The following is a 140,878-nucleotide window of genomic DNA, read 5'->3' on the forward strand; positions in this document are numbered from 1 at the left end:
AAGCCACTTAATTTGCTTTGGAAAAGGTAAAAAATGTACAATCCAAGCTACTTTTTCCTTGTACCCGCAGAATCATCTCCAGCTTCCTGTTGCTTAAGGGACTGGCCTGCATCTCTGTTCTCACCTCCCTGACACCTTGCCAACCAGCTTGTCTTTCAGTCCGACTGAAGTTCTTTCCTCTCTTTCCACACACCCCTGCATCTGCAAATCTGTAGCTCATCCTTCAAGTCCTACCCCAAGGTTGCAGGAGACACCCATTCAAGAAGCATTTAGTTGGAGCTGGGGATGTGGCTCAAGCGGTAGCACGCTCGCCTGGCATGCGTGCGGCCCGGGTTCGATCCTCAGCACCATATACAAAGATGTTGTGTCCGCTGAAAACTAAAAAAAAAAAAGGAAATAAAATAAACATTAAAAAAATACTCTCTCTCTCACTTAAAAAAAAAAAAAAGAAGCAGCATTTAGGACTTTAGGACTTTGGGGCACTATTCTGGGGCTGAGAATATAAAATAAAATGAGCAGGGCCTCTGCTGTCCTGTCTGGGAGGAGGCAGACCACAAACAAGTACTCATGATTGAGGAGGTAACGAGGTGATTTCATCAGTGGTTGTTCATATTTGCATCCTTGGGTCTTGGTGGCACTGGGTAATACCACGCTGTATAGAAAAGTAGGGTGCTGGGCTAGTGAGCAAATTTTAGATGGGCTGTAGCCTTGCCAAGAAAAACCGTTGGAGCTGAGACCAAATGATAAGCAGCCTCAGGCAGCATGAAGAGTTCCTCCTCGGAGAAGCCTCTCTGAAACCACGACCCTGCCCATCAGCTCTCCTTCAACTTTTCTGGCTGCCTTTACTGGTGTTATTGGCTAAGATGTGTCTCCTCCAACCCCCCTGGTTGAAGCCCTAAACTCCAATGTGTCTGTATTAGTAGTGAAGGCCTTTTAAAAGGAGGTATTTAAGTCATCTGGGGTGGGGCCCTAAACTAACAGGCTAACGGGACTGGTGTCCCCCAGAGAGGAAGAGGCCAGGAATTCATGCACTCAGAGAAAAGGGCACATGAGGACAAGGCCAGAAGGCAGCTGTCTGCAAGCCAAGGAGGAGAGACCCCACCAGAAAACAGCTCTGGTGTTTGGTCTTTGACTTTCAGCCTCTAGAACTGTGAGAAAGGATTGCTGTTGTTTGAGCTGCCTCCTCCGTGGTATTTCTCCAGGCAGAACAGCCTGCTACACCCGATTTGTAACTCTACATCCCTGGACCCTGGAAGAACCACCTGGCAGGGCCCCTTGCTTGTCCTTTCTGCAGCCCACTCTGCAGGAGCTGAGGGAAGGTTCTGGAATGTCAGTCAGACCTGGGAACTCCCAGTGCAGACTCCTGAGTGACTCCCATCCCGACAGAGGGAATCCTCGGTGGCTCAGATCTTCCCACACCAGCCCTTCCTGGTTCCCTCGGGGACTGGGCGTTTCCTTCCTCCCCTCCTTCCCTAGTGTGCCCTGGATGTAGCCCTCACAGCACCGCCACACTCCGCTGCTCGGGTTTCTGGTCTTGTGCGCTGGATGGTGCACGTTCCCGCTCGCCATCCCTCGGCGCCCGGACTGAGCCTCACGCACTGGTGAGCCCTGGCACCGAGCCGCGCTCTACCGCCCACGGGCCACGGGCGGAGGCGGACGCACTGGGGCTGGGACCTGAAGGCCAGGCCCGCCAAAGGAATGGGGACCCGGTGGCTTGACCCCCGCCGCCACGGGGCCCGTCCAGGCGTTTTCCAGGACGCAGACTGACTACGCAGCGGAGAAGGAACTGCTGGGCCCACAGGCGGCCAGGGAGTGACACCCTGACGTCCGAATCTAGGTCACCTCCCACGGCCCGCGCACCGGGTGCCCAGGTCGCCGCCGCCGCTTCCGCCGCCGCCCCCGGCCCGACGTGGCGCCGCCGCCCGGGCCCGACGCTCGCGGCGCAGCCAATGGCGGCGTCTCCCGGGCGCGGGGCGCGGCCTCCCGCCGCCAGGGGGCGCCGCTGCGGGCTCAGCCCCGCCGCCACCGTCGCCGGTCGCCGAGGGCAGCTGCGAGCCAGCGCCAGGCCTCGCCGCCGCCTCCGCGCCCCGCCGCCCCGTCCCGCCCGGCCGGCGCGCGTCCCGCAGGTAGGAAGCCGGGCGCCCGCGGAGCAGCGCGCCTCACGGGCGCGGCGGGCGGGGGAGGGCGGCGGCCCGGAGCGGCGCGGGGGCGGGGGGCGCGGCGGGGCCGGCGGAGCGCGCGCCCGGGTCCGGACGGCGCCGCGCTCCCCCGCGCGCCGGGCTGCGGGCGGAACGGCTCCGGTCCGGTCCTCGCGCCTCGAGCGCACCCTCCCCCTCCTGGCCGCGGGCGCCGGGGGTCGCGGGCCCGGGCGGGGGCGGCAGGAGGGGCCGCGGCGGGCCGAGCCTCGGGGGCGCGCGGGGCGCTCCTCTGGGCGGGGCGGCGACTGGCTTCCGGCGTTTCGGGGGGTGCGGGGACCGCGCGGGTTTAGGTTTCTTCTGCCCACCCTGGAAGAATGAAGACCTGTCAGTTCCCCGGAGCGGGAATTTCCGGTTAGGGGTGGTCATCGCCGGGGTGTGGTCAGGCTGGAAGGCCCGGCGGGCCCGAGGGGCGGCGCCTGCCTCCTGATGGGGCGCGTTGATCGGGACTGGGGCCTTTCCCGGTGCCCCGGCCTGGGGGGGCGCGGGCGGGAACCGAGTTAGGTGTGGGAAGAGCCAGGGTCTGCCCAGACCGGACCCAGGTGCCCACCCAGGTGACCACTGGCCACGTGGGACTGTGGAACGCTCCAGTGTGGCTAGACTGGATCGAGATGTGACTCCGGCTTGACTTTGAAAGTCTGGTTTGACAGAGACTTAGGTCGAGGAAGAAGAGAACGGAAAAGATCTCCGGGGTCATCCTTTCTTCTGAAGTCACGTTGAGATGATGCGGTGCGCATCTGGGATGAGAACGTGAGGTCAGAAGTCGTGTCCCCGGTTTCCTTTCACTTTCCTAGTGTGGCTGCTTGACAATGTAAAATGGCACGTGTGGCTGGCATTATATTTCCCTGGGACAGCATCCGAGGGGGAGGGGCTGGGAGCCTCTGCCATCTGCTGGTCAGCCGGCCTGTGGCCTCCTTCCCTGGAGGCTCTCAAGGAATCTGCTGCCTCTTCCCCCTCACCCTCTGTTGAACTCATGAGCCGAATTGCTCAGTGGGGTCTTGTCCTAATTTGCACAATAATTCAAATTAATGGACAGAATTTTCTCCTTGAAAAAATGCCCCCTGTCAGCAGTGTGCTGGAGTCGGGGACTAAGCTGTCCAGAGAGGTTCAGCTCCACATAAGTTCGTGCATACCGAAGTTGAATGTTATCAATATCTGTGTATTCTGCAAAGAGCCTGTTGGCTTTCTTTGGTCCACACGTGCTGGAGAGCTCCAGCCCTGCTCTGCCTTACTGTGACTTTTGCTTGTTGAGGTTGCACCTTGCCTCCACCCTCCTTCCGGTTCCCCAGGTACTGCCTGTGTTTCCTAGTAAGGGTGGTTCCTCCAACATATGGTCCACAGTGTTAAGATTTCTAATTCTGCCAATTTGGGTGGGTTAAATATGTTGTAAGTGGAAGGAATCAATTATGATAGAATCTCTCAACTCTAGGCAGGGTTTGGACATTCCAATAAATGAAGAAAAAGAAACAGAAGGTTGTGTGGACCGAGTTGCACAAGGCTTGCAGCCGGGTGGGAGGAAACTTTCGTCTTCTGGGTCATCTCTAGAAGTGTTTTGCTTAGGTGGAAATACTTTTTCTCCAGAATCTTACAAGTGAATTTTTTTCCTTTTAAAGTGGGAGGTGTTTACAAAGCTTTGAGAAAAAGCTTTACATATTACTTTTAAGGGCAGGATGGGGGAAGAAATATTAAAATATTAATCCAGAAGTTCAAAAATGAATGCTAATGATAGCATGTCCATTTTAATTCTCTCTCATACAGCTCATGTGAGGTGATTTTCCTGGATGTGAGGAGATGACATTAGCTATCTTTGCCAGGTTTTATCCCAAGAAATTTGCTTTTTTTTTTTTAATTTATTTTTCAGTTTTCGATGGACACAACATCTTTGTTGGTATGTGGTGCTGAGGATCGAACCCGGGCCACACGCATGCCAGGCGAGCGCGCTACCACTTGAGCCACATCCCCAACCCCGAAATTTTCTCTTTTTTTTTAAATTTTTTTTCAGTTATAGATGGACACAATAACATTGTTTTTTATGTAGTGGTGAGCATCGAACCCAGTGCCTCACACACACTAGGCAGGTGCTCTACCACTGAGCTACAACCCCAACCCTAGAAATTTGCTTTTTTTTTTTTTAATAAACATTTATCTATTTAAATGCGGTGCTGAGAATCGAACCCAATGCCTCACATATGCCAGGCAAGTGCGCTACCGCTGGGCCCCAGCCCCAGCCCCCCAAATTTGCTTTTTAATCCTATGAGTTTAGCAATGTGTTGTCTAGTTAGTTGATATTAATGAATTTCACATGCTTCATGAGGCATCAGGAACCATGGGATGGAGTGGTATGAGAGAGGCTCAGATTTTCTGTTTCACAAATACGAAAATGCAAGCTTTGTGTTTTATGAAAAGACCTGGGTTTGGAGCAGGGTGTTCATCTGGCCGTCTTGATGAGAAGGCCAGAGTGCCTGGGGGATAAGATCGTGGCTATCCAAGTTGAAAGTTGTCATGTCACCTCTCAACTCTGACTGGCCACGTGAGGTAGGTCCCGGTGATCCCAGGCGCATTATTTACCATGACTTCACATGAAATCTTCCTGTTGAATCCTCCTGCCTTGTTTGCAGATGGACTTTGTGGATGAGACATTGTCCCCTGTGAACCTCAAAGTAGGACTGGGTGCTAGAGGAGACTTGGCAAATGTGTTATCTTTTGGAATCTTGAAGTCTACTCGAAATTTCAAAGTGAACAGTTCCTGTAGCAGGAAGAACCTGGCCAAACCTCCTGATGGCTGTTTGGCAAGCCTGCATTGTGAAGTTTTCAGTAAAAGGAGAAATTGTTTCATGACGTGTCCAGTTGCAGCTTCACTGTTAAAGGTGGTCCGAAGCATTTGATAATGTTTCACCACCTGGGCTTGTAGCCTGCTGAGCTAGGCATGAGCCTGCCCCCATGCCGTGCTCTGGCAAGTGTGGCAAGAGTTCCTTAGTACACTTCTGGGAGTAGAGGTTGACAATAATGTTACTTTAACTACTTTTTAGTTTTGTTTTTGTTTTTTCAGTATTGAGAATTAAACCCAGGGTGTTCTACCACTGAGCCACACCCCTAGCCCTTTTTATTTTTTATTTTTTGAGACAGGGTCTTTCTAACTTGCTGAGAGTCTTGCTAAGTTGCTGAAGCCAGCCTCCGATTTGTGATCCTCCTGCCTCAACCAAGTTGGGGGGGATCACAGGCATTTACTGTCCTAAGCCAAAATGTAGAGAGATGAGGCTGAGAATAGAGCTGAGCCTAGATTGGTGATTAGAGTTTTTCACTTGAATCTCAGGGGTACTTTTTTTTTTGTGCCAGGGACTGAACTCGGAGGCACTCTACCACTGAGCCACATCCCCAGCCCTATTTTGTATTTTATTTAGAGACAGGTCTCACTGAGTTGCTCAGTACCTTGCTATTGCTGAGGCTGGCTGCCTCAGCCTCCCAAGCCTCCCAAGCCGCTGGGATTACAGGCATGTGGCACAGTGCCCAACCCCAGCCCCTGCAGGGATACTTTTAAGGCAGAAATACAAACAATATTCTGATGACCTGCTGCCTTCGCTGGTTCTATGTTAGCATGTAGAATGTCTTGTGAGAAAAGTTGCTTAATATTAAACATTTTTATCTAAATGCATTATGGTCTGGGTAGGGCATATTCCCCTGGAAAGATTTATTTATCCTGACTCCTTGAGTCCACTACATTCCCAGGGAAGTCCCCTGCTTTGTCCAGGTTGCTTTAAATGACATCCATTGATTATGTCCACGTACATACGTGTGCCTCTGCGTGTTTATTCCATTCCTCCTGAGTGGTTATAAAGTGCCCGTCTGGGGTCTGAACCCAGACCCCAGTCACCTGGGACAGGTGTGGCCCTCCTGGGTTATCTTGCGTGCTGATGGTGCAGGGCCGTGAGGTGGCCAAGAGGTCAGGCTGTCTGGCTCTGACATCTGGCTCTGCCACTTTCTCCCTGTGTGAGTGGGACCTGGCCAGGTGTGCCGTTTCTCTGTGTGTGTTTCCTCACAGCACTTCTCTCTCAAGGTTATCAGCATCGAATGGCTCAGTGTACACAGAGCACCTGGCACGGGCGCACTAGTGGTAGCTGCTGTTCCTTTAATTGTGTGTTTTTTTTGTTGTTGTTGTTTTTGACAATACCAGGGATTGAATCAGGAGTACTCTGCCATTGAGCTACATCCCCAGACCCCCCTTTATTTATTTATTTTATTTTTAAATTTTGGGATAGGGCTGTGCTGAATTGCTGAGGCTGGCCTCACACTCCCAAGTCGGTGGGGTCACAGGCTGCCTCCCGCAGTGTGCGCAGTCATGTTTTGCTTATCTGGGTGTCTTCTGCTGAGGGGAGCTAGTTTCCTGGACACGTCTGATCCATTATTGGCTCAACCAACTCGAGGACACTGAGTTTCACCTACAGACACTGACTGACCTGCTGGAATTGCGATGAGATCCAAGCACCTTTTGTCCTTCCAGAACCTCTAGGTGAGTGGCAGATTTTGTCAGCCCATCCCAGAAAGACGACATTCCAGCCTGCGGGAGTTGAGTGACCACTGCCCAACCCTGGTCTGCCCTCGCTCTTGGGCACTTCTTTTCTGGCACCCTCCTCTGGCTTTCAACCAGGTTCTAACTCAGGCCTCTGGACTTCGTGGGGGACATCTTCTTTCTGCTTGGCTACTTCTCATTCTTCCCTTCAAGCGTTGATTGACCTAAACCCAGGTGTTGTTCAGACAGTACCTGAGAACAGAAGACTGACACAGGCACCTGCTGAAGGGGGTGGTGAGGGACGATGCCAAGATTCCAGAATGAAAAGAAGCCAGCTCAGCCAAGGGCTGGGAAGGGCCTTTTGGGCAGATGGAACAGCAGGCACAGTGGCTCAGAAGCCTGGAGTGCTGGAGTCACTCTAGCAGCCCGTAGAAGGCCAGCATGACGGGGCCTTCACAAGTGGGCCTGGAGCAGGAGGGTGCACAGGGTGGGAGGCAGGGTCTCTGGTCATGGTGAAGAAGCCACCAAAGGATGTGAAGCAAGAGTGCAGTAACTTAGAGGTGTTTTACAGGAGCCTTCTCCTGGTTTGGAGTGGGGTGTGTGGGGGAGGGAACAGTGGAGAGGCCAGGGAGGGAGGCTGTTGAGTGGTTCCAGAAATGGCCTGGCTCTGGCAGAGGAGGCCACAAAGTGTCAGCTTTGGGGAGCCCTGTGTGTGTCTTGATGGCATCTTCAGTGGGCTTTGTGATGGGCTGGTTGGCTGTGGAGTGTGAGGGGATCCAGCGCTGCCGCCAGGCCTCCATCGGAAGCAGCTGGTAGATGGGCTTCGTAGCTGAAAAGGGGAGGGAGTGTGAGGTTTGAGGGGTGTTTAGGAAGAGGCCCACGTCGGGCTTGAGGTGCTGAATACAAGTCGCCAGCAGGTGTGGCATTTTGTGTGGGCTAGAGGTGGCCTTGTCCGTATCAGCGTGAAGTAGGTGGAATTTTCAGTAACTGATGTTTGGGCGACTGGGTGGCTGTTTGGGAGGGAGATTTAAAATACACGGAATTCTCCTGCATCACATCTTGCAATAAGCAGTAGACCTGATTCTAACAGTTTTAAACCCTGGAACAACGAATACTAGAAGAAAACTTGGGAGAAGTAGTTTACAAAGAGTTGCTCAGGGCTGGGGTTGTGGCTCAGCGGTAGAGCACTTGCCTAGTGTGTGCAGGCCCTGGGTTTGATCCTCAGAAACACATAAAAATAAAGCAAAGGTATTGTGTCCAACAACATCTAAAAAATAAAAAAAAAAGTTGCTCAGTAGAGTGTTTGCCTAGCATGTGTGAAGCACTGGGTTTCATCCTCAGCACCACATAAAAAAGTAAAGATGGGCAGGGGATGTGGCTCAAGCGGTAGTGCGGTCGCCTGGCATGCGTGCGGCCCGGGTTCGATTCTCCAGCACCACATACAAACAAAGATGTTGTGTCCGCCAATAACTAATAAATAAATAAATATTTTATTAAAAAAAGATATTGTGTCCATCTATAGTTAAATAATATATATGAGTAAGTAAGGAGGATCAACTTAGGGATCCAGCCTCAGCAACGTAGGGAGTCCCTAAGCAACTCAGCAAGACCCTGTCTCTAAATAAAATATAAAAAAGGGCTAGGGGTGTGGCTCAATGGTAGAGTGCCCCTAGGTTCAAGACCCATACCACCACCTAAATAAATACATAGTAAAAAGTCCTATAACCAAGGCTGGGGATATAACTCAGTTGGTAGAGTACCTGACTCACATGCACAAGGCCCTGGGTTCAATCCCCAGCACCCCCTGCCCACACACATCCAGTCCTACCACCAAAGACAAAAGATAATAGTGTTGGAAAAAGTACTGAGTAACATCTAATAGCAACTCAGGACGTATCTTAATATGCTCATTGTGGTTGGAACGTGGACTGGGGTCATGAGAGTCAGTGGAGAGGGAGGTACCAATGACTCAGGTCTGGAAAGATGCTCACGTACCCAGCCGAGATGGAGCCATCAGACCTGAGTGTGCTCAGACTGCCGCCCACCTCCCTGCCGACAGATGTGCACTTTTTTTTTTTTTTTTAAAGAGAGAGTGAGAGAAGAGAGAGAATTTTTTTTAATATTTATTTTTTAGTTTTGGGCGGACACAACATCTTTGTTGGTATGTGGTGCTGAGGATCGAACCCGGGCTGCATGCATGCCAGGCGAGCTCACTACTGCTTGAGCCACATCCCCAGCCCAGATGTGCACTTCTGATAGCTCTTTGGTGAAGTGGCGAGACAGGAGCCCCAGCACAGGGTTGGCGTGCAGTGAGTTGTTTGGTATGCCTGGGCAGTCGGTGGCAAACAGCGGTATGCCCTTTATTCTGTGGAAATCTCTGGAGAGCTACACTCATCCAGGATGCCCTGGGTGAGCGGTGGTGGGAATGAAGGCTACAACAGAAGAGTGTCCCTCACCCTGGGCCTGGTGAAATCGTGGCAAGGCGGTGACATGGAATACGTATGGATGTACTGACGGGAGTGACCTCCAAGATTGGGTGCAAAACGCAAAATCCACAACAATCCTAAAGGCCCTGGTTTCTACAAAAAAGAACATAAGCACAGAATACTTCTAACTTTTTATTTAAGATAATTATAGCCTCAGGAAATTGCAGAAGTGGTACCTAGAGGCCCAAGAACCCTTCACCCTGCTTCCTCCATTGGTGACATAAAACTGACACACATTGCAACCAGGAGATTGCCAGTCGGGTCAGCTGTCCACCAGACTGCAGACACACGCGCTCTTCACCAGCACTCACCTGTGTTCTGGGCTGTGGTTCTGCACAGAGGTTTATGTGACCCGTACCAGAGTCAGACACAGAAACGTGAGGGTTACCTTCGGCAGGAAGAGACTAGAAGCAAGCATGGGCTGCCCTCAGGGAGGACAGTGGGGTGGCCAGATGTGACAGGGCTCCTTTTCACTGTCATGTAAAGTACTTGTAAAATGGTTTGGTAGTCCCACCTGACTGTCCACTCTGCCTCCAGAGTTCTGCCTGGCGATGGACTTGGGGGGTCACCAGGGGCTCGAGATGAGGCCACTGACCTCTGGGAATGGCCGGGGAACTCTAGGGTAGAGGGTGGGGGAGTCTTGAAGGGGTTTTTGATAAACCCTCAGGGCTTTCCCCGGTAGAGAGGAGCCACAGGCTGTGAAGAGGTGGTGGCCTCTGAGGTGGGGCCAGACCTAGCCAGGGCTGGGACAGGGAGGGCGGAGGAAGGCCTTTGGAGTGAGGAAGTGTCTGTTGGCCCTACTTTACACAATTTTTTCTCACTTTAAAATTGAGGCCAATGGACACTGTGGCGCACGCCTGTGATCCCAGCAGCTTGGGAGCCTGAGGCTGGAGGATCACAAGTTCAAAGCCAGCCTCAGCAACTTAGCAAGACCCTGTCTCTAAATAAAGTATGAAAAAGGCTGGGGCTGGGGCTCAGTGGTAGAGCGCTCACCTCGCACACGTTGTGCCCTGGGTTTGATCCTCAGCACCACATAAAAATAAATGGAATAAAGGTATTGTGTGCAACTACAACTAAAAAATAAATATTAAAAAAGGGGGGGTGGGCTGAGGCTGTGGCTCAGCGGTAACGCACTTGCCTGGCATGTGTGAGGCACTGGGTTCGATGCTCAGCATCATGTATAAATAAATAAAGGTCTATCAACAACTAAAAAAAAAAGAATAAAAGGGCTGGGGATATGGCTCAGTGGTTAAGCCCCACTGTGGTCAATCCCTGGTAACCCACCCCCCACCAAAAAAAAAAGATTTGTACAGAATGCAAAAAAAAAAATTGTACAGAATGGTGCGCTGGGGTGCAACTCAGTCGTAGAGCGCTGCGTGGCCTGCACGAGGCCTTGGGCTCCATCTCCAGCACTGCAAAAAGCAAGCACACAGTAACAAGAATCCCAGCACCAGACAGTGGCCACAAAACCACCAAGCCAAAATAAAAAACGCAAAAATAAAGTGGCATATTGAAAACTGTCTTTTTTTCTGCTTTTAAAAATGGGAGGAGGAGTTATTTCACAAGTAAAACTAATCTGTGGTAGGAAAAAAAAAATTGGAAGAGTGGCCACTTGGAAGGGGCTTGGCTGGGAGGGGTCTGAGGGGCATGCTGAGCTGCCTGGCCCACACCTTGGTAGGAGCCTGGATGATAGGGAGTCAGTCAAAGCTCACATTTACAATTTGTGTATCTAACACGGGGTTAGAGCTCAGTGGTAGGGTGCTTGCCTGGCGGGCATGAGGCCTGGGTTTCTACCCCTAGCATCCTGCAGAAGTGCAAAAAACATTGTGCATTTTACCAAAAAAAAAGGGGGGGGGGTGGGAATAGAGGAGGTAATGGTATGTTTGCTGAGGCATTTAGGAATGAATTGTAATTGAGGTCTGCAACTTAATTTGAAATTGATCAAAATCGGGAAGGGGACTTCCTGGTGGGTAAAGATGGGAAGATGATAAATATAAGAAGATGTGAATTGTAGAATGTGGTTACTATGTGGGTACATAGTCTTCACTGTTTAAAACAGTGTTTACTGAGCCAGGTGTGGTGGTGCATGCCTGGAATCCCAGAGGCTTAAGAGGCTCAGACCAGAGGATCAAAGGTTCAAAGCCAGCCTCAAAAACTTAGTGAGGCTCTTCCTAAGCAATTTAGTGAGTCCCTGTCTCTTAAGTTTAAAAAGGGGGTGTGGATGTGGCTCAGTGGTTAAGTGCCCTTGAGTTCAATCCTGTATACCAAAAAAAAAAAAAAGTTTACTGTGTATTTGAAAATTTTAAAAATTGAACTTGAAATGGTCTGTCCTATATAATTATTGCCTGATAATATGTCCTTAAATTTTTCTATGTGTACAGGAGGGATGTGTTTATTGCATCTTAATTCCTCTGATCACTTGAGGTGTTGGCTCTTTGCCCCATATACTTCATAAGAGGTCAAGGTTCAAGGTTTTCTAGCACTTTCTGGGGAAATGACTCTAAGGCTATTAACCTGGCAGATCATCACTACCCAGGAGTCTCTTCTTAGCCAACAGATTTGCTTTATTAGTGAACTTCAAACTAATTCCTCACCTCAGCTGGCAGAGCTGGGAGCAGGGTGCATCAGTAGCCCAAGAGGGAGGGATCGTTGTGGTATCCTTTCTGTGCTCTGGAGTCCTGTGCTCTATTAAGTCTGTCTCTAAAGAAACTGACCCTGAGAGGGTCTGGGGTGTAGTACAGTGGTGGAGTGTGTGGGTTTATGATGCTGGGGATTGAACCCAGGGCCCTGCCAGGCTAGGCAATGACTGTTACTGCTGTAATGTCCCGAGTTTCTATTTGGAGCTATTTCATGCGTGTACAAAGAAATACGAATATATACATAGTGCCTCCTGAAGTAACTTCATACCTGGGAGTACAAGTTAAAAAATCTTGCTGGGCATGATGTGCACGCCTATAATCCCAGAGACTCAGAAGGCTGAGTCAGGAGGATTGCAAGTTCAAGGCAGCCTCGGCAAGTTAGCAAGGCTCTAAACAACTGAGCAAAACCCTGTCTCAAAATAAAAATAAAGGGGCTGGGGCTGTAGCTCAGTGGCAGAGCACTTGTCTTGCATGTGTGAGGCACTGGTTGCGATCCTCAGCACCACATAAAAGTAAACAAATTACAGGCAGGCCTTTCATCTGCAACTACAAAAAATTAAAATAAAAAAAATAATAAAAAGAGCTGGGGATGTGGCTCAGTGGTAAAGTGCCCCAGGGTTCAACTCTGATCCCCCCCCCCCCAAACTAGGGAAATACTCAGACATATGCAGGTGGATGGAAGTGTGGAATGGACCCCATGGCTCCCGCCTCGGGCAGCATTCATCCCTTTTCCTGGCTGTTTCATTCCTCCCCTCCCACCTCCACCTTTGGCTGAACTATTCTTCTGTTCTTTTTTTATGGTACTGGGTATTGAGCCCAGGGTCACTTTTGCCACTGAGCTACATCACCAGTCCTTTTTAAACTTTTTATTTAAGACAGGGTCTCACTTAGTTGTTGAGACTGGCTTTGAACTTGACCCTCTTGCCTCCACCTCCCGAGTCACTAGGGTCACAGGTGTGCACCACTGCCCTGGGTTTGGCTAGACTATTTTAAAAACTACTCCGAAATAGTGCCATTTTACTTCTGTGTTGTGGACTTTTTGAACTTTGTATTTTGGAGCATTTCAAATACATGCAAAGTAGAGAGAATAGTGTGAAGAATTCTTACCAATATTCTGCTGTTTCATCCCTGCCCTCCCCCATCCCTTTCATAAATTGCTGGAGTATTTTATTTTTTGCTGAAGTATTTTAAAACAAATCCCAAACATCATGTCTTTTTCCATGAAAACATTTCAGTAAGGTATAAGATACAGATTTTTAGAACTGACAGTCTTTAAAAGATAGTAGGGACTGCCATCAGTTGTCACCCTTTGGACATTCCAACCCCCATCCTATCCTCACACTTCAAAAAAGGTAGATTTAAAACAAAACTACAAGTGCTAAGCGATAACGAAACTCAAAAATTTCAACCACGCACTTAAAGTATGGATGGAATTTCCCTTTCTGTCACCAGGTCCAAATTCATGATTTATGTGATAAGAGTCTTCTTAGCCAGGCACAGTAGTGCACACCTGTGATCCTAGTGACTAGGGAGCCAGAGGCAGGGGGATTGCAGTATTTGGGCCAGCTCGGGCAATTTAGTGAGTCCTGTCGCTTAGGTGGGGAGAAGAGGTCTTAGTGTCAGGTCATAGTAGTTCTCAGCTGGGGGTGATTGTGCGCATCTCCCCCGCTTCCCCCAGGGACATGTGGCTGTGGTGTGGGTCAAGGTGCCACAGCCATGTGGGTAGAGGCCAGAGATCCTGCCAGCTGGCATCCTGAAATGCGCGGGACATGCCACAAATAAGCAGTCACCTGGCCAGGATGCTGAGGTGGGAGGCCCTGGTGCAGGAGGCCGGGAGGAGTGCTTTATCTACATCTCTTCATGGTGCTTCTCCCTGACTCGGGGACTCTGCTCAGTGAGCATTGGTCACTGGGGGTGGGTGTCAGCCACATGGACACAAGTTATCGCTAGTCAGTATTGGTTGAAGGCAAACTAACTATCCAGAAGTTTCAACGGAAGTCATTTTAGACCACCATCCTATCAGTGGTGACCAACAGGACTCTTTCGGAGTTTGCGTGGCAAAATAAGTAGATGGTTTAGAGTCTGCTTGCGAGGAAGCCAAGCGCCCTGGGAGGCACGCGGACAATAGAGCTTTTTCCTTTCTTGAGAGCTTCCAGAAGCGAGGCAAAGGGACGGGCTGTTTCCAGTGCCATGGACACCTGAGGACAGACGAAGACACACCACGCCTGCAGCTGGGGGGAGGGAGGGAGCAAAATGACCTTCCATGGAGACCAGTTGGAGGGACAGACAGGCTCTGCACAGCTGGGCAGCCTGGAAGAGAATGGAAACTGCTCATGGGGGGCAAGGCCACAGGGGCCCACAGAGACCACTCCAGACCCAGGAGGGGAATGAGCGTGTCCACGGCTCACCCTGTGACCAGGCCTGCAGTCAGGGGTGGAAGGGGACCCAGGAGCTCTGGCGTCTGACGTAACTGTGTGCCTTGTTTCTTTCCAGGTTGTTCATTTAGAAAGTGGATGTGTGGGATAACATGTCCAGTGTGTCCGAGGAGAGAAGGAAAAGGCAGCAGAACATTAAGGAAGGACTGCAGTTCATACAGTAAGCACGAGGTTCAGTCTGGGTGTGCGTCACCTGCTGCGGCCTTTCTTACGGGGCCTGACACTGAGAGCAGTTCCCTCACGTGAACAGGTCCTGTTGCCCTGGGCTAGAGGTGACACACCTGCCAGTGTCCCTTCCCTGGCCTGTTTGCAGTTCTTGGATCTCACTGTTGCTGAGTCTTGGGCTTGAAGTCCTTCCTCTCCCCAGAACTGAAGAACTTGAATTTGTTCTCATCAGAACGGTTCTGATGAATGAAAAAGTGACTGAAGTAAACATCTGTCACCACAGAGGGCTTTCACCACCAGATGTTCCTGTTGGGAAGTGCCCTGGTGACAGACAGCCCTCGGTTGGGTGGAGGTGTCCTGGCAGAAGGGCCTCTTTGTTCCCTCCTGGGAAGGAGACATTGTCCTCTGTACTGCACTAAATTGGATCAGATAGTGTTAGTGGCCTGTTCTATTTTTAACTTTTTTGGCATTTGAAGAATTAGGCCTTCTTTTAATAGAAGTAGATTTGAAAGAAAAGTGCTGTGCTTAAGGAAGCGCTAGGAATAGTTGGGATTTCTGCTTCATGACTGCAGGCTCGGCGGGCACTGGCGGTGAAGAGGTGTCTTCAGATGTGTTTTGCACCAGCGGAAGCAGTTTTAAGATAACTTCTGTCTGAACAAATTCCGATGGGAGCCTGATAATTACAATTGATCTGTTTCTTTTTAGGTCGCCGCTGTCATACCCAGGAACCCAGGAACAATATGCGGTAATGACCCTGGGAGGGTCTGCTTGACAGAGCAGGGGGTGGCCAACCTGGCCTTGGGGTCAGACCTGACCGCTGCCCTTTTTCACAAATAAAGCTTTATTGGGACGAAGCCACACTCAGTTGCTCATGTATCATCTCTGGCTTCCTCTCGACGTGTGGTAGTTGTGACAGAGACTTTACGGCCTGCAAAACCTAAAACATGACCTGGTGTTCACACAGGCGGTCTGCCAACCCCGTGGGTGGGCAGCCTTCTGGGAGAGGGGCGGCACGTGGACAGTTGTCCTGTGTTTTCTTTTCCTCTGTTAGTGTAGTTGGAACTGGTATGTCTTTTGAGCCCTTTGAAAATGACCCTTCATTTTATTGAAAATAAGTGGGACAGAATCTGAGAGGAAGAATGTGTAGCATCTTCTGTTTTCATCTTGGAGCAAGTCCTGACAGCAGCAGTAAGCGGGCTGGATGGCCCGAGGGAAGAAGTGGCAGTGGACTGACCAGCCAGACCCCGGGAGCAGGCCCTTGGGGCAGCGAGGGTTTGGGCGCTTCCCAGTGTCCTTTCTCTCTGTCTTGTTTTCCTTCCCTTTCGGTTCAGTTCTCTCGTCCTCCCTTTTCCTCTCTCCACACAGGTATAGAGTCAAAAAATGTGTGAGCTAGAAACCACTTGGAGGGATCCTTTCATTTTCCACCTGTGGAACTGGGGCCCACAGAGCATAAGTGGCATGTCACAAGTCGCACCAATTATTATTTTTTGTACTGGGGAGTGAATCCAGGGGCACTCTACTACTACTGAGCCACATCCCCAGCCCTATTTTGTGTTTTGTCTAGAGACAGGGTCTCACTGAGTTGCTTAATGCCTTGCCATGTCTGAGGCTGGCTTTGAACTCGCGATCCTCCTGTCTCAGCCTCCTGAGCCGCTTGGATTACAGGTGTGCACCACTGCACCTGGCCCCACACCAATTATTAATGGTTGACTTGTCCTTTTCTCTTAAAGGTCCAGTCAACTTATACCCGAATTCATAAAATGAGACAAAAAAAGTTGAGTGTTGGCCAGATCTTGTGATGGGAGAGAACTTTTAAGATTTTGAAGTAGTGATAGGAGTCATGAAGGGGGATTATGAGCTTGTGTGCCCACAAAAAGATGTGTGTACTTGAGAATGGCGTGGTCCCTTCCCCCAGATCAGTAGGTGACTCAAGCAGTTTACCAAAGAAATAAAACAGTCTGCAAGCAGGCGGGAAAGTTCAACCTCTCTGGTAGTAGAGACATGCAGATGAAAAGGACACTGTGTCCACTCAGAACTCGGGGTTTTTCTGTGCACATGCATGCACGTGCACGTGCCCACGTTCCATCCAGCAGGGGAAGGTCCAGGAAGCTGTCCACTTGGGTGTTGGTTGCTGATGCCTTCCTGGGGTGCTGGTGAGAGCCTGAGCTCCGCGCTCTTGGGCCGAGGGCTTCCTCTGCCTGACACCCCGGTGCAGGACCCGGGAGCTGAGCATGCATATGCAGGGGCTTTTGCTGGGCTTTTCTTCAGAAGCAGAGAAAATTCTCTTGCCAAAAAAAAAAAAAAAAAAAAAAAAAAAGCAACGTGAAGCCCTTGCCGACCGCGCAGCAGGGCTCAGGCAGGGCTCTGCTCTGTGGGGCTTTCTCTGACGTTTTAGGTGTAGACCTTAAAATCGACCTGGGCCTTCCTGTGTTCTGAGAGGGCTTCAAGAAGTACATTTTCTCTTTTCAAGGTGTATTTGCGTGCTCTCGTGAGAAATCTTTTTAATGAAGGAAATGATGTTTATCGGGAACGTGACTGGAACAGCTCGATAAGCCAGTACACGGAAGCTTTGAACATAGCTGATTATGCAAAGTCTGAAGAAATTTTAATCCCTAAAGAAATCATTGAAAAACTACATATAAATCGTATTGCCTGCTATTCTAACATGGTAAGTGTGATTTTTTTTTTTAATGTTTCTAGGAGAAAATATACCTCTGTGTTGTAGAACATTAATAAAGAGTAGTTTTCTGCCAGATCTATGATCCCAGGGACTCATGAGGCTGAGGCAGGAGAATCTCCAGTTCAAGCACAGCCTGGGCAACTTAGACCCTATCTCGAATTTTTAAGAAAAGGGACGTAGGCCAGGTTAGTGGTAGGTAGTCTGGGGTTCAAAATAAAACACGTTTTCCTAATTTCAGTTTGTTTTTTTAACAGATCTAGGGGTCAAGTATCAAACCCAGAACTTCATGCTAATTTCAGTTTTTAAAATTCTTGTTCTTGTTTTTCTTTTTTTTTGCAGTACTGACCTTGAACTTATGAAGCTCCTGCCTCAGCGTCCCTAGTCACTGGGATCACAAGCGTGTGCCACTGTGCCTGGCTAATTTCAGTTTTTTTTTTTTAATATTTATTTTTTTGTTGTAGTTGGACACAATATCTGTAATTTATTCATTTTTATGTGGTGCCAAGGATCGTCGAACCCAGGGCCTCACCTGTGCTAGGCAAGCTCTCTACCACTGAGCTACAACCCCAGCTCCCTAATTTGAGTTTTTAAGAAAGACATATTAACTGCTTTTAGTGTGGCCCAAGGCTTTAAAAAATCGGCTTTAGATAAAACTTTAGGGATCTAAAAAATACTTTCTTAGTGACTGGTCCTTGAAGATTCCCACTTGAGGGTGGTGGTGGGGGTGTGTCCACTTATAAGAAGTCGTCTGGAGGGCACAGTGGCCATACCTGTGATCCTAGCTGCTCCCAGGAGCAGGCAGGAGGGTCACAAGACCAGCCTCAGCCACTCAGGGAGACCCTGTCTCAACAAGTACTGGGGATGTGGCTCAGCGTCCAGCACTTGGGGTTCAGTTGCCAGGACGGAAAAAGATTTAGTTTGCCCTTTCAGGGCTTTTTTTTTCTTTCACAGAAGTGTTTCTAAGCTTAGAAAGCAGTATTTTGATACGCTGATGATTTTCACTGTGGTATGTTCAGGAAGACTAGAAGATGAATTAAGAAAAGCCTCTGTGTTGTCTAGCACATCTTTCAAGGACACTCAGTGGAGACAAGTGTGGTTTCCAGCCCATTAGTACCCTCAGTCAGCTCTTAGGAGTCACATTCCATTTCCCGTTTATTTTTAATTGATACATCAGAATCATCTTTGTTTGCTAGATGCACTTGGAGCTGCATTGTGCAGGTGCCCGAGGTGTGGCCCGAGGTGTGGTGCTGAGTCTGAGTCGGAGAGTCGAGAGACTCCCTGGACCATTGTTCAGTTCCCTGTGGTGCAAACATTTGAAATCCTGTCTTCAACCTTTAAGATACAGTTACTTGAAAGACACATTGTTACATGTAGTGACCATGTGACATTCTAATGAGCCCCAGAGGTGGTGACTGCAGGGGGGAGGGGATAGAATGGAGAGTGGCACAGGGGTCTTCAGTTTAACTTGTAGAAAGCTTTATTTCTTGGTGATCTGGGGTCCTTATGGTCAGACAGTTGCCGGGTAGGTGTAGGTACATTGATATTCATGATGTCCTTTCCAGTTTTGTGTATTTGAAACTTCAAAACAAAAATAATTCTGAAAAGAAAGCTAACATTGCTGACTTTGCGTTTTAACCGAGTGTAGCGGGGTGGCGTCTCAGAGTGGTCTCCACTTCCAAGAAGGGGTCTGTGTGAGAAGGGAGCCATGTGGTTGCTGACTCTCTTCTCTGTCCTTCACACCAGGGTTTTCATGATAAAGTGTTAGAAGATTGTAGTGCTGTGCTCACCTTCAATGCCAACAACTGCAAAGCTCTGTACCGGAAGGCTAGGGCTCTGAGTGACTTAGGAAGATACAAGGAGGCCTATGACGCTGTGGCCAAGTGCTCCCTGGCAGTGCCTCAGGTATGGAACCTAAACGTGGCTCATTTGTTTATGTCATGGCTGTTTTATTGCTCGCATGTGAGTGGCACTTAAAGAGTTAAACTTGGGGGCTGAGGTTGTGGCTCAGTGGTAGAGCACTTGCCTAGCACCTGTGGGGCCCTGGGTTCCATCCTCAGCACCACATGAAAATAAATAAACAAAATAAAGGGATATATATATATATATATATATATATATATATATATATATATTAAAAATAAAATAAAGAGTTAAACTTCTGAGAGTGTGGTCAGTCCCAGTGACTGAGGAGGCTGAGGCTGAGGTGGGAATATTGTAATAAATATTGTAATCAATTTTCTGCTAATGCAGAAAAGTCGCAAATTTGATTGAGACCAACCTCAAAAAAAAAAAAGTATATATATGTGGGCTGGGGATGTGGCTCAGTGGTAGAGCACCCTGTGTGCCATCCCCAGATCTAAAAAAACAAAACAAAAAAAGTTCAGCTCCCTGTGCAGCCTCCAGCCTGCTCCAGTTGGGGTGACAGCTAATAACGCGAGGGCCTGGACAGGAGGTGCCACACGCTTGCTGGTTCTGCTGCCTGGTCTGTCAGTAGAACCGTCTTCTGAGCATGCATGTTGACTTTTTTCAGGATGAACATGTAATAAAACTGACTCAGGAGCTAGCTCAGAAATTGGGATTTAAAATAAGGAAAGCGTATGTTAGAGCCGAGGTAAGCTGGGTTCCATCCGTGAGGGCTTTGCATTTTGTTTTCTGAGTTGGAGTCAGTTTTGTTTTTAAATTAGTGTCTTTATTATATTTCAGCTCTCATTGAAATCCGTTCCTGTGGACGGGGCAACCAAGGTAAAGTTATGATTTCTGTATGAAGCATGTTTACAAGAAAAGGAAGGATGGAATTCTTAGCAATTCTGCTTTTCCTATTTTTAGTGTGTGCCTCTTTTAGTCCTCACATAATTGACCAGAGCTTCCTGTCACTTTAAAAAAAAAATAAACTCAAGTAATATATTTCAGTCTTAACCAGCATTTCCTGAAGTCCGTTGGAGCATTTTACAGGATGTGCATAGATGCTAGGTTTTGAGAAATGTAGACCAGGGCCAAATACTATCTAGTTTTGGGAGACATTAAACAACAAAAATTATGATTTTTTTTTTTTCCCAAAGCTAAGTCTTCTTTGAGATAGTAGGATGCTTATGGTGTGTGTGTGTGTGTGTGTGTGTGTGTGTGTGTGTGTGTGTTTGGGGGTGGAGTGGTGGCTAGATTAGTCCCTTGCGTTCTACTAAATGTCCTTTGAAAAATGTTGGTCCATAAGCGGGGGCAGCTGGGCTTGGTTATGCACCTGTAGAGTCAGAGACTCATGCAGGAAGGTCCCTTGAGCTGAGACCCCCTGGGCAACATAGCAAGTGCACACGTGTTATAAAGGTTTAAATATTCGTTGTTTTTTTCTCCTCTGCCCACTGCCCACAGTACTGGGGATTGACTCCTAGGACGCTCTACCACTGAGCTGTCCCCCAGCCCTTTTCATTTTTTATCTTGAGAGGAGGTCACTCTGAATTGCCAAGACTGGCCTCAAGCTTATGATCCTTCTGCCTCAGCCTCCCAAGTAGCTGGGATTATAGGTGTGTGCCACCAATGACCAGCCTTACTTTTTATTTCTTGGATCTTAATTAGAAAGGAGTCAAATTTCTGTGCAAACATGCATTGCTCTTTTGGGATGAGTTGTAGAGATTGCTTGATCGTTGACAATCCTGAAACCATGATTCATTGTGGTTTAATTTCTAGGCTGTGAACTATTCTGTGGAAGATATTGAGCCAGGTATGTGTTCCCATGTTGTCTTCCTGTGCTGAAGGGTGCTAGCTTTAACTGGACTCTGACCTGGCACTGTCAGATGACCTCTGTGTGGCTATTAAAGTGCGAGCATAATTGTGTCATGTTTCACCTAGCTCTCGTGTTCTCTGTCACTGACTATTGACACCACTGTTGTGTCAGTCTGGCAGAAGCGAGTGAGTACCTCTGCATCTGTTACAGATCTGGTGACTCCGAGGCAAGAAGCACTTCCCGCTGTTTCCCTACCTGCGCCCAGTTTTTCTCACGACATAGGAAGTGAGCTGGCCTCAGTTTCTGTCACGCCCCTAGCTTCTGTTTTGTCCCTGCAAGTGGAAGAGAACACTCTGCCCTCCTCAGTATTGGCAAATGGAGGGAAAATGCCTTTCACGATGCCCGAGGCTTTTCTGGATGATGGAGACATGGTCCTTGGAGATGAGATTGATGATTTGCTTGATTCTGCCCCAGAAACTAACGACACTGTTATGGTAAGTTCGGTGCTTTGCTTTATTTCCAAAGATGCGGTTGCCATTTGTTTAAATTGTCATGTAACTGGGTAGATACTTTCTTTTTCTTTCTTTCTTTTTTTTTTTTTTTAAAGAGAGAGTGAGAGAGGGGAGAGAGAGAGAGAGAGAGAGAGAGAGAGAGAGAGAGAATTTTTTTAATATTTATTTTTTAGTTTTGGGTAGACACAACATCTTTGTTTGTATGTGGTGCTGAGGATCGAACCCGGGCCACACGCATGCCAGGCGAGCGCGCTACCGCTTGAGCCACATCCCTAGCCCCCTGGGTAGATACTTTCATGTTCCAGACTGATCTATGATTTCTGACTTTGAATATTATTTTTGTCCTTCTTTGGTGGTAACTGGATAATTGGGTCATTTTTAAAACAAGAAAGTAACATGCTTCTAGTCACTAGCCAGTTTTTCTTGAAGGAACAGGTAAAATATGACATTCTGACTAAGAATAAACATTTGACATTTAAGGAAAAACAGTTTTATGGGTTAGGAACTTCTCATTGGCTTGAGGAAATTCTCTGTTAACCACATACCATAAAACAGAAGTCTGCGGACCGGCCCACTGCCTGTTTTGTGTGGCCACAAACTAGATTTAACATTTTAAAAGCCTAGAAGAATGACAACCACCAACAACAAAAATTAGGTAAGACTGTCGCAGTGTCCTTAAGTTTTGTTGGAACGCAGCCACAGGCCCTCTTATGTGTTGGCCGCAGCTGCTCCACACTGCCGTGGCTGAATCGAGGAGTTGGAATGGGGTCATGTGGTCTGCAGAGTCAAAACACTTAACATCCCGCCCTGTACAGAAAAGGTTTCGGACCCCTTCCATAAAGTGTATTAACACCGAGGCCCGTCAGGGGAGAAGTTCAGAGCTGGTTTCTGGTAGATGGTGTCCCTGTGAGGTTGCCTGAGGAGAGAGGCCTGTGAGTGTCTGGAAGCTCTGGGTTTGGCTCTCAACAGCTCTGTGGTCTTGGGCAAGATACTTGGCATCTTGGTGCCCCAGCGTCCCTGTTCAGTGGCAGTTACTGAGGTGCAGATCCCAGAGGGTCCTGAGCATCCCCCTAGAAAGCATGTAGTACCCACTGTGAGGAACTGGGGGGCGCTTACAAATCACTGCTCTGAATTGGGAGGGGAGGTGGGAGCTCAAGGGGTCCATGGGAGATTGTGAGTTCCACCTATGGAGAGATGGTCCCTGGGGTTTTCCAGCTCCCTTTCTGAATCCCCCTTCTTCCCAGCGCCTCCCATTCATCCGACTATTCCTCTTTAATAAAACAAATGATCAGGAGCAGGTGAGTGTAATAGTTGGGCTTATGCAATATTAGACTTCACACCTCAATCATTTTTAAAAGTTGGATTTTAAAATGAAGTCTGTAGGGCTGGGGATGTGGCTCAAGCGGTAGCGCGCTCGCCTGGCGTGCTTGCGGCCCGGGTTCGATCCTCAGCACCACATACAAACAAAGATGTTGTGTCCGCCAAAAACTAGAAATAAATATTAAAAATTCTATAAAAAAAAATGAAGTCTGTAGCTGAATTCTTCCAGTGGATCTTCATTTTGATTGTGATGTAACGTGAGCGCCCTGTGGTGATCTGTTTTTATTTGGTGGTGTTGAGAGCAGGCCAGCTAAACTTACAGCAGACTTCTGTGAGTCTCGACCTCTCTCTTCTCCTGCAGCCGTCAGCCTTGGTCAGAGGACCGCTCCCGGCAGCCAGCCTCGCCCCCAGCTTTCCCTTCCCGGCGTCTCTGCTGGGGACCTTGCCCGTTGGTTCGAGGTATACGCCTCCACCCTCCTTTGCAGATTTGTATCCACCTTTGACCTCATCCTTAGAAGATTTTTGTTCTTCTTTAAATTCATTTTCAATAAGTGAATCCAAACGAGGTAAGACTCTAGACTCAATTTTATTAACAATTGCAATTAATTTTCTAAAAATGAAAACTAGTATCTGGAATTATGTAACTAACTTTAGGCAATAGGTATCTGAAGTTTTTCCACGAGCCAACAATGTCAAGACCGAGCCTTAGTGTCGAGTTCATCTTGGTCTTAACAGTACCATTCCAAGCTGGAGTAGAGGTGAGGGTGGACATGATGGTGGCCCTGGTCCCTACGTCGGAACCTTTCCAGGATGTCCTCTGTTATGGGGTGAATGACTTTTAATGTATTCTTCAGCAAATCTGAAGGGTCCGAACGACAGATTGTCTTTTCTAAATCCTAAACTGGGAAAACACTAATTTAAGGTCTGTGTTTGGAATGGTAACAGTTAAGCCTATTTTTGGCTTCATCTATTAAGCTCATTAAACTGCACCTGGCTTGACTCCTGTTTCTGTAATCCCAGGTTTAATACATACTGTCAGCAGTAATGTCAAAAATCTACAAATTTTTTTCTGAGACATTGTCACTTGGCTAAAATGGCCAGCCTCTAAATAACTGAAGTAAAGATTTACAACTGAAGAGAGTAAAGTAAATGGGAGGCAGACAGATGGAGAGGAGATTGAGTAATAGGCCAAGGGAAAAAAAGGGCCTGAACCTGGCCTGGGTTTAATGCTGTGCTGAGCTTCTGCTTCCCGTCTTCAAAGGGGAGGCTCTTCCCCCATTTTGAATAATTTTCGTAGCCTTTAACAGTAGGCCCTGCCTTAGATCATTTCTCCAAAAATAACTTTTCCTTTGAATCTGTGTGATTGAGGGTTATTTATACCCTTGGTTTCTAGAAGGAAGGAAAACTCTAGAGCCCTCTTTGAGTGTCAGTAATAATAAGCAAGAGCTCCTGGGATTTGGGTGGGAACAGGCAGAGGGAAGCCCTGGCCAGTCAGCTGTGGGTGTCACTGACTAGAGTGAAAAGGTCTGTTGAAGTTTTTTTATTATTTTAGATCTGCCCACCTCAACTTCTAGAGAGGGAACAACGCTTAACAACAGTAATTCTTCCCTTTCACTTGTAAGTGCACTTCCTCTTTTGTAATAGTCGTTTAAATGGAAATAGGCCTTGTACTTAAGTAACTGATTGATTTGAATGACATGAGGGTCTCCCTGGAGTCTGTGTGTGCTGTGGGACCTGGTGTCAGATAAACGCTGTGCGTTCAAGACTGGATCTGTCCCTGCCAGTCAGTCACTGCGCAGATGGCCTAAGAGGCTCCTCGTGCAGCCTAAGCAGCTCGGGGCATGTGAGCCCAGGGCGTGTGAGGTGTTCGTCCACAGACGCAGACACTGGAGGATGGCCAATGGGGTGCCTGGAGACCAAAGAGGAAGACATAGACGGAGTCGGGTTTTTAAAAGAGAAGGGTGTTGAGGACAGGGCAGTACTGCCCCCGCCTTGCTCTTCAGATGACTCCAGCCTCCTTCCTTAGTGGTAGTACAATGTATGCTGCTTGTTTGTTCTGTTTTTTTTTTTTCTTTCTTTCTTTTTTTTTTTTTTGCAGATGAATGGACCAAGTAGTTTATTTGCTTCTGAGAGTTTCCCGGGAATTTCAAGTCAGCCTAGAAATGACTTTGGAAACTTTTTTGGAAGTGCGATTGTGAAACCGTCAACAGTGGTACCAAGACATCCCCTGGAGGGAACCCACGAGCTGAGACAAGCTTGCCAGATCTGTTTTGTAAAATCAGGTCAGGATCAAACAAGTGGCAGAGAGCGTTCAAACTAATTCAGACGCTGTAGGTTGATAGGAGCTTGTAAGCAGCTGTCAACAGCTCTGCCATGGTGGCCGCTGTTCGTCACCTGCTTTGATTCTCCTGAGGAAGCGGCAGGGACTGACGGCATTTGGAGTCTGATAGGAGGAGTCATGGCTCTGTTGAATATTTACCTAGAAACTTACTGAAGCTTTTTTTTTTTTTTTAATTCATTTTTTACTTATAGGTGGACATAATACCTTTATTTTATTTTTATGTGGTAGCTGATGATCAAACTCAGGGCCCCACACGTGCTAGGCAAGCACTTTACCTCTGAGCCACCACCCCAGCCCCCTAATTGAAGCTTTTAGGAAATTCCTTGTATTCTAAGCATATGTGTAAAAACTTTGATAATTTTCAAATAAAGCAAAACTAGAAAAAAAGTATGTAACAGATCAGTATGTGACCAGGTATGGTGGTGCACACTTGTAATTCCAGCTGCTCAGGAGGCTGAGGCAGGAGGATCGCAAGTTTAAGGCTAGCCTTAGCAACTTATTTGAGGCCTTTAAAAACTAAAAGAACTGTTTAAAGTACTTCCTCTTGATTTTGCTTCAAAGCAAGTGATATAAAGAATTCTGGTCTGGACCCAACTTTATTTTCTTTCTTAGTTGTATATTTCCCCCCCAGTTCTGCAGAGATATATATATATTTTTTTAATTATTAATATATTTTTTAATATCTTTATTTTTATGTGATGCTGAGAATCGAACCCAGCGCCTCATGCATGCATGCCAGGCGAGCTCGCTACCACTTCAGCCGCATCCCTAACCCCATTTCTGCACATCTTAGTTGGCTTTATTTGAGATTCTAGAAACAGTCAACAATCTGGAACAGAAATGGTCCTTTGTAAAAAAAAAAAAATAAATAAGCCTTCAGACTGCCTCACCAAATTATTTCCCTAATAATTGATAAGGGAATGTTTTGGTTGGACTGATGGTGAGTAGAAGTTGTGTTGCCTGACAAACAGGAAAAAAATAAAACAAGGCAAAGTCTGCTTTGTAGCCTGTTTCTGTTTTGATGAAATTTGGAGGGTAATGGAAATCACTGTTTATCGCTCAGGTCTGCTTACAAATTGACTGTAGAATGAGTTTTTTGCTTTCTGACGCATATCAGCAATCTTCTTTTTCTCTCTTTCAGGCCCTAAGTTAATGGATTTCACTTACCATGCTAATATAGATCATAAATGTAAGAAAGATATTTTAATTGGTAGGATAAAGAATGTTGAAGATAAATCATGGAAAAAAATTCGTCCAAGACCAACAAAAACAAATTATGAAGGACCATATTATATATGTAAAGGTACGTGTTGTGATTCTTGCATAACTATATATAATTACTTAAGTACGTTTACATAAGTAATAAACTGCTACATTTATTGTAAGCACTCTAATATTGACTGTTAATAAAATGTTTAGACTTACTAGCAGGATCCTTGGATTGAGACGTGAGTATTTTTCTATTGTTCTTACTGTTGTTGTTTTGGATCTTGTGTATATTTTAGAGCTGTTAATGGAAACAGGGCTTCAGCCACGTTTCAAACAGAAAACTCTGAAGCTTGAAGTTTTATCTACAGAGAATTGGAACACTGGGACAAGGCTTTGAAAATGTCACTGTGTTTAAGATGCTTTGGAGAGGAGTGGGTTTCTTCACTTTCATCAAACCACTTAGTCTGAATCTACTTTGAATGTTCCTAAAGTCATTTTTTAATCTCAGATGGAGTACTTGAAAATGTTGAGGAACTTTCCACTTTTGCAATAGAATTCATTTGGGCTTGAAGACTCAGTCTTGTTCCTGAAGAGTAATACATGTAGGATTTCTTGAAGCCGTCTACCAATTATTAAAAAATCTCAAATGATGCGCTCAGTGTGACTGGCGCTCGTCAGCTTTGAGAGGGTTGCGTGGCTCAGTGTCTCCTGCCCTGTCCTTCCAGATGTGGCTGCGGAGGAGGAATGTAGATACTCAGGCCACTGCACGTTTGCCTACTGCCAAGAAGAGATAGATGTCTGGACCTGGGAGAGGAAGGGGGCCTTCAGCCGGGAGGCTTTCTTTGGTGGCAATGGGAAGATCAGCCTCACGGTGTTCAAACTTCTGCAGGAGCATCTTGGAGAATTTATATTCCTTTGTGAGGTGCTTTTCCCAAGACTATTTTCTGCTCTGTAATTGGCGATGGCATTAGGGGTGTAGTGCAGGGCTGGAGCACCTGCCGGGCATGCACAAGGCCCTGGTTCCTTCCCCAGCACCACACACACGCACACTTGGGTGATGGTTTCTGACTTGCGGGGATCTCAACAGATCCTGCCATGTGATACAGCACTCACTCAGAAAGTGGTAGCTACTGGCAGGCCTGCTGGTGCACACCTGTCATCCTAGTGGCTCAGGAGGCAGAGGCAGGAGGATCGCAAGTTCAGAGCCAGTCTCAGCCTCAGCCTCAGCCACAGTGAGGTGCCAAGAAACTTGGTGAAATCCTGTCTCTACATAAAATACAAAACAGAGCTGGGGATGTGGCTCAGTGTTCGAGTGCCCCCGAGTTCAATCTCCAGTGCCCCCCTCCAGAAAAGAAGTGGTAGCTACTACTGTCATCAGAAAGAATGATAGGAAGTCTTCACATTGGCTATTAATTGGCAGAAGAATGGAATGCAAAAGTTTGTGAACTAAGGCAATATTCTGGGCACAAGATTCAGAGTCTGCATTGGTGTGATAATCCTCCTCCTCTCTCTTTTCCAGAAATGTTTTGATCATAAACCTAGAATGATAAGTAAAAGAAATAAAGATAATTCTACTGCTTGTTCTCACCCGGTTACAAAGCATGAATTTGAAGACAATAAGTACGTTGGTCATTCTAATTTTTGTAGTGAAAAACTAGATCCTTTTCATAGATCCAGAAAAACCAGAAGTTGTATGTGCCCAGCCATCCCCACTCCTTCCATCATTCTGTCCTGTTTTCAGGCACAATAACTATTTTAAAATGTCTTTTAAGCTGGGCATGATGGAGCATGTGTGTATTCCCAGCAAGTTGGGAGGCTAAGGCAGGAGGATTGCAAGCTGAGGTCAGCCCCAGCAATTTAGCAAGACCCTGTCTCAATAAAAAGGCTAGGGATGTGGCTCAGTGGTTAGGAACCCACTGGGTTCAGTCCCTGGTACCAAAAAATACCCCAAAATGTCTTTTAGTAGATTTGACTAGGAATTAATTAATGATTTATTAAATTGATTCTTTAATATAGAAAATTATTATTGAGTCAGATCTGTTTATGACTTGGACGTAGGTGTGTTTTGGTTTAAAATATGATTATATCCCCCCCCCATTAATCCAACAGTTGGATGTGGTGATGTATATTTCTGATAAAGATCGGGACGGTCTCAGTCTAGAACAGGACATTGTGTGTGCTGTGTAAAAACCATGACAGAACAATATCAAAACGTTACCGTTTTCTTCTTAGGTGCCTTGTCCACATTTTGCGAGAGACAACGGTAAAGTACTCCAAAATCCGATCTTTCCACGGTCAGTGTCAGCTTGACCTGTGTCGACATGAGGTTCGCTACGGCTGTTTAAGGGAAGACGAATGCTTTTATGCCCACAGTCTTGTGGAACTGAAGGTCTGGATCATGCAGAATGAAACAGGTGGGTCTGTGTGCCTGAGGACTGTCCCCAAGAGCACAGTGGGTGGTGGGACGGGGACAGCAGCCTGAGGTCTATCCTCACCCCCACTCGCGGGTGCTCCCTTGGTGTGGTCTGGAGCTTGCAATTGCACACTCGCTGTGGTCTGGAGGGCTGTCTGTTCTGGGGTGGGCTCCTATCGCCTGGATTTGGGAGGAGGATCCCTCGGGTGCACCTAGGGCTGAATTTGTAAATCCCATCTTGAGGAAGAAGAATGTACTTGTTCCTCTTGGTGACAGACCAGGCTGGCTGAGGCAATTGTGGGTTGAGGGTTCTCCAGGTCTGACTGGCCGGACTGGTGCTCGGCTGCTGTTTAGAATTTAAGGAAGGCTCGTCCCTTTCCCAGGTATTTCTCATGAGGCTATTGCTCAGGAGTCTAAACGGTATTGGCGACATTTGGAAGCAAGTGTACCTGGAGCCCAGGTATGTCCTCTGTGTCTTTTCCAGAGGTGTTGGTGTCTTTCTGGAATAGCCTCCTGGACGTTGGTTGAGGGAGGGTGCTGATGACATGTACTGTCCAGTTATTTAATGTTCATTCTGTTGAGGAATTCTTTTGTTAAAAAACGATTTGCATTTTAGTTAATCATGAAAAAAAAATCATGCCTGCCCATAATACCTGCCCACAGTGTGGGCTACTGTTTTCTCATTTAGTTTAATTGATGAAACAGTTGGGGTCTCAGGCTTTGGGGATTCTTGGAATGAAGGAGGTGGGTTTTATTTGTAGTTTTGCAGACCACCTGGCATAACTTGTTTACCCACTGTCTCCCCATTTAAAAATAGTTATTGTGCCTGAAAACAGGACAGAATGACGGAAGGAGTGGGGATGGCTGGGCACATATGACTCTTGGTTTGATTTGGATCTATGAAAAGGATCTAGTTTTTCACTACAAAAGTTAGAAAAAAAAGAAACAAAAACAATTCCGGGCATTTGATTCAAAGCTGGCATTTGTAGATCGAGGCTTGGCATCTGTAATTTGCTACTATCACGTTCTCTTACATAAATGGGAGAAAAATTGGAGATTTTTTGGCGGCGGGGGGGTAGGAGGGCGGCTGGGGATTGAACCCAGGGGCACTCGACCACTGAGCCACATCCCCAGCCCATTTTGTATTTTATTTAGAGACAGGGTCTCACTGAGTTGCTTGGTACCTCCATCTTGCTGAGGCTGGCTTTGAACTTGCGATCCTCCTGCCTCAGCCATCCGAGCCACTGGGATTACAGGCGTGTGCCACTGTGTCTGGCTGAATTGGAGATTTGAATTATTAGAGCATATTGATAATGGTCAAGACACCAAGCCAGATAAAATAAAAATTTGTATACTATTATGAAAAAGATGTATGGTGATTTGATATTTTGTTCTCAGAAAACTGATTTTTTTTTCAAATAATCTTTTTGTTGTTTAAGGTATTTGGCAATCAGATAATGCCTGGATCTCTTAATATGAGTATAAAATTTGTGTGTGCTCAGTGTCTGAGAAATGGTCAAGTCATTGAACCAGACAAAAACCGAAAATATTGTAGTGCAAAAGCTAGGCACTCGTAAGTATCTTGTGTGTGTGCGTGTGGAGGTGTGTGCCCTTGTGGTTACTGTTTCATGGGTATAAAATCTTTCACATGAGAATAAAGATAAAAAAAAGATGAACACTTTGAAGAAAGGAGTGTATAACTATTTACAAAAGGAGAAGAGATTTTTAGCATTTCGTAGCTAAGAATCCAAATGTAGTACTTCTCCTGTACTTTATCAGTGATTTGTTGAGGATTCATAGGAAGGTTGGGAAAGGTCCTCAGGAAGTGGAATTGTAGCCTCAGAGACATTTCTTTCAGAAGTGTTGAGGAGAAAGAGAGCATCTCTGGTCCTTCAGGTACACACTTCGTGCCTCTCTCTTGACGTGATGCCTGTTCCCAGTCTGTCTGTGTTTTTCTGAACTCCATGTTTCTTAGGTGGACCAAGGAGCGCCGGGCCATGAGAGTGATGTCTTTTGAACGTAAGAAGTGGATGAACATCCGTCCTCTCCCCACAAAGAAACAAATGCCTTTACAGTTTGATGTACATACGTAATTTTTAAGCCACTTTTTAAAAATTAGGCATTTCAAATCATTAGAAAGTAGTGATTCAGATTGGAACTCAAGCCCTTTAAACAATGCTCATCAGTAGTAATGAAATTTAGCTGGGTCCTCTTTTGTTTACCTTCCCCTTTAATATGTGTGTGATTCTGTAATGATTTTCATAATGACTAGAATTTTAGATTGCAATTGAGAAAAAGGTCATGAGCATAATTTAACTTATTTTTCAAAGGAATTACTGTTGGGATGGAGTGAGAAAATTCCATTTAATTTTGGTTCCTTGCATTTGATACCAAACCTGGGGCCTCCTGTGTTAGTATGAATGCTATCGATGAGTTTGTTTTTATCGTACTTTGTCTGTTTCACCGAAGCCAGGGATATGAGCTTAAAGATACTCCGCCCTGTAGGGCCTTTGGAAGGTCGCCCAGAGGGGCGTGTTCAGGGCCAGAGGAGCCCATTCCTCAGCACCCTGGGGCCGGGCCGGCAGGCCAGTTCTGGCTGGGGCAGTGCTTCCCTGGTGCGGAGGCGTGTCCGTCTTGGCACACTGTAGGATCACATGGCCTGGGTCACGACTGTCCACGCAGACCACTTGCGATGTGTCTGGACTTTCCTCTTGACAAGAGAGGGCTCTGGAGAGTTCAGAGGTGTTTCACTGTGTGACCTAAGGGACCGAGGAAGGTGGGGCATTGACAGGAGGTGAAGTGTCTACCCCATGGAGAAAACATGGGGAGCACCTTCTGCTCAGGGAAGCGGGGCAGATGGATGTCAATGAACCATCTTCTCTGAGTTGCCAGGAAGAGTTGAGGAAGAAGCCAGTAAATGTTTATGACCTACAACACCTTTCAGTTTTGTAAAACTTGTATCAGTAACCAGCTCAGTGCTTGCAGGGTGGTGGTCGGTGTGTGTGTGTCTGGAGTGGTTTGAGGCTCAGGCTTAGTCGCTTTCATAGGAGGGGGACCAGGGTTTCCTGGAGCCACATCTGGGGCTCTAAGATCACGTAGAGAATGCACGGACCCTGGACTTGGTTAAGCTGAGGACATCTGAGACCCCTTCTAGTTCATGAGGCAGCTGCCTGGGACGGTTGATTCTTCTTCTCTCGCCCGTGGTCTGCTGCTGTGCTACCTGACAGGACTTGTTCCCTTTGCCTCTCTCGACCATACGAGGTTTCGCTAGGGGCCCTTTTTCTGAAAGAAGAAATAATGCCCTGTGCAGGTGCACGGGTAGGGAGGGTGGTGAGGTGGAAGGAGCATGGGCTTCAGAGTCTGCCAGAAGGGCTGGCGGCAGGTTCTTCAGCTGCAGGGTGTCCCCTGTGAGTGGGAACACGTAGGTCACAGGGAAGACGCAGTGGGTGGCGGTTGTCGACACCACCCAGAGCCGTGCCTGGCCTCTCCTCGCTCCTCCTCGCTGAGCTCTCTCTAGTTTCGCATTCCCAGCAACCTATTGGGATTCCACTGGGAGAGAGTGTGACGAAGTGATCGCTGGGACCGCTCAGCTGCTGGCTTCATGCAGAAGGTTTTCAGGGCGGTGTCCCTGACGCCGGTCCGCAGGAGGAGCAGTGTTGAGGGCGCCCTGCTTTCAGGTGTTTCAAAAGCAGTTTTTAATGCCCCCGGAGCTGAGTCCACGGGCAGCCCCTGGGGAGACACAGCAAGACTCGCTGTTGATCAGCTGTACTAGAGTGTCGGCTGTATCCGGACAAGTTGGCTGCTGACACTTACAAAGGGACTCTTGGCAACCGAGGTTGGCTTGTCTCTGGAAGGTCAAGATTCTTAGGAAAGTCCATGTTCTGCTGATCACCATAACTTTATTTTCCTACTAGTACCACCCTGTTTTCTTTGCTAAATAAAAGTGCAAATAGCCAGAGGAGGTACTGTGTGAGAGCCCTGTCACTCCGTGGCCTGGTTGGTTCACTGATTGCCTTCAGATAATGTGTATCTAGTGAATGGTGGCCAGTGTTGGCTACCGGCACTGGTTATCAGTAAGTTAAGTTTCTGAAGCGTCCCTGGCCCTAGTGAGGGGAAGCAGGCTACAGTTCCTTTACTGGTCTCCAAGGCTGAGCGATAGGTGGCCTGATGTGACACGGGGGAAAGGAGGAGCCATCAGAGAGGGCCCGAGGTTTTCATGGGATTAAATGTTCTGAGTCTGTTGACATTTTCTTGTAAGAAAATGTTTTGTACTATAATTCTATACTTTATTTTCTTCCGAGAATTTCCTTTTTGAAAAATTTTGACATAGAAATATTTACCATTAATGTCATCTCAAATATTTTGGGCTTATCATCAATTTGCATAGAACCAAATTGATTTTTAAATTTTATTGTGAAGCATTAGCACCAATAATAAGACTTATTTTGCTTAAGTTAAAAATTAATTTCACTAAGTGTGCTCTGACTGACAGCCTGTTTATGTGTCGGTTTTCCACACAGCTGTGCAACCACATTGCTTCTGGAAAAAAATGCCAGTACGTTGGGAACTGCTCCTTTGCTCACAGTCCTGAGGAGCGAGAGGTGTGGACGTACATGAAGGAGAACGGGAGTAAGTGGGTGTTCTCACTGCGTCCTTGACCTCTGCTCTCTAGCTCACCCACAAATGCCTTTTTTTAATAAAAACACCAGCAGAAAGCAGTTTGCATTCTAAGCAGTTTTACCCTGGTGGTGACAGTGACTGTGGCCTCAGCCTCAGGGGAGCAGAGTCTGAGTGCCAGCATGCTCCGTTAGGTCAGGTTTGGATGGGAATGTGGAGGTCTGCATCGTTTCATCTCAGAAATGTTCCCCAGAAGTGGTCTAGGGAAGCTTGGTCCTTCCGTAGCTTCTTAAACCAGGTGGTCTGCTCCTGGGCAACCGTCGCCCGCCCTCCCTCCCTCCCTCCCTCCCTCCCTCCGGAGCAGCCAGGCAGACAGGAGGGCTCCACAGGAAGTCAAGACCCAAAGAGAAAGCTTTCACCTTGGTCAGATTTTAAGTTCATCTTGGAGCCTTTGAGAGGAGCCACAGACCACCTTTTCCTTCTGACCATAAACTGTCTTGCTACAGGGAACATTGTTCTTTAATCTTAAATAAACCGACAGAAATACACTGACCACAATCTCTGGATGACAAGAATTAATTGGATTTAAGGCTGCCACCTGCTGTGTGACTTGTGTGGGAGTCCTTCTGGCTGTCTTGCTTAAGGACACACAGTCAGCCCTCCTAAGATCTTGCAGTGACTCTTGCTGCCGCTGCTCCGGAGAAGTTTCTCTACTTTCTCTCCTCTTTCCTGATGATCCAGTATTAGAAACCCTCGAGTAGACAGGAAGCCAAGTGCAGATGAGATGCTCAGACCAGAGTGTTTAACACAGTGGCTCTGTAGGAGGACAGATCTGGCCATTCAGCTTCCCTCCTTCTGGGGACAGGTGATAGTGTCTGGAGACATTTTCATAGTGATAACGGAGGGGAATGTGCTCCTGGCTTCTGGTGATCGGGCAGGGTCCAGCATACCATAACGCACAGGACAGCTGCCAGCAGCAGAGGATTCTCCAGGCAGCGTGTCAGCAGTGGCGCGGCTGAGAAAGCCTGGTTTTAGCACTTGGCGGTGACGCCCACTACTACCTGTTCTTGCCACAGGATGCAGCTGGCAGCCACTGCCCAGGACCTGGTCACAGTGGTATTGTTGCAACTTGCTCCCCAGCACGTCAGTCCTCTTGACCTGCGGCTTGACTGACGGGCTCCCATCAGGGATGGGACCCTGGTCAGTGAAAAGTGGGGAGTGTATTAGCTCTGAGCCCCCGAGCCATGCTGGTGGCCTGATGTGGTTATGGCACTGAGGTGTGATGCCAGGTGGCGGTAAGCAGTGCCAAGGCGTTCTTGGCAGTGCCTTTATGATGGTGTGAGTTTTAAACACTCCCAGGGTGTCTGGCCAATGCAGGGAACAGTGAATTAATATTGCAAACTAATGTTTGTGGCCTAATTGTCCTGAAATTGATTCTTACGCATGAGAATTTATTTGCTGCTCAGACTGGACCGTCTCCCCGTATCTAATACTGCCGGTTGCCCTCGGCCCTCTCGCCTTTGTTTTGAAAACTTGCTGACTGACATAGGAAATGTGCATGATAACGCATGGGTTCAAATGGCTTTCCCTTGTTGCTGCTGAAATAATTCATCTTTCTTTAGTACAAGATATGGAGCAGTTTTATGAACTCTGGCTAAAGAGTCAAAAAAATGAGAAAAGTGATGATGTAGCCAGTCAGTCAAACAAGGAAAATGGAAAACAGATTCACATGCCGACAGATTATGCTGAGGTCACCGTAAGTACCGAGGGTCATTTCAGCCCAACTCGGCCTGCCAGTGGCTGAGAGGAGTTTTTTTTCTTTCCTACCTTTTTCAAAACCCGACTCCATTTCCTGCTGCCTGCCCTGCTCTGGGGCCATCTTCTCTCCTCAGGAGTTTCCTGCCATTAGCTTAAGTCTCCTTGGGCTAGAACTTCCTCGTCTCAGTCCTTTTTCCTAATTGTGCGTCCAAGGCCTGTTCTTCTCCTGGCCAGCCTGGGACCCTGAGCAGATCAATGACCTCTCTCTAGTGGGGTCTTTGTGATTCTTACTGAACTGTGATGAGCACGGACACTGATCCCAGGGGGAGGCCACAGAAGGTGCCCAGGCCTCATTCCGTCCTGATCTCCTGCAATCTGGCCTCTCTGCATCTGTGTGGAGACACCTGAATTACTGATGGTCTGTTTCTGTTTTGGTTTTCTTTTCTTTCTTTCTTTCTTTCTTTTTGTTATTCTTTTAAAATATGCATGACAGTAGACTGTATACTGACATTTTATATTACATAGAGTGTGACTTCTCGTTCTGGTGGCTGAACATGATGTGGAGTTACACTGGTCATGTAGTCATGTATGAATAGAGGAAAGTGATGTCCGATTCATTCTACTGTCGTTCCCATCCCTCCCCACCCCCCCCCCACCCCCGTCCTCTGTTTTGGTTTTCTTTTAAAATTTTCAAAAAGGTGAAGTAGCTCCCATAATGAATGGCTTGAACCCACCATGCCAGGTCAACCAGGGTTAACACTTATGTTTGCTTCTGCAAAATAAATAGTGCTGCAGATCAAGTTGGAAGTCCATTTGGTCCCTTTCCCAGAGGAACCAGATGCTGTGTTTCTAGGCCGTGTTCACATATCACTGATACATTTCTACCTGTTGTGTCACACACTCCCCTGTCGCACAGTGCCTGTGTTCTGCTTGCTCCTTGTTGGGCCTTGGGCACCTCTCCATACTGGTGCACCACTGCAGGCCTCGTGTTTGGCCTGGTCTGGTATGTCTCCGCCGGGACACTTGGGAAATGACTAACCCCAACCCCTAGAGTTTGCACCTGTTGTAGCTTTTAAATTCCATGTGACAGTTCCCCCGGGGAGATCTGTCTGTACTTTCCTGGCTCCTGGCACAAACCTGACCCGTAATCATGGCTCAGTTCGTGCCCCCCAAAATGGGGCAGAGCTGCTGCTAGCCCTTCTGGAGTTGGTGTGCTCTGTCTCTCACATCCTCCCATCTTCCCCCGTGGTGCGGATTCCTCCCAGAATCCTTATTTGAACCTGCCTCTTGTCCTCCTGACAAACATCCGTGTTTGTTCAGCTTCTTGCTGGAGGCTTCCTGGGTGCCTAGCAGGAGTGGACGCCGCCTCTGCTCTCTGTGTGCTGGCTTGCATCCTCCTGCTGCGGTCTCTTCCTTGTTCCTGCTTTCGACTCTGACTTTTGTGTTCTTACCCTGCTCCCTTAGAGTGGACCTGGGACTTAGATCAGGTGGCATCGGGACCTCCCGGTTTCCCCGAGCAGTTTCAGGACACAGACAGCATCCCTGATGGCCACCTGTCTTTGCCACCCACTAGGTGGACTTTCACTGCTGGATGTGCGGGAAGAACTGTAACAGTGAGAAGCAGTGGCAGGGCCACATCTCTTCAGAGAAGCACAAAGAGAAGGTTTTCCACACTGAAGATGACCAGTACTGCTGGCAGCACCGCTTCCCCACAGGGTGTTTTAGTATTTGTGAGAGGTATGTAGGTCTGGACAGTTTTCCCTATGGACGTTGCTGAACTCCTACAACTTCATGGAGATTATCAGGGACAGAGTGTCTGGTATGGCAGATACCCTCGCACCTGCTCAGGATCTGTGCTACCAGTGAGCTACACCAGACCCAGTTAGGAAGCTTAAGCCTGGGAAAATGAATCTTATGGGCATGTTATCTGTAGAGAAATCTAAACTATTTAGATGTATTCAATGAAAAGTACAGATTGGGGCTGGGGGTGGAGCTCGCGACAGGAGGCCCTGGCTTCCTGGCCATGGGAAGGTGCATACTTAGAGGCCCACACCCTGGGCTCCATACCCAGCACCAGAACAAGTGAATAGAAACATTCCTGAGAGTTACATGCAGTTCATAAAGCTAGTGGAGTTTCTCTCTCCATGGATTGTGGCCTGGTTTTCCTAAATGCCTGTGACTCTTACCGAGCTGCCTCGTCCTCCCAGGTATATGAATGGTACCTGCACAGAAGGCAGCAGCTGTAAATTTGCTCATGGAAATGCTGAACTTCAAGAGTGGGAAGAAAGAAGAAGCGCCCTCCAGATGAAGCTCAACAAAGCAAGAAAAGATCACTTAATTGCCCCAAATGATAATGACTTTGGAAAATATAGTTTTTTGTTTAAAGATTTAAACTAATATGCTGGCTTTTATGTAACCTAATCAGAGCATTGACCAGAAAAATTGAAAGTGTTCTGAGGCACGTAGCAGAGGAGCTGCAGATTTTCTGCTTGTATTGGCGTGTATCGTTCCTCCTGAGCAGCAACCCACAGTAGGTAGGAAAACGGGCTGTTTAACAGGTCCCGCCAGGCTCTCACGGAACCATTGGCATCAAATGGCGAAGTGACTGCTACCCGGGTGCCCTCTGTTGAACAGACTTTTGGATGAAGTGTGTTGGGAAGAGGATAAGGTTATGTCTAGGACGATTCTTTGAGTTGGTCCTGCAGATAAGAACCGTGACGGTAAGAGAATAAACACTGGTACTGGGATCAGAATACATGATGAATGAAGTTCTTTACATGTTTTAGCGGAATGAATTTGTTTAATATAATAAAGTTTGCTACTTATCTGTATGTAGGTTGCTAAAAAGGATTTTCTTAACTCAGATTTTAAGCCAAATAACCATTTAACAGTAGTATATGTTAAATGGGGTATTTTTCTGTATTTGTATGTTTCACTATAATAAGGGAAGTGAGGATAATGTGCATTGAGACTATTTTGAAAAATAATCAGTTGAATCAAATTTTATTTCTTGGTCTTTTGCTGTTTAAATGATGATTTTGAAAGACTAAACTTGTACTGTTGGTATCGTGTAGTGTATGGACCAATATTGCCTGTAATAAAAAATTTTATATATAGATGACCTTTTTTTTTGGTGTGGTTCTTTCCCCACAAAGAATTGTTGAAACTGGGTATCAAAATCACAAGTTGGTTTAAAAAAGATATTTTAATTTAAGCAGTGACAGATTGCCACTTGGAGGCAGCTTTTCACATATACCCTCTTCTCCGAGTCGGGCTGTAGCTTCTGGCGTGGAGTGATACGTGACCCTGGGGGGGCTGTGCTGTTTGTTCAGGGGAGTTACTTAGCATGGAGGACGGCAACCAGCTGGTGGGACGCGGGCTGTGGGAGTCCACAGAGCACCCTCCACAGGCCCTGGCATTGCTGAAAGGGACCACTGAGGGCTTGGGCACAGTGGGCTGCCAGGGAACAGAAACAACGGCACTGGCCTAATGGGGAGCCGGACAGCGGGCCAGGGAGAAGAGCGTGGCAGGGCCGGGAGCAGGCGGCCACGGGAAGGGGCCAGCTGAGGACTTGAAAGGCAGGGTCTGTGGTGGACGAACCCTTGAACCCCTCAGGCAGAATGACTTCCTCATGACAACCCTGAATGTGGGCTGCTGGGAAGGAAGAGAGGCTTGGGCCCGCTTCCGGGGCTGAGCAGGAGGGTGGAAGTGGGGCACTGGGCAAAACCAACAGTTCAGAGTAGGAGCCCCCCGAGTCTCCCCGAAGGTGTCGGGAGGGCCTCTGGTCTCCCTGTGTGGGAAGGCCCTGGAAACCAGTTCTGGGTTTATTCATTTAAAAATTTTCTTTATTTTTTTATGTGGTGCTGAGGATTGAACCCAAGGCCTCCCGTGTGAGGGGCAAGCACTCTGCCACTGAACTACAACTCCAGCCCCTATTTATTTATTTTTAAATGGTAGATGGACACAATACCTTTATTTATTTTTATGTGGTGCTGAGGATAGAACCCAGTGCCTCATGTGGGAGGCAAGCACTCTACCACTGAGCCACAACCCCAGCCCGAGTTTGGATTTTTACTTCTTATGCACATATGTATATATTTTTGTGGTGCTGGGACGGAACCCAGGGCTTGGTGCATGCTAGGCAAGCGCTCTACCACTGAGCTATACCCCCAGCGTATTTTTTAAAGAGATGGTCTCACTATGTTGTCAAGGCTGGCCTCAAACTCTCAGGCTCAAGCAATCCTGCCTCAACCTTCTGAGTAACTGGCACTATCCGTGGGCACCACTGTTACTTCACAAATGCTTTAGAAGCAATCTTACCTACCAAATCCATAATCTGTTAATGGTGATATTTCCTACAGAACAGAGTGCTAATCATGATTCTGCTCAGTCTCCCTAGTCTGATGGCCTTCAATGCATTTTTTTTTCCTTTATGCTTTCTCCCAAACTCCTTTTGGCCTTTTTAATAATAATAATAGTAACAATAGTAATAATAATAAATGTATAAAACAGAGAATAGGAGATCTTAAAAGGTTGCCTCCGGTGCTGTTTCAGTTAAAGATGAAAACATCGGTCGCTCTAACCTTTGGAATCCACAGAACTTATTTGAAGTCCTACAGGTGGTGGAGACTTTTCCTCCCCTACTCCCCCAGGTCGGTCTGTGCCCAGCTCTCCACCCTCTCAGCAGTTCTCTGTGCCCGGAACCATTCTTTCATGAATTCCACTTCTGCCTAAATCAGCCAGTTCAGGCCCTGGTTTGCATCGAAGATCACTGCTGTCACAGCCTTGGTCTCAGCATCAGGAAGTCAAGGTTAATTATTCTGTGGGAGATCTCACCCCCATCCTTCAAGTGTATGGCTCATTGGGCAAAGAAGGTGGCCTGAGGAGAACAAAGGAAAAGGAAAAGTGTGAGACCAAACTTCCAACTCCATAATGATATCGGGACAGTGATGATGTGTCTACTTGGACACGCATCTCCATGGGGGGGTGTGTTGTAACAGCAAATTATTCTTTCTTGGAGGGTACTGGGTACTGAACTTGGGGGCCACTCGACCACTGAGCCACATCCCCAGCCCTATTTTGTGTTTTATTTAGAGTCAGGGTCTTACTGAGTTGCCTAGCGCCTCGCTTTTTGCTGAGGCTGGCTTTGAACTCAGGATCCTCTTGTCTCAGCCTCCCAAATTACAGGCATTCTCCACTGCACCCAGCTCAAATTATTCTTTTTTTTTTTAAATTTTTTTTTTTTTTTAAAGAGAGAGAGAGCGAGAGAGAGAGAGGAGAGAGAATTTTAATATTTATTTTTTAGTTCTCGGCGGACACAACATCTTTGTTGGTATGTGGTGCTGAGGATCGAACCCGGGCTGCACGCATGCCAGGTGAGCGCGCTATGGCTTGAGCCACATCCCCAGCCCCTCAAATTATTCTTAAGATAAAACAAACTTCACTATTTTTTAAGTATACAATTTAGAGATTTAATTTAAAAGTATATTCACGGGCTGAGGTTGTGGCTCAGTTGTAGAGCACTTGCCTAGCATGTGTGAGACACTGGGTTCGAGTCTCAGCACTGCATATACATAAATAAAATAAAAGTCCATTGACAACTAAAAATATTTTTTAAAAGTATATTCATGGTTCCCTGTCCCTCCCCCCAAAAAAAGTATATTCATGAGTTGGGGGTGTTGCTCGGTGGTAGAGCACTTGCCTAGCACGTGTGAGGCACTTGGCACCACATAAAAAAATAAAGTTTTTAAAAGAAGTATATTCGTAATGCTGTGCTAAAATCACCATAACCTATTTTAGAATGTTTTCATTGCCTCTCGCCTTCCCACCCCGTCTCAGGCTGTGGCAGCCACTGACTTGCTTTCTGTCTCTGGAGTCTCCTGCATATTTCACGTAAATGGAGTCAAATGTGTTCTTTCACGACTGGCTTCTACCATTTAGCACATTTTCAAGGTTCACTGTTTCTTCGTATGTATGAGTACATCATTTCATGGTTAAAAAACCACTCCATTGTATATGGATAGACCACATTTTGTTTATCCATTCATTAGCTGGAGGTGTGAACTGTTTCCACTTTTTGGATATTGTGAATATTCACATTGTTGTGCAAGTTCTTGTGTCCCCATAGAATTTTGTGAGCTGAGCTGGGTATGGTAGCAGATGCCTGTAATTCCAGGTACTTGAGAGGCTGAGGCAGAAGGACTACAAATTCAATGCCAGACTGGACACTTGGTGAGACCCTGTCTCAAAAATAAGAGGGCCGGAGATGTAGCTTATTGGTATAGCGCTTGCCTGGCAGGCATCAGGCCCTGGGTTCAATCCGCAGGGGAAAAAAATTCTATTGTCTGTAATGAAGAGAGGCTGCAGGGGAATCCTCCCTCTGCCTACTACTCCCCCAGGGTCTGAGGTGTCCTGGGTAGGCAGGCTGCCTCCATCACCCTCATCTTTCCTGGGGCCACCTACTCTACCTGGGCTTTTTGAATAGAGTCTTTGATGTTGTGACTAAGTTTCAGGGAGCTGCCTCAATGAAAAACTGAAGGAGGGCCCATTTCCTGGGCAGTTGGTGTACCCTGCAAACTTGAGCTGTCTGAGGAAATTAGAATCCAGGCTTCTTAGGAGTATTTGTTGCAAGGAACAAATGCAAATCTGTAGAAAGCCCATTCTGGGATCATGATACAAAGTCTCCATGAAAGAGATAAGGACCCAGGCAGAGGGCTGGGCTTCCCTCCTACATTCCTGCTGTCCTGGACCATGTTAGGTTCGCCCTGTTTTGTAAGTAAATGCTTGGAAGCTTTAAAACTGAATGGTCATTATTTCTCTCTAGTTTTTAGAAAGAATTGGTATCTACGGAAATATATACGAGTGTATGTTTCTTCTCCCACCCTTTCCCAAATCCCACCAACTTGATCACTGAACGGCCAAAAAAGCTCAGATGCTTGCTAATGTGGACAAGTTAGTGCCACTTGACCCCAAAGACTTATTCTGAAATTATAATTGTTTCAGAAGAACATTCTGGTTTCAGAGCAGTAGCTTAGGTTCTCAGAGAAAAGGAAAGGGCACACCTTTTATCAATTCAGGGTGTTTCCTGGTCCTTAAGACAGCAGCCTGATTGTGTGTTCACAAGGAATTACAAGTTTCATGATATAAACCACGGGCAACAAAAGCACTTTGAACCTTATCAAGGCCTGTACAGATGCCAGATGGCTTATGGAACATAGAGCAGATTCTGTTCCAGCAACCTACAGTGAATGAGGCCCAGCAAGGAGACCATACTGGTTTTCTTTAGTAATATGCCACGTAATGCAAATCTACAGAAAGAGAAATCAAGAGAACTAGAAATGGCAAATGTGAAGATTAATGAACTCCTCCAAAAATATATTCTTTCCTCTAAAGTTTTAAAAACAAGATTATATAAGAACAATATAACAGGATATGGTTGAGTTGTAACATATAGACAAAGTTAATAAGGGCCACAAAGGAGAGAGGAGTGGCTGGAGCTATACTGGGGCAGTTTCTCTATCTTTCTGGAATTGTTAGTATAAATATGAAGTAGATACTGAAATATGTATACTGTAATACTTAGCATCTGCTAAGTATAAAATTTAAAAATTAGGGCTGGGGATGTGGCTCAAGCGGTAGCGCGCTCGCCTGGCATGCATGCGGCCCTGGTTCGATCCTCAGCACCACATACCAACAAAGATGTTGTGTCCGCCGAGAACTAAAAAAAAATAAATATTAAAAAAAAATTCTCTCTCTCTCTCCTCTCTCTTAAAAAAAATTTAAAAATTAAAAATCATTAAAGGAATGAGTGGTATGCTAGAAAATAGCTATTAAAACAGTAAAGAAGAGACAAGACAGGCAAAGAGGAAAACAAATAACAAAATAACAGGTGTAAATGAGCCACAAACACCTTGGGCCTGGAAACTGGGCCCTGGTGGTTGACCATTAAATGTCTGGTCCATCTAGCAAGAATTCACTTTACATCTGTGGAAATGGAACCGGACAAGGAGGGACAGGATTTGCACTGAGGAATACAGCTGACCTGTGAAAGGTGTGTGTGTGGGGGCACACACCTTTCTTTTTGCATAACATCATGATGCCTTAATTCCCTCAGATTTTCTTTGATTAGCTATTGAATAATAATATTTATTAGTTATTGATATTGGAGGCCACGTCTTGATCAGAGGCCTCTGTAGCTGCATAATCATGTATACTTACCCCCGGTGTACTGTCCCTCCTCCTCAAGGCAAAGTTTCTTCCTGTCATTCTCAAATCATGTGTCATCCCTTTCCAACTTGAACTTTTTAATTCACAGATCTTACTTAGAAAAGATCTAACAGCTGAGTACAGTGGCACATGCCTGTAATTCCAGTTCGTCAGAGAAGGCTGAGGCAGAATTGCCAAGTTTGAGGACAACCGGGGCAAAATAAAACAAAAAGGTCTGTACATCTAGCTCAGTGCTTGCCTAGCCTGTGCAAGGCCCCAGGATTCAATCACTGAACACCACAAGGGACAAGCACTCACAACGCACCTGCTATGATCCCCAAGCCCTCAGAAGCCTGAGGTTGTGGGGCTTCGCCGGCTTCCTTAAACTAGTTCCTACTAACACTTATCTGTGTGTCCATAACAAGAGCGACCTAGACATTGGGGGCACGTGGTGGGTGGCTGGAGTGGCTACTCGGTCAGGACGACCTTTGAGTCTGACTTCTCACCAGCAGCTTTGTGACCTCGGTCACGTGACTTCCCCAAGCTTGGGCTTTCCCATCTGGAAGGTGAGACCGGGAGCGGCGGGAAACACCGATAACCCAAGACGCCTTGAGGACCGCTAGGCCTGGCACCTTCCATGAAGGATTGCTGTTAGCCCCCATTTTACAGATGTGCAAGTCGAGGTGCAGAAGCCGAGGCCGCTCTCCTCTCACCTCGGTGTCCCTCCTCGCCTCGGCACGAATAAATGAATGGCGCGGAGTCTTCCAAGTTCTTAGTGAGACGAGGGGACCCGACTGCTGTGTCGTCGGGGCTCTGAAAACCCAGCGCGACCAGCGGAACTGCACACGTGCACACGTGCCCGCGGGTCCCACCCGACAGCCGACCCCCCCGGCAGGGGGTGGAGCCAGAGACGCTAGCGGAAGGCAGCGCCCGCGCAGACTCCGTGGGCGGGGGGACGGGGCCAGTGAGATGAAGACGGGGCCTTTAGCGGCGCGCGCAGACTCTGTGGGTCCGAGGGGGCGTGGCCCAAGGGAGCGGGGTGGCCGGGAGGAAGCCCGGGTTCGCGCAGACTCTGTCAGAAGGGGGCGGAGCCGCGGGGCGGAGCGCCGCCGCGGCGCGGCTGACGTGGAGGCCCCGGGTTAGCGGGCGCGGCCGGCTGCGGGGTTGGGGAGCGGCTGGCCGGGCCGGGCCCCGGGGCCCGAGGCGGCGGCTGTGGCAGCGGTATAAAGCCGGCGACGGGGAGCATGTAATGTCGGAATGCGGAGGCCGCGGCGGCGGCGGCAGCAGCAGCAGCGACGACGCCGAGGACGAGGGTGGCGGCGGCGGCGGCCCTGCGGGCTCCGGCTCCCCTGGCCCGGCCCCGGCCGAAGCGTCCTCGGCGGGCCGGCTCCGCCGCGGGCTGCGCAGCGCCTCCCTCATGGCGCGCCAGCGGCCAGAGCTGCTCTGCGGGGCCGTGGCGCTCGGCTGCGCGCTGCTCCTCGCCCTCAAGTTCACCTGCAGGTGAGGCGGCCGGGCCCCGGGGTCCGCGGCCCAGCGCCCCTCGGCCGGGTGGTCGGCGGTGCCGGGCCGGCTCAGGGCCTTCAGGTCGGGTCGTAGCGGCTTCCTCTGGGGAAGCCGGTCCTGACCTTGCCTGGAGCCACCGACCTGACCCTCCCAGGCCTTCGGCCACGGGCTCCCCTCTGCCCGTGCCCGGCCAGCCATATGGTGAGATTTCCGGGTGCTGCCTGGAGCCCCTCCGTCCCGTTCCAGTACCGGGGGAGGTGGGCCATGTTTCTGAGCTGCTCCTACTTTTAGGGTCTCTGAGGGTGCACCTGTCACTTCCGCTAGGGATAGAAGACCCTCGTTTCTCACCGGCTGCATTTCCCTCATGCAATCAGAGGAGTGGTTCTCAGCCGTTTGAGAGCCCCAGGCTCTTGGGAATGGAGGCACCCTTGGGTGTAATGGTTATTTATCGGTACCCCGTCTGCCCAGCTCTGGCAAACCCCCTGCCCCTCCTACGTGGCTATTCCAGTGGATGGGACAGTCGATAAACAAGGAAACCATTTTAAAGAGCTTCAAGAAGTGCTGTGTAGAGAATAGAGAGGAGAGTGGGACAGAAATGCCTTCTTAGGGAATTTGAGGCTCACAAGAGGAGGAAGAAGTCAGCTCTCGGAGAGCTGAGGGAAGAGTGTCCAAGGTAAAGGAAACAGCAAATACAGTTTTGAGGCTGGACAAGCTTGTTGTTTTCCTAGGGTGCGGGGAGGATAGTGAGAGGGAGGAATGAAAGTTAATGTGCCTCTTCTCAGGGAAGTACAAAGATACAAAACTTATATTTCAGTTGTACTCTGGCCTCCCAGTTCCACAGTGTATCTAAAACCTCTTGCTGCTGATAATATCCTTTTGGCATTTCAGCCAAGAGGAGGATTTCAACAGCATACTTTCTTTTTTTTTTTTTAAGTTTATGTGGCCCCTGTTGCCAAGAAGATATCACAGGATTAGATATTTTAGTGGAAAAATAACAAATTTGAATAACTGTCATAGAGCATTTGCCATGTGGCAGATATTGTACTACAATCAGGGTTTTTCCATCTCAGCACCATTGCAGGCAGTTTGGGGCCAGGTTATTCTTTGTTGCAAGGGGCTGTCCTGTGCATTCAAGAAGGTTTGTCTTTGGCCCATACCCACTAGGTGCTGGTAGCACATACCCCTAGATGTAAGAACTAAAAATGTCTCCAGACATTACTAGATGTCTCCTAGTGAACAGAAGTACCTGCTTGGTAACTAGTGTCCATATGAATGCATTTATTCATTTAACATGTAATTGAGAGCATAGCATATAGCTCATTTAAATTTTACAATCCCCAAGATACTGTTATCTTTCCCAATTTATAGGTGAAAGTCAAGCCATGGTCATTATAAAACCTGCCTGAAATCAAACCCATCTATTAAATGACTGAGCAGGATTTGAATTCTTTAAAGTCTTAACCTTGCTCTTCATCATTGTCCTCCCCCAAGGAAAATATACTAAAGTATTTTACAAGGTAGAATTTTGCAAGTGGCATTTGGGTTCATATTAGGAAGAAAGGTCCCTCTTCCAAAGGTGTGGAGTTTCTTGTGTTTTTTTGTACTGGGGGTTGAACTCAGGGCCACTCAACCACTGAACCACATCCCCAGCCCTATTTTTAATTTTATTTAGAGACAGGGTCTCACTGAGTTGCCTAGTGTCTCATCATTGCTGAGGCTGGCTTTGAACTTGTGATCCTTCTGCCTCATCCTCCCAAGCTGATGGGATTACAGGAGAGTGTCACTGCACCTGGCTTTTTTTTTTTTTTTTTTAAACTTCAGTCTGTCAAGTTGTAGAAATGATACTTTGTGTTTGTTTTGAGACAACATGGCTTGATAAGAAAGTTCTTTGAGAATTCAGGAAGAAGGAAGAGTATAAATCCAGTTTCTAGAGCTAACAATGAAATTCTGACCTGCGTCTGGTAATGCCAGTGAGCTTGTCAATGAGTTTGTTTATTTGTCTTCTTTCTGTGCTACTGGCAAATCTGGCAATCTGTTAATAGACTCAGATTATTTTTTTCCATCTTTTTTTTTGATGGAATGGTGTCATGTTTTTATTGCCACACAACTGACTCTAGCATTTATGTCCCCTTTTCTTATTTTAAGATCTTTAATAAGGACAGAGGCTTAAGGGAGAATAAATGGAGTCTTTTGGGATCTTTAAAATTTTTTGTTATTATTTAATTATTCCTAGTAGCTCCAGACCTGAAATAAATGACTGCTCTCTTTAGTGTCTGTTACTTAGCTGAGTTCAAACTAGATAGTGGAAGGGAAAAAAAAAGTTGTTTTTAGGTTGAGTCACAGCTAATAATTGTGCATCCCTGAGTATTTAATCTACCTGCATTTCTGTGCATTAAATCTCCATGACTTTATCCTGCTTGCTTTTACCTTGATTTGGAGGGTTGTTACTTCAAAGCTGCCTCTATTCTCCTTTGAAGGAGGTGTAGGGTATAAGTTCTATGTAAAAATTGGGTTTGCAGCGAGGCTTGGTGGTACACATGTATCCCAGTGATTTGGGAGGATGAGGCAGGAGGATCACAAGTTCTAGGCAAGCTTGGCAATTTAGTAAGACCCTAAGCAACTTAGTGAGACCCTGTTTCAAAAAAAGGGTGTGTGTGGCTGGGGGTGTAATGCAGTTGTAAAGCACCCCTGGGTTTAATCCCCAGTTCCCACCACCAAAAAAAAAAAAAAAAAAAAATTGTATTTGCAATGGGCCTTTCTTGTTTACAACCAACTCTTCAAGTTTTTTTGCACCTGAAATATTTCAGAGCTGTGAAACATCTTTAATCTGGTTTTGTTTTTGTTTCCCCCAGAAAAGGAAACAAATTCAAGAGATAAATGGAAACTCATGAATGTTTTTGTTTGTTTGTTTGTTTTTGTACTGAGGATTGAATCCAGGGGTGCTCAATCACTGAGCCACATCCCCAGCCCTTTTATTTATGTGTGTGTGTGTGTGTGTGTGTGTGTGTATAAAATTTATTTTTAGAGACAGGTCTCACTGAGTTGCTAAGTGCCCCACTAAATTGCTGAGGCTGGCTTTGAACTTGAATCCTCCTGCTTTAGCCTTCCAAGCCACTGGGATTATAGGCATGGGCCACGGCCCTCAGCTTTATGAATGTTTCTGATAGAGCAGAGGCAAGTGTTTCTCTTTCCTGGCTAGTTTGTTTCTCTCTCTCTCTTTCTCTTTTTGCATTACTTGATATTAAACCCAGGGCCTTGCACATGCTAGGGAGGTGCTCTATTACTGAGCCACACGTACTGCAGCCATTTTTATTTCATTTTCAGACAGGATCTCACCAGGTTGTGCAGGGTGTCCTTGAATTTATGATCCTCCTGCCTCATCCTCCCAGGTAGCTGAGATTACAAGCATGTACCACCACACCTGGCTAATGTTTGTTTTTTGATTGGTCTTGTATTTTATCTGGCTTGTTTACTTTAGGAACTCCTCTGAACCTGCAGAGCAAAAGTACTAACTTGTGATTCTCTTTTCTTGAGCTGTCAGATACCTATAATTTCCCACAGATTGCATTATTTCACACCTAAGATGCAATTTAAATGGTTAAAAAAATATTGCTCCAAATACCAGGATCTCTTGAGAATGTGTCAGTTTTCCCCATGCAACCTGTCCCCTTCTTTGAATGTCTGTCTTGTCACTCAGTTTTCACATTAGTTGGTACTACTCTGTCTACCACCCTATAGGTGGAGCCACTATTTTCCTCTGTTACATCACCACATTATATTCTCTGCACAGCAGTGACAATTTTGTGTATTTTATTGTTAGTTGTTTGCATGTTTTGTGACTTGCCGTCTTCCTCTGCTAGAAAGTTAGCTTCCTACTATACAGCCTGCTGGCTGCTGTGGCCCAGGTACCTGTGTCTGAAGGGCCATGTCTGAAGTGCAATAACAGTTGCTAAATTGACATTTTAAAAATGTCATGTAAGGGACTGGAGTTGTGGCACAGCAGTAGAGCACTCGCCTAGCATAAGTGAGGCCCTGGGTTCGATCCTCTGCACTATATAAAAATAAATAAATAAAGATATTGTATCCAGCTATAACTAAAACATAAGTGTTAAAAAAAAAAATTCATGTAAGGAGACTGGGGTTGTGGCTCAGTGGTAGAGCGCTTGTCTCCCATGTGTGGGGCCTTGGGTTTGATCCTCAGCATCCCATATAAATAAACAAATAAGGTATTATGTTCATCTATGACTGAACAATAATTTTAAAAAATGTCATGTGAGTGAATTTTTCAGATTATGGGCATATTCTATATAGACTGAAGGCTCTATAGAGACTGCAGGTTACAATGTCATTCAAATAGGAAGTCTGCTCCTTTTAGCACTTTTGTCTATTTTGAGATTTCACATAGGTATAGTCATATTATATGTACTCTTTAGTGCCTAGCTTCTTTTCACTCAGCATAATTATTTGGGGATTCATCTAAGTTATAGTATGTATGAGCATTTTTGTTTGTTTCTAATTTTGGAATAAAGTTGAAGGGTAAGAATGTGCCTTGGTTTAGCTGTTTACCTGATGAGTCATGTTGGCTTTTTTATGCTTACTGTTAGCAGTAAATACTCCTTTTTACATTTATTTTCTCATCCTTATGCTTCGTCCTTTATCTTTATATTTAAAATGTGTCTCCCCAGCTATTCCCCCCACCCCCGCCTTTTCTTTTCAATGCTGGGGATTGAATCCAGGGCCTTATGCATACTAGGCAAGTGCTGTACCACTGAGCTATAGCCCAGCCCATTTTATTTTACTTTATTTATTTTGAGACAGGGTCTCACTAAGTTGCCCAGGCCAGTCTGGATCTTGGGATCCTCCTGCTTCAGCCTCTTCTGAGTAGTAAAATGTGTCTTTTTTAGATAATATATAATTTGGTCTTGCTTTATATTGTCTGGCAATCTCTTCCTTTTACTTGAATTGTTTTTTTTTTTTTTAAAGAGAGTGAGAGAGGAGAGAGAGAGAGAGAGAATTTTTAATATTTTAGTTCTCGGCGGACACAACATCTTTGTTGGTATGTGGTGCTGAGGATCGAACTCGGGCCGCACGCATGCCAGGCGAGCGCGCTACCGCCTGAGCCACATTCCCAGCCCTACTTGAATTGTTTAATCCTTTTATATTTAACGTAATTATAATTACTGATGTGGTTTGGTTTAAGTTTTTTTTTGCTACTTGTTTTCTATTTGTACCTTCTGGGTTTGGTTCCTCTCTTGGTCCTTTTTGCCTTCTTTTGGTTTCATCTAGTATTTTTTTTAGAGTTCCATTTTTATATTGTTTATTTGTTTCCTAGTTAAATTATTATAATAGTCTTATGTTAGTGCAGATATGTGGATGACTCAAAGTGTTTACTAGGCCACTTTAACTTGGGATATAGTTCCAGCCAAAACCTATTTGTCCCAATAGGAAAGCTGTGGCCGCTCTGACTTCTGCCACTTGTTCAATGTTCCTTCTTCTCCAGACTTCTCCCTGCTGGAGAAGTCATGTATTCAGAAAGCCTGTTTCCCAGTTAAATAGATTTATTGTTTGTTACTTGTGTTTCATACCTTTTGGATTATGATGTATATGGATAAATGTGTATTATTATTACTTTTGCCCTGGGTAAGTACAGGCTGCCCTACCTAACAAACTCAGTGTTTTCTCAGATTTGAGTCACTGGTAAGCAGTGTTACTAATGGTGGCCTGTGTGCTCCCTCCCCATATTTCTGAGCTCCAGAGCTGGTGGCCCTAAAGATCAGTGGCTCCTGTGGTAAGCCAGGCTTCGAAGAGGTAGGGATGGAGTCTTTGGGGTGTGGCATCAAGACTATAGATAATTTTGCTCTCCAATCCTCTCCCAGCCCATGCCTGGTGGGACAGAATACCAGAGAATCATTTCCAAAATGTCATCTGTCTGTATTGGCTCAGCTGGAAGGTGCTTTAGCATGGTATACTACGTTTACTACAGGACAGTGATTTGACGACTCCAATTTTTTTTTTAATTCAAAAGGAGCCTTTTCTTTTAAGCTTCATTCTCCTTCCACACAAGCTGTTTTAAGAAGAAGATAAATAAGCAATCTTGTTTGTGTTTACTCTTTTTTAGTCGAGCAAAAGATGTGATAATACCAGCAAAGCCTCCTGTCAGCTTTTTCTCCTCGAGGTCTCTGGTCCTTGACCTCTTCCAGGGGCAACTGGATTATGCAGAGCATGTTCGCCGGGATTCGGAGGTGGTACTTCTGTTCTTTTATGCCCCGTGGTGTGGCCAGTCCATTGCTGCCAGGGCAGAAATCGAGCACGCAGCAAGCCGGCTTTCAGACCAGGTAATGCTGACATTCAGCCTCCAAAATTAATGATCATCAATCCTGTATGTAAGAGAGGGTGTCCCATGGAGACACCCTGCCCATCTGGCAGTTTTGTCAAGATGAACTCCTGGAGTGTTTGTCAATTACAAAGCCTGCTGTAAACGAACAAAGGATTTGAGTGTGATGCTTGTAGTTGGAGGCAAGAGTGGAGCAAATTCTGGATCTTGAGATAAGGCCAGCGCTCATCCCAGGATGCCAGGCAGTGAGGTCTCAGTACTGCAGGAAAAGAGGGCTGAAAGCCTAGTTCTATGTGTGTCTTGCACAGCCATTTGATAACTGCTAGGTAGATGTTTTATGTAGGAGAGATTTATGTATAACAAGGGCTGACCTTTTATTGCATGAACCAGAACTGTGTTCAACAAATGTTTAATGAATGCCAACTTTGGACCAGGTAAGAGGGTTACATAAGCAAATGAGTCCTCGGTTATATCAGTGGTTTTAAGCCCAGTGGTTCCCATTGCCTTCTAGAAAATGGGCATTTTATGTTGTCCCTTTTCCTGAAAGAAATTCAGAGATTATAAAACTCCCCTACACATGTAATTTCAAAATAATCTAGTGCACTAACCAAAAATGGTGGGAAAAAAGAAAAGTAATTTACATCTAAACATGGTGTATTTCAGTATGTAAATGCTTGGGCAAAGCAGGTCCCTATACTTTTATGTAGAGCCCCTGTGAGTGTGATAGTTATAAATACAGACTGATAGAGGTATGATGTGTTGGGGACTCTGAACAGCAACGTGCTCTTTGTCCTCGGTCTGTACAAAAGTTGTGTTCCTGAGAAATTCAGCACAGCAGCCTCACTTGGAACTCACATAAATAGGAGATCTTGGAGTCATGTGTCAAAGGGAGTTAACAGTTCTGGGTTTGGACAGTAGCAAACATCAGTGCTTGGCAGGCATTTAGAAAACTATGGGATGATACGGATGACTCTTCCTAGTGCAGAGCAGTTCTGAGCATTAGAGGATGTCTGCTAAGTCCCCTACCTTACACATGTCCTGTAGCTTCCCCCAGTCACAGCAGCAAACAGAAAGCATCCCACAGATCCATGGGAGGCTGCTGCTGAGAACCACTGACCTGAGTTAACTTGTGCAGGCAGCAGAGTTGCAGAAGTTCATTGGAACTTTCAGTTGTTTTTTTGTTTTTTTTTTCCTGGTCGTGCTGGAGATTGAACCCAAGGCCTTGTGCATGCGGGGCAAGCACTCTACCAACTGAGCTGTATCTCCTGCCCCTCAGTTGGTATTTCTTAGAAACAAGTAGTGTTATACATGGTGACTAGGCATTCCACCTGCCAGGTGAACCCTTTTTAACCATTATATCCCTGAGAAGTGTACCCAGTAGTACTTAATATAATTCTCTGTTCCTTATATAACACTAATTTGTACCAGTGGGGCACATTTTGTGATCTCTTCTCTTTTTTTTTTTTTTTTTTAAGAGAGAGTGGGGGGGAGAGAGAGAGAGAATTTTTTAATATTTATTTATTTTTTTAGTTCTCGGCGAACACAACATCTTTGTTTGTGGTGGTGAGGATCGAACCCGGGCCGCACGCATGCCAGGCGAGCGCGCTACCACTTGAGCCACATCCCCAGCCCCACATTTTGTGATCTCACTGTGGGCCCATGGAATTTATTTTCTATTTTCTCCCCATCCCCTTTAAGAACTGCAAGTACTAAGCAAGCTGGCAGATAACTCCAGGAGGAAACAGGAATTCTAACGGAGCACTAGGAAGCAAGCAGTGTGTAACAGAAATTAAATGACCATTTTGTCAGTGATTCCCCAGTTTTCTGAATGTAAAGAGCAACAGTCCCATTGTCCACGTGAGGAAAAGGGAAGATTGTATTTTATTTTAGATGAACTGTAGTTTAATGGTATTTTGCTCTGGAATATTTGCCCTTCTGAATGATGGTATTGGAATAATAACAGCTTCCAGTGGAGCCAAGCAGTTTGTTAAAGAGGCACAGAAACAACACAGCAGGGTTATAGTACCACCCATAGTGACTGGCTGAGCTCTTTTCAAAAAAAATTTTTTCAGCTTCTTCCACATTGAGAGTTTTTGCTCCATGTGCTTAGGAGGAAAAAAAAGGACTGGGTTTATTTTTAGAAATATGCAAAAATCTTTTGCACCATATTGCTTAGTAAAATTAGCAAAATGGTGGATTGTGCCCTACTTTTGAGTTAAAAAAAGAGGAGATGTAAACTTCAAATAAAGCCACTGTTATTTTTCTTTTTTCCTAGAAATAGAGTTCTGAAGGGTTGCCACTAGGTTTTGAGCAGTTGGTTGTTGTAATAGTAGGTATAAAAACATTCAAAGGTGGCTTTTCATTTGTAGTTTGTATTTTTCAACAATTTATTGTGAATATTTTCAAAACATATAGCAAACATGAAAGAATTTTACATGTACCCACCATCTAAATTCTGTCGATATCTTATTATATAATTACCCATCTAACCATTCCTCAAATTCAGAGGTTCTCAACTACTGGCCATATTGCCCCTGCCCTGACTCCAGGACTTTTGGCCATGTCTGGTGTTTGGTTGTCACTGCTTCAGAAATGAGTGCTACTGGCATCTAGTGGGTAGAGCACAGGAAAGCTGGGGATTGAACCCAAGGCCTTGGGTTCAATGCGAGGCAAGCACTCTACCAACTGAGCTATATCCCCTACCCTGCACCACCCGGTGTCTAGTTCTTAGGATATCTGTCATCACAAAGCAGGTATCCCAGAACTCTCCATGCATTCAGCCTCAAATGGCAGTACTGCCAGAGTTGAGAAGCTGCTCCAGTCCATTAATCCATCTCATTTTTGGCACCTTTCAAAGTAAATTGTAGTCAGAGGACACTTTTCCCTAGACACATCAGCATCTACTCATAAATATATATAGTTAGAGCATGTTTTTACTACTTAGTAGCAAAAAAATGCCTTTTAGATCATGGCTTAAAGCTTTGATTATTTGTTTTTTAAATATCCTTTGATATTTATGATGTTTTATTCACAGTAACATTTTAATTTTTGGATGCTTAGTTTGACAATCAAAGGGCATATCCTTCTGTTTGTTTTTGTGTTGCTGGGGATTGAACCCAGGGCCTTGAGCATGCTGAGCAGGCGCTGTGCATCTGAACTATATACCCAGCCCCCAGAATATCTTTCTAAGTTAGCAGATTCATGCTTAGAAAAAGCTCCTTGGCACTCATTCACTTTAAAATTCGAAACAAACAACTCTTGGGTCAGACTCCAAGTCCTAGCTGACACTGTAGAGAAGAGCCTGTCATTTTTATTTTAGTGGCAAATTAGGAACTTCTTTGAAGGCCTTATGCAAATTTTTAAAAAATATGTATTTTCTGTTTCTGTGAGAGAGGACTGGTTCCATTTCTGATTTCATCTTTCAGATCTCGGTACTGCTCAGCTGTTATTCATAGTCATTTGAAACCCTTTTTTTGCTCCGCAGGTGTTGTTTGTGGCAGTTAACTGTTGGTGGAACCAGGGGAAATGCAGGAAACAGAAACACTTCTTTTATTTTCCTGTAATACATCTGTACCATCGGAGGTAAGGACTTTTCAGTAGTGTTTCTAATTTGTTTATCAGTATCTTAATGACTTTTTTCTATATAAAAGTATTAGATATTTACTGTATAAAATTGATAAACACAAATTTTAAAAGCTCTCTGTATAATGGCTGTGTTTTTATTTATTTTCTCCTATAAATCTACATGTCTACCACTTTTTTAATAAGGTAAAGATGAGATCAGGCAATAATACTATCTCCTAAACTGCTTTTTTCCACTTTTGTGAACATCTTTTTATGTCATTATATATATTATAGCATTTTATTTTTATTTTCGTTTTTTTTTTTGCAATGCTAAAGATCAAACCTGGATCCTTGAACATGCTAGGCAAGTGCTTTCCACTGAGCTACATTTCCTCCCCCCCATTATTATTTATTATTATTTGGTATACAATATTAGTTTTAAAAGTACAAATTGCTCCCTGAATGACTGTATATTCAGGTGTTCAAAAAGTATTTTGTGCCGGGCGCAGTAGCGCACACATGTAATCCCAGCAGCACTGGAGACTGAGGCAGGAGGATCATAAGTTCAAAGCCAGCCTCAGAAAAAGTGAGGCACTAAGCAACTCAGTGAAATAAAATATAGGGCTGGGGATGTGGCTCAGTGGTCAAGTGCCACTGAATTCAATCCCCAAAAAGTATTTTATGTTGCAAAAATACATAAGATTCTTCATCTTCTTATCTGGCAGCATCACACAGTCAAGAGTGCATTTTACCATATTTTTTCATTGGGAAGAAAATTACTACTGGTTCACAATTTCATATCCAAAGTTCTGAAATCACAAGGACTAAAAAACTTAAAGTTTCTTGAATATTGTCCCCAGATGCATTCATCTGGCCTAAAGTAAGATGGGGCTACCTGTGGTCTTTATCCCACTTAAGCTACCTATTTTTGCTACAAAAATACTGGTGTTTGGCTTTGGGTACCCAGACTATGCTGTGGGTATTATTAAGTCATGTCTGAGAATCTGACTCAAAAGATTTTGGAGGCAGAAGATGGGAAGTTTGTCTTTGTTCAGTGTGATTGGCTTGAAGTTTATAGAAGGCCATATGGGTAAAGAATTGATTAGTAAGGTCTTTACAATTTAGGTTTTCCTTTTCCCTCCTTCTGAACTCCCTGGGCGGAAGTCAATATGGTTTATCACAAGCATCAGTAGACAGTCATTTCTAGATTCTCTATCCCATTCCATTCACTTCCATATCTCTAACATAAACTGTTGGGGGGCACATAATATTGTTTCCAGGAGCAATTGATAGTAGTATTTGGGCAAAATGATACTTTTCTACCTGACCACACCTTCACATTTTATTTTGGACATTAAATGTTTATAATTTTAATATTTGCAGTAATAAGCCAGTTTTTGCTTAAGGATATTATGACCATTTTTGATCCCCCGACCTGCTTTTTGCTCACTAATTTGAGATTCTACCTCTACTTTAGGTTAAGGTGCAGATTGTATAGAATATAGAATACTTTCTTGATAACTGTCTCAGGGTTTCTTTTTTTCTTTCTTTCTTTCTTTCTTTCTTTTTTTTTAAGGTAAGTGTAAGCTGTACTTGAAGGTCCTCAGACTGTTCTCTGTCACATGGTGATGAACTTGCCTCCTGAGGCCCCTGTGTTACTCTCTGGCTTTGGAAATAGGCACAGATGCCTAGCAGGAGTGAAAGTCCTTGCAGGTTGCCCAGAGGTGACCTTAACTTGATGTGGCATTAAAATCGGAAGAATTCCCTTTGAATTGAGTACAGATATCTTTTTGAGAACATGGGCATACAGTATTATCTTATATTGTTTGTTTTCTTAGCTTTTGTAAAAAGATTGAAAGGACTTTAGAAGTATCTAGTCCAACCCTCTTGCTTTACAGATGAGGAATCCAAGTTGTCACTCAACTTTGCCTGTTGGTGTTTTATTTGTTTGTGTCAGTGTAGGCTGCTTACTGCTTGGGGCAACACTTCCACTGCCTGTGTCCCTAAAACAGTGCTAAGGCACAGAAATTCCCAAAATTTCTTTTCTGCCTTAGACTCCTCAAGATCTCTATTTTATGTGCACACACATGAAATGTTTCCATTGACTAAAGGGTCCTTGGAGCATTCTCGGTAGTCCCAAGGTTCTTCTGTTTAACAGGCCCGTGAATGTGCCCCCTGGGTCTCATTACTGAGCACACTACTGCTGTTCGTGTGTTTTTGTTGCTGCTATTGCTCTTTTTTGTTATAATGACTTATTTTGTAGAAGCCACTTAAAGAAACTAATAGGCTTTTCTGTTTTGTGGAAGTAGATTTTTTGGTTTGTATTGAGACCAGTCACAGAAAAAGTCAGGGAGGTGTGTTCTCACAACCCTGTCAGAGCTTGGTAGCCATCCAGCAGCGTGTCCCGTGGCAGTGGCTGTAGTATTGGTAAAGCACGCCCACATGCTGCATTCTGGAATCTTGTAATCTTGGTAAGTCAGTTGGACCCTTGTAATATCACACCAAGGAAACTCAGCAAAGCCTGTTGGCTCACTTAGATGAGATTTCTGGATTTGTTGGCTCCTTTTTGCCGAACAAAATAAGTTACCAGCTTTTTTAAAAAAAATATATATATGTATATATTTCAGTTGTAGATGAACACAATACCTTTGATTTACTTATTTATTTTTATGTGGTGCTGAGGATTGAACCCAGTGCCTCAGACGTGCTAGGCAAGCACTCTACCACTGAGCCACAACCCCAGCCCAAGTTACCAGATTTTTTTTTTTAAAGAGAGAGAGAGGAGAGAGAGAGAGAGAGAGAGAATTTTTTAATATTTATTTTTTATTTCTCGGCGGGCACAACATCTTCGTTGGTATGTGGTGCTGAGGATCGAACCCGGGCCGCACGCACGCCAGGCGAGCGCGATACCGCTTGAGCCACATCCCCAGCCCAAGTTACCAGATTTTTAAGAAAAATTTTTTTCTTTTAAAAATTGTTGATGATTGTTGGGGTTGGTGGTGATAGTGGTGATTTCTAAACAGAACTAATTGTGGTAAGTTTTGAACTGATAGAATTCTTAACTCTTTTCTCCCAGCTGTGCTTGTACAATGCTGTTTTTATTTTTTCATACTGAAATTCTTTCCATCTCATGTTCTGTAGTATACACTGAGGAATTGTTGTGTTCCATTGTGTGTGTGTGTGTGTGTATGTTTATGACCATGTATCGTGAGCACAGCATTTAATTCCTGACTGCGCTGTTGTTGCTGTTAACAACAGGCTTAGTGTCAGTTGCTGTTTAGAGAGAAGAACAGTTATGGAGTTGGTGCATTTCACGTACCTTCTCTACTCTGCCACCAACCATCAGTTGTATTTGTGTTGTGTGAGGTTGAGAGAGCCTTTTGTACGGATTCTGACTAGCTTAGGAACGTAACTGAATTAGGGAGGCATTACTTAGCAGTGCTGAATCAAATTCCTGTGTCCCAAAGGACACCTGTGAGGAAAAGGAAGAAAGATGGGTTATGCAAGCTCCCTAACTTTATACTCCCACTTTTTTCCCCTGTTCTAGTAAAGCTTTAGATAGGCTTAAGCTTCATTTAGTGATTCTTCCTTTAAGTGCCTATGGAATACTTAGGCACTTAAAGGAATGTTGTTGGCCAAGGGCCAGCTGCTTAGCTTTTCCTCATTTCAGAATGACATGTGGAAGTCCTTACCCATGTGCAGTGAGGTGTGCAATTAAGATCCTGGAATCCTTTCAGCATGTGGCCAGTTTCCACAGTAGCCTTGTTTTTTTTTTTTTATTTTTAAAGAAATGTTGTGGGATTTCATTTTTCTTTCAGACACTACAAAGAATTTAGTTTGCAATTGAAAGAAGCTCATGGAAAGGTCACACTGCTTGCACCTCCCCCTCCTTAAACTGTCCATTCTTAATTAGCGCCCCAGCACCCCTGAGCAAAGCAGGCTACTTCCCTGAAACAGTTTGATACTAAAGCAAGACATTTTCATCCTGTGGTATTGATGATTTTAGCTATACATTGCAGGGTTAATGCATGGTATATTATTTTTACTTTTTATTTATTTATTTATATTTTATTTTATTTTTTGGTACTAGTTTTGGACCAATCGAATACAAAGGCCCCATGAGTGCTGTTTACATTGAGAAGTTTGTCCGCCGGGTGATGAAACCACTTCTCTACATCCCATCTCAATCAGAATTACTAGATTTTCTCTCAAACTACGAGGTACCTATCTTTCATATCTCCTCTGTTCCCAAGGCCTTTTACTGAGTTATATTGGATTGTTCATATTTAAAGGTGTTTTTTTCTTTTTTAAAATACCTCCTGAATTGCAGCAGTTAAAAGATCACTTTATAGATAAATCCCAGTTAAATGCATTTCTGAGTTGGGTGCAGTGGTGCATAACTGTAATTGCAGGTACTTGGGAGGCTGAGGCAGGAGGATCGCAAGTTTGAGGCCAGCCTCAGCAACTTAGACCCCATTTCACAATAGATACATAGGTAGAGAGAGAGAAAGAAAGATAGGAAGGAAGGACTGGGGATATCACTCAGTGGTAAAGCATCACTGGATTTAATTCCCAATACCCAGAAAAAAAAATGCATTTTGAGATGACTTACCATAATGATGGTTTGATCAAATGAGTTTAAAGGGAATAGAAAGCTTGCGAAATTCTGTGTTTTGTTTGGGAATTTTCAACAAACTTTCACCTTGTCTTATAGTTAAAGTACATGAGAGTTAACTTACAATTTATTGTGGTTGTCAATTTCTAAGAATGTCATTTGATGCTTTGCAGTATTGCAGAAATACCTCACTTTTCTTGTTGTAGTTTGTTGTTGTTTTTTTTTAGTGGAAATATATGTTATTTTATTAATTGTGTAACTATTTCAAGCTCTTATTTATGGAAAATTTCCCAGTTTTTTAGCGTGGCTTCTCTCCTGCTTCCTCATTGCCATCTTTAACCCTGATAAATTATTTTTATAAGACATTTCATGCACATTCAGGATAATTTATTGAAAGGCCAGTATTGAGATTATTAAAATAATCTAAAAAATTATAAAATTAGCTCCACAAAATCCTTCATGGGGACATGTATAAGGTCATACTTGGACACAACAAGTAAGTGATGCTTGGGCGCATCAATGTCACGACCATGAATATACCATAGGGTGAAAATCCACATGAATCTAGGCCTGACTTTTTTGTGTGTGTGTGTGGTGCTGGGGATTGAACCCAGGGCTTTGTGCGTGCCAGGGAAGCCTCTGCCAGCTGAGCCGTGTCCCCAGCCCTAGACCTCCCTGACTGACTGTGACTGAGTTACACTAGGTATATTTCATATAGATTGGAGGTGATTTTTTTCCACCAGTTCATCATTTGTAAATGGTTTCTTTCATCTTAGAAACTCTATTTACGTGTTAACTATTAGCAGATTCCCCAAGCAACTTTGTTTAATGTCCAGTCATTCAGCTTGGAGATCTTGGATGTACAGCAGAATAAATGTTCCTTAATCTCATGTGAATGAGGGATGGACCTCTCCGGTTTCTCTTCCTGTGCTGGGTCATAGGCCCATGATAGGACTAACTGGGTTTGAGATTTGAGGCTGGTTTCTCACCTCCTCGGCATCAGGGCCTGGGCCAGGGTTTTCTTAAGATTTCTTTTAAGACTTCAGGTACAACTGGGGGTGGCACAGCAAAGTGGTGAAAAGCCATGAGTCAGACTGACTTAAAGCCCATCTCCATCATTTATGGCTGTGTGGCCACAAGCTGCTTACCCTCTTTAAGTCTTCATTTTCTCCACTGTAAGACAGAAGTAAACCAAGTAAGACATAGAAAATACTCAGGGTATCGTCTCAGTAAAAATGATATCACAGAAAACATCCTGGATATTAGGATTATTAAGAGAAACATAAATGTGATGATACTTACTGGAGTTTTCCATGTTATAAAAAGGAAAAAAATTGTTCTGTAACGCAGATGACAAAAATGACCTTGCAGGGCTGACATATCATCCTTCATTCATGCTCTATTGGTTGGTTTTTTTAAGAAAATATTTATTTTAGTTTTAAATGGACACACTGTCTTTATTTTACATTTATGTGGTGCTGAGGATTGAACTCAGTGCCTCAAGCATGCTAGGCGAGCACGCTACCACTGAGCCACAACCCAGCTGCACCCTTGGTTTCATTTTATTTTTTATTTTTTGCATGCATGTGTTTGTTGCTGGGAATTGACCAGGGCCTCAAGCATGCTATTTTAGTGTTTTGTTGTTGTTTGTTTCTGGTAGTGGATGTAGGGATAGGACACAGGGATGTTTGACCCTTGGGCTACATCCCCAGCCCTTTTTGTTTATTTTGAAACAGGGTCTTGCTAACCTGCCCAGGCTCCTCTGCAGCCTGAAGTCTTTCTGCCTCAGCCTCCTGAGTTGGTGGTATTGTGGATGTGCATCATCGTGCCTGGCCCTAAGTACCCCGCCCCACCACCGCTTTAAATTTTCATTCAAGCCCTTCTGAAAAGGAAAGAGAAAAAGGAGAGGAGCTGTATAACAGCAAGAGTTATCATACAGCATTGTTAGCTTTCCCCAAAAGACTGAGAGCATCTTCATAACTATTTTCATCTCTGTCAGAGATTTGTACCTCTAGAGAGCTCTCAGCCAGTTTTTCTGCTTCAGTTCTTGGCAGAGGTGATGTGGTAAGGAGAAGAGCTTGACTAGAATTCTAGAGAGCTGGGTTTTAACCCTGACCTTAGCAAGTTTAATTTATGAGCTTCATGTAAATTTCTTATCTCTAAAGTAAGGGTTTGGGTTGATTTAGGTAATCCTCACTGACTTTCGTGGCTTCGTGAATTTTAGAGGCTGGAAAGATACAAAAATTTCCTAAGCTTCTGTTTGGAAAGTTATTTTGTTTCTGAGATGGAGGCCTCCCTATGTTTCTCAGACAGGACCTGAACTCCTGGGCTTAAGCAATCTTGCCTCAGCCTCCAAGTAGCTGGGCCTGTAGGTGTGTGCTACCATACACCTAGCTAGGGAAGTACTTTTGAGTCAATGACCTTGAAATCTACAACATATATCATTCAAAAAAATTTTTTTAGATGTTGATGGATCTTTATTGTATTTATTTATATGTGGTGCTGAGAATCGAACCCAGTGTGTTGCACATACTAGGCAAGTGCTCCACCACTGAGCCACAACCCCAGCCGGTTTTAACCCCTTTTTACTTATTATCTCAGTGTTTCTAGTGTTCTTTCTAGCAGCATATGTAGGAGAGAAACAGTGCACATTTGTGACTGAGCAGACAGGCAACCCTGAGCTGTAGCCTTTGCACCCTCTGAATTTGCTATTCAGCAGCGCTTTTACAGGTCCTGCTTCCTGCTATCACAGGAGTTCCTTCCCTCAGTCCCAGTATTGTGCTGATGATGTCACTTGTGGTGGGGTTTTGGCAGCCCACTTGGTTGGTTATGTAAAACAGGTCAGACCACCTTTACAACAGGAGCCGTGGGTGCTGCGATGATGGAACCCACTGCAGAGGCTTCAGTTTGCCCTGCAGATGGCATGCTTCCTCCCAGGCCTTGCATAGCTTTGATGGTGTTGGCGTCATCTTCTGTTGGGCTTCTCCCTGGAGATGAAGTGGTGACACTTGTTACATGTGGAAGAATCAGGGAGTCAAGCCCAGCGTGGTATTTGTGGAATCACTTGTCTTGTGAAACATACCAAATTGTACTGCCTAGAAAGAACCGTCAGTTCATGCACACCTCTGTAAAGATAGTGGAAAGGTGACAGTCGGGGTCCGGAATCTTTCGTGATTTTGATGGTTGAATACATAGGAACATTTGGAGGCGCTGCTCGATGATACATAGTACTTTTGGAGTTACCTGCTGTATTAGGGTTTCTCAACCTTGGCACTGTTGACATATGGGGTTCAGAGAATTCAGTGCTGAGGGGGGCAGTCCTGTGCTTTGCAGGATATTTACTAGCATTCCTGGCTTCCATTCACTAGATGCTAGTACCATCATCATCTTTCCATGTTATGACATCCAAAAATATCTCCAGACATTGCCAGATGTCCCTGGGAGGCAAAATTGCCCTAGTTGAAACTGCCACTCTAAGTGATTACGTTTCCCTGTTAGGCCTTAAGACGAGGTGTCCCGCCTCTTCTTTCCTGGAGCACCCAGAAACCCACAGTCTATAGTTGGAAATTTATCTGCTTGTAATAGACAAGTAGCAGTAGAAAAAAGATGGAAACTCAATAGTGCCTTGGCTAGAGAATTCTGGAATGTTATCTTTGGGGGACTAGAGCCAGGAGTGAGTTAGATTCTCATCAGTAAAGCTATCCCCATACTCAACTTTTTACTTAAACTGTTTCTTTTCTCCTTAAAAAAAAAAAAAGAAAAGATTATTAAATTATAAATAAGTTAAAGGGTTTGACAAATGTTGTGATTATATCTTGCTTTGAATTTTTAAGTCTTAGAGTTGAATCCATTCAAAAGCCTATTTTAAATTGGATATTATTTAAAGTGGGTTTTTTTGTGGCGGGGGTACTGGGAATTGAACTCAGGTGCACTCTGTCAGTGAGCTACATCCCCAGCCCTATTTCGTATTTTATTTAGAGACAAGATCTCACTGAGTTGCTTAGGGCCTCGCCATTGCTGAGACTGACTTTGAACTCATGATCCTCCTGCCTCAGCCTCCTGAGCTGCTGGGATCACAGGCGTGCACCACTGTGCCTGGCTTAGAGGAATAGTTTTAACCAATGAAAAATATTTTATTTGACTTGATATCTCAAATCTACCTAAGATTATTAATCATTAACTGTAGTTTTTTTTTTTAAAGACAGAGAGAGAGAGAGAGAGAGAGAGAGAGAGAGAGAATTTTTTAATATTTATTTTTTAGTTCTCGGCAGACACAACATCTTTGTTGGTATGTGGTGCTGAGGATCGAACCCGGGTCGCACGCATGCCAGGCGAGCGCACTACCGCTTGAGCCACATCCCCAGCCCATTAACTGTAGTTTTATGTTTGTAAAATATAACTCTTATCTAACCTCAGATACAATTACTAGAAAATCAATTTTGCCTCAAACACCATAGGAAGATATTAAAGTTGAAAGTTACAAACACTTACCTGTAGATTCTGCTCTGCTTTAGTTCTATTGGCAAGAAAATCTTGAGTTAGGTGTATGATGGTGAGTGCCCTTTGGCTTTTACTTCTTGTCTGCCAGTGGACACATGAGCTGCAGCACGTGCAGACCCTCTGAGCAGGGGAAGCCACAGAAGGTGTGCTTGCCTGAAGGGAGGCTGGCTCTAGCCCAGGTCTCTGGCTCCCCAGTTCTTTCTTGTGTCCCGTGTTCTTTCCTCCCAGTAATGTTTAAGGTCAATGAGTTGAAACTTCAGTGTCTATCTAGAGATTAAAATTGCATATTTAATTTTAAATATTTCTTATTATTTTATGTCATTTTTGAAACTTTTTCTTTCAGGACAGAAGTATTTAAAAGGTGTTGGCTTCTAATTTGGCTGTTAGCTTTTCTTTTCCTTTATTCTTATGAACAGGTCTAAGAATAAATAGTGATGAAGGATGGAGGATGGCTCCATGATTCTTGACTTTACTGTTAGAGCAGGAGTTTTGCCATTTCCTGTCATTAGCATTTATTCTGCAGAACTGGGGGTGGTCTATGAATGAAAGTCACAATATTGAGCCTAGGTAGAGTCTGGTATTCCCAGATACACAAGAAAGTGATATCTACCTTATAAGTCATGGTGTGTTTAAAAACTGCAGTGAACTTCCCAGGGAATACTGCAAAGAGAAATGAATAGCTTTAAGTCATCTCATTGCAAACCATGTAAGGAAATTCTGCTTCTTGCTGTTACACCAACTGCAGACTCTGTTCCTTGCAGGCTTTTCCTGCCTCAGATACAGACTGGAAGAAGTAGTTTATCATCGTGGACAACATGGTCCCACGGAACCCAGTGTCATCTTTATTGTGGTGAATGTTAAGTTCATTAGGAAGAGAATAGGAATATGTAATGTTAATGTAGCTTTCAAAGTCACTAGTTTTATGGCTTATCTAATTTCAGTATTTGAAAAAAAATTAAAGCACAAAATGATCCAGTTTGTACATTATCGTCTGTTTGCCAAATGCCAATTATTTTGAGCTTTTATCTTGTATTTGCAGCCAAAATATTTTCCAAATCTTTTTGTGAATTTCTGTAATTAGTAATGGTTATTTATCCTACATTAGTGCATTTGTTCTTAGTGGTTTGGCAAACCAAATTGTTTTAAATGTAAGTAGGATTAGAAAGCACATGGGAATCTCTTTTTGAGAGAAGTGGGGGTGGTAGGTAAATTACCAGGTGACTGAAAACTTGAGCAGTTTAGAGAAAAGTAGAATTTATCATACTGCTGGTAAGTAAAATTTTGTCTGAATGTTGAGAAAATAGATCCCATTTCTGTCAGTTCATAGTTGTATAGCACTGTGAATGAAATAGTTTTCCATTTTCTAGCTATGAGTTAATATTGGTACAGAAATATTTCAAGTGCCGCTGAGAAAAACACGGTAAGGTAATTATTCTCATGACCACTAGAGGGTGTGAGTACCGTCTGCTGAAATTTTATGCTGTCCTACAAACAGTGTCCACTTACACAAGAAATATGTCAATGAGGATTTGCTGGCCTCTTAGAAGTAACCAATTTCCAACTTCCTCATTATAACAGGTGCTAAGTAAATACACTGTGTGTCATAGGATGAAATTAACCACAAACTGGGTCAAGTTAGATAAATACAAACTGGGTCTAGTATTCATTGTGTCTTGTTTTTTTGCTAAGGTGTGAACTTGATGGAGGAGTTTTGTCTTTTTATCTTTTTATTCCTGTTTGTTCATTAACAAGTGTCTGTTTGCTCTGTGCCAGGCAGTCTTGGAGCTGGAGTTATAGCATGGAGGTAGACAACAAACAAACAGGAGAACACTGTAAATTTTATGTTGTGTTAGGATTTCAAACCCAGGGCCTTAGATGTGCCAGGCAAGCACTGTATCACTAAGCTACACCCCCAGCCCTACAAACAGGAAAACAAACAAGGGTCCTAGGCGGAAGAGTGTCTTTCTAATATTCACGTCTGGGTGAAACTTTAGGATGTGACCTTATTTGGAAATAGGGTCTTGAAAGTTATCATCCTGGATTTAGGGTGGGTCCTAAATCCAAAACCTGGTATGTTGATCAAAAAAGGAGAAGGCACAGAGAAAAAGGCCATGTGAAGATGAAGGCAGAAATTGAAGTCAAGGAAGGAATGCCTGGAGCTACCAGCTGCTGGAAGAGGCGAGGCAGGACCCTCTGCCCCTTACCAGGAGAGCATGATTTTGAACTTCCAGCTGCTAGAACTGTGGAATAATTTCTGTGGTTTTGAACCACCAGTTTGTAGTAATTTGTTAGGGCAACTCTAGGAAGTAAATGCATAGGGTAACTTGAGGTAGTATGTGAGGAGAAGTAGAGAAGGATGATTTAGGGACATAGGGGAAGGACGCTGTTATTTTAGAAGCCAGGCAAGACCTCTTTAGGAAATAAGATTGGAATAAATCTTAAATAATGTGGAGCCTATGTGATTGGACCCAACCCTGAAGAGATTTTAGAGTGCTCTAGAACATGGGCATAATCAGTGCAAAGCCCTGAGAAGGAATGGGACTAATGGGGCCCAAGAAGCGGTCACAGAGGCATCTTTTCACCAGTGTGTGTCCTGATGACACTGTTGATTGGCGGACCAACGAAGGAAGAGCAACACTAGCACTTGGGCACCTGGAGGCTATGTGGGCATCCTGGAGTGGACTGCTAAGAGGCACTGCAGCTGGCAAGCATCAGAAGACAGAGGGACATCCCTGCACCCTGGGGGCTTGAATCCTGATGTCATGTTCCCAGTATCAGGTGACCTGTATTCTTGCCCAGCTCCTCTGGAAGGCACCTCCAAATGCACTGAGTACAGGGTTAGAGTTGTCGCTTTTGAGCCAGCTCATGGGTTTATTTCAGCTGAGCAGACCAAGGCCTAGACCTAGAAAGGTCTCAGGGTGAAGATGTGTTTGTTCCTCAAACTCACCTTTCTTCAGCTTCAGCTAAAAATGTGGGGGAAACTAAAATATAGGTAGCTATTTTGTGAGAATTTCTTAAAATGACATAGGTTCTGTTGGGGAGACATTGAAATTTTAGAGAACAAACAGGAAAACGCTTTAAATTTCATGTTGTGTTAGGATTTCAAAATTTTATTTTATACATAACCAGGACCAGTTTAATAACTTTTTTTTTAGAATTTTTGTTGGTTGTAGATGGACCCAATATCTTTATTTTTATTTGTTTTTATGTGGTGATGAGGATCGAACCCAGGGCCTTGCATGTGCTAGGTGAGCTCTCTACCGCTGAGCCACAACCCCAGCCCCAATTTGGTAACTTTTAAATAATAATTTACAATACAGGGCAGGGGATGTAACTTGGTGGTCGAGCACTTGACTTGAGTGTGCAAGGTCCTGGTTTCAGTTCCCAGCACTGTAAAACAAACAAAAGCCAAAGAATAAATTGCAATAGAAATAAACAGTTAACCATTACTTCACTTTATTTCCTCTTTTTTATAATTTTGAAGTATTAATTTCAGGTTATTCTCAAGCAAGCCAGTGTTATATATTTGACACAGAATGCTACAGTGTTGTATCTGTCACGTAGCACTTAAAATGTACTTTGCCTGTCTTTTGTTTCTGTTTGAGGCAGGACCTTGCTAAGTTGCTCAGACTGGGCTGGAACTCAAGGTCTTCCTGCCTCAGCCTCCTTAGTAGCTGGGATTGAAGTTACTGTACTCTGTCAACTTCTTGTGTTTTTAATAGCTAGTATTTTACAGTTTATATACTTGTAGTCATCTCATATAGTTACTGAATCTTGTGTTCTTCATTTCTTTGGCAATGAAAAGTGAAAATAATTTTTCCCATAGGGCTGTTTTGCTTTGCAATGTTTGGTGAATTTCTTTGGTCAAACGACTTGAAAATTCAGTAGCATTCACTTGAAGCAGAGGCTCTTTCATCCAAGCCATGCAAATTGTGGTGGGGATGGCATTAGTGAAAAAGAACCTTAGCTCATCATCACCTGTGGTGGTGCCCATGTGCAGTCCCAGTGGCTCAGGAGGCTGTGGCAGGAGGACCGTAACTTCCAATCCAGCCTCAGCAACTGAGCGAGGCCCTAGGCAACCTGTCTCAAAGTAAAACACAAAAAAGGGTTGGGGATGTGGCTCAATGGTTAAGCACCCCTGGGTTTAATCTCTGGTACCAACAAACAAAAAAACAAACCCATTATATTGTAGAAATGTCCACAAAGGATACCTGCACATGGTTCATCCTCTGTTCACTTTGTTTTAAACATTTTTAGTTATGGATGGACCTTTATTTTATTTAATTTATTTATATTTAGTGCTGAGCATTGAACCTAGTGCCTCTCACATGCTAGGCCAGCGCTTTACTGAGCTACCACCCTAGCCCCTCTATTTACTTTTACCTTTTATTCTTTTGTGGGGGGTGGGTGCTGGGGATTGAACCCGGGGCCTTGTGCATGCAAGGCAAGCTCTCTACCAGCTGAGCAATATCTCCCCAGCCCTCCTTTTATTCACTTTTAAAGGTTTATTTTGGATTTCCTTGGAGACTCAGAATTCATGTTTGTTTTACTTTGATTATTCTGTGCATGTGTGCATGTGTGTACATGTATACATATGTAATTGCATATATGCATGTAGATACATGCATGTTGATAGGCCACATATCCACTACCACAAGCTACCTAAGATAACGTGGGATGGGCTGGGGCTGTAGCTCAGTGGCAGAGCACTTGCCTAGCATGTGTTAGGCACTGGGTTCCATCCTTAGCACCACATAAGAGTGAAAGAAAGAAAATAAAGGCATGCTGTTCATCTTGATAATGTGGGAGAAGTATCACATTATTTAATTTCTATCTATAGAATATTTATTAATACTTAGAATGAATTTATTCCATAGGTTTTAGTTTGAGAGATTAGTCAGAATTTAAAGAAACTTAAATGAGTCCTTTTTCTTTCAATTAGTTTCCATTTTGTTATGTCCCATATTACCTAAGTGGCTAGAATTTCTGAAGATTCTATCGTCCTTTTTTTAAGTAGGAAAGTTTATTACATGATCATAGAAGGGTTTGAAATCTTAAGAACACAAATACTGTAGAATTTACTTTAAGTCAGTTGTAGGTTGACTTATTAAAAATGTTTTGAAGGAATAGGGCAAGAGCAAATTTTGTTTTCAATAACTTGGGCTGGGATGTGGCTCAGTGGTAGAGCGTGTGCTTGAGCACGTGAGAGCCCCTGGGTTTAGTTCCCAGCTCCACAGAACACAAACTTTGCTTTCCTAGTTCCTTAGTTTGAGAAATTGGTTATTTGCTAAATTTTCTGGATGTTCGGTTTAAAAGTTCTATCTGTTTCTATTAGAATGAAAACAGATTGATTCATTTAAAGTTAAATCTTAGTAATTAGGTAATTGGCTTTTATTGGGAAGGTAATATACTTTTCTACAGATCAGAAATTAATGTACTGATTTCAAACCTAGTCAGCAGATTAAATTTGCACCTTAACTTTTGGGTTCAATTTTGTCCCAGTAATAAATAAGCCTCCACAGTTACTGAGAACATGGTGTTGAGGCTTTTGGGCTGAAAAGGACTCTTTGAATTGCCTGGTGCCTTAGTTTATCAGGTTTACTTTTCATGCCAATTCCATGAAGAGCTGGGCCTGTTTCCTAGAGAGGAAACTGAGGCTAATGTGAAGGATCATCCACTATTGGGCACTCAGCCACGACTCGGCTGAAGTCTTCTGACTCCAGGCCCAGCACTCTCCTCAGGGAGCCCACAGTTGAGCTATTAAGACAGGTGACAATGATTAAAGAGCAAAACCAGGTAGAAGAAGTGCCATAGGACCTCCAAAGAAGAATAGGTGCTGTGAGCAGGAAGGCAGAATGTGTCCAGTAGGCGACAGTTCATAGGTTTGGCAGATGGAAGGGCCATTCTTTGGTAAACTTGTTGTAGAATGAGCAAGTGGAAATGAGTTTGGTGAGGGTGGAGGTGCAGAAGGGCAAATGTTGAACCTTCTGCAGCTGCCCTGACCAGAGAGGACAGTTGACCTGTCACTGGACTATTGAACACACATGAAACCGCTCAGATATATCCTGATTTCCAGTGAAGTGGGAAGGTGAATTTGGAGTGAATTAAACCATTCGAGTACCTGACCTGGAGGTTTTGAGCCAGGTCTAGAAGAATGCTGTCAGAAGAGGTGGAAAGCCCTGCTCAGGGTGGGAGAATGAGCTTTGAGCTTCAGTGCCCCAGAGTAGCCATGCCCATCCTATAAAGGCTGCTGCACTCCGTCCCTTAGCCCCAGGACTTTCTGGATGGAGGTGGAGTTCACCCCCAGCTTGCAGCCTTTCTTGCGTGGGTAGACTTTTTAAAGAAATGCAACAAAATGCACTAATTATCAATTATTATGTCTTGTTATTTTTTGCATATTTAAAATATTCTCCATTACATGACTGAGAATGTCTCAGTCGCCTAATTGTGCTCTTGTTCCTGCAGCCTGGAGTACTCGGGTACTTTGAATTCAGCAGCTCACCCCAGCCTCCTGGCTATCTGACCTTCTTCACCTCGGCCTTGCACTCATTAAAGAAAGGTAAAACAGATTCACATTAAGACATTAGAACTTTAACAGAGATATATTTGTATTGATATCTTTTGCATATATTATCATGCTGACTATGTTTTCTAATTTGCTAGATTCCTTTTCTCAACGTATTCTTAGTAAATTATTACATTTTTTAATGTTCTGTCATTAGCAAACGAAGTACTGTACTATTTCAAATACAGTCTTTTCAGTGTTTAGCTTTTTTAAAATAGAGTTTGATCATATGGTATCTACAACTATATATTTTGTACTATAAAACTTATTATATCATTTGGTCATTGTGTAGTGTGTAGTTACAAGTTTGGGTCAGAGTTTGTAGTGATTATCTAATCTGTCAGTTGCATATACCCTAATTCAGCAATGCACTTCTTTGGGTTTTTACAAATACAAAGTCCCGTCCCATTACGCAGAAACCTGCTGCCCTCTCCTCTCGCCACCTTTCATTGACTTAGTTGCCACGTGTGGTTGGGAGTCCTGCTTTCCCATCGTCCTGCGTTTCCCATGTGGCTCTGCGTTCCCTCCCGTCATGACTCGGGGCTGTTGCTCTGCTGGACACTTTCATCTGCTCACTTGTCTCAGTCTCTTTGTCAGCACTCTGCTTCAGGCCCCTTCACCCACTCTGAACCCGACCGGAGGACATGTCACCAGGATCTGGTGTCACCCTTCCTCCTTGACTGTGCTTTTGCACATGCTGCTCCTGCCTGGAAGGCAGAAGTGCCCCAGCCTCAGGCCTGATTGTCTACCCCATAGCAGACCCTTTCATCTTTAGGGTGCAGCTCAAACATCACTGTTGCAACTCAGTAACTTATCCCTCCCTCATTCTAAATTGGGTGCCCCATTGTTTCTTTCGTAGCACTAAACACAGTTTACATTTGTGTATGCAGTTATAAGATGGTTTGTTTAATATCTTTTTTCCTCAGATTTCTGAGGATAGAGACCATGTATCTTTCTTTGGTTTAGGTTTTTCTCCAGTGTCTGGCACATAGCAGGGGCTTGATCAGTATTTGCCAAGTGAGTGATCAGATTGATGGCCATATCATCTTACTCCAATAGACCAACTGAAAATATGTAGCCATCTGTTTGTTACTGGTTATTAAGTTGCTTCAGCTTTTTTATTATAGCAGTATGTCATTAATACATCAGTCATACAACTGGCTATTTTGGTGTGTACATTGTCTTAAGATTTTGTTGTGTACATATTTTTTGTATGGGGTCGTTGGGGGAGAAAGCAAGCTTTCATGTCTTCCGTCCACGTGGAAGAGTTGAGCTATGCAGCTTCAAGTGACCAAGAAGACTTAGTGAATCAGAGTTTGTACTTTGTAAACAAAATACTGGCAACTTAAAGAAGCTTTAGAAGGAGACTTTCAAAGCCTTTCATGAAAAATTAAAGCCTTTTAAGGAAAAATTAAAGTCTTTAACTTAGGATTAAATATGAAAGGAAACGTAGAATCTTTCACTGATGTGGTAGAAGCATGCAAGCTCTTGAATTGAAGGGGATATTAGAATCATAGAAGGATGCTTTACTTGATTATCTTCTATTATGTCCTGCTGTACTGTGTTAGTGAAAATAAGTCACTCATCTTAAACTATTTTTTCATTCAGAGGTTTCTAAAGTGGAAAAACCTTTCCAAATGCAAGTCAGTAGATTTTTCCCCTTTCTTTAAGCAAAGGGAGGGTAAAATGAGAATAAAATAGGATTACGAGGGATAAAAGGCTAAAAGTTACTCAAGCCAGGTATGGTGGTGTGTACTTGTACTCTCACTCCCCGTTACTCAGCAGTGGAGGCAGAAGGATCCCTTGAGACCAGGAATTCAAGGCCATAATGAATGAAACATCATTTCCAAAATGAACCACAGGGAAAAGGGCTGGAAGAGGAGTTGCTCAGTGGTAGCACCTTTGCCTAGCATGTTCAAGGTCCAGGATTCCAGCCCTAGCACTAATTAGATGAATAATAAACCTTAGAAGTACAAAATGAACCTCCTTGGTCAAATCACAAATTTTGACAAATGATTATATGAAACTTTTTCTTATAAATGTGGTCTGGGTTTAATCTTTTCTACTCTGTTCTATGATTCTAGTTGGGCCTGGCCTTGAAAAGTCCTGTTGCGTGTGCAAGTTTATGGGAACTTAGATTCATTCTAGGGGCTGGGGATGTGGCTCAAGCAGTAGCGCGCTCTCCTGGCATGCGTGCGGCCCGGATTCAATCCTCAGCACCACATACAAACAAAGATGTTGTGTCCGCCGAAAACTAAAAAATAAATATTAAAATTCTCTCTCTTTAAAAAAAAAAAGATTCATTCTAACTAATCTTTATCCACCTCATTTTTGTGTGGGTGCTAAATTTACATTTAAGCTTAATGAACCATTTTTAGAAGAAAGACAAATTTGAAATGACAGTTTTCTCTAATATGTACACCATGGAGGATTACTTAAAATAAATCTTACCTTGAGCATCTAGGCTTTTCCCACTTTGTTTTTCTTATTCTGAAGTCAAATAGTATTTTCCTTGTTATTCACAACAGCTTGCAAAAAGAGAAACATGCACTTTAAAAAAAAAAAAAGATGCAGTTTCACATGTAAATTCTAGGTGGATGTCCTATTTAGAATGGGTACACAGATCAGGACCTGAGGAAAGGTCAACAAGCTTCATGTTTGCTCAGAGAGCAGAGCTGAAGAAGTGCTCGACTCTGCCTAGAAAGCAGATGCGCACAGAGCACGGATGCCTTGCTTCACATGCACACACTCTCCCTGTGCTTGATGGTTTGGTTTTGTGTTCAACCATGCTGGAGAGGGAACTCGGGGGCTTAAGGGCCCTGCCATGGAGCCACTTCCCCAGCCCGATGTAATGGTTCTTCGAAGTTGCCTTAGAAGTGGCCAGGACCTTTCTGAGTTGTTCATTTGTTTCTTGAAGCCAGCTGACCATCAGTCTACAGAGAATTTGACACTGTGCCACAGAAGAAGCACCATGTCTGGGTGCCATATTGTGTGGTAAGGGATGTCCCTGGGGATGCCAAGGCTGAGTGGCAAGGCCTGATTCTGTGGTGCTTTACTACTGCCTTTAGGCTGTTTGTTGAATATCTTGACAATCAATAAAATTAGGGGAAATTCATTTCCCATCTCCACATTATAACATGAATTGTCTTCTCTTTTAATTATTTCCTTTCCTCTCAATTACTGGTATCCTTTACTTGTGGATCTCAGCCTTGATGCTGGTCTGTCAGTAGCAGATGGTGTGGGCAGGAATACTTGGTTATATTTCTGTCCATTATTTTCCTAGCTTCTTTTTCTCCTTCTCTTCCTCCTTCATCTTCCTCTTCCTCTTCTCTTTCTACTCCTCCACCCTTTTTTTCTTTCTTCTTCTGTTTCATCCCCACCCCCCAGCCTCTAGTATTGGACACTCTACCCTTAGCTACATCCCCACCTCTTTTTATTTTATATTTTGGGACAGATTCTCATTAAGTTGCTGAGGCTGGCCTCAAACTTATGATCCTCCTGCCTCAGCCTCCCAAGTAGCTGGGATTAGAGGTGAGCCCTGCTGTGCCTGGTTCTATCATTATTCTTCATGTAGCAATTGTATATTTTCATGTTGTTAAATCCCTGGTTCTTTTTATTAATTTTTTCCCTAAAAAAAAAAAAAAAACTTTCTTCTTTTTTAAATGTGAAAGTTATTTACAAAGTACGCTACCTGGCTATTTTGACTCAAGATGTACAGCTCTTGATTTTTTTCCCCCATCCTTCTTGTTGGCTAATCGATTAGCACCATTTACAAAATGATGCTTCCTTTCTCCCTCATCTTGGCGATACCTGCTTTACCAGAGTCCCTACTTCCACACAGTCCCGCCTGTTCCTTTGTTTTCTCTTGGTCTCGATGTCTATTTTTAGATGAATGAATGTAATTGAATTTCTTGCTTCATAAACTGTTATTCTGTGGTAAACTGTGGACTCCACTTCCTTTAATTCTTGTGTTTTGTGGGATATTCTTTTTATACATCCATGCCTTTGACAGGATTTTGGTTGTAATTGAATTACATGTCTAAATTGACTTGAAGATAGTTGACATGATCGTAACATTTAGCTTCCCTTTGTAGGCTCACAGTATGATCCCTCATTTACTCAAACCCTCCTTTCATTTTTCCTAGTAGGTCTACGGGTCTCTCGTCACAATCCTGAATGATAGTCGTTGTGTTTCCTGAGCCTAAAGGGTGCCCCTTTGGCGTCCTCCGCTCTGCCCGACTGGGGAGCCTGCTCTTCTTGGAACTGTTTCATATGCGCAGGAGCCTTCACAATTTGTTTACCTAAAGAAAATTTGGTAAAGGGCTCATTTTTCTTTTCCTGTTTGTGGTGCTGGGGATTGAACTCAGGGCGTTGTGTGTGCGAGGCAAGCACTCTACCAACTGAGCTCTGTCCCCAGCCTAAGGGCTCATTTTTTTAAGTTGCTTGGTTTTTTTCCCGCCTCATCCTACAGTTATTTCATTATTTCCTATAGAATGATGTGCTAGTAAACTGTCGACACATTTCTGTGACGATGTGGCAGTTTTGTTGCTGTGGTGTTCTGAGGAGGAGCCGCAGCACTGAGGGTGAGCTCACAGCCTTACGTGAGTGAGGCCAGTGCCCTCTACGGAGCTTCCGCTCCAGTCCCTGGCGATGGTTTTGAAAAAGAAGATCTGCAGCAAATTTTGATCTTGTTTTTCATCTGACCTACAACAGCGATGCGCAGCTGTTGGGTCCCTCTGCTCCACCAAGAGGCGCCTACTGCTGCTATGGTTGCTGGTGTCCTGCTCCATAGCCTTACTCATGAATAAAGCTTTTCTGGAGCATTTTCTGTTCAGTTTTCAAATTCTACACAACATCAAGAGGTCTGGAGGTAGGTCTTCTTGCAGTGTGTAATGGTCTTAAAGGCTTTGAGAAAACAGGACTGCCAAGCAAAGCTGACTCAGAGATTACTTCATCTGTTTTTTTTGGGCTCCTTGAATCTACAGATGAGGCCTTGCTCTTAACAATGCTCTCTAAGTGGAACAGGGTCTAGGACCACGTGGTGTTCTCAGATAATCTCGTTGGTTATTGTAGTTCTCACTCATAGAGGGAAGTCTTCAAACTGTCCGCCTTTGTTCTAAGAGCCTCTGGGTGCTTGTTAATACATTAGAATAAACATGTTAGCAATTCCACACCTAAAGCTGACTTTTGAACTACATTGCATTTATGTTAGCTACAGAATTCTTTTGGTCGGGGGGTGGCAGAGATTGAACCCAGGAATGGAATGCTTTATCACTGAGCCATGTCCCCAACTCTTTTTACTTTTTATTTTGAGATAGGGTCTCAGTAAGTTGTTGAGAACGTCACCAAGTTGCTGAGGCTAGCCTCTAACTTGTGATCCTCCTGCTTCAGCCTGAGTGGCTAGAATTATAGGTGTGCACCACATGCTCAGCTCATGAGAAATAATTTTATTTCCATTATGACTTATTTTTGAAGCTTTTAAAATACTGCTAGGTACGAATTAAGGCCAAAAAAGAAACTCCTAGCACCAGTTGCACATGACAAGCTGATATTTGAGCACCTCCATGACGGCACTATACCTCCATCTTTACCATCACTCTTTGAAGTGGGCACTGTTTTTTTTTTTTAGAGAGAGAGAGAGAGAGAGAGAGAGAGAATTTTATTTATTTTTTAGTTTTTTCAGTGGACACAACATCTTTGTTTGTATGTGGTGCTGAGGATCGAACCCGGGCCGCACACATGCCAGGCGAGTGCGCTACCACTTGAGCCACATCTCCAGCCCAAAGTGGGCACTGTTTACAGATGGGAAAACTAAGCTTCTGAGGAGGTTGTTACCTTACTCAGGGGTCAAGGTGGTAGGCAGAATGACAACTTCCCATAAAAGAGAACCTATAAATTTGTTAAGCTGCAAGGAGGAATTATATTGCTGACAAATTGACCTGGAGGTAGGGAGAGTTCCCAGGGCTATCTAGGGAATATTTCCATTGTATAGAAAGGATTCTTAAAAGCAGAATTGAGGGGCTGGGGATGTGGCTCAAGCGGTAGCGCGTTCGCCTGGCATGCGTGCTGCCCGGGTTCGATCCTCAGCACCACATACCAACAAAGATGTGTGTCCGCCGAGAACTAAAAAATAAATATTAAAAATTCTCTCTCTCTCTCTCTCTCTCTCTTTAAAAAAAAAAAAAAAAAAAAAAAGCAGAATTGAGAGCCAGAAGAACAATGTCAGAGTGATGTGACTTGTCTAGCCTTTGTCTCTGGCTTTGAAGATGAAGGGGGCTGCAGCTAAGCAATTTGGGCAACTTCTGGGAGCTACAAAAGGCCAGGAAATGGATTATCCTTAGAGCCCCCAGAAGGATCATGCTCTGTTGACAGGGCAGGGTTGATTTCAGCTCATGAAACTCATTTTAGTCTTCTGATCTCCAGAACTTTAAGATAATGTATGTTGTTTTATACCACTAAGTCTGTGGTAATTTGTTATAGCAGTGACAGGAAACTAATACGGTCACACAGCAGTAAATGCAGGAGCTGAGATGGGAGTAGACCCGTGGTCCAGAACTCACCTCTTCCAGCCCTGCTCCATTCTGCCTCTGGCCACTGTGCTTCACGGGGATGAGGCTGGTGGCCCAATATGGTGCTTCCCTCCTGGCCTTACCTGTGGAGCTGCTTTAAATGTAATGCCTTTCTCTGGTTAATATCCCCCTTGCTAATTTGTCAAGGCCTAGTTGAAGTCCTGGAGATTGATTCCATATTGCCTAGCAGCATGACGTCTCACATCCCGTGGGCATCAAAAGGAGGTGTTCTTACCACCGACTCCCTTCTTGGAACTCCTGTTGTGCGTTAGTAGGCTGTCCGCACTCAGCAGCTCGGGCTGGCTTCCCGTTTTCCCTTGGGCTTTAGTGATACCTTCCGAAGGAGAAGTTCCCACAGGCAGGGACTAGGAGGTCTCCTGAGAATAAGTCATGTTACTAGCAGGCTTCCTGCTCCCACCACAGCCCAGCCATGACTCCTCACTGGTTTTCGGGTTCATACAGCTGATCCCTTAGAACAGAAGAACCTGAAAGCAGCAAGTGGAGGAGGCTGTCTAAGCTGACAAGGTTAGACTGTGAAGTCTTATCTTCTCTGACAGCAAAAAGAAAGGAATTTAATTGAAATGTATACAAGGGAAGTATTTGAATTGATTGATTTACTATTGTTTTGGTATTTGTTCAATGAGAACAAACAGTTGATATATATTTTACTGTGACCTTAAATATATGTGACAATGCATTTATGGCTCTGTTGTTTCTTCTATCAAAAAATAATTTATATGGAACTACATTGCTCTTTCTCCCATGCTTAACTTACAAGAAAGAAACTCATGGCTAAGATGTCACGTGTTTACTTAGCAGTATGTTGGCAAGCACCAGAATGTGCCTGTGGTGCCCAGGTGCCAGGATTTTTTTTTTTTCTCCTAGATGATTGCCTTGTGCTTTATATGAAGAGTTTAGAAAATGTATGAGCCTTGAAGTCACATTTCTAGGGGGAAAATGCAATAATAGCAATAGTTTATACTTTGAAAACAAGGATTTTCGTATTCTGTTTAGGCCTTTGAAAGTTTTTTCAAGTTGATGGATGTATTTATTTTTTAAAACTTTTTTTTTTTTTTGGGGGGGGGGCTGGGGATGTGGCTCAAGCGGTAGCGTGCTCGCCTGGCATGCGTGCGGCCCGGGTTCGATCCTCAGCACCACATACCAACAAAGATGTTGTGTCCGCCGAGAACTAAAAAATAAATATTAAAAAAAATTCTCTCTCTCTCTCTCTCTCTCTCTCTCTCTCTCTCTCCTCTCTCACTCTCTTTTTAAAAAAAATTTTTTTTAAAGGGGGGAGAGAGAGAGAATTTTTAATATTTATTTTGTAGTTTTCGGTGGACACAACATCTTTGTTTATATGTGGTGCTGAGGATTGAACCCGGGCCGCACGCATGCCAGGCGAGCACGCTACCGCTTGAGCCACATCCCCAGTCCCTGATTGATGTATGTATCATTGGAAGTGATGAAGTCATCATCCAGTAAATGGTTATGAAGCATTGTTAACGTGGATCACTAAGGAAGTGCATAGAAATGTTAGCGGAGTGGTTTCTTATTCTTTTTTTTAATATATAATTCTTTGTTTTCCCTTTTTCTAACTTGTCCAAAACCTGGGAAAGAAGAGTGGGGAAGCAAACAATCAATAAAAATGACTGAGAGTATAGGATAAGGTAAGGGTTGTTTCCGAGCAGATGGGTGGCACTGTGGCGCATGGTGCTTGTTTGCCTATTGGAATGTCACTGTTTCCCAGTGTAGAAGTAGAGACGTTTCCCCAGGGACTTAGTGGTCTCTTGGTCATGCTGATTAAACGTCATGTGACTCAATCTAGCTGTGCTTAGTTTTGAAGGATACTGTGGTTCATTTTGTTAGCAGTTATCTCTGTGGGTGTGTTTCTTGTCCTGGAACTCCATGGTCCCTGAGAACTTAGCTCACACAGAAGTCTCCTGCAGAGTAGACGTTAACCTCGACCTGCAGATTCACCCTGTTCAGTGCTGGTGTGTGTCTGTTCTTTCAGGTCTCACTTTTACTATACCAGGTGCTGTAGGCCTCTGAGAGAAGTAACTTATTTCTGTCTAATTTTCTTCCTGACATAAACAAATCTTGCTTTTTCATCATCATCATCCTGGCATAGTCCAGTGAAAATATAATATGAATTACATAGTTGATTTCAATTAAAAATTAAAATGAAACAGGTGAAACAATGTGTTTTATTTAACCTATTATATCTAGATTCTCATTAAACATGTAATCAGTATCAAATTGAGATGTTACATTATTTTAGTTTTTGAACCCAGTCTTTAAAAAAGTATTTTATGCTTTTTTAAAAATATTTATTTTTTAGTTATAGGTGGACACAATATCTTTATTTTATTTTTATGTGCTGCTGAGGATCAAACCCAGTGCCTCACGCATGGTAGGTGAGCATGTACCTCTGAGCCATAACCCCAGCCCCATATTTTATGCTTTTTATACTTTACATTTAACAGCACATCTCAATTTAAACACCAAATTTTTATTGGAAATACTTTATGTATATTTAGATTTTATAAAACTTATATTTGAAAAAAGTCTGACATACCCAAGTTGATTTAAACAGAAAGGTTTTCCAACAGCTAAATCGTCACTTCAAAATTAAATAGATTTAGTTCCAATTGTTTGCATTTCAAGGGCTCAGTACCACCTGTGGCTCAAGGCTGCCACCTAGACAGTGCCACTGTGGACTTCAGGGGAAGCAGTTCTGTAATAAGGTGGATGCACCGTCCCCTGCAGGTACACCCTTCGATGGGAGTTGTTGAGTCGCACAGGGACTAAGTTGCTAGGTTGGTCTTGGACTTGCAGCCCTCCCTGCCGCAGCCTCCCTGGTTGCTGAGGTTATGATGTGCACCACCATGCTCAGCTCACGGTGCTCTCTCTCTAAAAAAAAAAAAAAAAGTTTAGTTGTAGACAGACACAGTACCTTTATTTATGTATTTTTGTGTGGTGCTGAGGATCGAACCCAGTGCCTCACATGTGCCGGGCGAGTGCTCACCACTGAGCACTCACCAGGTCACCACCCAGCCCCTCACAGTGCTCTCTGACGCTGCCTGTCACTGTGATTAGTAGAGATCTCAAGCTGGCATGTTATCAGGTGAATGAATTAGATCGAGAACCTTTTAAATTAAGTTATTCACAGTGCTCAAAGTTCTTAAAATATTGAAGCCTCATTATGTTTAGGACAAAAGGATTTATTTTGTAAATGATCAAGACCCCTATTGTGGAAGGACCAGTGCCCCCCTCTCCCAGGAGGTGCTCTGACAGCGGGCAGGGGAGTACTGTCTCCTCGAATCCCCCTTGCACTGTGAGCCTGCTCTGCTAACCGCGCACTCTTTGTTCTCACGAGACCACAAGATTTCCACTGTAACAGGAACTTCCATACAGGTGTGATTTTTGTCCCTCTCTTTACCAATGAAAAAACAAGGTTTGAAACTGCAGGGTGTGAGTGTGGTAGGATTGTTTTGTGCAGGCAGACTGTCCATTCTTGTTAATGGAGTTAAAATGATTTTTAAATGTCCTTGTTCAGCTTTGGGGCCAGGCTGTCACTTCTTATTCCTCTGCTCCAGTAGACCAGTTGGTGACTTTGGCAGACTGTCAAATGAGTGTCCTTCCTGGCTGCTTTTTCTTGCATTTTAACTGTGGCTGTCCACCAATGTCCAGCCTTTTCCTCTGAACAGTAATGTTTAGGTTCTACCAATTCTTAGCGTTTCTTAGGTCTTGCTTTTTCTATGACAGCCCTGGAAATGGCACATGTTGTACCATTAAGAAAAAAAAAAATTAAGAGCTGCTGGGTAGAGCAGCAGCCTTGGTGGTAGAGCACTTGCCTGTCATGCACAAGGCTTTGGTCCCCAGCACCACCAAAAGAAAAAGATTAAATCAGGAACTACTTTTATACTTACAGAAAGGCTGCAGACATTGAGCGGAGATTTCCTTGATTACCTGCCTCCCCAAGCTGTCCCCATTATTAACATGTGTTCATTTATGTGGTATGGTGATCTTGTAAAAACTAAGAAATAAACACAGATATATGGCTTTTGTAAAAGGTAAGAAATTAGCATCACTGCAGTACTGTTAACCACACTTCTGTTCGTATTTGAATTTTCCCGGTGTTCCCACTAGTATTAAAATAGACAGGATGCCATCTGGGATCTCACATCGCAGTTGGTTAGTTTTTCTCCTTAGTCACCTGACCTCTGACAATTCCTCTGTCTTTCATGAGTGTTGACACTTTTTTTTTTTTTTTTGGTACTGAGGATTGAACCCAGGGGTGCTCAACCACTGAGCTATATCCCTGGCCCCGTTTTGTATTTTATTTAGAGACAGTGTCTCACTGAGTTGCTATGTGCCTCGCTAAGTTGCTGAGGCTGGCTTTGAACTCCGGATCCTCCTGCCTCAGCCTCTCAAGATGCTGGGAGACTGGCACTTTTGAAGAATACTGCTCAGGTATTTTATAGAAAGTCCCCCAGTTCTGGTTTGTCTAATGCTTTCTTGTGGATTGGTACAAGGGTGTGCGTTTTTCCAAGAATGCCACAGAAATATATCCTCTCATGCCACTTTCAAAGGTTCATTATGTCAGCGTATCTTCTACTGGTGGTAGTAACCTTCATCACTTAGTTAAGGTAGTGTCTGCTGGGTTTCTCCAGTGAGAATTTACTATCTTTTCCTTTGTAATTAATAAATACCTTGGGTGGCTGGGAGTGTTGCTCAGTGGTAGAGCACTTGCCTAGTGTGCATATGGCCCTCGGTTCCATCCCCAGCACTGCAAAATAATAACTACAACAACATGGTTGGGAGTGTATCTATGTGGTAGAGTGCCCTGGCACTGGGGAAAACAAGCTGATTCTTCTCCCTTAGTAATAATCTTATGGAGACAGATGTTTATTTCACCTTAGTGCCATCACTTTTTATTTTATTCAGGTTATTCCAGCATTGACCATTAGGAATGCCTTGGGTTGGCTCTGGTGTCCTGGATAAGTCCACATATTTTCATCCTAGATTTTATTTTCTCTTTGCACATTTTTTATTAGTGCACCACAGTTATACATAATGATGAGATTTGTTGTTACATATTCATATATGCACACAGTATAACAATATAATTTGGCCAGTATTACTCCCTAGCACTTCCCCCCTCCTTCCCCTCCTTCCACCCTCTGGTCCCTTTTGTCTTTTTTTTTTTTTTTTTAAAGAGAGAGTGAGAGAGGAGAGAGAGAGAGAGAGAGAGAGAGAGAATTTTTAATATTTATTTTTTAGTTCTCGGCGGACACAACATCTTTGTTGGTATGTGGTGCTGAGGATCGAACCCAGGCCGCACGCATGCCAGGCGAGCACGCTACCGCTTGAGCCACATCCCCAGCCCCCCTTTTGTCTGTTGATCTCCTTTTTTTGTTGTTGTGGTTGATCTCCTTTTGATATCGTGAGATCCTCCTCCTCACCTTTCTTTTATTTTTTCTTCCCTAGCTTCCACATATGAGAGAAAACATATGACCTTTCACCTTCTGAGTTTGACTTATTTCATTGACATAATGGTCTCTAGTTCCATCCATTTACCTGTAGATGGTATGATTTCATTCTTTATGGTCGAATAAAAACTCCCCTGTGTACATATACCACATTTTCTTTATCCATTCATCCATTGATGGACACTTAAGCTGGTTCCATAGTTTGGCTGTTGTGAATTGTACTGCTGTAAACGTGGGTATGCATGTGTCACTGTAGTAGGCTGACTTTCATTCTTTAGGATAATACTGAAGAGTGGTGTAACTGGGTCATATGGTCCTTGCAGGCCTAGTCTTTGAGGACCCTCCTTACTGATTTCCATAGCGGTTGTACTAATTTACATTCCCACCAACAGCAGAAAAGTGTTCTTTTTCTCCACATCCTCTCCAGCACTTTTCTTTATTATTTTTTTTTAGAAGGGGGCGGGGAGAGAGAGAGAGAGAGAGAGAGAGAATGAATTTTTTTAATATTTATTTTTTAGTTTTCAGCAGACACAACATCTTTGTTTGTATGTGGTGCTGAGGATCGAACCCGGGCCGCACGCATGCCAGGCAAGCACCCCACCGCTTGAGCCACATCCCCAGCCCTTCTTTATTATTCTTAATGGCTGCCATTCTGACTGGTGTGAGGTGTGCAGTGTAGTTTTTTTGATTTGCATTTCCCTAGTTGCTAATGTTGCTGAAAATTTTTTTGTACATTTATTGGCTATTTGTATTTCTTCTTTTGAGAAGTGTCTGTTTATTTAATTTGCCCATTTACTTAAAGGGTTATTTGGTTTTTTGATGTTAAATTTTTGGGGTTCTTCATATATTCTAAATATGAATCCTCTGTTAGAAAGTAGTTAGAAAAGATTTTCTCCCATCCTGTAGGTTCTCTCTTCACATTCCTAATTGTTTTCTTTGTTGTGCAGAAGCTTTCTTTTTTTTTTTTAATATATATATTTTTTTTAGTTGTAGATGGACACAGAACCTTTAATTTATTTATTTTTTTTTATGTGGTGCTGGGGATTGAACCCAGTGCCTTATACATGCGAGGCAAGTGCTCTGCCACTGAGCCACAACCCCAGCCCTGCAGAAGCTTTTAATTTGCTGCCATCCCATTAGTTAATGCTTGGCATGATTTCCAGAGCTTTAAGGATCCCATTGAGAAAGTCACTGTCTATGTCTAAAAGCTCGAGTGTTTTTCAAGCCCCCATCTCTTATGAGCACTTCTTTGTTTTAATTCAAGAAATCTCAGGCTTGTCCTTCCTTTGTCCCAGCTCTGGGACCAATCTCCTCACCGAGAGCCTTCTCCTTTTATTAGAGAGTGGTGTTTGGAAAGCAGGTGTTGGGGCTGGGTGACCGTGCTTCAAGGTCTTCTCATCAGGCAGCAGTAGGCAATACCTGCATGAGTGTGTGCATGCATCTGCATTTCCAGGTCACATGTCATGTACTTATGTAACTCTGCTTCATTCTGGCACCACAGCATTCATTTTAGCCTTCCCTCTTCTATGTGCCGCCGCCTTTTTTTTTTTTTTTTAATATTTTTTAGTTGTTGATGTACATTCATTTTTTATTTATCTGTATATAGTGCTGAGGATTGAACCCCGTGCCTCACACATGCTAGGCCAGTGCTCTGCCACTAAGCCACAACCCAGCCCCTCTCCCTCAGTGAGAACCCTGGAGCTCATCATTGATAATACATTTACTCACAAAATAAAAAACAAAGTAGTAGTCTCTGAATTGCTGATTTATACCACTGTGAGAAACACATTTGTGAAGGAGATTTCTGGCATTTACAGACAGTCCTGCCTGTCCTGTTCGACAGCACCCATTTGGGGGGCGGCGCTTTCCAGTTGCTCAGGTGGGTTCTGTCCCTCACCCTCTGGCTCCAGATTTTCGTGCAGCACAGTTAGGTTTATCATTACTGCAGCAAGGGTCCCGTCAGAACCCACCGGGGGACACCAGGCCTCTCAGCCCTGCTTCACCACAAGCCATTAGTCTCTAATTTTTGGCTTTTTTCCTGCTGTTTCTTGTGTGCCATTTTAAACTACTTGTCACGTTTGTGTTGAAGATCATCCATGGTGGCAGAAGGTGGACGTCATCCCCACCTCATGCTGCTCCTTCCCATGGGAAGGAGGATGTCATTGCCGGGAGCATGGACTCAAGATTGAAGCAGAGATTGCTTGTGTTTACTACCTTTGTGTTTTTACCTTGGACATTTGGATGTAACTTTGTGAATTTAAAGTTGAACTGATTTTGTGTAACATCTGCTAATAGAGCAGAAAGGGGTTAGGAAGGAAGGTACTTTTTCCTCCACTATCTTATCTATCCTTCTTAACACTAAATACTTCATGATCACATAGCTATTACAGTGTTAAGTGCTTTGTGGAAGAAAGTCAAAAGTGTCACACCAGAAGTCCTCATTCATCTCTGTCCCTCAACGTCAAACCAGTTCTGTTAACCTTTCAGAATCGTGTGTGTGTGCGCGCGTGCGCGCGCGCGCTGAGGGTTTAACCCAGGGGTGCTTACCACTGAACCACATCCCTACCCCTTTTATTTTTTTGAGATGGGTTCTGCTAAGTTGCTGAGGCTGACTTTGAACTTGTGATCTTCCTGCCTCAGCCTCCCAAGTTGCTGGAATTATAGGAGTGCACCACCATGTCTGGCTCAGAATCTTTTTGTTGTTGTTGTTTTTGTTTTTTTGAAACAGGGTTTTTCTGTGTTGCCTAGGCTGTTCTTGAACTCCAGGGCTCAAAGGTCAGCCTCCTTCCTCAGCTGGGGCTAGGGGCACATGCCACCACGCCTTCCTTTCAGGTTTCTTACATTTCTAAATATATGCACCTATGAGGAAAAATACTGTTTTACAAATGTGAGTTCTTTTTTTTTTTTTTTTTAACATAAAAGGTATGCTTGGCATCTTCACTTGTTTTTTCTGTCACATGTGTCTTCAAGATCTGTTCCTGCAGTGCCGCTAGCTCTGCCTTGGAGTTCCTCACATCTGCAGGCACCTGATGCACAGATGTGGAGGTTGCTGGCTCTGTCCCTCTTCATTGCAAGCAGTCCACAAGCTGCTCTCCCACATGGCTGTGCCCGCCTTCCTGATTCTGCCAGCCTTGTATGGGAGCATTCCCTGCTCACTTGACATTTCCTATGTCTTAAATTTGGGCTATTTGAAGTAAAAAGTGGCATTTTGTTTTATTTTGCTTTCCTGAGATAGTGTGAAGCTGAGTGCATTTCCATGCAATTATCAGCCATGTACATTTCCTTTCCTGTGGTTTGCCTGTCTTAACCATTTTCTTTTTCTTACTGATTGTATATGCTAGATTTGCTCACTTAATAAATGTTTGTCAGTCTCTTATATACATATCCCAGGCAGTAAACATTCACAGGATTTATATTTCACAGCACTTACGTTCTGAAGAGGAAGTTGGCTCAAGGAAAATCTAAATAAATGAATAAGATTGTGTAGATATTAATAAATGCTATGAAAAATAGGATAGTAGTAAGGAAAGTGCCTGAGGAGGGAGGGACCACAGTCCCCTGTGGACTCCCTCCCTGGGTGTTTGAGGAGAGGTGGGTGGTCAGAGAAGGCTTGTAGAAGAAGGTGGGAGTGGAGATGAATGAGGCTAAAGAGCCAGCCATGGGAAGCATCCCGAGAGTATAGCAGCCGCTGTGGCCCTGAGGTGGCCCTTGTGAGCAAGGGGGGCAGGTCCAAGCCTCGTAGACGATGCAGTGGGTCCTCAGTGCAAGCCATGCGAGAGATGCTCCTCTCAGGGGTAGACGCGATGCTGGATGGGTTGCAGTCTGTGTCTGAGGAGGGTCCCCACAGTTCCTTCTCCTTCCTGCCTAGGCTAGGTTAGCAGGAAGAGCCTTGCACTAGGGGACTTGTCATCAGGACGTGATCATTGGGTTTGTGGTTGTGTCGAGGCCTAGGCCTTTTCTTTAATAAAGGAAAATTTTCTGTTTCAGATTACCTAGGAACAGTACGATTTGGGGTTATCACAAATAAACATCTTGCGAAACTGGTATCCTTAGTACACTCTGGAAGTGTGTATTTACATAGACATTTCAACACATCACTTGTAAGTATTTTGAAATTGTGTTTGTATTAGAGCAGTGGTTCTTAACTTGCGTGGGCCACAGGCTCCTGTGAGAATGGCTGACCCATGAGTGCTCTTATGTGCAGGCTGAAAGCTCCTGCAGACCAGCACCCCACTCCTGGGTCAGAGACCACGCATTATAGGGCTCAGGAGCTCAGGAGCGTAATACTCAGCAGTTCTCTGTTTATGTTCTTAGATTTTAGTGTAGCCTGGTTAGTTTCCCTCTAGGTGGAATGCAGTCCCTCTGTTTGGAGAGCTGTTTCTTTGGCCCTTGTTCACAGAGGTTGAGCTTCCACTGGGCGAGGGGTGTTCTTTATTCATTCCTGTCTTTCATGAAGGGTGGTCATGAGACATGCTTTTCTCCTTTGCTGATATAATGGATTTTTTAAGTTGACCAGTCAGAGGAAGAAGTCGATGACTTCTCACCCTAGAGATCCTCGGTTCTCCGTTGTCTCCTTTGTTCCCTGATATTTTTGCTTTTTGGTGGGGTGGCCTCCACTCAGCTGTTTCTGAGCGTTGGCCTGTGTCCTACGCAGTCCTGTGCTTCTCTGTTGACGGCTGCTTCCTTAGTCACGTCACCGACGTGTGCTTGGTGGTGGCGCTCTTGGGCGCTCTCTGTCTCTCTGACTTCATCGACAGTGTCAGGGGCTTACAGGACATATGATGGTTGATAGCCCTTACTCAGAGTAAGGCCTGTCCCCTGTAAGCCTGGGCTCCCGTGGCTCAACTAGTGGGTCATGTGCCTTCAGAGGTGCCGCCAGGCCCTCTGGGGGCCCCTGCTTGCCCATCACCTGGCTTCTCTGTATCTCCAGTATTCCAGATGCTGTGCCTCGCTTCTTGCAGTTTATATTCAAACTCAGTTTATATCCGTGCTCTCCCAGCAGAGTTATTGATGATGGGGTCTGACTGTTTTCAGACTCCCACGCCCCCTCAGCGCCACTGCTGCCACGGTCTCTCCACGCCCGCCACTCTTCTTGTGCCTGAGCTTCTTGTGACTTCATCTGCTTTTGCTAGCTGTCATTTTCTTACATTCTTCATTCCTGGCCTAAGTGTATCACATTTATTTATAGTAAAGGGTACTGAGGAAGAAATTTTAGATGGATGGAGAAAAAAGGTACAGCTGTGAGGTGACACTATAAAAGAGATCAGGTTTACTGCTTCAAAAAATATATTTATTTATGTATGTATGTGTGTATGTGTGTATGTGTGTGGTGCTGAGGATGGAACCCAGGGCCTCACACATGCAAGGCAAGCGCTCCACCACTGAGCTGCAGCCCAGCTCCAGGTTTGCTGCCTTAATCAGATAGTTCTTAAGGTTGGCTGGTTTAGCAGTAGTCTTCATCTACCAAATGGCACGTTTGGGGATGGTAACGTAAAACACAAAAGAGTGGACATCTTCATTGTGGGGAAACTTAAATTTCCATTTTAGGGGTATCAAATATCTCATTGTGAAGTCCTCCACAGCACCTCTTTGGAAATTCCCTTTGAAACCAGTGGGTCATATCACTGGACTTTTAAGGAATAATTTTATGTTCACCTATATTGGTTGTTGTAGAAAAGCAAGGCAAAAACCGACTGTCTCTTTGCTTCGTGTATTCGCACCAGGTGTGAGCCAAAGCCTTGAACGTACGTGTTCAGGCCAAGTTCAGGCCACCTGGTCCATGCGCAGGCCTGTAGAGTCCCTGCTGCGCCAGGTCCTCCAGGCACTAAGGGGGACCTGTGAGCCAACCTGGTGCAGCCTCTGCCTCACAGGAGCTCTGTCCCTGCCTTGGGGACAGGCCTTCAGGACTGCGGTAAAAATCTAACAAGTTGTTGACTCCATAATTCCTGTTCCTGCAGAGGAGTCACTCCTTCTATAGATGCATAGTGAGGTCTCACAGCTCTCCTGGGACGGGCTAGTAGCGGTCCTTGTGGCCACCATCAGGCAGGAGAGGTTATTTTGGGGTCTGTCTGAGGGGAGGAGGCACTCCTGCCACCACTGTCACTCTGCCCCTGTGGCCAAGGTCTTGTGGGTGGGGTGCTGGCCTGGCAGCCCCTCGGTTGCTCACTCCTGGGGCAGCGTGGGCTCTGAAGGATGGCGCTGTGCACTCTGGTGTGGCCCTGTCTCACCCAGCCCCCTGAACTTCTGTGCTCTCCTCCGCCGCAGGTCTTCCCCAGGGAGGTCCTGAATTACACAGCCGAGAACATCTACAAGTGGGCCTCGGAGAACCGCGAGACACTCTTCCGATGGCTGCGGCCCCACGGAGGCAAGAGTCTCCTGCTGCATAATGAGCTCAAGAAAGGACCAGCACTTTTTCTGTTCCTACCTTTTGACCCCTTAGCCGAAAGTCACCCTTTAATAGATGAGGTAAGCCGCCGCGTGGTCAGGGGCAGCAGAGTGGCAGAACCCACCAGCTCGCCCTCTCTGCTCCACGACCAGGAGCGTTGACCTGGTAGCCCAGTGGCTGCCAGGAATGGCTGTCCATGGCTGAGCTCCCTCCTCTCAGTGGACTCGAGAGCCTATGCCCTGGACAGGGACCACCCCAGTCTCTCTGGCCACACTGTGAATAGCTGCTCAGGTCTGGGGAGAGTAGGTGGGAAGGGAGACCACCCCCCCCAGAGAAAGACCAAGCCTCCCCCTCCTGAGGCAGGAGCGATGGGAACTCAGTGGAGTCGGTGTGGCCTAGGAAATGCCACTCTTGTGAGGGAGCTGGCCAGACTGCCTGCCCTGGCCATCCTAGTGTCAGCAGAAAAGAGGTGGGAGCAGCAGTAGTGATGTTGGGACTCTGTTTCCACCCTCAACCCCCTTGTCTCACGAGAGCCAGAGTGGTCTTCACCCCCGCCCCAGTCTGCCCTCTCTGCCCATTCCTGCTTTCTTCCTGGGGCACTCGCCATCCCTGGTTGTGAGTTTATTGTACACATGGATCATTTGGAGGCACTAAGAGAGAGCGGTAACCATCAGCAGAGACATCCTGGGATTGCTAAATTGGATTTACTGGGGGTTTATCTTTTTTCTTTTCCTCAAGGATCCCTTAATTGGCCAAAACCAGTTTTAGACAGCCGTGTGCCACGGGCCGGGCCAGGCGGATGCTCCTTCCCCCACTCATGCCCGCCTGGAGGGATGGAGGGCAGGACTCGGACTCCAGCCAGGCTGCACGCGCTGCTGCTCTGGAGCCTCATTGTTAGAGTTATGGTCCCTTCTGGGGGCTTCTGAATGAGCGCCACTGCCCTGGCGTAGAGGGAGAAGAGAAGGGAGAACCAGAGCAGTTCTCCCCACCCAAAATGGAGGACGCCAAGCAGTCAGAGAGTCTGCTACGCAGGGGAACTGCACTGGGAGCTGGTACTCCCTTTGGTGACCAGGCCTCCCCCGAGTCCAGTGTTAGGAGCCACCAGGTGTTGTGGAGAGGCAGGGCTTTCCACCCAGTGGCAGCTGTGGATATGGAGTTTACGTCACCTTCTGGAGTTCTGGGTAGGGAGTGCCAGCGTCCCGGGCTGGGGGTGTTTTGTGGCAGGAGCCCAGATCATCTCCAGGGGGCTGTGGTTGGTGTAGGCTCTGGTGGGAGGACCCTTGCTTTCCAGCGTGTTCCTGGAAGAGCATTTTGCCTCCCTCCGTTGCCTTCCCCTGTACCTGCTAACAGGCCTTCTTTTTTTTTTTTTTTTTTTTTTTTAATTTTTTTTTTAAAGAGAGAGTGAGAGAGGAGAGAGAGAGAGAGAGAGAGAGAGAGAGAGAGAGAATTTTTTAATATTTATTTCTTAGTTCTCGGCGGACACAACATCTTTGTTGGTATGTGGTGCTGAGGATCGAACCCGGGCCGCACGCATGCCAGGCGAGCGCGCTACCGCTTGAGCCACATCCCCAGCCCCAAACAGGCCTTCTTTTGGTCTCAGTTTTGTCTGTGGCTCCTTTCCTTGGGCTCCCACAGTCCCTGTGTTGCCGGTGAATTCCCTGAAACTGGGAATATAATTGATGTGACTGACAACCAAGTGGCTTCTGTATTTTCCCAATATCATGAATTACATAGGCAAGTGACACACCTGTCTACATTTCCCTCTTTGATGGGGTCAGTTTGGCCAGTGTTTATTGAGCACTGTGCTGGGGGCCCAGGGAAAGGAGGCATACAGCAGTCTTGGTCCAGAGACGGGTCCAGTAGAGAACTGAGAGCCTGCTCATAACTCAGGGCAGAGGACAGTCAGCCCTAGGCCCTGGGTCAACAGGAATCAAAAGAGAGAGGACACCATTCCAGAAGGTGGAGGCCTAGAGAGGTTTTGGGGGAGAGTGATTGAGTCGGGCTTCTACAGGCAGCCAGGAGACTGCTGGGCTGAGGGAAGCTAAGGGGGGAGGAACATTGGCAGAGGGACTCGGGTGGGAGGCGGCAGCAGGTCTCAGTGTTGGACTCATGGTACCTGGGGTGAGGGTGCTCACTGGGGAAGACCCGGAAGGATGTGTGGAGGACAGGACCTGGGAGGCTTTTCCAAGGCTTTTAGTACTAACTGTAACCCTCAAAGTCTGGTTGCCACTGTGGAGATGGCAACAGGATTCCAGAAAAGTGAGAAGTAGTAAGTACCTGAACTTGGGTGGCAAGTAGTGTCTCCTTTGGGGCAGGAGCAGCAGTGACCAGAGGCAGATTCGTCAGGTGCCTGAGGGAGGTGGGAGAGAGCATCACAGTGCCCGGGGAGAGTTATGCGTGTGCTTGGAGGCAGCGTTGTTCCCCCTCACCACCGGAAGCCCACTTCGGGGCAGGAAGCGAAGCAGCTTACATTGTTGAGAAGAAAGCGAGCAGTCCTCCTAGGGGGAGGGTCTAGGCTTGAGAGCCAGACAAGGATGTTGGGAACCATTGTGGTAGGGCACGTGTAGGATGGCCACGTCAAGCCCAGGGGCAGTGGTACCTCTCACACACGTGCATCTGAATTCATACTCATCCTGCTGTCTCCAGGGTTCTAGAAAGGTCTGTCATGTGACGTCACAGTGTGTGTTATGCACCTTGTTAATCAAAGGAAATGCCCTGTCAGCCAGCATAGTCTGCAAGCCTTGTCCTACTGTGACATTTCTAGGAGACGGTCACGGCGTGAGTCTGGTGCACAGGCATGGATATTGCAATCAGACTTACACATTTCTCTGATGAAAGAGAGAAGAAAGCATCTGTTGCACAAAGATTTTAAGTTATTTGCCAAGTTTTCCCTAATAGTTTAAATAAATTAAACATGACATTAACAGTCCACAGAACAAGATGGTACATGGAGGTACACTTTCAGAACTGGGAAAGGAGTAAGATGCAGAAGCCAGTTCATAGGAGCACAGTGCATGAGCACATTGCTTTCTGACAAGAGAGACAAATGGAAGAGATGAGACGAGAAGACACTAGGAATTTTGCTCTTTGGTGTAATCAATGCTTTCCTATGTGAATATTTTGTGAAGATGTCAGTTTTGAAGTTTTATGGGGTGCTGGGAGTAGGAGGAAGGAGTTCCCCACCATTGTGTCACTGAATGTCACGCAGTTCCAGGGTGGACAGAGGCAGCGGGCTCTGGGTGGGTTGCAGAGGCTCCACCTGTCAATGCAGGGGCCCATGAAAGGACTCCAGAAAGGACTGAGAAGTTTGTGTGGGGGGAAGGAAAACCATTGAAAACCCTGGCTCATCATCTAAACTATCTTTCTTTATGCCAAGAATGATTCAAGCCATTTTTCTATACAAATACTTTTTTGGGGGGTGCTGGGGATTGAACCCCAGGGCCTGGTGCATGCGACACACACTCTACCAATGGAGCTATATCCCCAGCCCAATATGTATGTTTTGAGTTAAGTCTATAAATATTGTTATAAATCTTGTTTTTTCCAAGTTGGAGTTGCACTCATTGAATGGTTTTGTGCTCACATACCCTTTTTTTTTAATGAAATAATTTTTTTTTTTTTTTTTTTTTTTTTTTTTTTTTTTTTGGTGCTGGGGATTGAGCCCAGGGCATTGTGCATGTGAAGCAAGCACTTTACCAACTGAGCTAAATCCCCAGCCCATGAAATAAAATCTTGACTGAACACCTTTAAGCAAATTACAGCAAAATTTGATTCAAATAAACACACTCCTCTAGAGATTAAACGCTTTTGGATTATAACTGTTTCTTCTTTCTCACAAAACTGGACAAGGGTCAGAGAGACGGGGTAAAGATACTCAGTTTGGAAATGGAAGAATCTTGTGAAAATATATATATAAACTGCTGGCCCTTCTAGGTAACAGAACATTTGTTAGGTGCTTGACTCTGTGCTAGCCCCAGGGTTAGCAGGATAAATCAAATGTGTTCCCTGCCTATGGCATCCATAAATAAGCCTGGGCAAGAGGGATTAGAAAGGCTGTAGGGGCCCTGGAGGTGTGGACATGGACACCAGCTCGTCCCAAGGTAGAGAGAGTGAGGTTTGCTGAAGCAGCCACCCAGTGCCGAGTCTTGGGAAGATGGGAAGGCGCCGTCCTGGCCTCTGTGAAGGCAAGGCATTGAGAACGGAAAGGCCAGTGGGCCAGGTTGGGTTTGTCCAGAGGTTGTGGGGACCCATTAGATGTCATCTGGCCAAGGAGTGTTGTCGACCTTGGGATCATATTTTTGAAAATAGAGTGGGGCAGTGTGAAGGTTCAGTTACTGCAGGGAGAGGGTGGTGTCTGAGTTCAGGTGGAGCACCTGAACTGAGGCAGTGGCTGTGGACAGGAGGGGCTGCCAAGCACGCCCAAGTCAGAGCAGGCTGCGTTTAAGGCAGGCGATGCCCACACAGGAGAAATTGAAGATCAGCCCAGTTTCTTGCATGATGCTGCCGTTTTCCCAGAGAAGGTGGTACAGGACAAGGAAGAGGTCGGCTTATAGGGTAGGTGAGATAAGTGAGTGTGGTTCAGAATGGGCTGGATTGCTGACCTCCTGTGAGACAGGACTTTATGGAATTGTGAATGTTGTGAAATACTTTTTTGTTGTTACTGGGGATTGAACTCAGGGGCACTGAGCCACATTACCCACTGTTTTTTACATTGTATTTTGAGACAGGGTCTCACTGAGTTGCTTGGCGTCTTGCTAAGTTGCTGAGGCTGGCTTTGAACTTTAGATCCTTGGGCCTCAGCCTCCTGAGCTGCTGGGATTCAGGCATGTGCCACTGCGCCCAGCCTGTTGTGAAGTACTTTGATGCACTTGTTTGGGAAGTTTTTAGACTCATTAATGAAGATGTAGAAAGAAGACCCTGTGGAGGAGTTCTGCTGGTGTAAAGGAGCGTGCACTCCCTTAGCAGTTGAGGGATTTTACTTCTCTTTCTGTTCCTTGACAGCCTGGACTTAAGTCCTGGGCTCAGCCCTTCCCTCTCCTCTCATACAGTGGGCTAAGACATCTCCAGGACCCCTTCTGTCTCAAAAAAATAAAATAAAACAAAACAAAAAGTGTTCACTGCTTGTCATTAGAATGGCATGTCATGAAAAGTACCACCGCCTCCGAGCAGGTCTGGGAAGGCTGCTGCACCCAGAGGCTGGCCTCCCAGCCTGGGCTCCGCCGCCACCCAGAGGGGGTGCTTTCCAGGCAGCTGCTGGCCTCTCACCAGCTTCGCCCTTTCTTTCAGATCACCGAAGTGGCCTTGGAGTACAACAACTGTCACGGGGACCAGGTGGTGGAGCGTCTACTTCAGCACCTGCGGCGGGTGGACACACCTGTGTTCCAGTCCCTGGCACCACAGCCACCAGCTCCACTGCTGGACACACCGCCGATGGCAGCGTCCCCCTGCTGCAATAGTGTGGTGCTGCCCCAGGGGCACTCCTTCTCCAGGACCCACAACGTCTGTGAGCTGTGTGTCAACCAGACTGCCAGGGGCCTCAGGCCCAGCTCGGCCAGCATGCCACAGTGCAGCTTCTTTGAGATGGCGGCAGCCCTGGATTCCTTCTACCTCAAGGAGCAGACCTTCTACCACGCAGCTTCAGACAGCATGGAGTGCAGCAATTTTTTAACTTCCTATAGCCCTTTCAGCTACTACACTGCATGTTGCAGGACCATAAACAGGGGCGTGGTGAGCTTCATCGATTCTGAACCAGGCGTCTTTGAAACCCCAACCCTTGCATTCTCTTCCCTGGAGAAGAAATGTGAGGCCGCCGCCCCCAGCTCCCTTCCTCACATTGAGGAGAACAGGTATCTCTTCCCTGAAGTGGGCGTGGCCAGCACAACCTTCACCGGCCTGAGCTGCCGAACCAACAAGACCCTCAACATCTACCTTCTGGATTCCAATTTATTTTGGTTATATGCAGAGAGGCTGGGTGCTCCGAGCTCCACGCACGTGAAGGAGTTTGCCACAATTGTTGACGTGAAAGAGGAGTCTCACTATATCTTGGATCCAAAACAGACGCTCATGAAGTTCACCCTAGGTACTGTAGGTGGCTTCCCCAGCACACTCAGTTTTGCCTAACCTGGCCTAGGTAACTGATTGGGAGGGCTCGTCGCACTGGGTTGGGGGGTTGGCAGCCCTGAGGCTCACTAGGTCTGTAGGCTCACGGACATCGTCATTATCCATCAGTCATGATCTTAAAAGAACTGAACGGAAACTTCCTCACCCAAACTTTGGATAAGTTTATCAACCTGTGGGGTAAGAGTCCAACTCTCTAGTTGACCGTTCCTGTCACATTTTTAATGTAGAGCCAGCTGTATGCAGAGGGGACCTGGCTGTGTACTGGGCCAGGAGGGGAGAGCTGTTCTGGGGGGACGTGCAGGGGCTGGTGAAGGGGAGCAGTTAACAGCATGTCATTCTTGAGCAGCCAGGAGAGGAGATTAAAGTGCCTCCCGCCCTCTCTGCCTTGCAGGTCTGCACTCTGGCCTCAAGGCCACCAGGCCTAATCTGTTCTGCTGCAGCTTTCCAGGAATGCTGCTGTGACCTTGGGTGCCTGGATTGTAACAAGCAGGGGTCAAGTGCAGTAAACAAACAGCAGGTTGCAAACTAGTGAAATCCTCTTCTGGGTTTACAACTCCATCTGGGTAAGACCCCAGAGCTTGCCCCCGGGGCTTGGCAGCAGCAGCAGCAGCAGCAGCTGACCCACACTGCCTGTTCCCAGGACCTTGGTGGAGCCCTGGACAGACAGAGGGAAGTGAGAATTCAAAAGCCTTGTTAGTTCAGCCTCACTGGAGACTTGGGGGACAGGCAGTATGTGCTAGATGGAGAAAGGAGGAACTTAGTAGCAAAGGAAACTGTTTTCAAGTTCAGAGGGTTTGAAAGCAAAAGTAAACTCAGGAGTCCCTGAATACTGGTCCCCAAAGCTGTCCTCGTTCAATCCCGGTGGAGTGGGTTTGTACCTGACTCACAGTTGGGAACGTACTTTATGGAAGTGTTGATTTCCCTCCAAATTATGTATGGCAATCACAAGTGCTCCTTGGTGCTTAAAAGAGCCCTGGGGACCAGTCTCTTTCTGGAGGACGTGATCTTTTTTTGTTTGTGTATGGTGCTGGGGATTGAACCCAGGCCTTGTGCGTGCGAGGCAAGCACTCTACCAGCTGAGCTACAGCCCCAGCCCAGATGATGTAATCTTTTGATACTACAAATTACTCCTGATTCGTGTTTTCCAAGAGTATTTTTGTCTATTGGATTTTCTTAAAATGAAACAAGTATTTATTTTTTAAAGAAAGTGTTCATTGGATCTTTTGATGAGCTCATGATATGTTCACTCTGAATGTCAGTGTTAGCTGAAAGAAGCCTTCTTCAGATTTTCTTCTGTCTTCTGTATCCACTCTGAAATGTCTGGCTTAGCCGTTTCTTTGTCTTGTAGCTAGTGACAGTTCTTAGGGTCCTTGTGAAACAAACCATGTGCTTGTACCATTGTTGGCTTGGAGAGTCAACTCTCAAGGCAGCCGTCTCTAGGGCACTTGCAGAATTAAGGCTGTATTCAGATTAGGAAATAATTCTTGGTTTTATGTTTTAACGGCATAGCCAAAACTAAATGTCCCTCAGATTTGACAATGAAGTCTCTTTAGTATTCATTCACATAACATTCTTCACTTCCTCCTCCTCCTGCGAACATGCCCTTGTTTGTTAGGGTCTCAAAGTGGAGGGAGTTAAAAGAAAAAGGGAAGCAAAACTCAGATTAGTGTTGCTTCAGCTGAGGCAGAGGACCCTAAAGATGGTGGCTTCTGTGGAAATGGTAAAACTGTTGACTCGACTTGGGGCCAATGGTATGTATATAGGTTTTATTTAGGTATTCCACCACAAATGATTGAGTTTATTTTCACTAACCTCTAAAAAAGGAAACTTGAAGAATCTTAATAAAGGAAACAAAAAGTAGCCCTTGTCCTCAAATTTACGAGTGCTAAATGCCCTCCACATTGCGGAAGCTTGTGCGTTTCTGCCTTTGTAGTTACATTTAAAGATCTTAGCATCCTAGGTTGAAGTCTCTTGAGAAGACCGTGGCACGCTGGTGGTGTGTGCCTTCTCGCATGGTGTGTATCTGTGGACTAGGCCCTTTAGAAAAGAATAGCCTGGGATTCCAGTGCTGCATGGTTTTTGTCATCTAAAGGACTGTGGCGGTTAACACTACCAAAGCTCTGCCTGGGGTTTGGCTTAGAGGTGAAATGTTACAAATGTGAGCATGGGAAGTCATTTCTGTTTTTAAAACGTGGAGTTTAAAGTAGCCAGTTACTCTCCCTGTACCTACAAAAGAGTTTATCTCACTTTTTTTTTTTTTTTTTTAGAGTCTTTTATTCAAAACTTCAGCGTTCTCTACAGTCCCTTGAAAAGGCATCTCATTGGAAGTGATCCTGCCCAGTTCCCTTCTCAGCATTTAATCACTGAAGTGACAACGGATACCTTCTGGGAAGTTGTCCTTCGGAGACAGGTATGGAGTCACAAGGGACGCAGAGATTAAACTTCTGTCCCTTTTGAAATAATTTCCAAAGCTGCAGTTGTTGGGGTGAGCAGTTTTTTTGTTTGTTTATTTTTTTCAGTACTGGGGGTAAACCCAGGATTGCTCTACCACTGTGCTACTTCCCCAGCCCTTTTTTATTTATTATTTCAAGGCAGGGTCTCCTTCTGTTGCCTAGGCTGACCTCAAACTTGCAGTCCTCTTGCCTCAGCCTCCTGAGTAGCTGGGATCACAGGGTATCCCCATCTTGCCTGGCGTGGTCAGTCAGTTTGTGATGTACAAATTAGCCACATGACATTTTGAGAACTTGAGATCTGAAGATGAAAACTTCCCTGTGATTTCTGCATAGGGCCTAACGTTAACCCCGCGCAGCAGGGACATGAGGCAGAGCCTTTTGCCCAGGTCAAGTAATGGTCTTCCCTGTCCACAGGATGTCCTGCTGCTCTATTACGCGCCGTGGTGTGGCTTCTGCCCATCCCTCAATCACGTCTTTATCCAGCTAGCTCGTCTCCTGCCTGTGGATGCACTCACGGTGGCCAGGTAAGGAAGCCCGTGCTCAATGCTGCCCTCACTCTCCCTGCAGCTTGGCCGTAGTGTGTGAGGCTATGCCCACTGACCTTGAGCGAACTTAGATTTGGTGGTTAGGCTGAAGCCATGAGCAGAGCCTGGTTGAAACCCTCCTTTCCTGGTGAATTCTGAGTGTTCCATGATGTTGAGTGTGTTTAGGACTGATTGGATTCTTTGGAGGCCAGATGCAGTTCTATCTGCTTAGTATCATGGGAAGGGGGCTCCTTAGAATTGCCACCTGACCCTGGGACCTGGAGTACCAGCCTTTGTGTTCCTCCTCATTTGTGAAATCAAGAGGAAGGATTGGCTGATAGCCTTGTATTCTAGTTTTGTGATTACATGAGTACTATGTGTGGGTTCCACATAAGCAAAAAAAAAAAAAAAAAGTTTTTTTCTGTTCTTTTGGAAAAAGAAGGCTCAAACAGAGATTTTAGATGAGGTAGTATTGTGGTTCAGATTTGGTGTCCCCGCAAAGATGCTACTGCAGGAATATTCAGAGATGGAGTGGTTAGTTACGAGAGCTATATCCTAATCAGTCCATCCTGGTTTGAATGGACTTGCTGAGTGGTAACTATAGGCAGGTGTGGCGTGGCGGGAGGTGGGTCACGGGGGGGGGGGGGGGGTGTCCTGGAAAGGTGACTCTGTCCTTTGGGTCCCTTTTCTCTTTCTTTGCTTCCCAACTTCACCATGAGCTGAGCATCTTTCCACTGCTGGGCCCTTACCCCATGATGTTCTGTCTCACCTTGGGCCAAAAGCAATGGAGTCAGCCCTGTGTGGACTGAGACCTCTGAAACATGAGCCCCAAATAAACGTCCCTCCTCTAAGTTATTCTTATCAGGTATTTTGGTCACAGTGATGCAGAGGCTGACTAAAACAGGTATTAAACAGTTTGGGCTAGGGGTTGTTTAGATTTAAGCTGTCCCCCCCCCAAAGCCCCCTACAGATAAATTAGGTGTATATAAAAGATAAAACCATAGAAAACATAGCAGAACATAGAATGTTGGATTTGCTAGTTCTTTTGAAAGTTGAAAACCTCCCTAGTGGAAGTACTTAAAAAATTAATAAAAAAAAACTGGATGTGGTGGCATACGTCTGTAATCCCAGTGACTTGTGGCTGAGGCAGGAGGATCACAAATTCAGTTTTGCCAGACCCTAAGCAATTTAGTGAGATGCTGTCTCTAAAAATAAAAAGGGTAGGGATGTGGCTCAGTGGTGAAGCGCCCCAGGTTCAACCTCTGGTATAAATAAATAAATAATAATGAAAATAATAAGAAAAGGAAGATGCATAGATTTCCTTAGAAGTATATACAGTGAAAGGAAATCAGATGTAAAAAATGGGACCATAAGTAGTTTACAGTATCTGTATTTTGCCTGTTATATCCAATGCACTGTCAGTAATAACTAGAGCCAAATTTGGGGAGTGATGTGCTAAGAGATTTTTCTGTACACAGGATTTAATCATCAGAACAGTCATTGAAGCCAGTATGATCATCACTTTATTTTATTGAGGAGGAAACTAAGGCACAGAAAGATTAGGTAACCTTCTCAGAGTCACACAGCCTATAAGTGATGGATCAGGATTCAGAGGCTCCAGCCCCCTCGCCATTAACTTGGTTTAAGGACCAGTGAGGGGGACTCCAGTGTGAAGGAAGGACATGGGCAAGTTTTTCATATAAGAGGACAGAGTATATAAACAACTTGGGAAATTACAACCTAATAAATGTAAATTAAAATACTAACAATGCATCATTTACATCTATTAAATTAATAAGTGCTTCTAAGTGACAATCTTGTGTTGATAAAATGGAGTGAAATTGGCATAGTCACATTAGCTAATGGAATGAGTAAATTGGCACAACCCTTTTTGGAAATGTTGGCAACATTTGCAAGGAATCACAAAGACAGCTATGTATTTCTGACCCAGTTGATTCCACTCTGGGAGGTTAGGGAAATGGGGGTCCCAGCCCAGGGACACAGTATTCATATCCAGTAGGAGAAGAAACACAGTTCTGGAAGTTGGTCCCTTCACAGGAGCAGTGCATCTCATACAATTAATTGAAAAGAACAGAGCGTGAGATACTAACTGCTCCCAGAACTATGTCAGCTCTCAGGCCAGGTGTGAACGGGAATCCCAGAAAGAAGGCCCCAGGCAGCCCAGTGGAGCACTGAGTGGGTCTTTACAGTGTTTTTCTTTTTAATTTCACAGTCTGCTCTCTTGTTGAAGTAAAAATCACAAGGAAAAACACGTGGTTATGGGATGTAGTGTTCAACGCCACTTGCTTGAAAGATGGAACTCTGGTGCTGTAGGTAGGCTGCCGTAGGCAGAGGCAGGATAAAGTCGTGGTAAACTGTTTTTCATCCAGTTAGGCCTTTTTTTTAGTTGCGGGTGGACACAGTACCTTTGTTTATTTCTATATGGTGCCAGGATCGAACCCAGGGCCTCACTCATGCTCAGCAAGTGCTCTGCCACTGAGCCACCACCCCAGCCCATGCCAGTTTTTGAAAAGTGAATTTCACCCTTTTGAATAAACACATGGCATTGATTTATCCCTTCCAACCCCACAGCAGTTGTACTTTCTGAAAGTGTCCCATCGAGTTGAAGGTTCCACCATTGCAGCTTTTGCATACGCTCTGGTGAGCATTGGCCACGCGGCCCTTCCACTAGCAGGACTGCACTCCTTCCTTGGAGGGTCTGTCGGCTCTCTGTGTCCAGGCAGCTGGCACAGGAGCCCTGCCCCAGGCCCAGCTCAGGCCTGAGGACTCACCATCCAAAGCCCTGCTCCAAGTTCCTCAGTGCCTGAGAACAGGGTTGAAGACTGATGTCATTCTCTGTATTCAAAAATTAATCTAAAAGCTGCTGAGGAACTTGTTTTCAACTTCCATTCAGACTCAGAATTTATGAAAAAGAGAATAATCTCCCATCTTCAAAATGCTTGATGTATTTCATTCAGTGTATTTTCTTTTTCTAGAACTAATTCACGCATTAAGATATTTGGCCAGATCCTGTCAGATGAATGAACTGTTCCTTAGGTGTCAATGAGACATTCTTTGGCAGGTCATGATTACTTTGAAGACATTATGTTAGCCCTCAGTGGAAGGCTTTCCCAGGGTGGACAGCTGCACGTCCTGAAAGCAAGGTGCCCGACACTCAGTGAGCAGGGCTGGGCCAGTGTGGGACAAACAGCACCAGATTCCTTAGGTATTAGAGAAGGTTCTTTGAGCTGGGAGCTCCCTGGGCCTCTCTCTTACCTCTGTTTTCTCTTTGTCTCCCAGAATTGATGTGTCTCAGAATGATCTTCCTTGGGAATTTATGGTTGACCGTCTTCCTACGGTCTTGTTTTTTCCTTGCAACAGGTAAGACTGAATTTTTTTTTAAAAAAAATCTTTTTTTTCTTTTTATTTGTCAATGGACCTTTATTTTATTTGTGGTGCTGAGAATCAAACCCAGTGCCTCACACATGTTAGGAAGCGCTCTACCACTGAGCCACAACCCCAGCCCCTGAATTTTTTTCAATGTAGGGCAGATAAGATTCTCTTGTTGAGGTCTGAAGATGAAATGCATTTGAGTTATAAAAAAAACCAGGTGCTGTTGGCACATGCCTATAATCCCTGCTACCTGGGAGGAGGACCGGAGGACAGCCTCAGCAACGTACCAAGACCCTGTCTCAAAATGTAAGGACTGTGGATGTAGCTCAGCGGTAGAGTGCTGCACAAGGCCCTGAGTTCAATCCCTAGCACAAAAACAAAAACCTTATAAAACATTTTCTGTGACTAAACTGTTCAAAAAATATGCCATTGGAAACATGGTAGAAGAGCTCCAGTGTCAGAATGTTATGTGTGGTGTTAATTTTCTTTGAAGAAGTTTGCTCTTCCTGAGTCTATTTCTTACAGGAGCATGCATGTGGCCGTCAGAATTGGTTAGCTTTCATGGCCCATGAGCCAGGATGGGCAGGAAAGACCCGATGTTTGTGCGGTGAATGAGCAGCCAGTCTTGGCGCCTTGCCGCCCAGGCCTTCTCCATGCCCATTCCCATTCGGCCCTCCCAACGCCCCCATCCCTCTTGAACGAGATGAGTGGGGACTTCTCACTGACAGCATTGTCCTTCCCTGGGTTCAGGGAGCACTGAAAAGGGGCCTTTCTCTGCATACATGCAGAACACTGTGAATGTCTGCCATCGTGTTGACCCTTGACCCTGTCAGTTTCACCTACACGTATTCCAGAGTCATTTATTACCCCATCTATGCCGAAGACCCTAGCAGCAAAAGGAGAGTGGATTTGGCAATCAGTGACTGTGGGTGCAGACGTTTCAGTAGAAAATGAACTCTTGGCCTTCTCAAGCCTAATAAACTGGATGTTGGCTCCCTTTTAGGTACAGATTCCCTTGGCTTTAGGGTGGGTCCTGCTGGAGGTTCACTCCTCTTCTCTACTGGCAATGTGTGCTCAGGTCCTCTAGGGAATGCCCTGACCCGCACGTGCAGCGTGTGCCTCCCTTTCAGGACTCCCTGTGCCCCTGCTCCTCTCACCTGCAGCTCTAGGAGAGGGCTTCCGGGATGGGCTTTGACTCATTGCTTGTTTTTTGCCATTTAACTTAAAGAATGTTTGTTGGAACACTCCCTGTAGTAGGGTCTTGTCAAATCATGCACTAAAATCAGAATGTGACTCACCCTGTTCTGTCGCTGGCTGTGTCATGATGAGCCTTTTTCTTTCTAAGAAGTGTTTAAATTGCCACACAATCAAGGAATCATGGACTCCAACACTAGCAATTTCATCTGTGTGGGACAGAAGTTGGGCACGTAGTTTAACGACATGAAACCTTGCATTCCAAACATAGTTGGAGAAGGTGTTAAAGCTATGGCACCTAACTTGTACCTCTGCATGAGGAAGTTCTCTACAATTGGAACGCATGGGTATGCACTGAGAGGGACAAAGAGACACACATGGAGGACAGTGCAAGGCGGTGGCTGTTGGGAGGCCTGCATCTGGGGTGGGTTCTCTGCTGAAGCTGCCTGCTGTGAGAAGCATGAAGCCGAGCTTATTCTCCAGACGTGGGCAGGTCGGCCACCAAGCCCCTTCCTGTGCCCTTAAACAGTGAATAGAGGAAAGTCCAGTTCTGTCCTGATGGCGAGCTTTGGATTGGAATTTTTCTCATTTCCTAAAAACAAATGGGAGGCACAAGTGAAGTGAGCTCCCAGTTGGCTGGAATGCCTGATTTGACCAGGAGGTCAGCAGGCAAACGATGGGAGCTGGCAGCTTGCAAAGGAGGAAATGAAAAGACCAACCATGTGATAAGGCTGTTTTCACGTTCACCTGCTTAGGCTGTTTTTAGTGAAAGAAATATGGAATTGTATGGGCACTATGAAAAAGGCCCCATGCTGGGGGTCAGATGCATAGGAGGGGAATGTCAAGGTGGGGGGTGATTGCTGGGGGTGGATCTCTACATCCCTAGCAAGTTTCTGCAACAAGCATGCCTCATTTTGTAAAGATTATGGGGAAAACTGCAGAGGAGCCTGTCCTCAGCCAGGTGTGCAGCCTGGCTGGCTTCATCCTGCTCCTGGTCCTGCCACCCCCTACCCGAGGCAGGAGGCCAGGTGGGTTCCAACGGAAACCATCACCTTTCTGCATAGGGACATCTCAGAGCCGTTCCTCCTGGCCACCTGCCTGCATCAGATTCTCTGGATGACATTTCAAAATGCAGGTGCTCTGGCCTAACCCTCCAGGGGGCAGGAGGTATACACACTCCACCAACAGCCTTCCGCCTGGTGGTCCCTGGGGAGGAGCCACTTCTGAGGAGCTCCCAGCCCTTCCCTCAAGACTCAGGGGAGTCAGACGAATGGCAGAACCTCTTACCATCATGCTTCCAAAAGAACAACAGTTTGTTGCTGCTCTGTGTTTTAGCTACTTTCAGAATGGACAAAAGCATTTTAGCATGGCCATTAGGGAGTTGGTGGCACTGCCTCAGGACTTCTACAATTGCATGCTCACAGATGTCTCCAGACAGGCCCGCTAAGGTTCCTCGTGGCCCTTCCCTAGGGGTGGTGCACCTCTGCTCTGCCCTGGGAGAGTGGCAGACCCAGCTGCTGAATTGCTGGCTGCCCTCTGCAGGGGCTGCACTTGACACCCCATGTGGACAAAGCGTTCATGTCCAGAGAACTGTGCTTTAACAGAGGGGACGATTAAATTATTTTATAAAACAATTTACATGCAAGGTTCCATGTTCTTTGTATTGACTGTCACCTGAAAGTTTCCTTTACATACTGTGTGCAATGGGGCATATCTGATTTTGATTTCCTTGTGATTTTTTATTTGCTAGGGAAAGAATATCGATAGAACCCCTTTTGACATTTTTAGGTATTTAGCCACTGGTTTTGTGTGTGGAGAGGGTGTATAAGTTTTTAACTAGTGGTTGCTTAAGGAACAATGCAAGTTTTTAAAAAGCTAACCTTGTGTATTCACTCATTTAATCCTTAAAAGAATCTCGTGAGGTAGGGGATACTCTTATCATCCCCCTTTAACAGAGGATAAGTCACCTGACTAAGAACACATGACACAGAGCAGAACCACTCTGGGCAGCTGACATCTGGAGTCTCTGCTCTTGACTTCCATTCCTTTAATATCTGAGGGAGCTGATACTGTCTGTTGCCGCCCCTCAGGCATAAATTCAGAAGGCTTGTAATTTTTGTCTGTTTCAGCCAGATTTTGCCTGCACAAGTGAATATATCTGTGAGAGACTCTGGCTGTTAGACAATGAAGTTCTGAAAAGGAATTTTCTTTTCTTTTTTTTTTTTTTTAAGAGAGAGGGAGAGACAGAGAGAATTTTAATATCTATTTTTTAGTTTTCGGCGGACACAACATCTTTGTTTGTATGTGGTGCTGAGGATCGAACCCGGGCCGCACGCATGCCAGGCGAGCGCGCTACGGCTTGAGCCACATCCCCAGCCCTGAAAAGGAATTTTCTAAATCAAGACTTGGAACAAAGTTGTGGGGAACCCTGTCCACTGTCACTCTCTTCCTTATTCTGCGCTCTCAGGACCAGGCAGCAGTCTGGTTGCCAATAAGACCTCTCCAGGTGGAGCCCAGTGTCTCCTGGGGATTGAGGACTTCTGCCTTGGATGGGTAGAAATGCTTACTGAGAAAACAAACGTTTCAGCTTTTCTGATTTCACCAAGCATTTTTGATGACCACAAAGTGACATAGGGACAGTCCTGCCCAGGAAGCCCATGCTGCATGGTCACTGGGCCTCACAGAGCACGTGGCGTTTCCCCGCGCTGCAAGTTGCTGTCACTGGCTTTAGGCCTGAGCCTGGGAGCACTTCTGGAAGGCCGTGTGCAGAAGCTGAGCTCCAGCCTCAGGAACAGACACACATTTAGATAAGCTGCCTTATCACAGCGCAGCCAGCCTCGCCTGTGAGAACTGCCTGCTCATGCCCATCTTCCCTCCCTCCAGTAAGTAAAGTCCTCAGGATGTCTTTCTTGGTAAGCATAGCTGCCTGACCTCCGCAGCAGCTGGTTTTATACCATCCTGTTGCCACGTGTCTGATCCTTGGCTCCTTTCCCTCTCTTTCCAGAAAGGACCTAAGTGTGAAATACCCTGAAGACCTCCCCATCACCCTTCCAAATCTGCTGAGGTTCATCTTGCACCACTCGGACCCTGCCTCCGCCCCCCAGCAGTCAAGAATGTCTACCCAAGAATGTCTTCAGAGCGAGGCAGTCCTACAGCAGGGGCACATCTCCCACTTGGAGAGGGAGATCCAGAAACTGAGAGCAGAGATAAGCAGCCTTCACCGAGCACAGGTGCAGGTGGAGGGCCAGCTCTCCAACGCCCGCAGGGATGAGCGCCGGCTGCTGCGACAGCAGCAGACCCTGGAGAAGCAGCACAGCCTGCTCCAGCGGCACAGCGAGCAGCTGCAGGCCCTGTATGCACAGAAGGCCCGCGAGCTGGAAGAGCTGGCTGACGCCTCGGAGACCCTCCTCACTGAAAACGCGTGGCTCAAGATCCTGGTGGCCACCATGGAGAAGAAACTGGAGGGCCAGGACCGGGCTGAGGACCCAGCCCCCAGGATAGAGGTGCGTCCTGAGCACCCTGAGCCCACAGGTGCCCCCCAGTTACCTGGAAGCGCCCCTTCACCTTCCAATGGCAGCTCCTCGCTGGCACCTGAGAGGAAGGGTGAGAACAGGACAGACTAACTTGCAAAATGACATGAAGGAATCAGAGGTGAAAACTGTATATTGGGAATATATTTATGCAACTTTTATTGAAATTTATTGTAAATAAAGATTTTCTCAGTGGTCTAGAAAATCAACTTGAATGTTGTTCAGCTTTTATTGAAAAGGGATGACATCCCTTCCATTTATTGCACAAACTTGGTAGCTTTGAGAGAAAAACAGTAGCACAGTCCATTTGAAGATCTGTCTGAAAAATCAGTCCATATTTGAGTGGCTCAGTGTCAGAGTGTTCCCTCCTGCTGCCCTACTGTTGCTTCTGCCATGACATGGAGGGGGAAAGGTTAACTCTGACTGTCTTAGAAGACTTGAACACAAGAGTTGGGCTATTGATAAAGAATTGAGAGAGGTCATAATTCACTAAGCCACTGGAGTGTGTGGCTTGGGATCTATGCTTAAAAAAAGTAGCCACTGATGAGAACAGGGACAGCCACTGTATGTTGCTCTCCAGTTTCATGGGCATGGTCGTGCTCCTCCCAGACACCCCACCAGCGCCCCACTGGGCCTGCCCCTCATCCAGCACTGCCCCTGGCCAACTCAGGCTCTACAGATGTGGCTGGCTAATGGAGGGGCAAAAGGACCTCCAAAGTGAAGCTGATGAGCGAGCAGGGCTAGTCATCTCCAAACAAACTCAGCGGCACAGTGAGAACTGCAGACATCAGAGTGAAGTCAGCTGAGGGATCGGGGTCAGAGGCTGTGGGCCACCAGCTTCATGAGTAGCGGGAGCCAGCCTGGAGGTCGGCAGGGAGAGGGGTGGGTCCAGCACCTCACCTCGTCTTTTGTCGGCATCTTTGGGCCTCCTGTCCTCCCCTCTGGTCCTGGCTGTGGTGGCTGGGTGGCCTCTCCCAGCCTCTGCCCCACCTGACTGCCTCTGCTTAGGCCCAGCTGTCCCTCTACCACCTCTTCGCCACTGCGCCATCCGTCAGGGGCAAGGGCACTTCCTCTCCTGCTCTCTGGTGCTCCTCCACTGCCTGCAGCACAGATGGCCTAGTCAGCCACCCCTCCCCACCCTGCCCCAGGCCATTGCTTCTTGTCTGATGCTGCTAAAAAGGAGGCTCCCTACAGCTCCCCGGGGCTCTAGAGAGTGGATTAGCTCAACAGGGGAGTTGCCTCCAGCAGGGCCAGGAGGCCAGAGCTGTGCCTCCCACTATGCTTGCTGCTTGCCAGCAGCTCAAGTGCATGGGGCCAGCACTCCAAAGTCATGCCAGGGCTGGCCTCTGACTGGTGACCCAGGATGACACTTGAGCCACATTTTGGTGATGGTGTAGAATGTGCATACAGTGGTTGGATTAAAAACCTGAGCTAGCTCACATGGGACAGCTTGAGACGCAGGCCAGCTCCACTGAAAGCCACCAACTCCTGCCCATGAGAACCAGTTCCTGAACTTGAAATTCACCCCCTCTTCCTGTGCTAAGCACGGGCTGGCAGGGAGCATGTGGTGGCTTCTTGGTGAAGCCACACACCGCATGCAGGGCCTTTGAAGAGATCAGGGACTTTTGAGATGGGCCACTCAGGAAAGTGAAATCCAATACCCAGCAGGTGGGTGCTCATCAGAGGGGAAAGGGGGCTAACTTGTGAAAAGGGAAGAGGGGGGAAAAAAGCCAAATCTCCACCTCCTCCCCTCCAGTGCAGAAAATATTAAATACAAAAACAAAACCAAAAACTTGCTCCTGGGCCAACTGGGTCTCAGCTGACAGGAGCCACCAGAGCTCTGGTGCTCCTCTGAGGATCAGTGAGTTCAGCAAAGCCTGTGTCAAGATGGGGTACTCAGCATGCTCACAACCAGGGGGGCAAGACACTGCTCGGCTACTAAGACGCCTGGCAGCCCTCGGGACGCGTGCCCTGACGTCCTTCACTGGCTCCTAAGCAGGTACGTAGCTTCCTTGCAATAAGCTGCCATCAATGGGCGCGGTTAACAGCTTAACAGCTGCATCTACCTGGAGGAAAGAGGGAGGGGGCGTGGCTCTTCATCCACTACCAGCCAGAGAGACATCACCAAAGCACCCAGACTGGTCAGCCAGAGACTTCAAACTGACATCTCACTTCTTTTACATACAGGCAGGTAGGCATCAGAGACTCCTGCCAGGTTCAACCCTGGGCCTTACACGTCCAAGACCCTCCATGGTCTTGCCTCTGCTCATTGTGAGTACGGCCATAATCCACCGGTCCCATGTGCTTAATATGGTATTTTTAAAATTCAGCAAAAAAAGGCTTTAAGCACGTGCTTCTGGGGCCTATGTACAGTTCACAGGTTTGTTAGTTCACGCATTACAGTAGTAGCTCTGTCAAAAACAGGCTCAGCTAAACATTCAAGTAACAAAAGCACTACGGGGCCATAGCCCCAGCGTGGCCCCAGCAAGGTCAAGCCTGCCCACTGCCTGCAATGGGCAGCCCCACCAGGAGGCCAAAGGGAAGCCCAGGACAGCCAGGACCCTGGAGTCAGTGCATGCGATGGCCAAGCCCGAAGAGGCCATGCCAGCAAGCATCAACCCTTCCTCTCAGCAGCATATCTGTGTGGTTCCGCCCCTCCTGGTGCCGCTTGGCTGGCTGCAAACAGGACCGGAAGCCTCGAAGCCCAGATCAGCCGTGCACCTCTGGGCCGCTGGAGGTCATCAGCTTGGCCTTCCTCTCCACGCACGGTCCCTTGGCCGAGTACTGCACCAGCAGGAAGGGCTCCTTGGTCTCGCCATCGCCCACTATGCTCTCCTCGTCCTCCGACTGGCTGATGCGCTGTAGCCGCAGGTAGCACCAGCAGCCCAGGATCAAGGCCCCCAGTGCAGCAATGGCGATGAGGATGACAATGACCGTGACCACACCTGTGGTGGGGCTGTGGTCCATGATAGACATGGTCAGTGCTCGTGTGGCTTCCTCGGCAGGAAGCTCCTGGGGCGGCTGGCTCAGTGAGGCTGGAACTCCAGCTGGACGTGAGGGTCCTGAAAGACAGAGCGAGTGGAGGCTACACCGGGGCCTACAGGGGGACCACACACCCCTGGAGAGCTCCAGCTGGACGTGAGGGTCCTGAAAGACAGAGCGAGTGGAGGCTACACCGGGGCCTACAGGGGGACCACACACCCCTGGAGAGCTCCAGCTGGACGTGAGGGTCCTGAAAGACAGAGCGAGTGGAGGCTACACCGGGGCCTACAGGGGGACCACACACCCCTGGAGAGCTCCAGCTGGACGTGAGGGTCCTGAAAGACAGAGCGAGTGGAGGCTACACCGGGGCCTACAGGGGGACCACACACCCCTGGAGAGCTCCAGCTGGACGTGAGGGTCCTGAAAGACAGAGCGAGTGGAGGCTACACCGGGGCCTACAGGGGGACCACACACCCCTGGAGAGCTCCAGCTGGACGTGAGGGTCCTGAAAGACAGAGCAAGTGGAGGCTACACCGGGGCCTACAGGGGGACCACACACCCCTGGAGAGCTCCAGCTGGCACCTGCATGGGCTCTAAGTCTGTTTTTCTATTTTGATTTTGTTGCCTGCTTTGTTTGTGCAGGGCCCAAGGCTGGTCTCAAACTCCAGGACTTAAGCAATCCTCCTGCTCGGCCTGAGTGCTGGGACTGCAGGTGCCCCCCGCCTCCCCGGGCTCCTCCCGAGCTGCCGGGATCACAGGCGGGCGCCCAGCTCTGGACTCTGTTTTTGAGAGTTCTTCAGCCTGAACATGGGCTCTCATCCAAGGGAGGAACACAGGACTGGCGTTCGATGTCTGTCCAGAGGCTCACCCAGCCTGCGTCCATCAGGTGTCCCACACCTACCTGCTTCTGTAACCAGATCAAGCATGTGACCCCTGGCTCAGCCCCAGGACCCAGTCGTGGAGGGGAAGGGGGACAGAGGACACCTCTAAAGCTGTGGCAGGGGCCGTGGGAGGGCTGGACACTCCTCTGGCTCTTCCGTTTGCCGTGTCTGCTCCGGGAGCTGCACCACTGGGTGTCACTAACCACTTGGGGACTAAGAGGAGCCAGTGACTTCCTGAAGGATAGAGGAAGGATTTGAAAACAAGGAAATGACATCTGCTACTGTGGGGAGCAGGTGACACACACAAAGCAACCACGTCCCTCTGGGACTCCTGTGACAGGGCACAGTAGACAATAGCTTCTGCCACTGGGGCCTGTGCTGGCCTGGGAGACCTGGACCTCTGGAACCTGGATGAGCTGAGGCCAAGATGCCCAGGGGAGCTCTGGAGGGGCAGGGGTGGGCAGGAGCCCTGTCTGCACATGCCCAGCGCCTGGTGCAGGACCCAGACTGCAGACAGGTCAGTACTCCAAAATGCTTGTCACCACAAATGCAGGTGCCACATGGGGACACCAAGGACCAGGTGCTTGACGCTAAGATGGGTGGGCGGCTAGGGTGCAGGGAGGCCTCGCTGGGGGGGAATGGCATTGCTGGCAGGGGGAGTGGCGATGACCCAAGGCAGGAGCAGGGAGTGGGAGCATCACCCTGTCTAGACAGTGGTGGGAGGGCACCCCAGGCCAGGCCTGCTCCCAGGTGTGGGGAGGGGTGAGACCAGGACCCAGAGGACTGGGAGCCACTGCCAACCCATGTGACCTCAGACAGCTCCCACCGCCTTGCCCAGCCCCAGAACCCTCATCTGCAGATGTGGCTGCTGGGGGGCATCAGAAAGTGGCTCCCAACCACACGGGATCCAGAAAACCCACACTCCAGTCTTCCTCTCTTCCTACGGGGGACACCCAGGGCCAGGCAGCGAGGCCTGGACTTTGCCACTGTCGCACCCCTGGACACTGAAACCAGCTTGCCCTGGTGCCCAAGACCTTGCCCCTTCTCCCCCCCACACACCAGCCACACAGCCACTACAGCAGCACACCCTGCTGTGGGGTGAGGACCAGCCTGCAAAGCGTCCTGTGCAGGCCCAGCACTCAGTCCGCCCTCCGCTGAGACTGGGTGTCCACATGTGTAGGTTTTCTTTCTCAGGAGTCGCATCCCCGCAGGTAGACAGCACTGGAAAGTTTTTCCCTCCAAACAGGATGGGCCTGCTGTGTCCCTCAGCCACAGTGACCTTAATTAGAAGTGACTTGTACCCAACCTAGCAGGCTAGGGTGGGGGGCTACCCGAAGGTCAAGGCAGCTAAGTTCATACCCCAGTGTCCAAGGACCAGCCCTGGAACCAGGGAGCACTGCCACCGCCGGCAGAGAGGCTCCAGGCAGGAAGGCAACAGCCCTGGAGCTAGGTCCCTCTCACTGAGCCCACCACAGCCAGGACCCTGGCCAATCCCAAGACACAGGACACAACCACGTCCACAGCTGCCTACAGGGCCAGCACGATGCCCGGGGCTGCTTCCCTCTTCCCAGCCATGCTGCTGCCACGGGCACATCCTCCAGGCCGTCCCCGCCAGGCGCCCCTGCCTAGACCTCTGCTCCAGGTCGGCAAGAGGAAGCCACTGCCCGTGCACATCCTCTGCCCTATCACCAGTGGACCTCAATGTAGGCTGCCCCACCCTGGGGACATCTGACGGTTCCTGCGGCCATTTTGGGTGGTCATAAACAGGGGGAGGAGGCACTATCACAGGGCAGAGGCCAGAGATGCTGCTGAACATCCCAAGGCACAGGGCAGCTCCAGAACTGTGACACAGAGTGACCTGGCCCCAAATGCCACCCGAGGGAGGCGGAGAGTAACTCTGACCTAGTTAATGCCAGCTCTTGCAAGATGCCCTCCTGACCCTGCCCACTCAGCAGCCCGGCCTCTGCCCTCACCACCAGCCTGTCCCCTCAGGCCCCAGGAGTGGGCCTGCACTGGCCCTGCCTGCACTCCCTCTCCGGGGCCTCGGGGTGCAGAGCTGCCGGGACATCCACCTCCCACACAGCCTTCTGGCAGGAAGGCAAGTCAGTATCAGTTTAGAAGGGGAAGTGTGTGTCTGGGGACTGGGGTGGCTCAGGGGCAGGAGGTGGGAGATGGCCCAAGAAGCACCCACAAGTCCAGGAGAACCAGCGGTCTCAGGACTAGTAAAGAAACTGAGGCACAGGCAGCCCCAGCTCAAAGGGACCCGCTGAGGAGAGAGGGGACTGCCCCAGGCCTGGAGAAGGGCAGAGCCAGGTATGGGCCTCTGGCCCCACCCACCCCCAAGCACAGAGCGTGACTGAGCCACAGTCACGCCTACCAGTGGCCCCGGCCCTCCTGGAATGTACCGGTTCCTCCTTTCACTCACGCGCATTTCCGGAGAACTGATCTAAAAAATCTGATCACATCATTCCCCACTCAGACCCTCCCAGGCCTCAGAAGAAAATCCAAACTCCCCGCCTCCAGCTCGGCTCTGCCCTGCCTGTCCCCTGGGCCTGCAGTGTGCCCTCCCCATCCCATGGTGCTCCTTCCTGTGCCTCTGAGGGCCGCCACCCACGCCACCCTGGCCCCAGCAACCCCTCTCCCATGCTCACCCCGCTCTACTTTATTTCCAGAGCTCTCTGTCACTTGGAATGCTCTTGGGTCAGGGTGTCTCCCTGGCTGCTGACTTGCACCCATGGACACCAGGTCTGCAAGAGGAAGCCACTGCCCATGCACATCCTCTGCATTATCACCAGCACACAGTAGGTGCGCAGTGAAGGTCTGCTGAGTGTTCCAAGCCCAGGGACACAGCGAGAAGTTAGAGGACATCCTGCCTTCAGAGGCAGGGAACCCCAGCTGAGTGAGCTCCCTAAACCCAGGCCAGCCCTGGGACCCTGGGCACAGATCCCTGTGCCCACTCCAGCAGCTTATGAGGAAGGACAGGCTGCAGCCAGAGTATGGGGTTTGAAAGAAAGATGTGCCCGTGGATTCTCAGAGGACTCAGCCCATGCACGCTGGGGCAGCGAGGGGAGGTGGTGGCCGAGTGGCTGAGAAGCACAGCCCAAAGGAAGTCCAACACGCCAGGGCAGCTGGGCGCTGTGAGCCCCACTTTGCCTGGTTGGACCCCAGCCCCCCTGGGCCTCCTCAGGCCCCTGAGTATGGCTGTTTCATGCAAGCCAGCTGGCCCCTGCAATCCTGCAAAGCGCATGGGCCAGGGTGGCACAGAGAGGGTCAAGGCCTGGGCTGGGGAGATGCCCAGGATGACACGTGGGAAACGTGGACCACATCAGAACGAGCATCACACCTCCTACACAGGCCTCTGGCCCCCAAGGCCCCTGGATGACTCCACTCACCATCAGCACCCCGCTTTGCAGATGAGGAGACCAAGGTGTAGAGCTGGGGTGGGCTGTCAAGAGTGAGAGCTGGAAATGAGCAGGTGACCCCCAAGAGCAAAGGGAGGTCGTTCACGTGTAGAGGGCCAGAGCAGGACAGGGCCAGCTGGCAGCAGAGATCTGCGACACCCCCTTGTCCACTCTCTGGGTCAGGGCAAACCTGGCACCTGAACCCCACCCAGCCTACCGTGTGCCCTGACCCGGGGGGTCCCACAGACCACGCCTGGCAAAGCCCAGGCTCTCCAGTCTGCAGAGTTCTCTGCCCCCCAATCATCCCCAAAGGAGGGTGAAGCACAGGACATGCCGTGTCCCCACAGAGGTCATGTGTCCCCTGGAATAAGAGAATCAACAAATTCCAGGTAAGCACTGGCCAGCGCCAGCCTTCACCAGTGAGGCTGCCGCGGTGCTAAAGCTGCTGTGCCAAGGTCCGGAGGGCTCAGAAAGACAGTCCCTGCCCAGGCACCAGTGGGTACAGGGCATGGGTCTCCTTCGCAGGCCCCGCTTCTCCTCTGAGTCTGGCCAGTGTGAGGAGAGGACCTAGGTGACCCTGCCTCTGCATGGCCTTTGCCCACTGGACAGGCGCAGGGCCCAAAGCAGGCTTCCGTTGGCTGCTCCCACCCACTCAAGCATGTCGCTGCTGATGGCCTGGGTTTCTAGTGTGTAAAGTGGGGACGAGCCCCTCACCCCACCCGAGGACCAGCAGGGCACACAGTCTGGCCCAGGCCCCGTGACACCAGCAGCCCTCCCCAGGGACACACTGCTGCTCCTCTCCCTTCCCCGGGCACACCATGGTGCTGCTGAGCCTGGCAGAGCTCAGCGCCCCACGTCCGCAGCTCCCACCTGCTCGCAGGGTGCAGCCACCCCCAGGGACTCCACTGCAACCCCAGGGCAGAGCATGTCCCTCACCTGCAACACAGCCACCTGCCAAGGGCACTGACTGACCCCAGTTCACAAACCAGAACGCCTCCTGCCCTGGTGCTGAGGAGGGAGGCAGGACTGCGGGACAGAGACAACCAGAGAAGGAGAAGCAGACTGCGGGCAAAGCGTCTGCCGTGCCAGCCCCAGCCACCCTGGACACAATGACACATCCTAGAGCAGGGAAGCTGGCGGGAAGTGAACGTTACCGCTGTGCCCGGCTCTGGTCCTGGTATCTCACCCTCCACCTCCTCCTCCAGAAGAGAAGCTGGCTCCAGAGTCGCGGCTCCCCATGGCAGAAGAGGAAGCAGGAGCCAGAGCTCCGGGACTGCCCCAAGGTCAGCCAGGGTCTCCTGTGGCCCAGCTCTGAGGCTCCTGCTCCCACACTATGCACCTTCCACTGGTCATTCTCACAGGCTGTTCTAGGGTCAGCCCATTTGGCCAAACAACTTTGGAAATAGTGGCTGCTACAAAAGTTGATAGTGACTATTATGTGCCAGACACCCTTTGCAGATTGTCTCCAAAATTTCTGCCTCACAACGACCCTAAAATTGAATTATCGCTCTTCCCACTTGGCAGAGGAAGACTCTGTGGCTCAGAGAAGTTATGTCAATTGCCCAAGGTCACACAGCTCAAACCTAGGCAGCCTAGATCTGAAACTCTGGATTCCAGAGTATGACTCTAAAATGCCATATTCTCCGGCACCTCCTCTCCCTGATGCCTGAGGGGTGGAGGACAGGTGAATCCCAGTGTGGTCCCCATGAGAGCAGGCTGGGTGGCCCGTGCTGAAGACTCAAGGCGGGACGGGACTCGGGGATGACAAGCGTCCCGGCAGCTCCCTCGTGCTGAGCGCGGGCGGAGTGCAGGCGCGGTGCCAGATGCGCTCCACGCACCCTCTCATTTAACCCTGCCAGGCGACGCCCGCGTCCCCCTCACTCTGTGGAGACGAGAGGCGGGGCAAGGCTTGAGGGAAGCAGGGGCTCAGGCCGGGGGCGACAGCTGGAGAGGCCGCGACAGCCGGAGAGGCCACTCAAGTCCGCTTCCTTAGAGGTGGGGGGACGGGGACCACGAGACCCAGTCCTGCCCACGCCGCGCAGCCACGGCCGACGGAACCCGGCGCCAAACGCTGCGGCTCGGCCTCAGTTTCCCCACCCACGAAACGGACGCCAGACGCGGCTGGATGCCACCTCTCAAAGCCCTTCTGACCACGCTGGGGGCAGCCAGGACCCCCATCTCTCCTGGAATTTTGAGAAATCCCGAAGTGTCCCGCAGAGCCCGGCAGCGGGCGCAGGGCGCAGAACGGCGGGCCGCGGCGGGGGACCCGCACCGGCGGGGGAGGGGGACACCGGGTCCGCGCCAAGCAGCCTCCGCCCCCCGCCGCCTCCTTTGTCCGGATCTCGCACCGCGCAGCGGACCCAGAGCCCCCGCCCGCAGGCGCGGCCCCCAGGAACAGACCCTCCCCCGAGGCCGCGCCCCCGCAGGGTCGCCCCTCCCCCGACGCAGAGACCCCGGCCCCGGGCACCGCGGCCTCGAGCGCGCCCCCACCCCGCCCGGGTCCGCCCCGGCCCCTCCGGCCAGGGCCCACCCGACAGCGCGCGGCCCGCCCGGCCCCGCTCACCATGGCGCGGCCTGCAGCCGGCCCGATCGCCCCGCGGCAGTCCCGCTGGTCCGGCCCCGCCCGCCCGCCAGCCCGGTCCGGCCGCCGCGCACCGTCGGGACGCAGGAGCCCCGCTCTGCGGCGGGCGGGACGCCACCGGCCCCGCCCCTGAGGGGGCGGGACCTCCAGGAAGGCCAATGGTGGGCCGCGCTTGGACGGCGGGGCGGGGCGGTCCGGGGCGGAGTCACGTGCGCCTGAGGCCGGGGCGGGGCGGGCTGCCGGGGCGGGGCGGGCTGCCGGGGCGGGGCGGGGGCCGCGCGCAGCGGGCAGAACCGGGGCCGGGGGCGGGCTGGGTTTCCGCGCGCGCCGATTGGGCGCCGGAGGGTGCGGGGCCCGCGACGGGAGTCCTCCCTCCGCAGTTCTCAGGCCAGCCCCGGCAGGCCGCTCCGTTCCCGCCTGAGAACAGGGAAACTGAGGCGCACGGCGCGCAGGGTGGCACCCGCCGGAAAGCTGGAGCGCAGCGCTCGGGGCTGTGCGGCCGGAGGCGGGCACTGGCACTTTCTGCACGGAAAGACCGCTGGGGTCCTGCTCCTTGGCTAATTCACCCATTCTTTATCCCTTCTCTACGTAGGGAACCCGCCCCTGTGCCTCATTCCCCAGTCGCTGCCCAAACAGCCCCGAACAGACAAAGGAGGTCTCATGTGGCAGCCGACGGTGGGGAATTGCAGCCTTTGACCACTGATAATCATGGCTTGGGGGTTTGGGGTTTTGTTGTTTGTGTGTGTGTGTTAGGGGCTACCAGGGATTGCACCCAGGGGCGCTTCGCCACTGAGCCACGTCCCTTTTTATTTGTTTATTTTTTTATTTATTTATTGAGGCAGGGCCTCCCTAAGTTGCTTAGGGCCTCGCTGAGTTGCTGAGGCTGGCTTTGAACTCACACTCTTCCCAGCCTTTCAAGCCTATGGGATTAGCAGATGGGAGCCAGCGCATCTGGCAAATCACGGGTTTTTTAAAAGCTTCATACCCGGGCTGGGGATGTGGCTCAAGTGGTAGCACGCTCGCCTGGCGTGCGTGCGGCCCGGGTTCGATCCTCAGCACCACATACCAACAAAGATGCTGTGTCCCCCGAGAACTAAAAAGTAAAGATTAAAAAAAAAAAAAAAAAACTTCATACCCCCGTGGACAGGCCCTCCACTAAATGCCATGCCCTGAATTAATCGGTCAACACGTTTTATCAAAATCACTTTAGGAATCATCCCGTTTACAAATAAGGAGCCCAGGGTGTTAAAGAGCTCAAGGGCTGCTAGCTGTTCTGGTGCAGCCGGATTTTAGGTGGGGCCTGCCCGCCTGAGAAGAGAGGCTCCCTTAGTGCAGTAGCCACCACTGGTTCACTCCAAGAAAGTGACTGGAGTAGAGGACACTTGCCCCTGGCCAGCTGGAGTCCACAAGATGGGTGAAGGTGGCCCAGGTACTAGGGAAGACAGGAGGGGGTGGGGGAGCTGGCTTCTGTTCTGGGAGCTCACGGGATTGTTGCCGGAAACTTCTTCCCCAGCCTCAAGTGGAACCCTCTGGAAGAAGATGGAGTCTGAGCTCCTGCCTCCCTCCCACCAGGCTGGAGTGCACAATGCCCCCCCCCCCCTTATCGCCTGACTTTCCTTCAACTGGAACATTCTTCCACTTTCCTTTTCAGGTTTTCTCTTACATGCCCCTTGTCAGGAGAGCCCCCACTCAAGGGTTGTCCCCTTGGTCATTCTCCCCTGATCCCTGTGAAATCGGTCCTTTTCAAGGACGCACAGTTAACTTTAGGTCTGTCTGACCCATTTGGTGTGTCGAGTCTACAGTGGGTGACAAATAAATGCTGAATGAATGTGCTGGGAAGGCAGCTCTCCCAGCCAGCCTAGCTGCACCCCAGCCAGGAAGGAGCACAGGCCCAGGAGGCGAGCTGGGAGTTGCACAAGAATGGGGCCAAGAACCACAGAGGGAAGGCCAGAGCCAGGCAGCTCCTGCAGGGAACATGAGCAGAGGAAACAGTTTCTCCCCAAAAGCCAGTTCCTGTGGCCTCTGGTCCTAGCCTCAAGTTGATTTCGCCTCATTAGCGGTCAGAGCCCCGGAGAGCATGCTCAGATCTCCAGAGCCAGAGCTGGCCACAGGCGAGGCAGGAAACCGCCAGACTGCCCAGCTTCAGTCCAGCCTGTCCTGCTGGGTGGCTTTGAAAGAGCAGCCTAACCTCTCTGGGCCTCACGTTTTTCATCTGAACAAACAGGGATGACAGCAAGGTCCACTTCACAGGGCTGAGAGCACATCAAGGACTCAGCAGCCTCGGCCACTTGCTGTTTATATTAGTAACGGGGTCTGCTCTAAGCCTTGACCCCCTGGTCTTCACAACCCACCTCTGGGGCTACCGAGAGGTGGGAGGCCCTGGCCTCCGCCCACCTGGATCCAGCCATGGTCCCACCCACGATGCTCCCACCTGGTAACAAGGCAGGAAGGAACAGTGGGGACCAGGCCTGAGGCCGAACCCACAGAGGAGCCCGTGGCGTCTGCTCTCACCAAGACCCCAGCTGGCTGCCCCAGCCCCAGCTTTCTCTACCCAAGAGGCAGGATGTGGGCCTCTGCCCCCAGGCCCACATCCTTGGAGGGAGATATTGGCGGCCTCGTGGTGACATCTGGCTCAGCATCCCCTGAGTCCTCCCTATTGGATGGGCTGGGGGGTCTCAGGTGTTCATTAGCCAGCCAGATGATTAAGGGCCAGAGGTGAGATTTCCGGGCTCCCTGGGGCTTGCCGGCTGCTGGGTCTGCCCTGTGCTAACCTGGCCCTGTGCCCACTGGGGGAGGTGGGGAAAAAGGGGAGGGGGCTGTGACCAGGAAGGGGCTTGCTGGGATTGGAGAGTGGAGAGAAGTCAGCTGCCTGGGTACCCCCTGCAGCGGGCCCCCTGCCTAGCCCACAGCCACCAGCCCTGCCCCCAGGTGGGGGTATGCTCCCAGGACACCCCCCAAGGGCTCCAGGCCTAGAAAGAAAATGAAAACTTCTTGACTTTGGCCACAGGGGAGCTTCCTGAGGGTGAGATGAAAACCACTGGTGAGGTTTGCAGGGCAAGGCTATGGGGGACACAGAGAAGGTGTCACCTAGCTCTGAGACACACAGCAATTCTCGTTCAAGGGGAGGAAGCCCCGCTTGCAGCTCGTGCAGCTTTAACATGGCTGAACCCCTGACACCAAGAAGAGAACGTTGACCTCACACCCAGAATCTTGGGAAGTCAATGCTCATGAGCTAAGATGGATTGTGCTCACATTCAGTTCCCTTCCATGTAGGGCCGGCTTCACGCTTGTCCATTTACGATCAGTGATTGATGCCCATTCCTCTTAAAATCGGCATAGTTAGGGGAAAAAAGTACCTTAAAATGTAAAGGAAGTAACGACAGAGGTGTTATGGGACATGGAAGAGGAGGGGCCGTGGCAGATCAGTGGCTGAGTGCAAGGAACCAAGAGGGAAATCACAGCCTGCTGCCCACAGTCCTCCCGTGCCCTGGCCCCGGAGAGGCCCAGCTGGGCCCCAGGTCCACAAGAAAAGTGCACCAGGCTGTCAGGGTTGAGTGGGGCCTCAGTCAGCCTGGTCTTCATCTGTGGGGTCAGTGGGATGGGAGCCGACTACAGGATGGGAGTGGGGAGCAGCTGGCCTTGCCTGGGGGTTCCCTGACGACTCCCTGACCCCAAGCACATGTGCACCGAGAACCATGGGGTCTGTCGATCACCCAGCCTCTGATCATTCATCCATCCACTCACTCAGTTATCTGTTCATTCTGCCGATCTTTACTGAGCACCTACTATGTGCCCGGGACTGTGCTGTGCTAGCTGCTGGGGAGACCGCCTTGAGTCTGGCAGGTGCTGCTCAGCCCTGAGTTCTCCCCAGGGAAGCAAGGACAGTGTGTGGCAGGTGAGTGTGGGAAAGGGGAAAGGAACTGGAAGGCACCAGAGAGGGCCTCGAAGAGCAGAAAACCAGGGTGCCACCTGGCTCCGATGCCCACAGGCTGGAAGAAGCCGACGCTGAGATGGCACTGGGAAGTATTCATTTTTGTGTGAATTTCAGATCCACAGAATCATGGACAGACTTAAGCCAAAGCCTGGTGTGCTGTCCCCTTAGGTTCTTCATGACCTGCTTATGAAAAATGTCCAGCGTCATTTGAATCGTGTAATCTGCACCGGATGACCCGTCAATCAAAGCAAAAGCCAGGACTCTGACATTGACCTGCTCCCAACCTTGAGGTGGCTGTTCCACGCCCAGGGCCCCCTTGCGTCTAAAGCTGTCCTCATCTCCTGGCTCTCCGTCTCTCCAGGTCTGTCATACTTATCTCCTTAAACGCGTCTTATTTTCGTTCCTTTCTACCAACTTTGTTAAAAGGAAGCATTCGTTTCCTAAGAGTGGTGCCACCGATCATCACAACCCGCGGGTTCTAAAGCCACCCAAATGTCTTGGGTCAGTTCTGGACCCAGGTGGGAACAGGGCGCCGCTCCCTCCAGGCTCCAGGAAGATGTGTTCTTGGTCCCTCTCCCAGCTTCTGTGGTCACAGCAATCCGTGCCCCTCCTGGGCCTGAAGCCACCTCGCTCAGCCTCTGCTCTCTGGGCCGCTCTCTGCTCTCTCCCCCGCCTTCCCTTCCATCCTCCCTCCTACCTTTCCTCCAGGACTGAGGACTGACCCCAGGGACACTTCACTCCTGAGCTACATTCCCGCAGGATGTGGGGGAAAGGCCCACTCACACGTGCTGGAGGGACTGCAAAACAGTGCAGCCAGATGGACAGCAGTAGAGATTTCTCGGAAAACTGGGAATGGAACCACCATCCGACCCAGCTATCCCTCTCCTCGGTCCATACCCAAGGACTTAAAAACAGCACACTACAGGGACACAGCCACATCAGTGTTTATAGCAGCACAATTCACAACAGCTAAACTGTGGAGCCAACCTAGATGCCCTTCAGTAGATGAAGGATAAAGAAACTGTGGTAAATATACACAATGGAATATCACTCAGCAATAAAAGAGAGTAAAATCATGGCATTTGCAGGTAAATGGATGGAGTTGGAGAATATAATGCTAAGAGAAGTTAACCAGTCCCAAAAAACCAAATGCCGAATGTTTTTTCTGATATCAGGAGGCTGATTCATAGTGGGGTTAGAAGGGGGAGCACGGGAGGAACAGACGAACTCTAGAGAGGGCAGAGGGGTGGGAGGGGAAGGGAGGGGGCAGGGGGTAATTAATGATGGTGGAGTGAGGTGGACATCATTACCCTAAGTGCATGCATGAAGACACGAATGGTGTGAATATACTTTGTACACAACCAGAGATGTGAAAAGTTGTGCTCTCTGTGTGCAATATGAATTGTAATGCATTCTGCTGTCGTGTATGACAAATTATAATTAAAAGAAAAAAAGGGGGGGCTGGGGATGTGGCTCAGGTGGTAGCTCGCTCGCCTGGCATGCGTGCGGCCCGGGTTCGATCCTCAGCACCACATACCAACAAAGATGTTGTGTCCGCCAAGAACTAAAAAATAAATATTAAAAATTCTCTCTCTCTCTCTCTCCCCCCTCTCTCACTCTCTCTTTAAAAAAAGAAAAGGAAAAAAAAAAAAAAAGACAGGCTCCTCACTAAGATGCCCCGTCTGGCTTTGGATTTGCAGTCCTCCTGCCTTAGCCTCCCAGGTAGCTGTGATGAGAGGTATGTGTCCACAAGCAGCTTCACCTGTATTTTCTACAGAATTCCAAGGTTCTGCTGTTGTCCATAACGGATCACTATTCCAACATTTAGGTCTAAAAGATATTTCATAGGTTCTGCTCAATTTTTTAAAAACATTTAAGTCCTTAAGTCCTTGATTTTGAGTTGATTTTTTTATGTGGTGTGAGGTAGGGATCGGCTGGTAATCTTTTGAGCTTTTGTAGGGTGATGGGTGTATTTTGGAGTGAGTGGGACAGATATTCAACTAGGACTCTTGGGAGTGCTAGGAATTGCCACCAGATTTTGAGTTCTAATCCCACCCTCCCTAGACTGCCTGGAGAGCTCGCCGTCATCTCCGTGAGCCGTCTCACTGACAGGAATGGTGGTGGATAACCCCTGGCTGGCCACGAGATCTCAGGAGATAGAGCTCGCAGAATGCTGCCCACGTTGCCTGGCATGCAGCATGAGGACGCCAGCGTCTGTGAGCGCCGAGTGTGTGCCAGGGGACAAGTCACACACTCCATGTGAGTCATCAACCCGTTTGACCTCTGGCAGCTCCATGAAATGTGGTTTATTAAATACTTTTCAGTTGTCAGTGGCCCTCTCTCTGCGATGCTGAGGATGGAACCCAGGGCCTCACACATGCCAGCAAGTGCTCTGCCACTGAGCCCCCACCCCAGCCCCCCAAATAGATGTGATTTCCTGGATTTTACAGATGAGGAAACCGAGTCTCAAAGAGGAGGGCGGGTCCCCCTGGACACACAGTTATCTCAAGAAGGACTCGAGCTTTAGGGCTGGCTGCCGTGTCCTGTCCTCAGGCTCTACACACGAAAGCCACTTCTGTCCCTCTTTCTCTCCACCAGAATCCAGACCCCTAGCACAGGGACAGCAAGGGGCCCAGGACGGCCTGGAAGTCGAGATGGGGGAGTGGAAGCAGCAGGATTTACCCCCAATTTCCCCTGGGGACCCTCCCTTTGACTCCAGAACTGAGAAGAGCCTGGGAGGGAAGGGGAGGCTGGGCCTCCTTCCACGGAATCCATCCAGCCTCCCCTCCGAAGGCAACTGCTGGGAGAGCGGAGATGAACCCCAGGTCCCGGAGAGCCATGTGATCCACAGCCAGTTCTCAGGGCTCTTATCCACAGCTGGGCCTGAGCACAAGGGGCGGGGCTGGGGGCTCCCCACCACCCCAGACAGGAGCTGTAAGCTGCCCCGCTCTGCAACCTCGGGATACTCAGTGGCCTTATCTGAGCCTCCATTTCCTTATTGTGAGGAGATCCAGAAGTGATCTACACAAGAGGCAGAGTAGTCTGTAGCTGGGCCTCATCTGGGGAGGTGCTCTTTCAGTGACCCTGTCCAGGCCCTGCTGGGGATAAGAAGATGGTGTGATCCACTCAAGGAACTCGCAGCCCCCGGAGGGGGTGGATGACCCAAGCATTACGTGGAAAATGGCTTCTAGTGAGCCACTGTGCTAAAGGTGGCTATTTAGACAACACAATTTATTAAACACCTACTGTGTGTCCAGCAAGCTGCAGTGTGACCAACCATGTCCCTGTGTCCATGGCAATCACAGTCCACTTCCAGGAAAAGCTAGAGCCACTGAGCCTGGCCCGGAGGAGACCTCCCAGGGTCGGCCGCATCGAGGCTGGGACCAAGGCAGGGACAGCGGAGTCACAGGTGTGCCCAGCTCCGCGTCTGGCATGGGTGGGCAGGAAGGTGGGGCTCCTGTGCCCAGGTGCCTCCTTTGCCTGTGGGAAGGCCCTGTCCAAGGGATCCAGGTGCGAGTGGAACCTGGGACTCACGCAGACCCGAGTGTGACTTGGGGGTGTCATAGCCTCATATTGCTGCCAACAGACTCCCTGGACACCTGCAGTCCACCTGCAGTCAGCATTTACTTCTCAGAGATTCTGCGGGGCAGGGTCCAGGAGCAGTGTGGCGGGTGGTTCTGGCTCCAGGTCTCTCAGGAGGCTGTGGGCAGGTGAAGCCCAGACTGCAGGCACAGCTGGACTGCACCAAGACCCAGGTCCCGTGTTGTGCCCCACACGGCTGATGGCTGGAGGCCGCAGCGCCTAGAGGCCCACTCTGCAGGGCTCCTTGCATGTCGCACGGCTTGGTGGCTGGCTTCCAGTCGGTGCAAGAAGAATGCCCCCCACCTCTCTCTGGTACTGGGGGTTGACCCCAGGGGCGCTCTACCACTGACTGAATTCCCCAGCTGCCCACCACCCCCACTGACACTTCTTTTTAAAAATTTGAGACTGGGTCTGGCTAAGTTGCCCAAGCTGGCCTGGAACTTGTTGGTTGGTTGGTTTCTGGTGCTGGGGATGACCCAGGGCCTCCAGCCACATCCCCAGCCCCTGGCTGTGACCTCTTGATCCTCCTGCTTCAGCCTCTCAAGTTGCAAGGATGATACACGTGTCTCCTGCACCCAGCTTAAAACTCACCTAAGACTAAAGTGCTAATTAACCCCTTGACCTGGGTACACCAGGAATCAAGGTGTGCGCTGCCCCACCCTCGGGAAGAGTGCCTGTCATGACCCAGTTGCAGAAGTCTCCCTCCACCATCCCCACACACTCTCTTCTTCAGAGGTGAGTCACTGGGCCAGGGCACACTCCGGAAGGGCTACCTTTTTGATAGAAGGAATATCAAAGAAATTGTGGATGTAGCCTTAACTGGCCACACTGAGTGGCCTTGGACAAGTCCCTTCTTTCTGAACCTGAGTTTCCTCATCTGTGAGATGGGGCTGTCGAGGTGTGGTGCCCAGCTCAGAGCCTGTGGGGTCAGTGGCAGCTCAGGAAACACGGCTGTTGTGCTCACTGTGGGTGGGAAAAGGGATCTGCCCAGGACGGTCTATCCTCCTGGCCCAGGGGCTCTCAACACCCAACCCTACTCCATCCCCAGACCCTGGGGCTGCGCCCGGGTGCACATGCCTGTAAACCCAGCTACTTGGGAGGCTGAGGAAGGAGGGCCCCAGACTGAAGGCCAGCCTTGACAACTTAGCCAGACTCTGTCTCAAGATAAAAAGTAAGAAGGACTGGGGATGTAGCTCAGTGCTGGAGCACCCCTGCGTTCAATCACCAGTACTGCAGGAAAGAGAGACAGAGAGAGAGAGGCAGAGAGAGAGAGGGGTGGCTTTTCTTCTATTTTTTGGTACTGGGGCTTGAACCCAGGGCTGCTTGACCATATCCTCAGCCCTTTTTATTTTGAGACAAGGTCTCCATAAGTTGCTTAGGGCTGTGCTAAATTGCTGAGGCTGGCTTTGAACTTGCAATTCTCCTGCCTCCGCCTGGCGAGGCACTGGGGTCACAGGCGGGTGCATCCACTCCTGGCTATCTGTTTTTAAAAGGCAGGATTGGGGAAGAATACTTTTCACTGAATTAATTTATTATTTGAGATGGGTCTCTCTGTGGCCCAGGCTGATCTCGAACTGCTCGGCTTAAGCGATCCTCCTGCCTCAGCCTCCCAACTGCTGGGATTACAGTGTGTGTCACTCTGCCTGGCTCTCGTTTATTCATCGGATATTTTTGAGCACTTACAGTATGTGCCAGCCACTGTGTTAGGCCGTGAAGTAGAAATGGGAGGAGGGCCACACTGAACGTGGACGTTTTCACCAGGCAGGGAGATGCACACCTATCACCCCAGCCATTCCAGAGACTGAGGCAGGAGGATCACAAGTTCAAGGTCAGCCTCAGCAAATTAGCCAGGTCCTGTCTCAAAATAAAAAATAAAAAGGACTGGGCTGGGGATGTGGCTCAAGCAGTAGCGCGCTCGCCTGGCATGCGTGCGGCCCGGGTTCGATCCTCAGCACCACATACCAACAAAGATGTTGTGTCTGCCGAGAACTAAAAAGTAAATATTAAAAAAAAACTCTCTCTCTCTCTCTCTCTCTCTCTCTAAAAAAAAAAAAGGACTGGGAATGTAGCTCAGTAGGAAAGCACCCCAGGGTTCAATCCCAGTACCTCCCACCAAAAAAACCCCAAAAAACAGAATCTACATTTTCCAGGGCCACATTTAAAAAAATGAGATGAGGTAGGTGAAATTCATTTTAATCATGCATTTTCTTTATCCCAGTATTTCCAACACAATATATAGAATCAATATAAAAATCATTATCACTACCACCGCTGGGAACCCAGTGCCTTGCTCTGCTAAGTAAGGCACCCTCTGTGTAAAAAGGACTCGCAGTGAGAGTCGCACACCCTTTCTGGTACGGTGTCCTGTGGTTGCGCTTCCACACAGGAGGTCATTTTCTCACAGTCCAAGGTCAAGGGGTTGGCAGGGCTGGTTCCCCAGGCCTCGTCCCGGGCCTGCCGCTGGGCACCTCCTGCCGAGTTCTCTCTTGGTCTCTGTGCACACGCCCGGGTCTCCTCCTCTTTTCATCAGGACACCAGTCACATGGGGTCCATGGGGGGGCGGGCCTCGTTTTAAGTCGACCACCTTTAAGGACCTCACCTCTAAACTCAGCGAGCGCCATCGGCGGCCCAGGAGGTTAGGATCCAGGGTCCTGGTCTGGCAGGGTGAAGACCAAACCCGCCAACCCACCCACGCCTTCCAACCTCCCAGGCCTTTCCTCTGAGGCCCTGGCTCCAGCTGACCAGCCCCGCTGCTGTGCTCACACCGCCTCTCGGTGGTCACCGCGCCAGGCAGCGGGGTTCCAGCTGGAGGCAGAGAAGGACAGCAGGGACTGGCCTCCTGCCCTCTCCCAGAGCAGAGAGGACCTCAGGAGGTGACCTGCACGATGCCACCCACAATCAGGAGGCAGAGCCAGGGGCCGGTGCTGTCCCCTCCTGCTGGGCTTCCCAGCCAGATGGGAACACTCCCCGCCTTCCTCGCCTGAGAATCTGTCTTGGGATTCATTCCTCACCGTTCCGCCCAGATTTCAGATTTTAATGAACAATCTGAAGCACATGAAGACCTAGAGCTGCTGAGTAACAGAGGCTGGCGGTGGGTACCCACACAGCCCTGTGGCAGCCCTGGGCGGCGGGTGCTCATTTCCAAAGCCACTTGGATTCATGGCAGCATTTGTAGACAGGCAGGAGGTAAAAGCTACTCTTTCAGAGAAATGGCAAGTCCTGGATCAGGCTACTGCCAAGCCGTTGGGGCGGGGAGATCTCCTTGTTAAGGTCAACATCATAATAAAGGCTAATTATTCCGCTGGGTGAGGTGGTGCCCACCTATAATCCCAGGAACTAGGGTGGCTGAGGCGGGAGGATCCCAAGTTCAAGACCAGCCTCAGCGACTTAAGGAGACCCTACCCTAATAAAACCAAAACGGGCTGGGGTGCAGCTCAGGGGTGAAGCTCCCTGGGTTCAGTCTCCAGTTCAAAACAAAACCTGATATTCAGTCTTTTTTTTTTTTTAGATAATTTTTTTTAATATTTATTTTTAGTTCTCGGCGGACACAACATCTTTGTTGGTATGTGGTGCTGAGGATCGAACCCGGGCCGCACGCATGCCAGGCGAGCGCGCTACCGCTTGAGCCACATCCCCAGCCCCTGGTATTCAGTCTTACTGTAACATTATATTAAAATGCAGTTGTGGCTCGGTGGCCAAGTGCCCTAAGTTCAATTGCTGGTACCCAAAAAAATAAAAAATAAAAATAAATAAAATAGCAAGAAAACAGATCATTGAGAAAACAGCTGGACTAGGAGTCGGCCAGAGCTTCCTCCCTCAGGAATGGAGAGTGGGGATGGTAGCCCCAGGGCTGGTCCAGGTCTGTGTTCTGGGGGCTGGGGGTGTGGGCAGGACTCGGTGCCCTGGGATCTCTCTCTGGGCCACTCAGAAGAAGCCGCTGGACGGGAGTCAGTGCCAGGGACTAAGATGGAGCCCACCTGCCGCCTCCAGGGTGTGAGCCGTGAGGTGGACCAGGAGACACTCCTGTGCACTGCACCCAGAGCCCCTGTGTCCTGGCCAGCTGTGCCCTCCCGTGAGTGGCGTCCGGAGCCCTTAATGTTGGGGCCATGGGCAGCCAGCGCTCTGCTGTGGGGCAGATCACAGGACACAGGGCGAGGGGCACCACGGGGGGCAGCTGCCCAGGAGCCAGCTCTGTCCTGGACCAGCCCGCCCCACCCGGGCAGCTCCTCGAGGAACTTGGCTCTGGGCTCTGAGCCGCGGTCCCTACCCAGGCCAGCTCCACCTGGGACCAACCTCTGCGTCTCAGTCCCGAGCCCTGGTGTGACTCCTGGGAGCTGGGCACTGGCCTGGGGCTGTGGCTGGGCGGAGCGTGCAGGACAAGGGGAACCAGTTCTGAGCAGAGTGGGCCCCTGGCCACTGATCCTGTCACTCAGAAGGACCCCCCTTCCCCTGGAGGGAAGGGACGGAGCTCTCCAGCAGGCCCTGAGCTGTCCTGGCGCGTGGCTGAGGGGAGTGAGCAGCTAAGGCAGATCCGCCCTGGGTCCTCCTCCTCCTCCGCTCAGAGCCCTGGGGCCACTGAGACCCTCAGCATCCTCAGCATTCAGGCTGCCCTGGTGCCCGGCTGCTCCCCACCTCCAGGTGCCTTCTGCCGCCTCCTCCCTGGCCCAGTCCTGTGCCAGCTGTTCCCCAGGCCTGGATGCCCTCCGGGCTCTTTTAAGTCTCCTGCTCACCATTTTACTTCACCCTGGAGGGCGCCCTGCAATCCTGCGCCGTTTCCACCTCCTGCGTGGCTCCTGCCCTGCCCAGGTCTCACCCCGTGTCTGTGGTCCCCACCAGGCTATGTGACCCCCAAACTAGGGCCAGACTATGGCAGCTCTGTAACCCAGAGACCTGTAACCCAGGGACCTGGGGAATGTGCCCTGGGCAGCCACAGGGGGTTTTGAACAGGGTGGCTCTCAGTTCCCCAGACCCACAGAGTGTCCCTTTCCCTGCGCCCAGAAACCCCCACCCGCTTCCTTGTCAGACCTTTCGGGGTCTTCCCAGGGTCTCTGTCCCCCTCAGCTCCGTGTCAGGGACTTTCTGAGCTGGAATTCCCCGTGGGTGTGACCGGGCTCTGCAGGAGAAGTCTCCATGCTGGCCTCCTCTCCTCTCCCACGGGGGCCTGGGGGTGCAGCAGGCCTGCCCTCCACCCTCCCAGTCCTGTGAAGGCCACCTCACAGGCCAGGACACCAGGCCTGGCCCTCACTCAGGACCACAGGGCTCAGAAGGCAGGGCCCAGGCCCACCTCATCATGGACCCAAAGGCCGGTCAGGTCCTGCTGGGCCTCCTGAGGGTGGTGGGAAGGGGCTTGTGGAGCCTCGGCCCCCCCCCCCGCCCAGCCCAGAGCACCCCCTTCCCTCTCCCTCCGCCTCTGTTCCAGGAGCCACCACTGACTGCCCCTGTTGGGCAGCGACTTCCACACCCGCCCAGTACCTCTCCTCCCCCAGAGAGGAGGAGGTCAGAGGGCGGCAGGTCGTCACTGACCTGAGGTCGCGGTCTCTCCAGGACATACCTCACAGGACTTCAGTCCCTGCCGCGGGTCTGAGAGACAGACACCTGCCTGTGGCCTGCCCCAGGAGCAGCGGCAGGGGAGGGCCTCTGGCCCACACCTCTGCCCTGAGAAAGTTCAGGAGAAGGCTCAAGACGGGGCCACCTGCCCCGCCGCGGTTGGGGCGCACTCTGCCGTCGATGGGGTGAATTGTATGGTGGCCTGTACCCAGATAGGCCTGTGAACACCACGCGGGCCCTGCGTCTACCCTCCAGAGGTGGGTTCAGATCTGCTCAGATCAATAAAAAGTAAAACAGGAAATCCTGCAGACCCCAAAGAGACCCCGGTGGCAACAACCAGAGGTGCTGTTCCCTAGCGCTGTGGTGCGCTAGGCCCTGATCCAAGCGTCAGCCCCGCGGCCATCACCACTGCCTTGCCCAGCAGACAACACCCCCCCACCTGACGGATGGTGAAACTGAGGCACGTGGTGGGACCGTGACTTGCCAATGGTCACAGGAAGGAGGCATCAGGTAGGGCTTGAACCAGCAGCTTAGCTTGCCCTCTCCCCAGTTCACAGAAATCAGAACATGATGGTATGGCCACCAAGTGTCAAGGTCACACTGAGAGGCCGTCAGTTCTTTTTTTTTTTTTAAGAGAGAGAGAGAGAGAGAGAGAGAGAGAGAGAGAATTTTTTAATATTTATTTTTTAGTTTTCTGCAGACACAACATCTTTGCTGGTATGTGGTGCTGAGGATCGAACCCTGGCCGCACGCATGCCAGGCGAGCGCGCTACCGCTTGAGCCACATCCCCAGCCCCAGGCCATCGGTTCTTTACGGTCCTCTCAGCAGCCACTGGCCGGGTTCCGAGCTGTTCTATCTACTGAGCTGACGTGAGGCAAATCTCCAGAGAGAAGTGGAGCCTGCCCTGCCGCGTCTTTCCCTGGGAATCCCCACACCTTGCCTGGGGAAGCTCCCGCCGCGGACTCCGCCAGGTCCGTCCTACACTTGTTCCCTGAGCTCCTTTCTGTGTGGGTTGGTTCAAGTCAAGGGAGGAGGTCGGTGCCGGGCAGGGGCGGCTGGGCTCGCACCCCTTCATCTGGGATGACTCCCTCCTCTGAGCTCCTGGCCCCGTGACCTCTGATGGGCTGCGTCCAGGAGGACTCCCCGGCTGGGTCTGGTCCAGGAGTCTCCTTTGTTGTTTGTCTTTGTTTTTTCCAGCTCTAGAGATGGAACCCAGATGGAACTTGCCAGAAAGCGTCTGCCACTGAGCTCCATCCCCAGCCCAGAGGTCCTTCTTGTCTTTCTTTCTGGTGTGGGCTGGAACGTGCACGCTGGGCCAGCGCTCTCCCACAGACCCCATCCCACGTCCCTGCCATCTCAGAGAGACAGAGTCTCGCTGATTCTGGCTGCAGCTGAATTACTCATTTGTCCACTTTGTCGTGGCTCCTGTCCACTCAGAGCTTATGTAGACGCGGCCTGAGTCCCGGGCAGAAGGTGGCAGAAGGCAGCCGGGGAGGAAGCCGGAAGTAGGGGGTCAGGTGGGGCTCCAGGGGGCCTGGCCCAGGCAGTGCCTTTGGGGAGGGAGGAACGGGACAGGTCCTGGAATCTTCTGGAGGTAGCACTGGTCCAACGCGCTGGAGGAGGGACAGGATGAATGGCAGGAGGCGTCAGGACGCTCCGGAGTTGGCTCCGTTCTGGCTGGGAAAAGCCGTCTCACCTCCCGTTCACGTGGCCGACACCTCCGCCCAGCACCTCCGCCCAGCACCAGCTGCATCTGGGGAGATGACACACACACAGAATGAGGGTGACTCACGGGCACCAGCACCCCACACTCACCATCCCAGGAGCGCGAGGAGGTGGGACGAGGGCAGACAGCAGCACCTGCCGCTGAGCTGCACGATCGGATACCTGGCCCAGCCTCAGTTTTCCCATCTCGGAATTGGGGCTGCCCATTCCTCCCCGGCTGAGCGTGTCCGGAGCTAAATGGTCATCCACTGTAGAGTAGCCGTCTTGAGGGACAGCGCCTCGGTGGCCGCAGATGCAGCCGGAGCACCTGGACGTGGCTGGCGGAGCTGGGCAGAGGGGAGCCTGCTTGGCCGCTGACCAAGAGAGGGGGCCGCACACATCCCAGTGGGATTCCCTCCGGGGTCAGCCCTGGTGTGGGCCCAGCAGAGCGAGAAGGGGACGAGTCTGGCGCTGCCCGAGGTTCTGGGCCCCTGGCCACGGCCTCTGCCAAGCCCCGGAGGTTTCCTGTTTTCCCTTCCTACTTCGAGGCTGAAAGTCCCACGTTGGAGGAAGCAGTCAGAGAGGTCCACGGGGGTCCAGCGGCAGACGCCTCGATTCCAGCCCTGGCCCAGCACCTCCCAGGGCCCAGTGACTCCGTTTCCTTGCTTGTAAAATGAGCCCTGGCAACCCTCCTGCCAGGCTCCTCTGAGGACCAACCAGCCTCAGTCCTCTTCCCGGGGCTGAGTCCTCAGAACCACCATCACAAGTGGCAGCCTCTGCACCCTGGTCCTTGATGTGACCTCACCCTCTGCCACTTCTGTCGACTTGTCCTTCTGGGAGCTGGAGACTGAACCAGGGCCTCACACCCACCCGCCGGGCCGGCATCTCCACTGAGCTCCACGCCCGCGGGTCTCCCCGGCTGCTTGAGGACAGCAGGCCTGAGGTCCTCCTGTCCATTTCTACCTGGAACCAGCCATGTGTCCAAGCAGCTCTGCACCTGGTGGTGATAAACGGGGGTTGGGGAACATAGTCCAGGCAGCTGGGTGCTCACTGCTGCTGGGTTGTGATTGCAACTAGGGTTAAAGATGGAAAAACGGATCATTCTTCCAATTTAAGATCACAAGGTTTTTATTTACCTTCTTTGTTTTTCTTTTGTACATTTTTTTCCCTACACAGAAAACTGTAGTTTCTAACAGCTTTAGCACTTTTTTTTTCTGGTACCAGTGATTGAACCCAGAGATGCTTAACCACTGAGCCAGATCCCCAACCCTTTTTATTTTTTATTTAGAGAGGGGTCTTGCTGAGTTGCTGAGGCTGGCTTGGTGATCCTCCTGCCTTAGCCTCCCGAGTTGCTGGGATCACAGGAGTGTGCCACGGCACCGCCCGCACAATTCCTTATTTATCTTGTGTCAGAAAGCTAAAGTTTCAACATAGCAGCCCTAATATAGTCACTACTGATGAGATGACTGCGTGCAGTTTGGGATTTCATTGTTTCGTGGAGATTCTGTGGTTCTTTGGGTCAAGTCCGTTAGGGATATAAAATCAAAATGCTGGCTTGTTTGTGCAGTGTTGGGATCAAACCCAGGGCCATGAGCACGCTGGGCCAATGCTCCACCGCTGAGCCATGGCTCCAGTCCTTGCCTGAGTGCGTAGGGTGCGAATCTAACCACCACCGCACGCTGCAGTCCAGGCACCAGAGGGGAAGAGAGGACCTGAAGCAGGAAGAGGACCTGCCGTTTCACTCAGAGGCCCGCGGGAAGCTGCACTCCCCGACAGATTCAATCACCTGCCATACTGGGGTGCGGGGGGCTGGGAACGTGACCTGGACTCTGAGAGGCAGCGGAGGTTCTGTCACTGCGGAGGAAGGTGAGAGCGGACGCTGGGGACCCTCAGTCTCTGCCACTGGGAGAGTCTGGGAGGCAGAGTGGTGGGGACGCAGGGGCAGGGCAGGGCGGTCTCGTCCCCAGTCCCTTTACCGGGGTGGACCTGCTGCTGCGGCAGGAGCATGCAGGGCTCCCCCGCTCCTCTCTGGTGTGCGCCAGGCCAGGATCCCACCTCTGGTCTGCACCCCCAGCCCCGGCTGTCTCTTTTGATCCTGTGCCACAGAGTTTGGTGACCTGGCTTTTGTGCACGGCGGAGGGAGCAGGGTTCAGGATGAGAGAAACTCAGGCTGAGATAGAATCCAACTCCCACCGACGAGAAAGACAGGGTGACTCCCTACTGCTCCTGGGGATCAGGGTGGGCTGGGTCTGGCAGCCCGTCCAGCTTCCCAGGAGGAGACTGCCCAGGCAGGACGTGGGTACCAGTGTCCAGCCTGCTGACTGACTGGGAGCCTCTCTGAGCCCTGGTGGGGTGTCACCTGCTTCAGACCTGGGGAAGCCCAAATCTGGTTCAGACTTGAGACACTGACCTGGGTTCACATTCTAGCCCTGTCCTGTGACCTTGGACAAGTGGCACCACCTCTCTGAGCCTCGGTCTCTTCTGTGTGACAGGGATGAGGAGAAGCTGCCTTCTGCCCACTGTGGTGAAGAAGCTGTGGGAGGCCGCCTGTGGTGCCCGCCCCGTCCTGTGCAGAGTGGGCTCTCGGGAGAGCCGTCCCCAGCTGAGAGGCAATCTCCCCTGCTCCTCCCCGGAGGCCTGGTTCCTGCCTTCTGTGAGCTGGAGCAGCGGGGGTGGCAGGACCCACACTGCCGGGCGTGTCTGAGGGGACAGCTAGGGGTGTCCCCAGGCACCACAGCGAGCTCCTCACTCCCGCCCAAGGTGCCTCGAGTGCCCGGTTCACCGTGTTGTTGGAGAATCGCTCCAGGTGAAGACTCTTCCCAAGAGGACTTCTTTCTGCATGAGCCAGGTTGAGGGGTGCCCACAAAACCCAGGTGCTTGTGGACAGTCAGGGAGCCCCCAGGCTCAGGAGCCAGACCCCTGGGGCTCACATCCTGACTGTGCCAGGGGCTTTCACTTCTCTAATCTTCAACTTTGTCTGTTAAGTGGGGTCGGTGGAAAGGGGAAGGTGAGCTCAGAATACTGCCCAAAGGAGATGGATCGGTACATGCCGGGGGGACGATGATCGCTCAGCCCTCCTGCCTGCAGGGGCCATGTCAGGGCCAGCTGGACAGGTCAGCAAGGCCAGGGACATGTGGGCAGGGTTAAAGGGTGGGCAGGCGTGGCACCCCCAAGACTGCTGTCAAATGGGTACTGCTCCAGGATCATTTTTGAAAAGGTAAGTTTATGATTCATGCAAGTGTAAGATGAACATGTCAAAGATTTTGGGGGGAGTTACCAGGGATAGAACTCAGGGGCAGTTGACCCCTGAGCCGCCTCCCCAGCCCTATGTTTTGATATTTTATTTAGAGACAGGGTCTCACTGAGTTGGTTAGCACCTTGCTTTTTGCTGAGGCTGGCTTTGAACTCATGATCCTTCTGTCTCGGCCTCCTGAGCTGCTGGGATGACAGGCGTGCACCACCACGCCTGGTGTGTCAAAGATTTTTGACTGGGCTGGGGATGTGGCTCAAGCGGTAGCGCGCTCACCTGGCAGGCGTGCGGCCCGGGTTCGATCCTCAGCACCACATCCAACAAAGATGTTGTGTCCGCCGAGAACTAAAAAATAAATATTAAAAAAAAAAAAGATTTTTGACTCATTAACTGGTGAGGAAACTAATAAGACGTTGCTGCCAAGTCAAGGACACTTGGAAACCCGGCAATCAGGAGGACTGAAATGAGTTAGAAATAGCTGCAAAGCTGGTCCAGATCCACAGCGACATCAACTGCATCTCCCCAGATGCCTTCATGGGCCTTTTTCTGGATGAGCCTCTTTGGATTTACAACCAGTTTCCTCCAAGTTCAGGTGTTGTAAAACAGCCACAGGTGACAGAAGGCCAAGGAACTCAAAGGGTGCCCCAGGGAACATGCGTGGGAACCTTGTTTGCCCATTTCAAAATGTTTCATTAGTTTTCCTGACAGCACACACCCATGCACACGTGCACAGTCACACTAAACTGCAGCGGCTCACTGGTCCCCACGATGAGGTGCACCTGTCTCGCTGTCCCTCTGCCTCATAGACTCAGGCTGCCCTCATTGTTCAGCCTGTCCCCCTCCCTTTCCCACCGGCATCTGGCCCACCTCCAAGCTCTGTTGAATGCCCCTCTCTGTTGGGGTCCCTCTTGACCCTGGTCCCTCTCCTTCTACCTCCTGCATGCCCCTGCAGTGTGGGCTGGGAGGAGATGGTCTGGGGGTGGAGGCCAGCCACAGCAGTCCTCTGAGCCTCAGTCCCCCCATCTGTGAAGTGGGTTAATAAAAGCCAACCTTGTGGGAGCTTTTGTTTGGCTTTTAAGATTAAATTAGCCGAGGTGGGGAAAGGGCTTGGTGGAGTAAGTGCTCAAGCTGAGAACCCGACTTCCTGGGTGGTGGGGAGGCCGTGGGGAGGCCGTGGGTCAGGGGCTCTGGCAGCCCTCTCAGAGGAGGGAGGGGTGCTGATTCACAGCTGAGGAGCCTCCCTGGCTCCCCAGAACTGCCCCTGCCCAGCTGCTGTAGAGAGAGACCAGGTTCAGTGCTGGGATGAAGCGGAGAAGCTACAGGCAACGCAGCCCAGGGGGTCCCCAGGGCCACGGTGGTGAGTGGGGGTCTGGCTGGGAGGGAGAGGCTGCTTGGGATGACAGCCGGCAGGTGCTGATGTGTGGGCCCGGGGAGCCCGACCTCGGGCAGGAGGGTCTGGGGACGCAGGAAGGCCAAGGCCAGAGCTCAGCTGGAGGGAGCCCCTTCGCCTGGGCCGCGTCAGCACCGGGAGCCGGGGGCTGGTGAAGGCCGAGCGCAGGCCTCGGGGTCCGTGCCGTGACCTCCCTGCGGGGCGACCTTGGACACGGTGTGTCCTCAACCGTCCTTCCTCACGTCCTATTACAAGGGCCACGCAGGGCTACCTAAATGGCCTCTGAACTTTCACATGAGGCACCCGGAGGCCAGGCTGTGTGACCATGGCGAGTGGCTTTTGCTTCTGTGGGCCTCAGTTTCCTCATCTGTAACCTCCTAGGGCTGGTGATGCTGATCGTGCGTCAACTTGGCTGATCAGGGACGCCCAGAGAGCTAGTGAGAGGTCATTTGGGGTGTGCCATGAGGGAGTGTCTGGAAGAGATGAGCTTCTCAGTCAAGGCTGAGCCAAGAGGCTCTGCCCTCCCCAACGTGGTGGGCACCATCCAATCCAAAGGGAATGGGTACGAGGAGAAGCTCGCTCTCCCTGGAGCTAGGACATGCCTCTTCTGCTGTCCCTGGACACCAGAGCCCAGGACTCACCCAGGGGCCTCCTCCCCCTCCTGACTCTCAGGCCCCGGCTCTGCCTGAATCGCACCCCTGGCTTCCCCGTCTCCGGCTTGCAGACTGCAGACCTGGTGACTTCTCAGCTTCGGTAACTGGGAGCCAGTTCCCATAAAAATCCCTACTGGTTCTGTTTATTTGGAAATTAGATTAATAAGGGCTGACGTGCGACTCAAACTGGATCATACTGAAAAAGGAACCTGGCATACACTGGCACTCAATAAAAGTTGGCCTCGTGGTCTTCAAGAAAATGACAGTTGGTTTGGTATAGTGGTGCCCACCTGTAAGCCCAGAGACTCAGGAGGCTGAGACAGGAGGATGGAAAGTTGGAGGCCAGGCTCAGCAACATAGTGAGACTTGGTCTCACAAGAAAATTTTAAAAAGGGCTGGGGACGTAGCTCCGTGGTAGAGCATTTGCCTGGCCTGTGCATGGCCCTGGGTGCCAACCCCAGCATCTGGAGAAGAAGAGAAGAGCAGAGTCTTGGCGGTGTAGGGTGGGGGTCTGGGGCCAGGCAGACCTCCTCGGTTTGGGTGACGGCTGTTTCTGCCCCTGGCCAGGGACCTCGGAGGTGTCCCTCGGGAGCTCCAGTGTGTTTATCAGCTTGATGGGGCCACCCCTCCCTGGGTCAAGTCCACAGGAGATCCTCGAAGGGCGGCGGGGGGCAGGCAAGGGATCAGGGTGCTCTGGCTGAATCATGGCCCCCCACACACCAAGCCTCTTCCCTGGACCTGCAAGTGTTGTTCTCCCTGGCAAGAGACTTGCTGATACCATCAGGGACCTGGACGTGAGGGGAATCCGGGTATCCAGGTGGCCTGAGACAGCCTAGAGGTGCCCAGCGGGCGAGGCCCAGGGAGGCCGGGGCAGCGCAGCAGGTAAGTCAGAGGGGAGATGACGAAGCCACGTAGCCACCAAGGACGGCAGCCGCTCGAGGTGGGGGAGGCTGGGACGTTTCGCCGGAATTCCAGACAGAACAGGCCTGCCGACAGGGTGCCGCTAGACCCCCGAGTGGACTTCTCATCTCGAGGACCGCACAGGGATGAGTGAGTGCTGCCTGAAGCCCCCCGATCCGAGGTCACTTGTTACAGTGACCATGGGAAACTGACGCGGCAGGAGGGGGTTATCAGGTGGAAATCCTGACTCCATCCCCCTGATCCCAGCAGGAAATGGTCTCACCCAGTGGTGAGGAAGCGCGGTCAGGTCGATTAGGTCAGGGAGGGCACAGGCCCGGGTGGGGCTGAGTGTGCGTGTGTGCGTGTGTGAAAGCAGCCACCACCCCCAACCTCTGGGAACACACAGGGGCCCCCGCCCTGGGGCTCAAGAGCTTTAGCTTCCGGGTCCAGCTCTGGGGCCACAGCAGACCTCAGGCCCTCCCTGACCCTGGGTTTCCTTGTCGGTCAGCCACAGAGGTTGGCACCTGAGTGCTTGCCTACTAACTGTCCCTGGATTCCAGAGGCCAGAGCTGGGCACCTCGCAGTGTGACTGAGCCACTCGGAGAGCTCTGGAACCCGCCGCCCAAGTCCTCCCCCGCCCTCTCCAGGGCAGAGATGTTCCCGGGGCATCTACACTGAGCTCCATCACAGAGTGCTCAAGGAGGGGCACTGTGTCCCCAAGCCCAGACATTGTAAGAAGAGAAACGGGCACCACGGGAAGGCAAGGGACAGACCCCAGGGGAGGCCACGTGAAGAAGGAGGCAGAGACGGGCGAGGTGGCCCAGCCAGGAGCACCTCAGCCACCACAGAAGCGGGAAATGGGAAAGGAAGTGCCTCCCCTGGAGCCCCCGGGGGGTGGCCTGCCTGACCGTGTGTGATTGTCCCTGTGCCCGCTGAAAGTAACAAGAGGGGGAGAGGGGAGTGGACATGCCAAGGCCGTGACCCTGGGGCCTGAGGAGCTTCTCGTACTGGGGATTGAACCCTGGGGCCCTTAACCACTGAGCCGCATCCCAACCCTTTTTAATTTTGTGTCTTGAGACAGATCTCATTAAGTTGCTTAGGGCCTTGCTAACTTGCTGAGGCTGGCCTTGAACTGCAATCCTCCCGCCTCAGCCTCCCGAGTCTCTGGGATGAGAGCTGTGCACCACCACGTCCCGCAAGGGGCTTCTTAAGGGGCAGAGAAGAGAGAGAAGGAGAGCAAGTGAGACAAGTCCTGGCCAGAAAGGAGGAGGCTTTGATCAGTGTGGCCAGGACTCTGAATTTGGGCCCTTGTTAGTGACCTCTGGGAGAAGAGAACAAGGATGTTAGAATCTAGGGATCATGGCTCTGTGTGGGGTAGGACGAGAACAGCTACAGGGGAGCACCGTGGAACTTTCCGTTATCTCCCTGGGAATTTCATGGGGGTCTTTTCTTTGTGGTGATTCATGGCCTTATTATGTACTTCAGAGGTGCACTCTTATTCTTTTCAGCAAGTTTTTATACATAAATGTCTATTTTATTTTTTTAGTTGCAGCTGGACACATACCTTTATTTTACTTTTTTAGTTTTATGTGGGCTGAGGCTCGAACCCAGGGCCTGGCACGTGCCAGGCAGCGCTCCACAGCTGAGCCACAGCCCAGCTCCTCAGCAAGGGTTTTACGTCTCCACCAAAAATAGATTTTTTAGAAAATCACGTGCATTTTACAAGCTTTGAACTAGAGTTTGAGGACTTCTGTAGCACACTGAAGGCTCCCTGAGTAAGTGGTGGAGCTGAGGATGGAGCCCAGGCTGACCTGAGCCCAGGGCCTGGCTCTGACCATCGGGGACCCACGGCCCATGGCTTTCAACCAAGCCGCCCTTCCCGAGATGGCCTGCAGGGGGAGGCAGAGGGCAAGGGAGGCGCTGAGAGGGCGTCAAGAGGCCCCCGGCCGGCAGGGGGCGCTGCTGTCGCCGGGGCGGGCGCTGGGCTGCCTGGGCTTGCTGGTGGTACCAGCGCTCCAGGTCTGGTGGGCAGGAAGGGGGCAGGGGCGTCTCAGGACCCCCCGGCCCTGCCCAGGGCTTCTGCAGGGACCAGCACAGGGCACGGCGGGCTCAGCACCGTGGAGAGGGACTGCCTTGGAGGCCGGAGGGCTGGGAGGTGGCTGGGTGGCAGAGCTCCGGCCAAGCTGCTCCGGGCTCCAGGCGGGTCCCCAGAGTGCCCTCAGAGCAGGTCCCAGGTTTCACCCACCCCCAGCCCCCCTTCCCAAGGCGGGGTGACAGAGGCTGAGGGATCCCGCAGGTCTGCCTGGCCCCGTGCTGCCTGACCTCGCACAGTCCTCACTATCCCCAGGGCCGTCCCTCCCTCCCTGGGGGGATCTGGCCAGTCTGGGGGACGTGAAGTGTGTCCCTGAGGGGGTCACTAGGTCACGCAGGTTGTGAGAACGAGCTTTCTCTGTTCTGACGTGTATTGAAGGAGCCCTCTGGGACCAAGACTTCGGAGTGTCACCCGTGGAAAGAGCGTCTTCCTGTCTCCCCTCCGACCCGCTGGCTCTCACAGCACAGGCCAGGCCGAGCCGATCCCAGAGGGCCCTCCGCAGGCCTCTGACGCTGAGCCCGCCCGGCCCTGGGCAGAGGGCGTAGGGGTGGGCGCAGGTGGCGGGCCGTACAGCCCGTCTCCTGACCGTCTGAGATCTGGAGGTTCTGGGGGCAGCCGCGGGTGCCTGTGAGGCTCTCCCCACGGCCTGGTGGTGGTCCCCGGGGCACGATGACGCCGGTGGCTGGGGCAGAGCCTCCTGCCTGGGGCAGCAGTCAGCTTTGGGGGGCACAGCTGGGGGGGTGGGGGAGGGGAGGCAGGCGCTGGAGCCTCCGCTGCTCGCTGACCCCAACCCCAACCCTAACTCCCGGATCCCCACGTGGCCTCTCTGAGGTTCACCCGCCCCCTGAGAGCTGAGCCTCCTGCCAGGGAGCGGCCTCCTGTGTGAAAGCCAAGTGCCACCAGGCCTGGCACACAGGGGGGCCCTCTCCTCTGGCAGGTCACACGTGGCAGCCAGAATGTAGGGCTTGTGACACTGTGTGGTTGGTTGTTTGTTCGACTGCAGATATCCTCAGCAGAGTTCCAATAACTCGCCCGGCTCAGCCGGATGGTCAAGGCCAACTGGAGCGGAGGTGAGTCACCATGAGGTCTGTGCCCTCCACGTGACGTGGCGATGGGAAGAACTCTCTGCCTCTCAGGTCCTCTCCAGGCCCATTACCCTGGTCACTAGGAGAACAAGCCAGGCTGGGCGCGTGGCACCCAGGAGCCGAGGCGGCAGGGTGCCCGTTCGAGGCCAGCCTGGACTGCCCAGCCAGACCCGGTCTCAGAATGAAATAAAAAGGGCTGGGGATGTGGCCCAGAGGCGAGGCCCCTGGGTTCCATCCCGGGGCTGCAAAAAATACAAAACAAAACAAAACACAAGACCAATCCAGACGGAGGCCCAGTCTCTACGTGGGGTCTTAGAGCAGACGGGCCAGAGCAGAGGGTAGGGGCGCGGACTTCTGAGTCGGTGACGAAGAAGGGCAGGGCAGAAAGGTCCAGGTGACACTCCATCCCAGGACAGTCGGCGAGAAGCAGAGCAGATTCCTGGAATCAAAACCTCCTGTGACAGAGGAGGCTTCCAAAATCTAGAACCAAAGCCTCGGGGCAGCCGTCCATTTTAGTGCTCAGATCTGGTGACCGCTCAGCGGCTCCCGGGCCTCTCTGTGGGCCTCTCCTCCTGGGGCCCAGGATCTGATCCTCTCCTGGCACACAGGGGGTGGGGCGCCCTCTCTGGCAGCTCCTCTGCAGGTTGGGAAGGTTGGAGGGGGGTCCCCCGAGGCCGGCTTGGGGGAGGGGTCTGTTTCTCTGGCCCACCTTGTGGGTGCAGGAGACAGAAGGACAGGGTGGAGGCCAGAGAGACTGGGCCACCGAGGCCCTCTGGCATCCTTCAGTGCAGTGTGCAGCAGGCCAAGTGGCACACCCCGCGGCGTGGCTGGCTGTCCCCAGATTATCGTGTGGGTTCATTGATTGTGGTCAGGCACCAAGCTCACGGGAGACGGCAGTAACGGGAAGTTGGGGGAGGGTGTGTGGGAACCTTCTACTACTGTCCCAGTTTCTCTGTA

The 140,878-nt window shown here is 48.7% G+C and overlaps 3 protein-coding genes and 1 long non-coding RNA gene across 9 annotated transcripts; 2 read left to right on the forward strand and 2 right to left on the reverse strand.

Annotated features, from left to right (window-relative positions):
• The first annotated feature begins 1,496 nt into the window (after positions 1-1,496).
• ZC3H7A (zinc finger CCCH-type containing 7A) lies at positions 1,497-38,112 on the forward strand. 4 transcript variants are annotated; one of them, XM_081299071.1, is made up of 23 exons: positions 1,502-2,126; positions 14,321-14,422; positions 15,133-15,172; positions 16,898-17,095; positions 18,851-19,009; positions 19,638-19,718; positions 19,811-19,849; positions 20,786-20,819; positions 21,033-21,316; positions 23,016-23,220; positions 24,207-24,271; positions 24,753-24,936; positions 26,137-26,298; positions 26,930-27,126; positions 27,724-27,824; positions 28,437-28,618; positions 29,001-29,077; positions 30,057-30,190; positions 30,593-30,698; positions 33,138-33,246; positions 34,857-34,990; positions 36,566-36,729; positions 37,200-38,112. In XM_081299071.1, exons 2-23 carry the CDS (start codon positions 14,355-14,357, stop codon positions 37,387-37,389), a joined length of 2,913 nt encoding a protein of 970 aa, XP_081155197.1. In that variant the 5' UTR covers positions 1,502-2,126; positions 14,321-14,354; the 3' UTR covers positions 37,390-38,112. The 4 variants fall into 4 exon arrangements, with proteins under 4 accessions (XP_081155200.1, XP_081155199.1, XP_081155197.1 ...); XM_081299072.1 differs by lacking the exon at positions 1,502-2,126 and adding an exon at positions 2,419-2,950; XM_081299074.1 differs by lacking the exons at positions 36,566-36,729; positions 37,200-38,112 and adding an exon at positions 34,311-34,529 and having other exon boundaries at positions 1,497-2,126.
• A 90-nt stretch (positions 38,113-38,202) lies between these two features.
• Positions 38,203-44,104, reverse strand: LOC308651672. Its single transcript, XR_014022637.1, has 3 exons — positions 43,523-44,104; positions 43,210-43,377; positions 38,203-39,871 (listed from the first exon to the last, which is right to left on the reverse strand). It is a non-coding gene; the product is annotated as an uncharacterized lncRNA (long non-coding RNA).
• Positions 44,105-44,314: 210 nt separating this feature from the next.
• Positions 44,315-106,147, forward strand: TXNDC11 (thioredoxin domain containing 11). Of its 3 annotated transcripts, none has more exons than XM_081299077.1 (12): positions 44,315-44,697; positions 50,901-51,035; positions 54,519-54,616; positions 58,689-58,818; positions 70,179-70,272; positions 86,327-86,439; positions 88,604-88,804; positions 94,011-94,803; positions 97,112-97,254; positions 97,712-97,821; positions 101,122-101,202; positions 105,413-106,147. In XM_081299077.1, the coding sequence occupies exons 1-12, from the start codon at positions 44,455-44,457 to the stop codon at positions 106,029-106,031; spliced, it is 2,760 nt and encodes a 919-aa protein (XP_081155203.1). In that variant the 5' UTR covers positions 44,315-44,454; the 3' UTR covers positions 106,032-106,147. The 3 variants fall into 3 exon arrangements, with proteins under 3 accessions (XP_081155203.1, XP_081155201.1, XP_081155202.1); XM_081299075.1 differs by having other exon boundaries at positions 44,316-44,697; positions 50,819-51,035; XM_081299076.1 differs by lacking the exons at positions 44,315-44,697; positions 58,689-58,818 and having other exon boundaries at positions 50,898-51,035.
• Positions 106,148-106,760: 613 nt separating this feature from the next.
• On the reverse strand, positions 106,761-115,903 carry SNN (stannin). Its single transcript, XM_081299092.1, has 2 exons — positions 115,766-115,903; positions 106,761-109,000 (listed from the first exon to the last, which is right to left on the reverse strand). Exon 2 carries the CDS (start codon positions 108,912-108,914, stop codon positions 108,648-108,650), a length of 267 nt encoding a protein of 88 aa, XP_081155218.1. The 5' UTR covers positions 108,915-109,000; positions 115,766-115,903; the 3' UTR covers positions 106,761-108,647.
• Between the last annotated feature and the right edge of the window lie 24,975 nt (positions 115,904-140,878).

This window comes from Spermophilus citellus (assembly GCF_964194105.1).
Source record: "Spermophilus citellus genome assembly, chromosome: 6".
Taxonomy (NCBI): domain Eukaryota; kingdom Metazoa; phylum Chordata; class Mammalia; order Rodentia; family Sciuridae; genus Spermophilus; species Spermophilus citellus.

Coding starts and splice junctions, on each gene's coding strand:
- ZC3H7A (XM_081299071.1), top strand. CDS start 14,355: ATGTCCAGTGTGTCCGAGGAGAGAAGGAAAAGGCAGCAGAACATTAAG. Junction 27,825..28,436: donor CATGAATTTGAAGACAATAA/GTACGTTGGTCA, acceptor TTTTCTTCTTAG/GTGCCTTGTCCACATTTTGC. Junction 29,078..30,056: donor CAAGTGTACCTGGAGCCCAG/GTATGTCCTCTG, acceptor TTGTTGTTTAAG/GTATTTGGCAATCAGATAAT.
- TXNDC11 (XM_081299075.1), top strand. CDS start 44,447: ATGTCGGAATGCGGAGGCCGCGGCGGCGGCGGCAGCAGCAGCAGCGAC. Junction 70,273..86,326: donor CTTGCACTCATTAAAGAAAG/GTAAAACAGATT, acceptor TTTCTGTTTCAG/ATTACCTAGGAACAGTACGA. Junction 97,255..97,711: donor AAGTTGTCCTTCGGAGACAG/GTATGGAGTCAC, acceptor CCCTGTCCACAG/GATGTCCTGCTGCTCTATTA.
- SNN (XM_081299092.1), bottom strand. CDS start 108,914: ATGTCTATCATGGACCACAGCCCCACCACAGGTGTGGTCACGGTCATT.